Genomic DNA, 103,490 nt, shown 5'->3' with positions numbered 1-103,490 from the left:
TGTTAACTGCTGGAATTAGCCTACCTTGCTTGTCACCATGAAAGGTTTTCCTCCTTTCCCCCCCCTGCTGCTGGTGATGGCTCATCTTAAATGATCACTCTCCTTACAGTGTGTATGATAAACCCATTGTTTCATGTTCTCTGTGTGTGTGTATATAAATCTCTCCTCTGTTTTTTCCACCAAATGCATCCGATGAAGTGAGCTGTAGCTCACGAAAGCTTATGCTCTAATAAATTTGTTAGTCTCTAAGGTGCCACAAGTACTCCTTTTCTTTTTGCAAAAACTGGAATATACATTCCATCCAGCACAGCTATTTTACCAGCCATTAAACCAAAGGAAATCTAACGCATTTCTAGCTAGATTACTTACTTACTAAGAGTTGTAAGGCTGCATTCCTGAACTGTTCCTGGCAAAAGCATCACACAGACAGACCCTTTGTTCCCCCGCTCCAGATTTGAAAGTATCTTGTTTCCTCATTAAAAAAGAAAAGGAGGACTTGTGCACCTTAGAGACTAACAAATTTATTTGAGCATAAGCTTTCATGGGCTGTAGCTGTAGCTGTAGCTGTAGCTGTAGCTCACGAAAGCTTATGCTCAAATAAATTTGTTAGTCTCTAAGGTGCCACAAGTACTCCTTTTCTTTTTGCGAATACAGACTAACACGGCTGCTACTCTGAAACTTGTCTCCTCATTGGTCATTGTGATCAGGTACCAGTGAGGTTGTCTTAGCTTCTTAACCCTTTACAGGTAAAAGCGTTTTGCCTCTGGCCAGGAGGGATTTAAAGGTGGTTACCCTTCCGTTTATATTTATGACAATTATAATTAGAAATTATTTTTAAACATTTCAAAACAGGATCTGATGTGAATTAGAAATAGATCAGAGTTGCCATCTTAGTTTGATTGGGACAGGAACTTTGCCAAGATTCTGGTGTTCTCGATCTAATCAGATCCATTTCTAATACAAATAACAGATGTAATTTTATTATTACTGTATGTTGCAACATTTAAAAACTTTGCACGAGTTATCTAAACAATTAAATTAAAAATCCAGAACTAGAGAGTGCCATGTTAAATCAGCTTTTTAATTTATTTGAAACATTCAACTACATTCCGTATAGCCAATACCATGCATTCAAAAATCATGAATAAGCCCTAAAAAAAAAAAGCGAGATAAAAAAAAATAATACATTTAATATTTTTTATTTGCCTTCTGGTTACTGAGCCGTTAGATAACACTTGTGTCGTGTTTTCAGTAGAGGTGACTGAAACAGAATTTCTGTTCCATGGGAAGTTCTGACATTTCAAAAATTTTTTTGATTCTGAACCAGAATTTAAAACATTGAAATTTCCCATTAAATGAAAATGTTGAAAAAAAAATCATTTTGGGTCAATCAACACATTTCATTTTGGTGAAATCAAAATGTTTCATTCTGCTTTTGACTTAAAAAAGAAGATAACATGTCAAAATGAAAAGATGATTTGAAACAAAAATGTGAACCAATCCATTCTGAAATGTCAAAAGGAACATTTCAACCTTTTTGACCTGAAATTCAAAGAAGAGTCATACAAAAAGTGGAAAGTAAGCCAAATTATGAAGGATGAATATAAAAGAACAATACAAGCATGTAGGGATAAAATTAGGAAGGCCAAGGCACAAAACCAGATTAAACCAGCTAGGGACATGAAAGGGAACAAGACGACATTTTACAAATACATTAAATTCAATAAGGACAAATGCAAAGTACAAAGAAGGAACAATTTTTTACACAAATACAAAATGGGAAAGGCCTGCCTAGGAAGGAGTAGAGCAGGAAAGGATCTATAGTGGATCTCAAACTAAATATGAGCCAACAGTGTAATACAGTTGCAAAAAAAGAATACATCCCAGAATGATGTTCCAACAGGAATATTGTAAGCCAGAAACGAGAAGTAATTCTTCTAATCTACTAAGCACTGATAAGGCCTCAACTAGAGTACTCTGCCCCGTTATGGGCACCACGCTTGGGGACAAATTGGAGAAAGTCCAATGGACAGCAACAAAAATGATTAAAGGTCTAGAAAAATAAGCTATGAGGAAAGTTTATAAAAAATAGGTTTGTTTAGTCTGGAGAAGAGAAGACTGCAGAGGGGAATGATAACAGTCTTCAAGCACCTAAGAGATTGTTGTAAAGAGGAGGGTGATAAATTGTTCTCCTTATCCACTGTGGCCAGGACAAGAAGCACTGGGCTCAAATTGCATCAATGGAGATTTAGTTTAGACATTAGGAAAATCTTCCAAACTGTCAGGGTGGTTACGCACTAGAACAAAGTACCTAGGGAGGTTGTGGAATCTCCATCACTGGAGGTTTTTAAGAACAGGTTAGACAATCAAAGAGGCTGATGTCTTTGCAGAGAAACTTGGACTCTCTAGCAGGAAGTATCAGCACCTAAGCCAACTCTCTATTAACTGGGATTTAGGGCTTGTCTACACTGCCACTTTACAGCGCTGTAACTGTCTCACTCAGAGGCGTGAAAAAACACCCCCCGAGCAATGCAAGTTTCAATGCTATAAAGCACCAGTATAGACAGTGCACCAGCGTTGGGAGCCGTGCTCCCAGCACTGGTAGCTATTCCCCTTGTGGGAGTGGTTTTTTTTACAGCGCTGGTGGTGCGGGAGAGGGCAGGGAAATCCAAAATAAGCAAGGGCAATGGCAGGAAGCTCCCAAATGACAAACAAACAAAATTACCAATATGATTTTTTTTGTTTGTTTCAAAAACTAACGTTTTGGAGAAAAATCCGAACATTTTTGCCAAAAACTTTCCTTTTTCTTCCCCGGAAAGTGGCCATGTTTTGTGGGGAAACACTTTTCCAAACCAAATCTGGTTCCCAGGTTTACACTTCATGCCTAATTGACTTAAGTTAAATTGGTATCTACACCACAGAGCCTGTCAGTCTAGCTTGTCAGGCAGGGTTCCCTGATGTAGATGCAGCTTACGCCGGCACCAGGAGGTCTTCGGACAGCACAGCAAACGCCACCTCCTGAAAAGACATTAGTGAACCCTCCAGATGCACTCCTCTGTCGACACCCCCACATCTACGTTGGGGGTTTCACCAGCACAGCCATGGCGCTGGGGGTGGGTGAATGTTGTTTTCACACCCTGACCAACACAGCTATACCTATAGAAGTTTTAATCATAGATCAAGTTTCACACCAGTTACTCCTCAACCAGAACAAAGCGCATCCACACAGGGGTTGCAATGGTTTTACCCCACCACGTTGTGTACTGCTTTAGATCATCCCGTCTAGCTATCCCACTTCAGTGTGGAGGCAGCTATATTGGCATGTTGGTTCCTATGCCACTATAGCTATTCCCACAGGGGAAAGGGAATAAGCTAGACTAGTATAAGGCCCATATATGCCAGTATAACTGTATGCACAGAGGGGGCTGTACCGGTTTCCCTGGGTTGGTTAAAATGGCACAGCCCTACCGGGGGTTGCCACCTGGCTGGTTTTTCTCCTGCTGATTGCCATGCGCCAGGGGTGTTTTCACTTATAACCCATGTGGCCGTGCAGGGATCTTGTGAGGACCACACCAGGTCACGTGGTGGAGAAGGGACGGAGGGATGTGTGGCTTGCCAGCAGGGAGGGTAAGGAGTGGTTACAGGGGTGGGAGGATGGGGGTCCAAGGCCTGTAGGAAGAAGAGGGTAAGGCTGGTGGGGGATGAGGGGCAATGGCTGGGTTAGTTTGCTTTTTTTGCCTCTCGGAGGTGGCGACCCTACCTAACTAGCATTGTTAGCCTGCTACGATTCTCAAGCATAGAGGGAAGCCCATGTGCTCGCCGTAGCCCGGCCATGGGTCTGGGACTTCGGCTTTGGAAATCATGGCCCTAATAGTCAATTGCTGCTGGCTCGGCGTCTGCCCGGGCTCTGAGACTGTGGCCGCCCGACTTTAACTTGTCAATGAGGCCCTGGAGTTCCCCGGGGCCAGGAATCTCGTGCCAGCCTCGCCTCCCGGGCTCATTATGGGTAGCACGTGCTGAACGACCTCTCCGAGGATGTTGGCTAGCTCCTCGTAGATCAGCAGGTCCTCGGTGAGCCTCTTCGCCACGCAGACCTTCCCTGCTAGCCCGTTCATGAAGGTGAGGCATTTCCTCAGCCCGCTCTGCAGGGCGACAATCTCCCCCTGTAGCACGGCCAAGGCCTGTAGCTCCGCGTCAATCTGAGCCAGTCGCGGCTCGTTGGCCGCGATCTCGGCCTCCATCTGCCGCTCCCACTCGTCGTACCTGCGGACGTCTGCTGAGTACCTGGACGCTTCGTTCGTGTGTTGATTAACAGCATCCCGGGCCTCGCCTGCGGCTTTCTCAGCGGCATCCAAAGCTACCTGCCCACAGCCGACCAAGACGGAACCTGGGGGAACCGAATGTAACTAGTTATGGGACAGTGATTAGTACTGGTATTAAACTAGCGCTTGGAGGCCCCAACCGAGATCGGGTCTGCCCATCACGCCAGGCCCTGCACAGACCCCCCACCCAACAGAGATCGGGTCTGCCCATCACGCCAGGCCCTGCACAGACCCCCCACCCAACAGAGATCGGGTCTGCCCATCACGCCAGGCCCTGCACAGACATACACCCCCCGACCAAGTCTGGAGCCCTGTCCACCAGGGCGGCGCAGATACCTTCCCCCTCCCCCCAAACAGAGCTCAGGGTCCCCATCATGCCAGGTGCTGCATGAACCCCTCAATGAAGATCGGGGCCCAAGCGCTGCATATATGGAGCGTGGTCCCCTAGCTAGTAGCTAACTCCAACACCCTCCCTTGCTATGGGGTGCAGACCCCTCCAACAGCCTGCAGGGAGGCAGACAGTCACCCAGGACTCACCCCCCAGCCACTCACAGTCCCACGCCCCTCCCAGCAGCCCCAGCCCGGGGCCTCCTTCCCTTTGGGCCCTGCTGCTCCTCACACACGGCCTGGGCTCATGCCCTCCCCAGTGACCCATGCAGCCCCTTCCCCGCCCCCCCGCCCACCCCCAGAGGAGAAGGCAGCATAGCCAGGTATCCAGCTAGAGCCCTGTGGGGCGTCTCCTGTGTGCTCCCCCCGACAGGGCACTGGGGCAGGTCGGCTTCCACAGCCCAGCTGCTGCTCTGGGCAGTGGAGGGCGCCACACCCAGATCAAGGATCAAGGCCCCACTGGGCCAGTGCTGCCCAGATGCCAGGCCAAGGCGCTGATGGGCTAACCAGGAATAAACGGGCTGGGATTTGAGAGAACCAGGGTCTATTTCTGGCTCTGCCAGGGCTCCACTCGGTTACCTTGGGCCAATCGCTGCCCCGCTCCATGCCTCAGTTTCCCCACCTGTACAACATGGATAATGACACCCCCCTCCTTTGTGAAGCACTTGAGCTCTGAGGTGGGAAAGAGCTAGATAAGAGCTAGGAATGGTTTGAATTGAACAAGGCCCAAGGTTTTACATTGCTGACTACATGGCAATAAATTATTTGAAATCACGTGGTTCTTAAGTTTGCGGTGAATGTGTGGTCATGGGACCTTTCTATTCATGGAACCCATCCATCTATCCCCACACTCCCCTCTCTCCATCCATCTCTCTATCCATCCCCCCATACACCCCCCCTCCATCCATCCATCTCCACACCCTGCCCTCCATCCATTCATCAATTTCCATACACCACATCCATCCCCACACACACCCCTCTCCATCCTTCCATCCTCATGCACCCCTCTCTCATCCATCCATCCATCTAGCCCCACACACCTCTTTCCATCCGTCCATCAATTCCCACACACTCACCCATCCATCCCTCTCTTCATCCATCCCCACACACCCTCTCTCCATCCATCCCCCCGACACCCATCTCTGCATCCATCCATCCCAATTCACCTTCCCCATCCATCCATCCCCATTCACACCCCTCTCACTCCATGCATCTACATACACCCCCCTCCATCCATCCCCAGATAGCCCCATCTGTCCAAGCCCATACACCCCCTCTATCTATCCATCCTTCCATCCTCATACACCCCTCTCTCATCCATCCATCCATCTAGCCCCACACACCTCTCTTTCCATCCGTCCATCAATTCCCACACACTCCCCCATCCATCCATCCATCCATCCATCCCCACACACCCCCTCTCCATCCATCCCCCCCACACCCATCTCTGCATCCCTCCATCCCCATTCACCCCCCTTCGCACTCCATGCATCTACATACACCCCACCTCCATCCATCCCCATATAGCCCCATCTCTCCAAGCCCATACACCCCCTCTATCTATCCATCCATCCATCCTCATACAACCCATTTATCTCTCCCCCTACACATCCATCTATGTATCTACTCACTTGGAGGCCTCTTTGTGTTCCCTCCCCCCAGTGTAGGACCCACCCAGCTGGATGATGGATAAGATCCCCTTCTACCACATACAAAACATTCGGCCTGAGCTGAGAAATGAGCCATCTCTAAAGAAGAGGGAATTTTGCTCTCGGTGTCCGATCAGTCCTTAGCATTTCTGCTGAAACTGCAAACCAGGCTGGGTAACCCAGTCCGAGAACCTGCCAATGTACTTTGTACAGAACAAAACATCCCATGAGAGGAAAAAAAAACAGGAGGACTTGTGGCACCTTAGAGACTAACAAATTTATTTGAGCATAAGCTTTTGTGAGCTACAACTCACTGCATCCAATGAAGTGAGCTGTAGCTCACGAAAGCTTATGCTCAAATAAATTTGTTAGTCTCTAAGGTGCCACAAGTCCTCCTTTTCTTTTTTGCGAATACAGACTAACACGGCTGCTACTCTGGATCCCATGAGAGAGAATCAGAACCACTGCCCCAGAGAGGAAAAGCCCCATGCCCCATTCCCTGCACCCCTGAGCCAGCCATTCCCCACCCCTGGGGCTGGATCGGAGCCAGCATGCCCTAGAGGGGATAGACCCCCATCCCATTCACCATTCACTCTTATGTTTGCCAGTTTCTGGCTGGTTCGCCATGCTCAGTAGAGACTTGAAGAGTGAGAACTACCGGAAAGGGGATTAAGTGGCCCCAAACTATCTTGCCCGTGGACGGACGGCCTCTCCAAGTCCTAAATCCCTGGTAGCAACTACAGAGTGTGTGCGATAAGGCGCCATGAGGCTCTAAGCCCATGAGCACAAGCCACTCACCAGCAATTGTCCCCAGGAGAGGAATAAACATCAGCCCAATGCCGATATCTCGTTGCCGTCGGTTGCGCTCTGCTTCCTCTTGTTGTCTCTGCAGCTCGGCCTGCATTTCTCTGAGGTGTCTATTGGCCCTTTCCAGCATCTCTCTGGCCTCTCTTTCTGACCTGCGGCAAGAGTCCAGCTGGATCCTTAAGTGCACGAGGTTACTTTTCTTTTGCTCTTGCTCATCCTGCAGGTTTTTCTTCTTCACTACTAACTTCTCGGTTGTGGTATCTACCAACTTCAGCTGCCTTCCCAGCTCCTCTTCTGCTGCTGACATCTCTCGGGAAGCTGCCTCGATTCGATCCCGGATTTTCCCGTGTGCATTCGGATCTGCCTCGGCTTCAAGTAGGTGTTGAGTGAAACACACCAGTTCTCTCATCCCTGCCTCAAAATGGTTCCGGACGACCAGCTTATAGCCCTCATCTCGTCCAGAGCAAGTCGAAAGAGCCATGGGGAGCTGCCACGAGATGATATCCTGCCTGCAAGAACAAAATAACTCTGAGCATCACAGACACATGTTGGGTCCAGTTGTTAGCAGAGGACAACAGTTATCCAATCTGTGCACTGTTGCATCTGGGCAAGTACAGAGTAACTCTACTGGTGCAGCAGGGTTGTTCCAGATTCACGCTGGTGACAGAGATCAGAATCCAGCCCTTACTCCATTGAGGGCAGGGGATCACTCTGGATTCACACTGTGTCACTGAGATCAGAATCTGGCCCTTTATCGTTATTTGATTCCTCACAAATGGAAAATTTCTGTGGCTTCTTCAGGTCCATAGGATCTTCTACTAGACAGACTGATTCCTTTCTTGCATTGCAAGTACGCATCTAGCCTTTCCCCTGCCGTTCTGAAATTCAAGGCGCATCAGCTCCAATAAGCAGTGTCACATCTGTAATGTAAACGTTTTCAATAGGAAAGGGCCTCACGTAACCACAGAACAAATGATTCCCTGCCGTGTTCCTAGGTTAACATTGAGGTGACTTCGTGTTACCAGTTCTCATGGGAGGTTTTAGCCTTGGTGACTGGAGAATGTGATTTTTTCATACCCAGCCCCTCCAGCCTTTGACTGTCTTCCCTGCACCACACAGGTTTTGGGGTACGGGTGTGGGGGGGTGAGCAGCTCCCTGCCCCAGGTGTGGGGGTGGGTGGTGAAACCAGGGCACAGGTCTGGGGCTGTACCGATGTAAGGCAGGGGCAGATGCGAGGCCTGGGTCCTGGCAATTAATTGATGTGGCAGCTTTGACAACCTCTGCAATTACCCATAGGTTAACAAACCGGCTGATGGTGCCATTGGCATCTTCCAGCATAACCGCACCCCAGCTCCACTCTGCCCATCGCCCCCGTGGAGGGGAACATGCTGACACCCTGAATGACGGGTCTCCCAGTGAGAAAGGAATGGTGGGGGAAAGGAAGTAAATGAGCCCCTGGCGCGGATGGCAAAGGGGGCATACAGACGCCATGACAAGGGGGGGAATGAGGGACTTTAGGATTGGAGGAAAGAAGGCACACTGAGTTCCTGGCATGAGTACTCCTAGAGGAATTCTGTGCCAAAAAATTAAAAATTCTGCGCACATTTAAAAATTCTGCACAATTCTGCATATTTTATCTGACAAAGGAACACAGTATAATCACACCAGTTTCAATTATTTTGGTAATTCATTTCAAAACCCCTGTCAGCAAGTCTGTCTGTCTGGCTGTCTCCAAACAACAAAAAAGGATTCCCCCAGGAGAAGAGAGTTAAAAAAAAACCCTATGACCACCCAGTTCCTATTTCTCTGTTATGCTTTTGTTGGGCACCTCAGTCTGGGTGCATCATGCATGGTAGCTGGGCACATCCCTGCCCCTCCAGTCTATTACTCGATTCTTGTTTTTTCATCCTGTCCCCATAGAGTTACCATAGAGAGGTTCCCAAATAGAGGACACTGCAGGAGGGATGGAGAGGTAGAGAGGGGCTACAGTTAGGGGGCACTGGAGGGGAGTATTTGGGGGGTGCTGAAGGGTGTGTATGTATACTGGAAGGGGGTATTTGGGGGTTACTGGAGGGTTATTTGGGGGGTGCTGGAGGAGGCTGCATCAGGCCTCCCTCTGCTCAGACACTATACACCATTCCCTCTGAGCCCAGGGATCCAGCGACAGACACAGCCTGATGCTGGTCAGACCAGGGTGGATGGAGTTTCCCTGTGGTGATTTCAGTGCTGGGCTATGCAGAGTTGATGTTGCGCAGGGCTCCATACCCGCTGGGCTGGGCACTCTGCGCACTGCGGGACACGTCGCCTCCTTCCTTCAGGGCATGCCGGGAACAGCAGCTGCCAGGAACCCTCCAGCTCCCCCTCCTCTCCGCAGTGTCCTCTATTTGTGCAGAGCCAGACCCTGCTCGATCCAGCAGTCCCTAATGGCGGCCAGGAGCTCTGCAGAACCAATTCTGCAGGGAACAGTGAAATTCTGCGCAGAACATTAATTCTGCATTCCTCTTCTAAATAACGACGACAGGCTCCTTAATGCTAGTAAATGCCAGAGGCTTTATTGAAAACGCTCAGTGCTGTGGCATCGCAAAGCAGGAAATCCAAGGACCAACTGGGCAGCTCACACTTGATGGTTGGTTCCGTGCCGGGTGTGCGCAGTGCACCCCCATTTTTCTGAATCCCCCCATGTGCCTCAGGGGAACTACTCAGAGTAAGTAAGGCAGCTATGCCAGCTTCTGATTTCCTTCCAACTGTCAGGAGGAACCCTGGGCCAGTCGAAATCAAAGGGAGTTTTGCCTCAGCTTTAGTGGGCACAAGATGGGCCCTCCTCAGGCCATACCCCTGCAGGCTAGGTTTCTGAAAGGATTTAAGTACCTAACAGTGCAGATGGGGACCTAGTGGGACTCTCAAAAGTGCCGAAGCTGGTTAGGTGCCTAACTCCCCTTGCAATCCACTAGGTGCCTAATTCCCCTTGCAATCCAATTTAAAATCCCACCAGGTGCCAATCTGCACCATTAGATGACTAAATACCTTGAACACTTGGCCCTGTGAGTCTAGCAAGTGCTATAGCCCCATCTTGCAGATGTGAGGCCCAGAGAGTGGTGAAGTGACTTGCCCTTCAGCTAACAAAGCGAGACACAGGAAAGACTGACTGGAACCCAGGAGTCCTGTCTCCCAGCCTCCTCCATCCTCCGTCAATGCAAATTTTTCCTGGGTTATTGAAGGTGGAATTTGATCTCCAGCGCAAGTAACAGGAGCTCTGTCGCTTGTGATGTTTCTAAAATCTATAAATCCTGCTTCATAGAGAATGGGCATTTTCCTCATCTCCCCCCTCCATGAATCTCTCTGTAGGTTCTTATCAGGGCCAACTACTACCTAAGTGTCTCACCTCCCCCCGTACCCTGTGGCTGAGATGGGGTAACAATACATCCCTATCTTACAGATGTGAAGTCCAAGCACAGAGAAATAAAGTGACTTGCCCAGGGTCACAAAGGACATCATGTGGCAGAGCAAAGACTAGAACCAGCGTGAGCCGTGTCCTCACGCAGCACCTTGACTGCAAGGCTGGCCTTTCTCAAGCTCGGGTCTTGCAAAGCAAAGGTCATATTTGGAGCGAAGCGAGGTGGGGCTATGATTGGTTGATTATGGAGACTCCCCATAGCATGAGCCAGTAGCTTGGACGCCACCAATGCATCCATCTACTCAAACAGGTCTTCTTCCTCCACAGTCAGCTCCTTCATCCCCCGTTTCACTGCTCCCTCAATTGCCTTCTGCTCTTCCACACTCACGGGGGGTAGCACGGCCTTCAGCTCTCTGTCGATCGTCTCCACCCTGGCCTCGACACTCCTATCAAACTCCTTCTTCTTCTCGATCACCATGTCGTAGATGGCTTGGCGGGCCTCTTTGCAACCTTTCTGTAATGCCTCCCGCTCGGACTCAAAGCTTGGGTCGGAAGGTTCCATGGCGATCAGCCGCCCCAGGCTGCTCACGCGATCCATCAGGTAATTATTGGACACTTCAGTGTAGGTCTCGGAGATCATGTGCACCAGGTGGGCCACGTTGGAAGCGTTGAATGCCTGGGTATAGATGGTGTCTATCACAAAGGATTTGGAGGAATAATTTTCAATTTTCTGTACATCTGAAACAGTGCTCACAAATTCCTTGATGTCCCGACTGAGGCAGGAGTCAATCAGGCTGGAGATCATCTGGAAGAACCTCACCATCTTCTCCCACTGCTCCTTCACCTTCCCCAGGGCCTCCAGCCCTTTGATCAGCATCTTCCGTGCCATCTCAAAATCAATTTCTTGCACCTTGCATTTCTCCATGGTGCACATGATCTCCATCAGCTCATCATTCTGCCTCTTGAAGTTCTCAAAGCTCCTCTGATACTCATCCTGGGTCGACTTCAGCATCTCCCGGCTCTGCTCGACCTTCAAATGTGCGTTTCGCAGGGCACTGGATCCTCCCATTGAGTCTTGCTGACATTTAGCCACATTCAGCGGCTTGGCGGTGAAGGCAGGAGATCCCACTGAGGATTTACTGTGTGAATCAAATTCTGATGCTCTTTGGTATAAGCATTTGATCTCTTCAACGAGAGACTTCTCTTCTTCTTTTCCTTTGTTTTGGGACAAGGCCATCTTTTCCAGCTGTTCACAGATACGGAGGCCAGATGCGCAGATCTCTTGAGCTTGATTTTTTGGCTCACACATATTTTCTCTGTCTATGCTGCTCTTCGTCTTTAGGAAACTGGTTTTCAGCCAGTTGATGTTAACTTCCTGAGTTTTCTCATCGACGACTTTCTTCATGTTGAGGCCATCATGCTCATCGCTTAGCTCTTTGAGCTGCGTTGCAAATGTCAGTAGCATTCCTGACTTTGCAAAAATGCTGAGTGCTGGCAGTATGCTTCCATGGTTGAATTCCTCTGGGCCAGCCACTGCACTGGCTATCATTTTCCCAGCTTGCATCTTGCCTCGTTTTCCCGTGAACATGGTTGTAAACCCAGTGATTAAACTGGTCATTCCATTTGTAATATTCTCCACAATGGTCATGCCCACAGCATCCCACCCTGTGGGGATGGCTTTCATGGCTTCCTTGTACTGGTTAAAGGTTTCATCGACCTGCTGCTTCACCTGGTTGTGATACTGCTCGGCCAGCTTCTGTGCCTCCTTGGCCGCTTTCTCCTTGATCTGTCCTTGCTGCAGGGCTATCTGGATGTCTTTCAGCTCATCCTCGTAACCTTTCTTGGCGTTCAAACAGGCCTCCATCAGCTCCTGGATCAGGTAGATGACATCTGAATACTTGTCCTTCACCGCCTGGGCTAAGTCTTTGCAGTCGTCTGCCACGGCCTTCATGTTCTTTAGGTGCGTCGGCAGCATGGCATTCACCGTCTCCATGTCCTGGAACAGAATTTTAACAATCACCTTCATCCGTCCCGGGACGCTCATGGAGAGGAGTCTGATCTGGTCCATGTTGACGTGTGCGGTGTTGAAGGCTGCCCAGCCTTGGTTACTGACTTGACACAAGCAGGCCCTGAAGGATTCCGGGTATTTGATGTGCTTGAAGCCGTCCTTAGGGGGGTTCTTATTGATGGAGAAGTCTCCCTGCCCTGCTGAAATGAAAACCAGCTGCCCCAGTATGGCGATGGAGATGGGGGCCGGCATGAGGAACTCCTCCCAGTTGGCATAGGACTTCATCCTCAACTCCGTCTCCTTCCGCACATCCTTGGCTTTGCTGACACTCAGCTCAGCTTTAACCAGCACGTGGGACTTTCTGTCTTCATCTGCCATTGGGCAGCCAGTAACCCTGAAAATATTATTAATTATTATTAAATGTGTATTTTAGAGTAGCACCCAGTTAGGAGAAAGGCTCCAGCGTGCTGGGTGTGGGACAAAGACCTAGGAAGATGTGATCCCTTCCCTAAAAGAGCTTACAAACTAAAAAGCATGTATTAGTGGGTTAGTGCAGGGCGGGTGAGTCAGGACTCCTGGGTTCTCCCCCCAGCTCTGGGAGGGGAGGGGAGTATAAGGCGTTAGAGTGGGGGATGGGATGGGACTCAGGGTTCCATGTGAACAATGGGGCTAATAATCCTGCCTTTCTTTCTCTCTTAGGTATGTATCTGTCCCCATTTAGTGTAGTAACTGGGTGCCTCACAATCTCTAATGTTTTACCCTCGCACCCCTCAGGGAGGCAGGGGAGAGCTGTCATCCGCATAGCAGGGATGGGAACGGAGGCACAGAGTGCCTAAGCACCAGATGTTCAAAGGTGTCTAGGCACCTAACTCCCACTTAAATCAATGGGAGTTAGGCACCTAAACACCTTGAAAAACCTGGCCCCAAGTCAGAACTGAATGTGGGTCTCGTCTAAAACTAGCTGTCTAACCCCTGGCCCAGCCACCTTCCTCTGCTATTGTCAAATTAGATTGTAAACACTCTGGGTCAGGGACTGTCTCTTGCTGTGTATCTGTGCAGTGCCTGGCACAATGGGGCCCTGATCCCCATTGGGGCCCATAGGTGCTCCTGTAATACAAACAGTTAATAATACTAAGGAATTAATGTGCTGAATGCAGTAGGCAGAAAGAGCTGTATTGAGAACTTGTCCGACTGGATCAGCTCTGGGAATATCATCTGCGTAGCGTCCGGTCTCCTCTCTCTGGCAGCGGCCACCGTCAACTGCTTCAGAGGAAGGTGTAAGAACTAGGCAGTAGGAGAAACTGGATAATCTCCCCGCAGCGAACGTTCCCTTCTGACCTGCAGTAGCTGACGGTTGGTTTTCAAGCTGAAGCAGGAAGGTTAGAGCCTCACCAAATCCTGAGGGTTTGTTTCTTAATCCTCACTATTCTAATTCGTGGCTGGACTCATTCTCCATTGCAAATGTCTGAGTCTTCTTTTAATCTTCTGGAGCGACTAGGCGCTAGCTTGTCTTGTGGCAGGGAGTTCCACCGGCCAAGTGTGCCTTGTGTGATCAGTCAATCTGTTGCCTTTCAGTTTCATTGAATGTACATTTTATGCACTTATCCTCAAGTATACTTGCCTTCTTTTTTCCATTTTTCAAAAAATATATAGCTTGGTGCTACAGAATCAGTCTTGACATCCCAAGAGTTGTTTTCTCTAGAGACTGATCCACTCCAAGTTTATGATCGGACCAGAACAGGTCCTTTTCCTCAGCACACATCATTTACCCTCCTCCACACACACACCAACACCTGTGTCCTGAGTGTAACTGGTGCAGCGATGCTGCCCAAGTCTGCAGAAAGCCTGAGTCGATGGCTCGGGGAAAGGAGAGCTGCCCCACGCACGTCAATGGGGCGATGATTCCTATGCCCAAGGTAGAAACCATGATGTATTTCACTGCCCATTAAAGCCCTGAGACAAGGGGGCGTCGGACTATGACACTCATCACATCTGATTTTGTCAGGACAAGGGGTGGCATCTGGGGGTACAACTGCTTACTGGCCTTATCTCAGTGGCAGGAGAATTCGTCCATCCACCTAGTACTGTCTACACGGGGACTTAGGACGGCGTAACACGGTGGGGAGTGGATTTTTCTGCTGATGGATGTTTTTAGCCCAGACCAGCCCCGGCTCGGTGACGCTGGAGTCATGGAACTCCCTGCTACTCTCCATTAAGGAGCAGTTTGGGCCAGGACATGGGAGAAGCTGGACTACAAAGTGCCCTCCTGGGATCCGGAGAGAGCTGGGTTATTCACAGCCCCGCTGGTCCCGATCCCCGTCTGATTTGCTGGGTGAAAATTTCATTAGGCCAGGGCTTTTTTTGTTTCTTTATAAAAAAAAAACACAACCAACCTCCCCCTCCCCTTCAACCTGCCCACCGGGGCAGAGAAAAGCCTTACCACGAACTGCCTAGCTGTGCCCACTTGCTTCCTCCTGCCAGAGATGCTGGAAACCAGAGCCCAGCGCTGAGCGTAGACAGCAGTGACTGCACTAGGCAGCTCCCCAGAGGGTCAATCAGCTCCGGGGGACCTGAGGTTTGTGTGGGATGAGTGAGATATTGCCTTTTAAGGGGCTGGGGAAGTGCAGGGACTGGACCCATTGGCTTTCAGATTCTCATCTCCCCCCACCTCACGTTACACTAGCAGGGGGCAGGACGTTACAGTTGCTGAGCTTACCGCATCTGCCAGGACTCCTGGACCCCTGCATGACCCCCACAACCTCCCTGGGTGCCACCCTCCTGTACCTTCAGGGAACCCACTCCCCCCATGCCAGGGGCTCTGTGCCCCCCACTGTCCCCTCCCCCGCACCAGAATCTCTTGTGCCCCACACTGCCTTATCCCCCCATGCCATTTCACCCCGTCAGGAGTTCTGTACGCCCCCCGCCCCGTGCCACCCCTCTGGTTTCGTTTCTGGCTCTGGCTCAGAGCTCAGTCTCTGAGGGCGTCCACACGTTAAACTCGATTGGGATGATGAGCAAACAGCAACCCCGGCTCTGCTCACCCTGTGAGGTGGCAATTAGGCAATCGACCCATCCTTCGCTCTACAGACCAGAGGGCTCTGCCCCCTCCCCCACACTTCCCCCTTTGGATTGCCCCCCAAAACCACTAGGCTTCTGCCCAGATACGCCTCGAATGTTCCCTGAGAGCCTGGAGCCGATGGGCTGTGGTGTTTAAACATAGCATGGCCAGAGAGAGCAATGCTGGTGCTTCCCTAGTGCAGCCAAAATGGGGCAGAGCGGGTCTAGATTGAAGCTCCTTTGGGAAGCACCCACCTGTGTTCAATGATGTATGGGGCAGCTGGTGTTGCTTAAGGTGGGACTGCTAAAATTGTAGTGCTATTGCTTTAAATGCAATGGGTGGTTTCCTACTCCTGCTGGCAGCCAAGGGGGATCTGTCTGGAAGCCTGAAATCTGAGACAGTCCCCCAAGAGCCAGCTGAGAACCAGGGGAGTTGAGCTGGGCCTCGCTGCCCTGGGGAGCAGTCTGTTTTCTCTCTCCTGGTTTTGCTTCTTGTGCGTTATCATGCTAGAGTCTAAGTGCTGAAGCCAAGATACATTGCGACTTTCCAGGAAGAGTCTCGATGGGTTTAACCTAAGGTGTGTGTGTGCGCACGCGTGCACGTGCGTGTGTGTATGCGCGTGCACACGCACCCTGAAACATAACACCTCATAAAGAAACTTCTCCCGTGTTTCTCCACTGCATGACAGAGGCTCTCGCCCCCTTCAAACGGGCTTTTTTCAGCTTTGTTTTTAAAGCAGCAAGCCCCGAGGAAAGGCTATTTTAAGGGCAGAAGTGTCTGGGGAGTATCACGGATGTGAACAATCACACAGTAGCTAAAGCGGGTGACTGTGATGAGCAAAGCCACAAGTCATTTAGCAGAAATTACTTACCACTTACCATCCTCTTCTCATTCATAGTCCCTAACCACAGTGTTTGGCAGTCACAGGAATGGGAAGTGTGGCCAGGTTCTTCTTATGATCTATTACATTCATGTTCAAAAACGTCAATATGCAAAAATAAAACAAAGCCACGAACTGCATCCCACCCGAGGCAGGAACCTGTCCGGGGTATCATCAAACAGTTACACCCCACAGTCAATGGGGACACCCACCTTGAAAGAAATCTTCTGCAAACCCCCCTCTTCCAGCCTTCAAACAACCCGCAGCCTCACCAAGCTCGTCATCAAAACAAACTCCCCACAGACCAGGACCCACCAGTTCAAAGTGGCACTGGAACAGATGCAAAACCTGCATGGATGGAGAGGGAGTGTATGGGGATGGAGGGAGGGAGGGATGGGTGGGGGGGATGGATGGAGAGTGGTATATGCGATAGATCAAGGGAGGGAGGAAGGGAAAGAGGGATGTGGGAGGATGGGGGTGTATGGGAATCGATGAACGGATGGAAAGAGAGGTATGTGTGGATGGAGGGATGGAGAGAGGGATTTGTGTGGGGGCTAGATGGATGGATGCAGCGAAGGGTGTGTGGGTATAGATGGCTGCATGGATGGAGGTGGGGGTGTATGAGGATGGACTGAGAGAGGGGTGTGTGGGGGGGATTAATGGATGGGTGGATGGATGGAGAGGGGATGAATGAAGATGGAGGGATGAAGAGGGATGTGTGTGGGGTGATGGATGGATGGACGGATGGAGAGGGGTGTGGGAATGGAGGAAGGGAGGGATGGGGGTGTGTATGGGAATTGAATGGATGCAGGTGGGTGTAATGGAGAGAGGGAGGGAGAGAGGGATGTGGGGGGGATGATGGATAGGGGTGTGTGGGAATTGAATGGATGGTGGGAGAAGAGTGTTGGGATGTGTGTGGGGATGGAGAGGGGAGTGTGGGGATGGATGGATGCAGTGAGGGGTGTGTGGGGATGGAGGGATGGAGAGAGGGGAGAGTGGGGATGGATGGAGAGGTTCCATGAATAGAAATGTCCCATGACCACACATTCATTGCATACTTAAAAACCACGTGAATTTAAAATAATTTCTTACTGTGTTGGCAGCAAAGTAAAACCTTGGGTCTTGTTTAATCCTAATCATCCCTGGCTCTTATCAAGCTCTTTCGCGCAGCAGAGCTGAAAGCGCTTCACAGAGGAGGGGCGTGTCATTATCCATTTTGTACAGATGGGGAAACTGAGGCACGGAGGGGTGCAGCGACTGACCCAAGAGGGCCCTGGTAGAGCTGGGAATAGATGCAAGTTCTCTCAGGTCTCAGCCCATTTATTCCTGTTTAGCCTGTCAGTGCCTTGGCCTGGCAGCTGGACAACACCAGTGCAAAAGGGCCTCGATCCCGTCTGGGGTCTGTGTGTGCCCCCACCCTCACACACCGAGCAGAGCAGCAGCCAGGCTGTGGAAGCTGTCCTGCCCGGGCCCCCTGCTTGGGGGAGCGCACAAGAGACTCCCCACAGAGCTCTGGCTGGATACCTGGCCATGCTGCTCCCTCCTCTGGGGTGGGGAAGGGGCTGCGTGGGTCACTGGAGAGGGAACAGATGCAAAACCTGCAGCCGTAGCTCCACTGCTACAACGATCAATGCTCCCCCAATGCACCTTCCACGATCCAAGGGTCCTACCCCTGCCTCTCACGACGTAGGTACCTTGCCCAGTGCACTAAATGCCCCAACAAGCACCAGGCGCTCTCAAATGAACTCACATGGGACAATGATAAAAGACAAAAAACACCTGCTCCCGTGTAGGTGAACGCTTCACATGACGATCACTCCGTATCTGACCTCTCCATACTCGTCCTCAAAGGAAACCAGCACAACGCTTTCCAAAGACGAGCCCAAGAGCTTAAATCCCTCACTGCTGGACACAAACTCCCGGCCTGAACAGAGACGCTGGTTTGCGTCTGGAGCCCGCTACCCCGTTGTCCTAGGGCTGCAGATGGTTGAATTGCTCACTTCATCTTGCAATGGGCGTTAACTCCTTACGCTAAACGATCTGCTCCCCCTTGGATTTAGCTGTGATGCTGGAAGGCCCCTTTCCCAGCCCCGCAGATGAGCTCGGTGCAGGTCGAAAGCTTGGCTCACTCCCCAGCAGCAGTTGGTCCAATAAAAGAAATTACTGATATTCCCCACTACACGGATCTGACCCTCGTCTTTCAACCCCGCTCACGCCTGCACTGTTCCCACACAAACTCCCCTGTGGGAATGTGACCTCACCGCTGGTGCATCTCCCCGTGGCCAGGCACGGCACGGCAGCGCTCTCCTCTCTGGCGCCCCCTCCTGGCTAGGCACGGCACGGCCGCGCTCTCCTCTCTGGCACCCCCTCCTGGCCCCCTGTGGCATGGTGACTTCCCTCTCCAGTGCCCCCTGTTGACAATCACTTTAGTCTCTTCTTGCAACTCAGCCCTGCAGCCAAGTCAGGCTTTAGTCCCACCACAAAACCCAGCGTCTTTTAAGCTGGCTGTCGCCCCATGGTCCTTCCTCCCTTGCAGGGCTTTGAACCATCCTTATCCTCCTCTGTCCAGGGGAGCCTCACACCCCCTTCCCGGGCTGGCTGCGGGACCCACGTTTATCCTCTGCCCTGGGCTCCGGCCTAGGGCCATGGTGTAGTAACGGGGCCAACCCACTTATGCTTCTTGCGAGCTCAACTGTGAAATGTGAGTGAAAGTCACGAAAACATCCCCAGTCCCCGGCCACACTGACGGGAAGCAGAGGAAAGGGAAACAGAAGAACTAAAAGAAAATTTTTCCACCAAATGCATCCGATGAAGTGAGCTGTAGCTCACGAAAGCTTATGCTCTAATAAATTTGTTAGTCTCTAAGGTGCCACCGGTACTCCTTTTCTTTTTGCGAATACAGACTAACACGGCTGCTACTCTGAAACCAGAAGAACTAAAGGAGTCCAAAACGAGCGCGCCTCCAGCCAGAACGCACAGGCTGGGCAGGGATCACGCCTGGCAGCCAAGAGAAACTGAGGACTGAAAATTAATAAACCAAACTTGGCGCATGGGAAATTAGCTCTAATTGGGAGACAGAATAATGAGGGGATGAGCAGCCCCCACTCCCTCTTGGGGTCCTTAAAGAAAACGGCTGAGGGGGAAAAACTGGTTTCTGGAGCAAGCACCACCATCAGGGCTGCTCCCCACACCTCCTGGGACCCCGTGGCCTTTGGCCTCCTGATCCACTTGAGTCATAACTGAGGCCTACAGGGCCAGCAAGGGCATGAATAGGCAGGACAGAAGGGGGGGGCGTTAAATCTAGTGACAGCCTGACTCCCCCGTCCCCCAGCCCGAGACACCTGGGCACCACCCAGCACAGGCAGTGCAAGGGGCAGGATGGAACAATCAGTCACAACTGCACCCTGCTTCTGAATGCACTCTGGTGACATCAGTGCAACAGCAGGGGACAGGCCCCTGCCCCATTCCCCGCCCCTCTGAGCCAGCCAGTCCCCACCCTGCAGCCAGATGGGAGCTGGCACCCCCTAGAGGGGACAGGCCCCGTGCCCCATTCCCCATCCCCCTGAGCCAGCCAGTCCCTGCCTTGGATCCGGAAGGGAGCTGGCACCTTCCAGAGGAAAAAGGCCCCATATTAGCCACATTATTTCAAAATGACTTTATTGCTGCTAGAAAAGCGGGGTATTTACAGGGTTAAGGCTCATGGGTCCAAGGTCAGGGATCACTGACCCCTCAGCGCCGCCTCTTGGCGGACCTGGGCAGGGTGGGGGCAGGACCCGATGCCCCCTTCCTCTTGCTCCCGCGGGTGGCAGGGGTAGCGGCGCTGGGCGGGGGCGGGGCAGGCGTGCCGTCCAGGCGGTAGGAGGCCAGGTCGACAGCCTGCTGGAGGATGCCCGTCAGGAGGAACTCGGTGCTGGCGACGGGCAGCCGGGCGCTCAGGGCGGGTCGGCAGCAGGGAAGGTCTTCGGGGCAGGAGATGACGATGCGCTTGTCCTGAAAGGGTTAAATCCTTCTCACTCCCGACCCGCAGCCCCCCCCTTCTGTGCCCCATCAGTCCCGATCCACGGCCCCCACTTCCTTCCGTCACTCCTGCCCCACAGCCCCCGTGCTCCTCACTCCCTCCCCTACCTCCCTGTACCCCTCACTGCTGCCCCACAGCCCCTCTCCCTCATTCCCCCCCCAACCTCCCCTGCCCCTCACTGCCAACCTGCAGCCCCTCTCCCAGCTCTGCTGGTGCCCCTCACTCCCCCCTCACCTTGTACGTCCGGGGCATATGGGGCAGGAAGACCCCCCCGCTGCACTGGATGATGTCCTTCATGTGCTCGGGCTCCGGCTTGACATTGGGGGTGACGTGAATCTCGTAGCCCTGGGGGAGGGGGACGCGGCTGTGACTGACCCACCCCCTGCTCCCATGAGGGAAGGGGCGGAGCCAGCGTGGGGCAGGGGAGGCAGCTAAGCCCAGGGACCATGTGTCCACAGCTAAGACCTCGAGGGTGAGGATCTCGTGACAGGGCCAGTTGCAGGCTGCATCCTGCCCAGATGGGTCCACTCGGGGGCTTAGGGCATGAGTGGGGGGGGGGCCCAACAACTGCAGCTGCCCCCCCCATGTGGTAGATGGTGGGGAGGGGATGGGGAGTGAGCGGGTTCAGAGGGTCTCACCTGCAACATGCCAATGGGGGGTGGATGTTGGGGGAGCCAGTGGGGTTTCACATGCAGACGGGCCTCCCTACGTTGGCAGTGTGGGGGGAAGGGGTCTCAACAGCAGGGCCCCCCACATGGTGCAGGGGGTGTCAATGGGGTCAGAGGGGTGGATGGGGGGGGTCTCACCTACAGCAGGGCTCCCCGCGTGGTGCGGGGGGTGTCAGTGGGGTCAGAGGGGTGGACGGGGGGTCTCACCTGCAGCAGGGCCCCCCTGCGCGCTCGCTGCAGCGACTGGGCCAGGCTGAAGTGGAAGTTTCGCTCTTGCTCCGTGTCATGCACCAGGAAGCCGCTGGGCGACAGGAAGCAGGCGCTGCGCCCGCTCTGGGGGAGGGGAAGGGGGGGCAGTGTCACCTGGGGCAGCCCCCCAATGTCTCTTCCTCTCCCCCCCAGTCCCCAGCGTTGCCCCAATCGTTCCCTCTCCCCTGCCCCCCCACACCAGGTCCCCCCTCCCCCTGGTGGTACCTTGTCCAGCCAGTCCAGCGTGACGATGGGCACCCCGCGGGCCAGGGCACACAGGAACTTGACAGTGCGGCGCACCCGGTCCGTCACCAGGTGGGTGCAGTCGAAGACCGACAGGGCCAGCGCCCCGCCCAGCGCCGAGACCACCCGCTCACCCGCCTCGTCAATCACCCCCGTGAACAGCACCTGGGGGTGGGGAGCACAGTCAGCACGGACCAGCCCATCCCCTAGACTGTCCCTCCCCCGCCGCCCCTCGGAAGCGGGGAGGCTTGGTAAAGTCCCTTCCCCGCACCCCCAGGGGCGGGGTAACTTGCTACATCCCCCTCCCCACCACCCTGGGGGCAAGGCTGTTTGGTATGGTCCCCTCACACCCCCCCCCCCAGGCAGGGTAACTTGGTATGTCCCCTCCCACCCTAATGGGGGGAAGCTATTTGCTACCAGCTCCTCATCCCCTCCCCACAGCAAGGCACCATGGTAAATTCCTCTCCTACCCCACCCTTATGGCTTGGTACATTCCCATTAGGTCTGTTAAAGGTGGGGGTACAGCCTCCCCCCCACACTTGGTACAGCCTGACCACCCACTTCCACTCCAGAGCAGGCCTGCTGGAGCCTGGATTACAGCCCTTACCCCCTGCTTTGCACCCATGCAGGGCCCAACGGGCCGTGTCCTGCCCCACATCGGCCCCAGCAGGTCAGCACAGGGCAGGAGGCCTTTGAACAAATGGCCCAACAGAAACCCTGAGTGTGTGTGGGGAGGAGGGGGGGACATGACTAAAAATAAAGCACGGAGGGCAATTGCTGGCCACAGGAACAGCCAACCACCAGGGTGTCATAGCAGCAAACTGATGCACGTAACACGTACACAAGCCACAGCCACGAATTAACCTCCTCAGGCCTTCTCACGACACATTTTTGGTGGCCTGGGAGCATGGCTACCAACTCCCGCTGGTGGCCACTCTGCCAGTTTTTCCTAAAATGCTTCACTAACTTGAGGAAAAACAAATAAATATGCACCTCGACACGTCCAAATCATGGGCGTTGATATACATAGGAGGGTTTTCTCCTGACTCATTAAGAAAAGTAACGTACAGTCGTCTCTATTCTTTACTGGACCGGCAGCACAGAAACACAAACAAGGTGCTTTGCACGTTCTTGTCTTTTTTTGGAGGGGGTCGGTTTGGTTTGTTAGCTAGTGGTCTACTGCTGTGAGAAGTGACACTTGCCGGTTAATATCACTTTTCACAATCTCCCAGCTGGCTGCTAAGTCTGCTGTGAGAAGCGACGTGAACAAACCGACAAATATAACTTTTCCCAGCAGATTTATTGTGACAAAGTTATCCGTGGAGGCCAAGGAGGGGGCTGGTGAGCTGGGGAGACGGAGCCCAAAGCCCCAGGGCTGAAGTCCGACCCCACCGGCTCTGGGAAGGTGGAGAACTCAGTGCGCGTCTCCCCAGAGGGGGGCAGGTTATATATCATCTATAGATCGGTCTACACGGTCCCTGTTGTCCCCCCCCCACTCCCTCCTCTGAGCCAGGACAGAGCCCAGAGCTGGGAGATATATCGGGCGGGGTGGCAGTTGGCACCCCCTAGAGGGGAAGGGCCCCCGTGTCCCAGCCTGCCGGCCTCCCCGCCCAGCAGTCCTGGGCTTTCTTACCCTGGGGGAGGTCATGCCACTGGCTGCCCCCTGGGATCGGCGAGGGGCCCTGGCTCGCAGTCCCTCCACCTTGTTCTCTGTGCTCTGATGGCACAATGGGGGGACCGGCGCCTCCTGCAGGGGGAATGAGGGGAGTGAGACTCACTTATAGACCCCCCACCCTGCCACTTCTGAGTTTTCCCTAGCCACTTAGACCACACCCCCATAGACCCACCCCTAGCAGGAGAGGCCCTGCACCTCGAGTCCACCCCAGCAATGGATTCCCCCACTGACCATATCAGGCTCCATCCCCAGAAAATTATACCCCGCCCATTTTGCAAACAACCGCAGCCAGTCTGTCCACACAATAAATTACACCCTGCCCCCTGGTACCCAGGCCCCATCCATATAAGGCTCCGCCTCCCAGTGGGCGGGCCCTGTCCTTAGCAAGACAGGGGTGAGGCCTGACACCTGTGGTGGGGACTTTCTCCCACCCTGCCAGTCCTGCCCACTGGCCTGTTACCCACCTGCCTCTTTCTGGCACCGCTCCCAGCATCTTCTCGGGCCGTGGCACTGCCCACTTGTCCCTCGCCCCGTGCCTGAGGCAGATCCGGGGTGGCCACCCCTCTCCGCTTGCCTCGGGCCTCCCTGGCTGGCTCTGCAGCACCCCTCCTCCTGGGGACCGGCTCCTGGGCGGGGGCTCTCTGGGACCGCTGGGCTCGGCCCTGCGGCGCCTCTGGCTCTGCTCTCCCCGAGCCCCTCCTGGGCTCGTGGACTCGGGCCGGTTCCGTACCTGCAGCGCCCCGAGATCTCCGGGCCCGGCCTGGAGCTGCCTGGCTCAAGGCCTCTGGCTCTGTGGGGGGGTCCTGGGTCCGCAGAGCCCCCTTGGGCCTCTTCACAGGGCCGGGCTGCTCCACCTCCTCGACGCTCCCCGGTTCCGGCGCCTCCATGTACACGGCCGGGCTGCAGAGCTGTCGCCGCCCCCTACGCTGGGGGGCGGCCGGGATGGGCTGGTTGGGGTCTCCAGACCCCACTGGCTTCTCTGTCCCACCCCGCCGGCTCCGCCTCTCTGGAGCAGGGGCTGGCGGTGGGGGAGCAGGAACCGGAGCGGATCGCAGGCTCCGGCGCCTCACGGGGGTGGAGGGACTAGGATGAGCCTCTGGAACCTGGCGGGGGGAGGGATAGAGAGAAAGAGATTGGGGGGCTGGGATCCAGGACTCCTGGGTGGGATCAATATGAACATCAAAAGGTGGATAAGGAATTGGTTAAAGGGGAGACTGCAACGGGTCCTACTGAAAGGCGAACTTCAGGTTGGAGGGAGGTTACCAGTGGAGTTCCTCAGGGATCGGTTTTGGGACCAATCTTATTTAATCTTTTTATTACTGACCTTGGCACAAAAAGTGGGAGTGTGCTAATAAAGTTTGCAGATGATACAAAGCTGGGAGGTATTGCCAATTCGGAGAAGGATCAGGATATTATACAGGAGGATCTGGATGACCTTGTAAACTGGAGTAATAGTAATAAGATGAAATTTAATAGTGAGAAGTGTAAGGTTATGCATTTAGGGATTAATAAGAAGAATTTTAGTTATAAGTTGGGGACGCATCAATTAGAAGTAACGGAAGAGGAGAAGGACCTTGGAGTACTGGTTGATCATAGGATGACTATGAGCTGCCAATGTGATATGGCTGTGAAAAAAGCTAATGCGGTTTTGGGATGCATCAGGAGAGGCATTTCCAGTAGGGATAAGGAGGTTTTAGTACCGTTATACAAGGCACTGGTGAGACCTCACCTAGAATACTGTGTGCAGTTCTGGTCTCCCATGTTTAAAAAGGATGAATTCAAACTGGAGCAGGTACAGAGAAGGGCTACTAGGATGATCTGAGGAATGGAAAACTTGTCTTATGAAAGGAGACTTAAGGAGCTTGGCTTGTTTAGCCTAACTAAAAGAAGGTTGAGGGGAGATATGATTGCTCTCTATAAATATATCAGAGGGATAAATATAGGAGAGGGAGAGAAATTATTTAAGCTCAGCACCAATGTGGACACAAGAACAAATGGGTATAAACTGGCCACCAGGAAGTTTAGACTTGAAATCAGACGAAGGTTTTTAACAATCAGAGGAGTGAAGTTTTGGAATAGCCTTCCAAGGGAAGCAGTGGGGGCAAAAGATCTATCTGGTTTTAAGATTCTACTCGATAAGTTTATGGAGGAGATGGTATGATGGGATAATGGGATTTTGGTAAGTAATTGATCTTTAAATATTCAGGGTAAATAGGCCAAATCCCCTGAGATGGGATATTAGATGGATGGGATCTGATTTACTATAGAAAATTCTTTCCTGGGTATCTGGCTGGTGAATCTTGCCCATGTGCTCAGGGTTTAGCTGATTGCCATATTTGGGGTCGGGAAGGAATTTTCCTCCAGGGCAGATTGGAGAGGCCCTGGAGGTTTTTTTGCCTTCCTCTGTAGCATGGGGCATGGTTGACTGGAGGGAGGCTTCTCTGCTCCTTGAAGTTTTGAACCATGATTTAAGGACTTCAATAGCTCAAACATGGGTGAGGTTTTTCATAGGAGTGGGTGGGTGACATTCTGTGGCCTGCGCTGTGCAGGAGGTCGGACTAGATGATCAGAATGGTCCCTTCTGACCTTAGTATCTATGAATCTATGTCCCCAGCTCAGAGAAGGGGGTGCAGGAACTCTCCAGTCAGTGTGTGCAGTCTCCATTCCTCCAGGAGAGGGCGCCAGCCCCTGCTCACCTTCCTAGCATCCTCAGGCTGTGCCCCCTTGGGGTGGGCCCCAGCCCCCGTGACCCCGACAGCCGCTGGGGTCTCCCATCTCCCTGCAGCCTCCAGGCCACCTGGAGAAGAAGATGAATTAATTCCAACCAGCTATTGCAGTTCCCTTCATTGCCACTAGATGTCACTGCCTGCCAAGGCACATCATGTGACTGCCAGCTACACCCCTGCTCCTTGCACAGGGTATCACACACACACGCAGCGCACCAGCCGTGTCACACGCACACACATCCACACGCAGAGCACAGTCGCACCGGACATGTCACACCCACAAAGAGCACTTAGCGTGTCTCTCACTCAGACACGCCCACACACTCTCCCCACACCCCCATCACTCACCCTGCCGTCTCAGGCGCTGCCCAGAGCTGCTGCCCCCGGGCTCTGCTCCTGCCCGCCCGCCCTCACCCTGCAGCGCCAGGGTTACTCTGCGGGGGGCGCTCAGCACAAGGCGCACGGGCTGGGATTCCTCCTCTTCTGGCAGCTCCCTCCCAGCGCCCCCCGCTGGCAGTGCCCTGCCAGGGGGCTCTGACTCCTCCTTGGGGCTGAGGCGAGCAGCAGCCGGGGCCTGGGTGACGAGGGGCAGCAGCCCCCCAGAGGCCGGGCCGGGCACTGCGGGCTGCGCCGGCTCCTGAGACAGGGCTCCCCCCAGTGGCGGATGGTGGGGCAGCAGCTGGGTGTCCTCCTCAGGGGTGAAGGGCTGGGTGGGCTGGTCCGAGTGGAGCCCGGGGTCCTCGCAGAACGACTGAGTGGCCCCCAGAACATACAGATCCTCCTCCTCCTCCTCCTTCTCTGAAGAGGTGCAGACTGAGGGTGGGGAGAGGAGGAGGGGGGAAAAAGAAGATGAGGATAGAACCCAGGCATCCTGGCTCCCAGCCCCTCTTCCCCGCTCTAACCACTAGCCCCCAATCCCCTCCCAGAGCCGGGGAGAGAACCCAGGAGTTTGGGCTCCAAGCCCCCAGCTCTAATCACTCCAGTCAGCACTGGCTGGCTTGGCCCAGTCTGGCACGGAGGTGGGGAGACCAGCCAGGGCAGGTCTGTCATGGCAGCAGCTCTTGCGCTTCCCAGAATCCTTAGCTACCCCTCCTCCTCCACCCCACCGTGAAATCCAAGATGGCAGATCCAGACAGGTTTCCTCTCTGCCCCCCCATCCCCCTTAGCGCCATAACCCAGCGTGGGGCCATTGTGCTCACCTGGAGCGTGCAGGGCTGGGCCAGCAGGGGGCGACATCACGGACCCTGCAAAGGGATCAGAGTGGTGGCAGGAATTGGTGGGGGAGGGGTGACTGCCCGAGGCCCCATCCCTGGGGCCACTAACTCCACCCCCTGCCTGCGGCCCCGCCCCCAGGGGGCATCACTAACTCCGCCCCTCTGGTGACCTATTGGCGAGTTCTCAGCCCTGCAGGACCATGGAGACTGAGCTGCCCTGTCTGGCCACCAGATGGAGCCACCCTGGGAGGAGACGCTGATGGGAACTGTGATCATGGGGGGCTGGATTCCCCCCAACCCACCTTTTGCAGGCAGGGGCGATCTGAAGACAAACGTCTGGGTGGCTTCCTCCTCTAGGGTGCTCCCAGAATCTGTGGAGAGAGGAATTACCGAGGGTCCTTCACAGCTTTCCCAACACCGATCTCTTCACTCACACAACCCCACAGATTGCCTGCCCAGAGGGAGGGACGAATGCTAGATCATGGGGGGAAACTGAGGCACAGAAAGGGGAAGGGACATGCCAGAGGTCACACAGCAAGATGGAGCTAGATACAGAACCCAGGAGTCCTGGCTCCCCCCTCCCCCCTTAACCACAGATCCCACTCCCCTCCCAGAGCCAGGGATGGAACTCAGGAGTCCCACCTGCTGCCGCAGGGGCTCTGGCAGCCTCGGCCCCCGAGGACGGGGTCTCCTCAACCAGGTAGCACTGCGTGGCCTGCAGGGCAAAATCAGCGTCATCTGGGAAGGGGAAGGAGAGCGGAGACTCCAGGTGAAACTGACGCACCTGATCCCATCGCAGCATGCAGGGCAGGGCCCTCACCCCTAGGGAGCCGGAGACCGGGGCAGGGAACGGGACCCAGGCGTCTGGGACGACAGCGCAGGGCGCTCACCCCTAGGGAGCCGGAGACCGGGGCAGGGAACGGGACTCAGGCGTCTGGGACGACAGCGCAGGGCGCTCACCCCTAGGGAGCCGGAGACCGGGGCAGGGAACGGGACCCAGGCGTCTGGGACGACAGCGCAGGGCGCTCACCCCTAGGGAGCCGGAGACCGGGGCAGGGAACAGGACCCAGGCGTCTGGGACGACAGCGCAGGGCGCTCACCCCTAGGGAGCCGGAGACCAGGGCAGGGAACGGGACCCAGGTATCCGGGACAGCAGCGCAGGGCATTCACCCCTAGGGAGCTGGAGACTGAGGCAGGGAACGGGACCAGGCTTCCGGCACGGCAGCGCAGGGCGCTCACCCCTAGGGAGCTGGAAACTGGGACAGGGAATGGGACCCAGGCGTCTGGGACGACAGCGCAGGGCGCTCACCCCTAGGGAGCCGGAGACTGGGGCAGGGAACAGGACCAGGCGTCCGGGACAGCAGCACAGGGCTTGTGTCTCCCAGCCCCCATATTTACCCTCCACATCCGTCTCGCTGTCGTCTCCTGGCTGGGCTGGGCCCCAGGCTGGCTCCTTGTTCCCCTCGGTGTCCATCACCTTGGCCTCTGGGCTGACATGGGACTGGGGGGCTGGTAGCTCCTCCCCACCTGCCTGGGCTGGGCCCCCCACAAGACCTGGTGCCTGATTGAACTCTGCCCCAGGAGCCCCCTCCACATCTGTGTCGCTGTCTCCACTGGCTGTAGGCAGGTGGAGCGTCTGTTGGCCAACATCTGGATTCTCCTCCACATCTGTATCGCTGTCCCCAGTGGTGACAGGCAGAGGGCCCGTTTGTCTTCCAACATATGGTTTCCCCTCAGCCTCCTCCACATCTGTATCGTCGCCTGCCTCCACAGTGGGCCGATGGCTCCTCTGTACAACATCTGGATTCCCCCCAGACTCCTCCACATCTGTATCGCTGTCCTCATTTCCTGCAGGCCGATAGCCCTTAGGATGCACATCTGGTTTCCCCACCATCCCCATCACATCTATAGCTCTGTCTCCAGGGAGAGCAAGTTGATGGTTCTTCGTTACAACATCTGGATTCTTTGCCGCTTCTTCCTCCACATCTGTATCACTGCCCACATCAATAGTAGGTGGATGGCTCTTTGCAGTGACATCTGGATTTCCCACAAACTCCTCCACATCTGTATCGCTGTCCTCATTTCCTGCAGGCCGATGGCCCTTAGGATGCACATCTGGTTTCCCCACCGCCTGCGCCACATCTACATCTCTGCCCCCTGGGGAAACAAGTTGATGGTTGTTCTGTACAACCACTGGAGTCTCTGCCTTCTCTTCCTCCACATCTGTATCACTGCCCACCTCAACCGCGGGCTGATGGCTCTTCTGTACATCTGGATTCTCTACAACCTCCTCCACATCTGTATCGCTCTCCCCATCTTTGGCAGAGTGATGACTCTCGGGATGCATATCATCTGGATTCTCCACTCCCCCCTCCACATCTGTCTCTCTGCCCCCAGGGAAAGTAGGTTGATGGTTCTGCTGCACATCTGGATTCTTTGCCACATCCTCCTCCACATCTGTATCGCTGTCCATCTGATCTCTGGGCTGATGGCGCTTTGGACCTACATCTGGATTCACACCAGCCCCCTCCACATCTGTATCGCTGTCCCCATTTCCGGCAAGCTGATGGCCCTTTGAATACACATCTGCATTCTCTACCTCCTCCTCCACATCTGTATCACTACCCATCTCAATGGCAGGTGCGTGGCTCTTTGGATCCACAACATCTAGATTCTCCACAACCTCCTCCACATCTGTATCGCTGTCCCCCAGGACAGCAGGTCCATGGTTCTTCTGCACAAGATCTGGATGCCGTTCCTCCTCCTCCACATCTGTAACGCTGCCCACCTCAGCGGGGAAACCGTTCCCCAGGCCCCCGACAGCTGGCCCATGGCCTGTGCCTGAGGCGATGCCAGTGTGGCCAGGCCCCTTGACCGAGCAGCAGGCGGCCAGCGCAGGCTCTCGGTCCGTCCCAACCACCCCCATGGCCCTGGGCTGCTTGGGACCCAGGGCAGTGACTCTGTTTTCCGGCGGGCCGGGGGTCTTCTCGCTGCCGTAGCTCAGGCGCAGGGAGGGGCAGGGGGCGTCAGGGGTCTCGCCACCTTCCTCATCGCTGGGGGGCAGAGAACAGCAGATCAGAAGCCACCGGAAGCTACGGAGTCAGCACTACCGAACTCACCACCCCACAGCACAGCGCCCCCTACTGAGCTCCCTCCAAGCCCCCCACAGTGCCCCCCACTGAACCCCTGCCCCACAGCACAGCGCCCCCTACCGAGCCCCACTGCGCTCCCTGCTGAGCTCCCCAACCCTCAGCACAGCACCCCCCTCTGAACCCCCCGCCCCACAGCACAGTGCCTCCTACCAAGCCCGCCCTGCGGCATGGCTCCCGCTACCGAGTCTCCCCCAGTGCCCCTACTATGCCCGCCCCATGGGACAGATCCTGCTACCGAGACCCCGCCGCACAGTGCCGCACTGGGATCTTGGGGTCAGCACTTACTGCTGGAGGAGAGCGCCCCCTGCTGAGCCCCCTGCCCCGCTCCCTGCAGCACATCCCCTCCCCTTCGCTCTAACCACTAGACCCCGCTCCCCTTCCAGAGCCGGAACAGAACCCAGGAGTCCGGGCTCCCCCTGCTAGGCCCGTCTCTACCTTTCCGGCACCACAGTTGCACACGGGGAGGAGAACGCTGTGTCGGAACGGGCTCCGGTGTCAGAGGAGGAGACCGAGCCTGGTGGACAAGACAGACACAGGGTGTCAACAGGGAATCCGGGGGCCTGCGTGTCTCCCACCTGCAGAAGGTTTGTTACCATAATATCGTAGGATGCCTGAGCACTCACGCTGCCAGTAACCAGAGGGGAAGCCCAGACATGGAATTCCCGACCCTCATCCCTCCCACCCCCAATTTGTTATCGTAGGGTCTACTGTAAAAGAGAGGGGTAGACAAAGCAAACAAAGCCAGGAGTCCTGACTCCCAGCCCCCTCCCCTGCTCCAGTGACTAGCCCTTATGTCACAGGAACAGAACCCAGGAATGCCTGCCCACTAACACTGGTTTGTTATTGTAGGGTCTACAGTAATATCATAGGGTCCCGGTGTATAGGCGGGGGTTCAACAGAATCTCCCACTACCCAACTCATGCCCTCACCTAGCTACTTTGTTATTGTAGGGTACCCTAGTGCCACGATTGTGTGTAACCTTGAAGGAAGAGGGAGTCCATACAGACTCAACCCCCACCCTCCACAATTCTGAATCCCACACTCATGCCATGCCTGGTTTGTTGTTGTAGAGCCCATCATAATATCATAGGGAGGGAGTTGGCCTACTGCCAGGGCTGTGCCTAATCTGTGTGGAAGGGGGAACCCAGATATAGACTCACTCCCAGCCCCCCTGCATGCAGACCATGGCTAGTTCATTATTGTAGGGCCTACATAATATTATAGAGTTGCCCAAGTGCGAGGACTATATAATTGATGTGGAAGAGGATGGAGTCCAGACACAGATTCATGCCCAGTCCCCCCACACTCATGCCCTGGCTAGTTTGTTATTGAAGGGTTTACCACAATACCATAGGGTCCCTTCACACCAGGGCTCTTTGTAAACTTGAGGGCAGGAGCCCAGATATAGAATGATTTGCAGCCCTGCCACATCCCAGCCCTACTTGTACCATGCCTGGTTTGTTATTGTAGGGTCTACCATAATATCATGGGGTTGCCCTAATAATGCAATAGCTAGATATAATTTAAGTGGAAGCAGGAGCCCAAACAGAAAAACAAACCAGCAACGGTATGTGCGTGGGGTTGCTGGTTTGTTATTTTAGGGTCTGCAATAACATTACAGGCCCATCCCCACAATACCAACTCACCATTGCTCCCCAGCAGTTGCAGGAGTCTTCCTCCGCCCTGCGACTCCTCCTCATCCTCAGAGTCCCTGGCCAGAAGGGCCCCGTAGCCCATCCTCTTGCTGGGTGCGGGGGTCTCCTCGATGGCCAGGGTTTTGGGGACCCGGGGCTGGGTGGGCGGCACCTCCAGAGAGTCCTCAGGGTCAGCGTCCACCAGGGGCAGCAGGAAGTACTGGCAGCCCACGTCCCCGAACATGAGGGTGTCGCCATCCTCCAGGCTGTAGCGGACATGGGGCAGCAGCACGGCGCGCTGGCGCCGGGTCCGGTTCAGGCTGCCCCGGTCATAGAGCAGGTGGGGTCCATCCGGCACCGGGATCTCGATCACCGCGTGGGCTTTGGAGACAGAGGGGGCCGGCAAGCAGACCTGGCAGCTCGGCAGCCGCCCCACCACATTCTCCCCGGGGTAGATCCAGAAATCTGGGGGGAGGGGGGGGGAGAACACTGGAGTCCCGTCGCCCAGGCTGAGCCAGTAGACCCCATTCCCCTCTCAGATTAGGGGAGATAACCCAGGAGTCTTGGCTCCCAGCCCCCGCCGCTCTAACCACTAGCCCCCACTCCTCTCCCAGAGCTCAGGAGAGAACCCGGGAGTCCTGGCGCCGGGATGCCACCATCAAGGGCCATCAGAGCACTGGTAGGATCCCCTGGGAGAGCAGGTGAAATCTCCAAGGGGCGGATGGCTTTAATGGGTGGGGCAGGCCCCAGCCTTCAGCCTCCCCCCCCCCGTCCAGCACTACTGACCTTGCTCTGGCCCGTATTTGCTGCTGAGAAGGTGCAGCCGCCCCACGGGCTGGGGAGCTTCCCCGTCGGCCTCTCCCCCGGGGGGGTCCCCGTCCTCCCCCCACTCCAGCAGCTGGGTCTGCTCCATGGCCTGCGGGGCAACAGTCACAGGGTGAGTGACGGGCACCACCCACCCCCCCGTGCCCCCCCAGCCCCTCACTGCCCCCTTCCCGCCCCGTCAGCCCCGCCCCAGCACCCCCCTGTGCCCCTCACTGCCCCCCATCAGCCCCATCCCGCCCCCCATGCCGCTCACTACCCCCTTCCCGCCCCCCATCGGCCCCGCCCCAGGCCCCTCACTGCCCCCCCGCCCCCTGTCAGCCCCCCCAGCGCCGTCCCCGTGCTCCTCACTGCCCCCCATCGGCCCCGCCCCACCCCCCATGCCGCTCACTACTCCCTTCCCGCCCCCCCGTGCCCCTCACTGCCCCCCCGCCCCCTGTCAGCCCCCCCGGCGCCGTCCCCGTGCCCCTCATCGGCCCCGCCCCGCATTGGCCCGGCGCCCCCCCCGGAGCCCCACTACCCCGTTCCCGGCTCCCCAGCCCTGGCCCCACTGCCCCCCCCGCCTCGCCCTACCCGGCGCCCCCCAGGGGCCCTTCACTCCCCCCCCAGCTCTGCCGGGCCCCCCCCCACCTCCTGTTCCAACTGCAGCCCCCCGGCTCCCTCTAGGCGCGTCCCAGCGGGGAGGCCCCTGATTGGCCAGCCGGGGGCCTCCCGCAAAGCCTTCTCTTGTTCTGACTGGTCACTGTCGGTGCCAGTCATTGGGATGGGCGGGTTCTACCGCCCTTGTTCCCGCCCCGCCGCTCCCGGGGCCTAGTTTTGAGCTTGGAGCATAGAGTGGAGGGGGAGTAGGATGTGTGTGTGTGGAGTGTCATCCCGGAACCATAGAGCGGCACATGTTTCCTGGCTAGATTGTTCGCTGCGAGTCCGCCACCCCGCCCTTTTGGCGCCTACGAGGACCATAGAGAGGCTAATGTTCGGGTAGACATTACCTTGGAGACCATAGAGTGATACCGTGCTCTAGGCTAGAGTGTGCACAACGGGTCCGCCGAAACATGGAGGCGCTGTCGTTCCTCCCTACTAGCGCCACCTGGGATCATAGAGAGGAAACGCGTTGCCTAGACGTTACCACTGGAACCATCGAGCCGTAGGGGCTTTTGCAGGCTGGATTGGACAGGCTGGGTCCTCCAAAGCATGGCGGCTGCGGTCCGCCATAGCGGACCGTGGCGACGAAGCACTTTTGTGTGGACAAGATCACGGGAACCATAGAGGGGAGGGCGTGCCCGTAAGAGTAGCTAGAGCGTACACGCCAAGGTCCTCCCACACAGCGGGCCCCGCCCTCTTCTCCCCATGACGTCACCTCCGACCATGGAGTCGAATACACTTGTGCAGAGAATACCGAGCAACCATAGACACTTGGTGTGGGAGGCTAGAGTGTACACATCAGTCCTCCAGAAGATGCCCCCCGCTGGGCTTTGTCCCGCCCGTTTGCATCAGGTGTCGTCGCCATCTCGCCACGTGCAACGGGGCCGCGAGCTGCAGGGACGCCCCGGGGTGATTTGCATGGCTAGAGGGGGTGCATGGGGATGGATGGATGGATGGCTAGCTAGAGGAGATGCATGGGGGTGGATGGGATGGATGGACAGATGGCACGTAGATGGCTGGATGGCTAGAGGGGATGCAGGGAGGTGGATGGATGGACGGGCAGATGGCATGTAGATGGCTGGCTGGAGGGGGTGGATGGGGAGGGAGGGATGGATAGCAGGTATGTATATGGGTGGATGGAGAGAGGGGATGCATGGGGGTGGACAGACAGAAAGCACGTAAGAATGGCCACACTGGGTCAGACCAAAGGTCTGTTTAGCCCAGTAGCCAACAGTGGCCAGTACCAGCTGCCCCAGAGGGAATGAACAGAACAGGGAATCATCAAGTGATCCATCCCCTGTCGCCCGTTCCCAGCTCCTGGCAAACAGAGGCTGGGGACGCCATCCCTGCCCAACCTGCCTAATAGACCTGTTCTCCATGAATTTATCTAGTTCGGTTTTGAACCCTGTTATGGTCTTGGGCTTCACAACATCCTCTGGCAAGGAGTTCCACAGGTTGACTGTGCGTTGTGTGAAGAAATACTGCCTTTTGTTTGTCTTAAACCTGCTGCCTATTAATTTCATTGGGTGACCCCTGGTTCTTGTGTTATGAGAAGGAGTAAACAACACTTCCTTCTCTACTTTCTCCACACCAGTCATGATTTTATAGATCTCTGTCATATCCCCCCTTAGTCGTCTCTGTTCCAAGCTGAAAAGTCCCAGTCTTGTTAATCTCTCCTCATACGGAAGCTGTTCCATACCCCTACTCACTTGTGTTGCCCTTTTCTGAACCTTTTCCAATTCCAATATATCTTTTTTGAGATGGGGCGACCACATCTGCACGCAGTATTCAAGATGTGGGCGTACCATGGATTTCTAGAAGTATGTAGATGGATGGATGGATAGAGGAGGTGTATGGGGATGGACAGATAGAGGGTGTGTATAGGGATTGACGAATGGATAGAGAGGGTGTATGGGGATGGGTGGAGGGATGGACAGAGGAACCCAGGTGTCCTGATGACAGGTTTCAGAGTAGCAGCCGTGTTAGTCTATATTCGCAAAAAGAAAAGGAGGACTTGTGGCACCTGACGTTTCCATTCCTGTCGTTACGGCGTTTCCAGCCAGTCGCAGCATCTCCAGGGTGGGAACCTGTTCTGGAAAAACATCCAACGCTGTCGCTGCCAAGACAGAAAGGCGCAGAAAGGTTGCAGTCCCGCCACCTCACCACGAGATGTCAGGCCCAACCCTGTCTCAGCTGACGCCTGCAGCCTGCTCTGAGCTGGATCCAAGCCTCTGCACCGGCCGATTGCTTCAAGGGATGAGACACGGGACCTTTCCTGTCTAGGGGGTGTTGGTTCTGATCCGGTCCCAGGGCAGGCGATTGGCTGGCTCTGGGTGACGCTACTCCTGTGACATGCAGAGGCCTGTGGGATGCCTAGCTGGGAGCAAGACACACCAGCCAGGCAGCGAGAGAGAGAGAATTCTCGGTGCCGGCTCAGAGCACTGGGTCACACCATCCAGTGTCCTGTCTCCAGCCGTGGCTGATCGCTGGCGCTTGGGACAGGTCTCATGGTCTCGCCACGTTCGGTGGTGCAGTGAGAGGCTGACGAGGAAAAAAACTCCAGAGAGGATACATCTGGCCAGCTGAGCAACAGGGGAAAACCTATTCCTTCCTGACCCCAGGTGGCGGAAGCCATGAAGCATGAGATTGGATTTTACATGTTGTTTTCATGCAGAGCTGCAAGGGCCAGGCCCACGCTGCACACGGTGCTGGTGATTCTCTTCTCCCCGAGGCCCCTGAAGGATGGAGACGGACAGGGAGATGTGTAGATTCATACCTGCTAGGACCAGAAGGGCCTGCCACGACCATCCTGCTCATTTGCATGCACACAGGCCAGCGAATTTCTCCCAGCAGCTGTATCTCGGGCAGATATCTAACCACATTGGAATGACTCCCAGCCATGGGGCACACACCACCACCCCGCCACGCTGGTCCAATGTTGCATTGCCCTTCAGAGTTAGGAAGACACCTCTGATTTCAAGGCTGAATTTGTCCAGCCTCAACTACCAGTCGTTGGATCTTGTGAGGCCTTGGTCAGCAAGGTTGAAAAGCTCCCATCTAGGATCCAGCCACCTCTGAACCTTATCTTCGTTCAGCTGAATAGCCCGAGCTCCTTAAAGCTTCTTACCCTGCCCCTGGCTCATTTTTGGGGCCCTCCTAGGAACTCGCGCTGGTATTTCCACCTCTCTTTGAACGCTGGACGTCGGAGCAGGACACAGTGTTCTAGCAGCAGTCACGCCAATGCTGTGTAAAGAGTTTCCCACCGGTGGAGCCTGGGCTGCCCCTGGGCCAGTGACTCGGGCAACTTCTGCCAATCCACACACAGGCTCTGTTCAGTGGATTAAGATCCTATCACTGCATGGGGGGTGGGGGGGAGTCTGGGAGCCAGGACTCCTGGGTTCTCTCCAAAAACAACGAGGAGTCCTTGTGGCACCTTGGAGACTAACACATTTATTTGGGCATAAGCTTTCGTGGGCTACAACCCACTTCATCAGATGCATGGAGTGGAAAATACAGGAGCAGGTATAAATACATGAAAGGATGGGAGTTGCCTTACCAAGTGTGAGGTCAGTCTAATGAGACAATTCAATTAACAGCAGGATACCAAGGGAGGGAGAAAAACTTTTGAAGTGGTAATGAGAGTGGCCCATTACAGACAGTTGACAAGAAGATGTGAGTAACAGTAGGGGGGAATTAGTATGGGGGAAATTGGGTTTAGGTTTTGTAATGACCCAACCACTCCTAGTCTTTATTCAGGCCTAATCTGATGGTGTCCAGTTTGCAAATTAATTCCAGTTCTGCAGTTTCATGTTGGAGTCTGTTTTTGAAGTTTTTTTGTTGAAGAATTGCCACTTTTAGGTCTGTTATTGAGTGACCAGGGAGATTGAAGTATTCTGCTACTGGTTTTGGAATGTTATGATTCCTGATGTCAGATTTGTGTCCATTTGTTCTTTTGTGTAGAGACTGTCCAGTTTGACCAATGCACATGGCAGAGGGGCATTGCTGGCACACAGTGGCATATATCACATTGGTAGATGTGCAGGGGAACCAGCCCCTGATGGTGTGGCTGATGTGGTTGTATCTTAGGGATTGGCTGTAGACAATGGATTTTGTGATGTGGTCTGGATGAAAGCTGGAGGCATGTAGGTAAGTATAGAGGTTAGTAGGTTTCCGGTATAGGGTGGTGTTTATGTGGCCATCGCTAATTAGCACCGTAGTGTCCAGGAAGTGGATCTCTTGTGTGGACTGGTCCAAGCTGAGGTCAATGGTGGGGTGGAAATTGTTGAAATCTTGGTGGAATTCCTCAAGGGCTTCTTTTCCATGGGTCCAGATGATGAAGATGTCATCAGTGTAGCGCAAGTAGCGTAGGGGCATTAGGGGACGAGAGCTGAGGAAGTGTTGTTCTAAGTCAGCCATAAAAATGTTGGCATACTGTGGGGCCACGTGGGTACCCATAGCAGTCCAGCTGGCTTGAAGGTATACATTGTCCCCAAATGTGAAATAGTTATGGGTGAGGACAAAGTCACAAAGTTCAGCCACCAGGTTAGCCGTGACATTATCGGGGATACTGTTCCTGACGGCTTGTAGTCCATCTTTGTGTGGGATGTTGGTGTAGGGGGCTTCTACATCCATGGTGGCTAGGATGGTATTTTCTGGAAGATCACCGATGGATTGTAGTTTCCTCAGGAAGTCAGTGATGTCTCAAAGATAGCTGGGAGTGCTGGTAGCGCAGGGCCTGAGGAGAGATCTCCCTGGCTCTGGGAGGGGAGTGGGGTTTTTAGTGGGTTAGAGCAGGGGGCGCCAGGACTCCTGGGTTCTATCCCTGGCTTGGGGAGGGAAGTCGGCGTCTCCTCCATTTCTTTCTCTTCCACTCCCTGCAGCTCCCAGATTCCCAGGCTTTGAACTCTGAGATCACAGGCCAGTGGGCTGCCTGCTCCCCATGGCCAGGTCCCTCCCCTGCCCTTCCCGGCCAGGTAATGCCAGCAGGGATCCTGGCTGGAGCAGAGGTGCCCAGCTGCAGGTGAGGATTTTCTCAGCCCCGCATCATGGCTTTGGGGCAGGGGGTGAGGAGGGGGAAGAAAGTAGCGGTTTAGCGCACTGCTGAGGGAGGGGGCAACGCAGCTGCTGCTGGGGGCCTGAGTGTCCTGCTGGGAGCTGGGGCAGGTATGCCCTTGACAAGGTTACTGAAGCATTAGGCAGGGTGTTACCTCTACGGGGTGCCAGCTCCAGGACAGGGACTGGCTGGCTCAGGAAATGGGACTTGGGGCCTTTCCCCTTTAGGGGGTGCCACTCCCCTCTGGACCCCAGTCCACTCCCAGAGCTGGGGACAGAACCCAGGAGTCCTGGTTCCCAGCCCCCTGCTCTAACCACTAGCCCGCACTCCCCTCCCAGAGCTGGGGACAGAACCCAGGATCAGGCCTGGATTCACCATCCTGCACTCGATGCACTTGCACAGGGCCAGTGTCTCAAGGGTCCTCTGAACCCTGGGCGGCCACGCACATCACGGCTCGGGGCATGGGGCAGCTGGAACCTGTCTCCCACTGTGCCTGCCGCAGGCCGCCACTCGCTCAAAGCCCCATCCTAGCTCGGTATGGCTGTGCCCGGAGCAGCCCGCAGCTTTGCCCCAGCTGCCTGGTCGCAGCACCACTCACATCTGGCCCAGCCACCCCTCTGTCCAGGCAGAATGCAGTGAGTGGTGCCTGGAAGCGCATCTCGGATCTGCCCTGGCCACCCTCCCATCTGGACCTGCAGCAAGAGGACCTTGTTCCTGAATGTGGGGGAGTCCGCCAAGAGTTTGCCTCCGGGCAACCCCCGCATGAGCTCTGGGTGTGGGAGGGAGAGGGACTGAGGGAGACCCGGGGTCCAGGGACGGACAAGCAAGGACTGGAAGACGGTGCCTGCCAGATGGGTGCAGGGACTGGAATTTGTCCGTCCGTCCCCGTCCCCTACCAAGAAATAGCTGAATTGGTGCAAATGGGGCTGCGTCCTCACCTGAAATGGTGCTGGGGAGCGGGATGGACCTATCATCACACAAGGAGGCTGGCCAGCCGGGCAGGGTAAGGTAAGGAGTGGGATGGGGGAGACGGGATAATAGGGGGCATGGGGCTCCCGCAAGGGCTGAGGATCCTGGGGAGGGGGGGTTGGCAGTGGCACAGGGTGCGTGTGTGTGTGTGTCAGTTTCCATAGCGTACAGGGCCCAAGAACTGGCCCAGCCCCCGCCCCCCCAAGCTCTAACCACCAGACCCCACTTCCCTCCCAGAGCTGGGCAGAGAACCCAGGAGTCCTGGCTCCCAGCCCCTCTCCTCCGGCTCTACCCCACTAGAGGGGCAAGAACGGTGGTGCCAAGCCCCCCGCCAGGGGATGCGCCCTCAAGGCTGCTCAATGGGGCAGGCAGGATGAGACCAGACGGGTGCAGGCCCAGGACCCTGGCTAAGGCAGCCATGGCCTCCAGCCAGCGAGGAGACAAGGGTGGGTCCCGGGCTGCTGGCTCAGCCAGTCTGTCCCTTTTCCTCCTCCCGCCCCATTCTCTTTCCTCCCGCTCTCTCCTCTTCATTGTCTTTTTTTGGTCCTCTTTTTTTTCTTTGCTCAGTCATTCTTTTTTTGCTTGGTTTTTCCTCCTCTGGTTTTACATTCATTCATTCTTTCCCCCTTTCTTTTTTCATTCTTTCCGTGGGCTCTCTTTTTCATTCCTTCTTTTCCCCCTTTTGTTCCTTCCCCCCTTTTTTCTTCCTTCCTTCCTTATGCATTCAGTCCTTTTCCTTCCTTTTTTCTTATTCATTTTTCCTCTTTTCAGTTTTTTCTCCCTCCTTTTCTTTTTCTCGCCCATTCTTTCTTTTCTCTCTTTTTAGTTGTTTTCCTCTCTCTTTGTCTTCCTCTCTCTCTTTCCTTCCTTCTTCCCTTTTTCTCCCATTCCTTCTTTCCTCGTCCTTTCCCTCTGGTCTCCCCGTCCTCCCTCCCTGTTCATCCTTTCTCGGGCTTTGCGGGGCACCTCATGCCGTGTCTACATGGGCGGCGATGGGGGGAAGAAAGCATTAGGCCTGTCTCCCAGCCTGATTCTCCCTCTTCCCCCGTCACACCCATTTTAGCCGCAATCCCACTGAAGAACCCGCACAACAAAAGGAGACTACAACTCCCAGCGCCCCTTGCGCCCGGGACGACGCCCCTGCGGCCCCCTCCCCACCGCCTCCTCTATGTGCTCGCGCCTCTCCTGTCCAATGGGCTCCGCGCTCGTGATCCCAGCGGGCCAATCAGCGGGCTGGCCGCCCTCCAGCTTATAAAAGCTTTGTCTATATCAGCCCCAGCCCCTCTCGCTCTTGCTTTTTCGGCCGCTTGGAACGTTCGCTCCCGGCGCGTTCGGCGGAGAGAACCTTGAGCTCCCCAGCGTTCTATTCTTCCAAGGGCGCCGGCTCAGGCTAGACCAAAGGGAGGCAAGATGAGGGAAATCGTCCACATCCAGGCTGGCCAGTGCGGCAACCAGATCGGTGCCAAGGTGGGTGAGGACTCTCGTGTGCTTCCAAACGAATGGAGCTTCATGAGCAAAGGAGGGGGGGGGGGACGATCCTAGCATATGGGGGGGGGGGTGTTAAGGAGGAAAAGGGTTTAAAATCCTGAAGCCTCCGCCCCGGATTTTTTGGGGAGGCGGTGGGAGGGGCTGCAGCTATTTCTCTTGCAGGGCGAGTTTGGGGGAGGCGGCTGGATTTTGGCAATTCAAATCAAGGCGGGGTGGTGTAAGCGTTTCGGGGGGGGGGGAGGATCCGACGCATTTAGAAACCGGTCTCGATTTTTTTTCCATCCGATTTTTTTTTAATCGGGATTTAAAACCGTTGCGCCGTTTTGAATTCACCCCTCCCCTCCGATTTTTATATATATATTTTTTAAACCCTGGATTTTAGACTCCGGATTCCAGCCCGTCCCGGCATTAGAAAGGCGATTTGCAGTTAACAGGATTAGCCGGCGCAGCAGATGACTCGGACCCAGGGGAGTTGGGGGGGGGGGGTTGCGGAGGGGGATGGGCGGTGGGAGGGGGAGCAGGAGGGAAACTTCCCCCGCCCGCTACGCGCTTTCCAGCGGCGCGGTGCATCTTTTAGCGCCAAACCCAACCCGCCTGCTGCTGGCAGGAGGGAGGCGGCGGGGGCGGTGTCCGGCGCTGGAAGGATCTGGCTGTGGCCCTGCTCGGGAGCGGGGCCGGATTCCCCTGGCAGAGGGCCCCCCCCCCCCGCCTTCCAGGATCGGGCTGCGGATTAACCTAGTGTCTCTTCCCCCGCCCGCCTCTCTGCTGCTGGTTAATTTCACGTCCTCTTTCTCTGCTGGTTAGTTTCAACCCCGCCCTTTGATCTCCATTGTCTGCCGCCTGGGGCGAGAGATGCGGTGAGAGAGGCCATTTCCCTCCCTAACTGCTATGGGGGGGGGGGGGGATGAACGCCCCCTCCAGATCTTGAGTTAGACAGCGGCAAAATCACCCCCCCCCATTTCTCTTCCGTTAATCAGTGGAAGGGGGTATTGTTCTCCAGTGTCGGGCTTTGCCTTATATAGGCAACGATATCTTTTCCCCCCCCCCCCCAAGGTCCCAATTCTTCACACTTGCTCTCTGGGGTCACCCTACCCTACCCAGTGTGTACCCACCCTTGCCCCCTGCTTGCTAAATCCGGAGCGAGGCCTCTTTCCTCTCTAGTACCCCCTTGGAAACCTTCAGTTACAGTGTTGCAGTTGTGGGGGGGAAGTTACCTTAAAATGTTGCAATGTCGGGGGGGTGGGAAGAAAAAAATATCTTGTTTCAGTTGCAAATAAAGAATGTTACTTCTGGCGCCAAACTGCCCATCCCCCTCCTCCTTTCCCCTCCCCACCCACCATCTTCCCCACCTCTTTGTCTGCTGGCCCCACATGGCTGGCTGCAAAGTGGGCTTAATTCCCCCACCTCTTAGACTAGAGCTATCCGTGCCCGGGGGTGCCTGATCCCTTCCCATCGGTCCCCCAACTCCCCACCACCCCAGAGTCAAATCGGATCTCCAGTTTAAGCTGAGACGCACACCACATCCTTTGTGCCCGTAATGGCCGCCTTTGCACAGCTGGGGGGAGGGGGGGTTTCCAGGCGGCTGCTGGCGCTAGACACTGCGGGACTTTTTGTGCCTAAAGAAGGGCTTGTTTGCAGTTGGGTGGCTGCAAAATCCCCCCGCCCCTAAGCAGTTGGCTGGCTCAGGCGCTGGGTTTCTCCACCTGGTGGGGTGGATGGGCGCTCAGCGGGCTGGGTGGACAAAGACTTTATTTTAGCCAGTGCAGAACCAGGAGCATCCCTGCTCAATGGACCCATCAGCCTGCTTTCCTGCTCGCTTGCGTCTGGATCGCTTAAGAGGCCCTGAGTTTTTATTTTTACTGTAGGGATGTTAACCCTCCTGCATCACACACCTCATCCCGCGCCCCACCCAGCCTCACCTCTGCCTGACCGGGTTTGCCAGGCGTGCTTTATTCTGCGCTAGGTGTGGCTGGCAAATGAGGGGTGCTGACCCCCCGGCTTGCACTGTGGGGGGGGGGTGGGAGGGCTGCCGATCCCCCTCTGCCTAGATCCCCTAAATGGAGATCCCCCCCCCCTTCCTGCGCACACTTTAAAACTGGCATCTTGGCCAGGCCAGGGTGGGTGAAGCTCTAAAAAGAAAGACCCTGCCCAGCAAATTCTTGCAGTGAGATCCAGACCCGGCTGCAAATGGCTGCTCTGTCAGAAGATCATGACCCCCAAAAAATCTGTGGAAGCCCTGCCAGGCCAGGACTGTTTGGGGGAATCTAAAGCAGGTTTTTCTGCCCCTCCCAAAGAGCCTTCCTGGCTCCTGTTAGAGCCATTCAGTTTCTCCATCTGGAATCACTCTGCATTTGCACCAGGGTCCCTGAGATCAGAATCCAGCCCTGAATCTGCTGACTCAGGGTCTGGCTACACTGCTTATTAAAGCCGGCCTCTGACGCAGGGCCCAAGCCGCCCTGCTGTCCAGACACAAATCAGTCTGACCCAGGTCAGCAAGCGCTCACAACCTGGCCCTAGGACTCCGCTAGGGGGCAGCTCAGAGCCCCAGTCCTGCTGTGGCTTTGGTCCAAGTCATGTCTTTTTTGCTGTGTGGATGCAGTCCAAGCCGCAGCCCCGAGTCAGGTTTGTGCAGTGTGGACTCGTTAGCATGACTATGAGCCCCCAGCCATGGTAAGGCCAGGTTTCCCAGGCAGTGAGGATGCTGTAGCACAACCGATTCCACAAGCCTGGGGTCCCACAGCCCCGGGTTTACAATGCAGTGTAGACGCAACCTCAATGACCCTGGTGTAAATCCAGATCCACTCCAGATTGACACCAGAGTTGCTGCGATCAGTGCAATTGGCTGCCACCTTCCTCACTGATCCATGCTGCCAAAAATGCCAGGGATGTTGAAGGGGTCGGCTGGGCTGCCTTGTGGTGTTGGTGGGGTGTGGTCCTGGCGGTGAGGGCTGGGGTGGAAACCAGAGATGTGTTCTCTGTGACAGATGCCCTGACACTGCTTTGTCCCAGGCAGGCTTGACTGGGGACAGCAGTCAGTGACCCCCCCCTGCACCCCCCCCAGTGGATTGATTTCACTGGTAGCCTGTTAAAACAGTCCCTGTCTTTGAGCCCAGGGGGCTGGGTCGGCCTCTGGCTGCACCCTGCAGGGGCTGAACACAGCTGTTAATAGCCAGCCAGCCCCACACCCTGGTTTGCAATGTCCAAAGGCTCCTTTCAAAGCAGCCGGCTAAGAGGTGACTTAACTGACCAGCAGCCCTGACTCCCAGCCTCCCCACCCCCGCTCTAACCCACTAGCCCCCACTCCCCTCCCAGAGCTGGGGATAGAACCCAGGAGTCCTGGTTCCCAGCCCCCCCCCCCCGCTCTAACCCACTAGATCCGCTCCCCGAGCCCAGGCACAGAGCCCCAGGAGTGCTGACACTTGCTGTGGCTGAGAAGTGGTTGAACAGAGCTGAAACCGCCAGCCTACAGCGAGTGGGGGTGGGGAATCGTCTCCTGGCTCAGCCGGGCGCCATCTGCTCTTTGCTCCGCTCAGAGGCGGGAAGCTGGATTTGCATCAGGGCTGGGGGAGGGGCATGTAATGGGGCACAGCTCAGTGGGGGGGCACTCAGGGTGGCACCAGCAATCCCACCGCTGCCACCAGCACTCTGTCATCCCTGCCATGGCTGACTGCTGCAGGCTTCTAGGGCAGGCCCATGGCCAGGGAGCGCTTCGGGTGGCAGAGGAAATCTTAAACAGCAGCAATTGTTCCCTGCCTGGCTGGGTTTAGCCATCGCATCCTGGCAGGGCAGGGCTGTGGCCGCTGGTGCTTAGCGCAGGAGCTGCTGCTGCTGGCAGGAGCCCAGGGCTGGAGGGGGGCACGTTGGCTCAGGCATCATGTCCCTGGAGCTGGGACTGAGGGGGTGAGTGCCTGGCCCTGGCAAGGGAGCTGAGTCCACAGCCAAGTGTGGGGAGGGACAGGGATGCCCCGGTGGGGATGGGGCGAGAGGGCTTTGTCCTGGGGGGCAGGGAGGGTGATGGGTTCCTTGCACATGCACTCCAGTGGGCTGGAGATGTGATGCCAGAGGGGCCTGCCTCCTCTCTTTCCCCCCCCCTTCCATGTCCCAGCCTCCCCAGCGCTGGGGATATCGGAGCCCCAGAGATCTGGCTTGGGTAGGATTAGCTTTGCGGGGGTGGGAACTTACCCTCATCCCCGCTCCCATGCTCAACTGTCACGTCTCACCCCAACCTAGGGATGGGCATGGGGGGGGAGGGGACCTCATAATACCCCCACCAGGGGGTCCGAGCAGCACCTCAAACTTCCATGGGGTCCCTCTGCCACTAGGGGCAGCCTTGCCGGTATGGTGTGTTGCTGCCCCCACATAGCTGGCAGGGGGTGGGCGATGTGCAGTCCTAGGAGAAGCCCCTGTTTCTGGACCAGGCTGTGATCACCTGTTAAGGGCACTGCTGGCTCTGGCTGGCTGCGCATGGTGGGCGTGGCACCATCATGCACCCTTCATATGCTGGGGGGGGGGGTAGAGCTAATGGGGACATGCCGGGTGGGGCTCAGATGTGGGGTAACCCCCACTGGGCTGGCAGCTGCAGCACTAGTTGAGATCCCCCCCAGAGAAGAGCAGTGTCCCCTCACGGGAGCGGGTGGCTGGTACAGGGATGGGGGGAGGCAGCCGTCCCAATGACCTCCCCCCCCCGCTGTTGCCCCTAGTTCTGGGAGGTGATCAGTGACGAGCACGGCATCGACCCCACCGGCACCTACCACGGCGACAGCGACCTGCAGCTCGACCGCATCAGCGTCTACTACAATGAGGCCACAGGTACTGCTAGGGGGGATGGGACACACGATACCCCTTTACCTGGGGAGCGTGGGCTGGTCCGGGATTCCCCTCCACAAATACGCATGTCTTGGTATGTGGAGATTGGGGTGGTCTGAGATAGTTTTCCTTCCCCCCCCATATATGGTTTGATCTGGTCCCCGCGACTTGTTCCCATGGTTTGAGCCAGTTTCCCTCCCCTATACGCAGGGAATGGGAGGGTCCAGGGATCCTTCCCCATAAATACTCGTGGCTTGGTCCTGGTCCAGTCTGTTCCACTCCCCATGCCATGTGTGGGTTGGTTGATCCTGGGCACCCGTTCCACATGCCCCGAAGGCTAGGCTAGGCCCCCACTTTCTTCCCGCATGGCTGGAACCAAATCCTTTCAGTGAATTAGTGTCTAATGGCTGCGGGGATCCCTCTGCACCCATGGGTTTGAATCAACCCCAAATTCCTCTTCCTGGGTAACTCGGGGCCCCTAAGACCATCCTGCTGTCTCTTGGTTTGGTTGACCCATCCCTGCTGAGACTCTTCTCGCTCCCCCTCTAGGTGGTAAATATGTCCCTCGCGCCATCTTGGTTGATTTGGAACCGGGCACCATGGACTCCGTCCGCTCCGGTCCCTTCGGCCAGATCTTCCGACCAGACAACTTCGTCTTCGGTAAGATTCCCATTGTCCTTCCGTGCGGTGTCTCTGCTGGGGCCCTGTGCGTGACTGAGAATTACCCAGGGGTTGACACCCCTGACCTTGGCCCTTGTGTAGCAAGAAGAGTGGGGTCACTTCTCTGGTTCAAACTCGAGTTTCTAGGCTTCGTCTTCTCAACTGAGTCCAGATTGGGCCTAGTAGCAGCCTGCAGACAGTCCCCCTAAATTTTGGAGTCGCCAATGTGTTATGGCTTTGAGATGGGCCTTGTCCCATCTGGTGGGCATGGGGCATGCATGGGGGGGACCCAGCTGACTTCAGCTCACTGTTCGGAGCTAGAGGTCTATCCCTCAGCTGTGGCCACGTTCCCAGAGCGGTGGCTTGCATTAGGTTCCCCTGGTCTAACAATTGGAGGCCACTTAGATGCCATGGTAATCGGGCATCTTCCCCCCATCTGTGAGCCTAACCCAACAAAGGACCTGATGCTTCTCTTAGACCATTGGGGGAATTGGCACATGTCCCCCAGGGGACTGCATTGGAGATAATTCAGGGGCATGACTGGCTAAGGTGCGGCTGGTTGCCCAGTGCCTTTGCCCAATGCTTGTGGCTTCTTCCCCTCCACCCCACCCCACCCCTACAGGCCAGAGCGGAGCTGGTAACAACTGGGCCAAGGGGCACTACACGGAGGGGGCCGAGCTGGTAGACTCGGTGCTGGATGTGGTGAGGAAGGAGGCGGAGAGCTGCGACTGCCTGCAGGGCTTCCAGCTGACCCATTCGCTGGGCGGTGGCACCGGCTCGGGGATGGGCACGCTGCTGATTAGCAAGATCCGGGAGGAGTACCCCGACCGCATCATGAACACCTTCAGCGTGGTGCCGTCGCCCAAGGTCTCGGACACGGTGGTGGAGCCCTACAACGCCACCCTGTCCGTCCATCAGCTGGTGGAGAACACGGACGAGACCTACTGCATCGACAACGAGGCCCTGTACGACATCTGCTTCCGCACCCTCAAGCTCACCACCCCCACCTACGGCGACCTCAACCACCTGGTCTCTGCCACCATGAGCGGCGTCACCACCTGCCTCCGTTTCCCTGGGCAACTCAACGCCGACCTCCGCAAGCTGGCCGTCAACATGGTGCCCTTCCCTCGCCTCCACTTCTTCATGCCCGGCTTTGCTCCCTTGACCAGCCGCGGCAGCCAGCAGTACCGGGCCTTGACCGTGCCGGAGCTGACCCAGCAGGTCTTCGACGCCAAGAACATGATGGCGGCCTGCGACCCCCGCCACGGGCGCTACCTGACGGTGGCGGCCGTCTTCCGTGGCCGCATGTCCATGAAGGAGGTGGACGAGCAGATGCTGAACGTGCAGAACAAGAACAGCAGCTACTTCGTGGAGTGGATCCCCAACAACGTCAAGACGGCCGTGTGCGACATCCCGCCCCGCGGGCTCAAGATGGCCGTCACCTTCATCGGCAACAGCACGGCCATCCAGGAGCTCTTCAAGCGCATCTCAGAGCAGTTCACCGCCATGTTCCGCCGCAAGGCCTTCCTGCACTGGTACACGGGCGAGGGCATGGACGAGATGGAGTTCACTGAGGCAGAGAGCAACATGAACGACCTGGTCTCCGAATACCAGCAGTACCAGGATGCCACGGCCGAGGAGGAAGAGGACTTCGGGGAAGAGGCCGAAGAAGAAGCTTGAAGCTTCACCCGCCACCGTGATCGCGCCCGCACAGATTAATTTTTTTTTTTTAAAAAACAAAAACCCACATAGCATCATGTTCCAGTTTTCTTTCTCTCTGCCTTCTCAACTGTCTTCTCCATCCAGATTCCTCCAGGGCTGAGCTTACTCTGGTTCCGTGATCTCCTGTGTAAACATCAGCTTGGGCATCAGAGCGAGAGATGCCACTTCTGCTGTCTCTCTCCACCCCTCCGCTGTCTTCTCTTCCTCCCCAGCACTAATTTATTGTGAGGTTCTGTCTCCAATAAAAGTCAGATCCCCTTTCTCTGTAACTGTCTACGTCCAATGGCATCTCTCCCCTCTGCTTTCTCTCCAAGAGGGAGTTTAAATTTTGGTGATTCTTCTCAGCCCATGCTTCTCTCACCTGAGGTGTTCTTCAGCGATGGGAGAAGATGGAGCATGGGGATAACAGAGGGCTTGGTTGGGTTTTCTTAAGACCTGAAATGTAACCCAAGGGATGTGCAAAATTAAAGGTCCCAAAGCAGGGTTGATAGATTGTCCCTTCTTTGGCCCAGTGGCCTAGCAATCTGGAGCCAGGTTGTGAGAGAGAGCTCTTTGCTCACTTCTTCCTGCTCTGGTCTTTATTGAAGGAGCTTCTCGCATGTAGCTGTCATCCTGTAGGTAGTGTCAGGCAGATGCTAAGCTCTTCTAGGAAAACCACTAGAGGTGGGAGCCGTGAAGTTGATTAGCAGGAACAAGATGGATCGGTTTGTGGGAGCTCACCTACCACTGGAGAAGGTGGGGGATGTGAGGCTGGTCTGGACCTGAGGAAGTCTAGTTGGTTGCTTGTTAGACTGAGCAGAAGGTAGGAGGAGGTGGCCCTGAACTGGTTAGACCTTGCAGGTGATTAAATAATACCAGGAGCTGAGGAGGAAGGCAAGAAGCTGAGCAAGCCTAACAGAAACATCTGGCCCTACTTAGGGAAAGGAGATTCAATTCGCTTTTGCCGTTAGCAAGTTCCTCTGCTGTACCTTCCTCCTCGGGGACAATGAGCTCGTGGCTGAATGCAGTGGGACTTGGGGAAGAGAGTCTAGTGAAGGGGAGAAGGAATAGAACCCAGGAGTTCTGCCCCCCTGCTGTGGGATGGGGACTCCAGGACCCCAGGGTTAGATTTATGGGTTCGCTACTGTGGTGAGAGCTGCTTGAGCAAGGAACTCCTTCCCCCTCCTGGTTGGACGTGAGTGTGTTTGCAAAGCTGCAGGAGATACTGGAGCCCTGGGACAAAACCCCCCTAAACCTGTCTCTGTACCACCCCACTCAATGTGTCCCGTTTCTGTGAAGGTCCCATCCACCAGCTGTGTGGATCTAAGTTCTGGAGCTGCCTGGCCCACCCACACCCTCAAAGGGTGCGTCCCTGGCTTCCCCTAGTCGATATGCTTTCTGTTGGGGGATTAGCCCCCAGCTTTTCCAGGCGGGGGCCTCCCTCCCCTTTTCATTTCTGTTCCTGCCCGGTGGTGAGGATTTGGCCCACAGATTTTTTTTTGGGGGGGGGGAGAAATGGGGAGGTGGTTCTCTTCCTTGTATCAATTTGGCTCCAGATCAGCAGACCCCCCCCCATACCCTCCATCTCCCCTGGTGCCCTAGATAAGTCAACTGAGCCAGGCTCTCCAGGGATGAAAGGGCACAAGCCGCAGAGCGATGGGTCATGGAGCTGGTCTCTGCCATCTCAGCAGCCTTTGGGGAAAGGGTCAGGGCAGGCCACAGCCAGGGTGTTTGTTCCACCCAGGGTAGTTTATCCCAGCAGAAAGGAAAATCTCCACCTGTGGGCCTTTCATTTCTTCTCCAGGTTGGGGGATGGTCCTGCTGGAGGCAAAGGGGTGGGGGGGGGTGTCTGTAAACATAGATTGTCCCCATGCCCATGTTCTGCGCTGCTCAGTTGGCCCCCAAGGTCCTGCCGCCAGGGATCAGCTTGAAGCTCCTTAGAGGAGACAACTCAGCCCTGGAGGAATTAAAGGAGGAGAGTTGGGGAGGGGGGACCCCCCACTGCTGTGGGCTCTAGCTGGTAGGTGGCAATGCAGCTGGAGGTCCCACCCAATGGGGCCCCCTCCATGCAGGCTAGCTCTGGCCTGTCCGGTTCTGTCTCATCAGCTCAGTCTCTTTTCTTGCCCTCTCGCTCGCTCCATCTTTCTCTCGTGTTTTTTTTTAAACTGCTTTTTTCATATTGAAAAGACGACGTTCTGCGAAAGAATAAACCAATTTTTTTTTTAAAATTTCCTGACTGTCTCCTGGCTCTGTGTGTGGGGGGGACATGACATGACAGCAGCCTGAGTAGCCCCTGCACCCCCTCAGCACAGTGGCTTTGGCTGTCAGGAAAACTTCCCCAAAGCACAGCCCCTGACTCCTGATCCCACCAACCCCAGCTCCCCTGGGCCTCTTTCTCTCCCTCCCCACCCCTGACTCCCCTCAGCCCTGAGCTCTGCCTCACTCCTAACCTGCAGCCCCCCCTTCCCCCCCGCTAGCCAAGCCCTTAGCTCTTCTCCCCCCCAGCTCAGCTGCAGGCCTTGCAGCAGCTGTAGGGCAGGGAAGTGCTGGAGGGGACGTGGCCAGGGGATGAGCTCATTGTGGGGGGGGAAGGGGGGTGATGTCAGCTGTGCAATGTGGCATGGAAGGGGAAATACACTGTCCCCCCGTTTCCTTTCCCTGTGCTTCCTCCATGGCACTACCCTCCCCCCTCTAAATTAAACACGAGGGGGCTTCGGCTCGGGAGTGAGGGGCGGGGGGGGGGAGGCTGGGGCAGATATTCCCTGTCAGCAACTCCAATTAATTCAGCTGGGTTTCTTTGAGCTTAAACAGCAGCTGGATTGTGCCCCCTCCTGGCAGACCACACTGCCCCCTCTCCCCCGAGCTGTTGGGGGGACAGGCAGGGGTTTGATCTAGATAATCCACAACCGGCTTTCACACAGGCACCAGTGACTGCTCATGGAGTTGGGGCAGGGTGTTGGGGGGGGGGAGAGAAGGGGTTCGGGAAGGCCCCCCACCCACATCAGTGCTGGCCCTAATGCCCCAGTGCAGTGCTGGGGGGTGCTCTCCCCTGGCAGTCTGGGCTTGGCAGGGGGTGCTGCGCTTTGCCCTGGCTCCCTTGCCCCATTGAAGCGCCACCTCTCTGTCCCCACCCAGGACCCCCCCACCACAAGAGAATGAGGTGCTAGGAGACGGGGCCATTCACATGCCAGGGTGTTTAATGGGGTGGGGGGACAGGGATCAGCAACATATACACAGGCTCACTTATACGCGGGGCAGAGAAGGCACCTTCATGTGTCCCACACATTTGGGGCACCAGCACACACAGAGGGTCGGAGGGGGGAGCACAGACCCCCCCCTTTGCAGGCACAGCCCCAGGGTAGGGCAAGGAGGTATTGGGTGGGGGCTGTGTACAGATATGGGGCTTTTCCCCTCAAGGGGCACCAGCCCCAGGGCAGGGCAAGGAGGGATTGGGCCCCCTTCTGCCCTGAACCCTGGGAACATCGGGGGGGGGGGCACATTGCAGGAGGGGGAACCCCTAGTGGTGGAGGGGGGTATAGCAGCTGGGGGCTGTGTACAGATATGGGGCTTTTCCACCAGCCCCAGGGCAGGGGACTGACCGGGTCAATGAAAAGGACACTGGGCCCTTCCCCTCTTCACAGGTTGCCGGCTGGCTCAAGGGGCCGGGGAATGGGGCCCGGGGCCCTTCCCCTCCAGGGGGTGCTGGCTCCTAACCAGCTGTTCCAGCCCTGAGCAGCACAGCTGGGGGGGAGGGGGGGCTGCAGAAGAGTTTACTTTGGCCGCACAGAGTGAGTGAAAAATCAGTTGGAGAGGCGAAAGGGGGCAGTGGCTTGAAATCCCCTCCACCCCCGGGGCAAGAACCGCCCCATTCCATCCTGCGCCCCTTAGTGGTGATGAGATACCCACACCTGCACCCCACATCCAGAGGCACTGGGACTACTGGATCCTGGGTGCTATGCCCCATCCCCTCCCCAAAAAGGGGTTTGCTCCCGTCTCTTCCTGACCCACGGCTGGGACTGATGCTATGGAAGAGCATCTCAAACATTTACAGCCCCGGGCCGCTGTGAAATACCAAACCCCACAGCTCCAGCCAGATGCCAAACGAATGATCTGCCATTTGACATCAGTCCGATTACCTTCTTGCCTCACTTCTCCGACCCAGCTTCAGCTTTTATCTTACCAACGCCGCACGGTAGACACGTGCGGCAGGTGTCATTTTGAAGCTGGGGCTGTTGGCTTTTGGCCGGTATCCGACTTTCACTTGGGGTTTTGGCCACTAGAGAGAAACGAGCTGCTAAATCTGGGCTGGTGCAAGGGAAAAAGAAGCCAGAGGCTTCTGAAAACGATGGGGCTTTAAGGTGAGACATCTCAGGCTGCATTAGGAGTAGAAATAAGAGGTTGGTGGTATTGAAAAGAGGAAGTCCCAAGCTTTCCTGTAGTGTAAAGGGTTTGTTTCTCACTCTGTGGTGCTTGAGAAATCAGACTTGAAAGTTGCACCCCCTGAATGACAATAAAGACACGGCGCCCGCCATTCCAGAGCTTGAGGTGATGGAGCTTCTCCCTCGGGATCATCTTGGATGTGAGGAGAATACTGCTGGGGGGCTGATCCCCCAGGAATGCAAGGTCCAAGTGAGGTTAGGGTGGTGTGAGGAGCAAACATCCCCCCAGCTCTTCAGGGAGGGGGAGAGGTTGTGGGGCTGGCGAGAGTACATGGGGTTTGGTGGCTGGTGCCCCGCACACAGCCCCCTCAGGGGGGCAGCCAGCGTGAGGGGGGGCCTGAGATGCAGACACAGCAAGGAGAATGGGGGTTTCAGGGACACGCACAGCTCAGGGCAGAGCCCCCCTGACTTCCAGCAACTAGGACATTCGCCCCGGCTTCTTCTGACTCATCTGTGGGCAGGAGGCAAAACCAACAGGGGGAGCAGGGTCAGCACGTCGCTCCCAGAAACTCTGATCGCAGAACAGAGTCACGGACGCCTCTGGACCCCCTAGCAATGGGGGAAGGGAGTCAGGGAGAGAACCCAGTAGTCCTGGCTCCCAGCCCCTCCCCAGACCCCACTCCCCTCCCAGAGCTGGGGAGAGAACCCAGGAGTCCTGGCTCCCAGCCCCCACTGCTCTAACCCCCAGACCCCACTCTCCTCCCAGAGCTGGGGAGAGAACCCAGGAGTCCTGATGCTGGATCATATTAAAGAAGTTCTGTATCAAAATCACAAATGAGTTTGATTCCCCATAGTTTAAATTCCAGGCTATTACTAGTCAAGAGGTCTCTTGGTTTTTGGTACTGTTTCTCTCCCTCTCTGAATGAAACTTGCAAGCTGCTAATTGTGTTAGTACATCCTAAGACAAAAAGAAAAGGAGGACTTGTGGCACCTTAAATTTATTTGAGCATAAACTTTCGTGAGCTACAGCTCACTTCATCGGATGCATTCATCAAAATGCATCCGATGAAGTGAGCTGTAGTTCACGAAAGCTTATGCTCAAATAAATTTGTTAGTCTCTAAGGTGCCACAAGTCCTCCTTTTCTTTTTGCGAATACAGACTAACATGGCTGCTACTTTGAAACCCATCCTAAGACAGAGTCTGTTCTCAAAGCAATTCTTTGTAACAACAACTACTCACAGAGAGAGACTCAAAGCAATACTCTGTAACAATAGAAACAGCACCCAGAGACTCCCCGCCCTTTTGTTGTATTCATCTCGCTTTGTTAACAATTGTGATTAAAATAGAGATAGAGGATGTACGTGGATGGATGCTTGGTATGGATAATAACTGAATGATCAGGGAGGTGCCAGCCTAAGAATCCAGTGTCCATCGGCTGAAGAAGGTGTCAAGTGGAAATAACCAGAGGACCCCCGGAGGGCAGAGTGGAATCCACCCAACAGCCTCAAGAATGGGAGAACCAAAGAACAAGATAACATCTGGCAGCACGGAGCCGTCAGGAATGTGCCATCTGCTGATTGATTCAGCAACAGCATGATGAAGCAATTCCCACAGACTGGCATAGGAAGAACTTCCTTTAAAAATGGACTCTAGAAAGTGAGAACTTTGGGATCTGATTCTGCAAACCAACTTCCAGGAGCATCAGATGAGCATCTGACAAGGCCCTGCTCCCTCCTCATGTCCAGGCCACCTGGCCAGTGGCTTGGCATGAGCAACTCTAAGGCTGGTAACTGTGATAACAACCTTGCAGAACCTGTCTCTCTGTGTGTGTGTGTGTGAGAGAGAGAGAATAAATATGAGATTAAATGGAATGTTATAGCTATAACTAACTGCTTACTATGATTCTTTCTGTGTTCACAATAAATGTGGCATTTTGCCTTTTCCCCTTTAATAAGATCCCGCTGATTTTTATTTTATTGGTATAATACTGGCTCCCAGCCCCGACCCCACTCTAACCACTAGCCCCCATTCCCCTCCCCTGGGAAAGAACCCAGGCGTCCTGGCGCCGGTACCTGGGAGATGCTGATGCCGGTGAGTTTCTCCACGGTGTCGGGAAGTTTGCTCATGATTTCCAGCACCTCCCCCGTCATCTTGGCAGCGCCCACGCCCTCGCTGCCACTCGACACCATGGTGATCTTCTTCACCGCAGTCAGCGGTTTGCTGATCTCCTCCGCCACCTGGGGGAGGGGCGCCATGCCGCTCCGTTATTGTAGGGTCTCCCTTAAGTGCTGGGGGCTGAGCTGGGTTATCATCACAGGGCCCCCCATATGGGCTGGGTTCACTGATTTGCTATTGTACAGCTGGGGGCCAAACAGGCTGGGGCATTATTGCAGGGTCTCCTGTAAGGGCTGGGGCTTGTGATTGTAGGGTCTACCTTAAATGCGGGGCGGGGGGGTGTATTGTTTTTGCAGGGACTCTGGGGAGGGCTTTGTTATTGTAGGGTCTCCCAAGGAGCTGAACCAGCCCGGCCCTCCACCCCCAGCCAGGCCTCACCTGGGGCAGCTTCTCCAGCAGCATGTCGACCATGGCGGCGTCCTGGTAGTGCTGGAACGCCTCTGCCTTCTTGGACAACTGCTCGGCGTCCGCCCGCGCCCTAGCCTCAATGGCGAACGCCTGCGCCTCCCCCTTCACCTGTGTGTGTGGGGGGCGGGGCGGCGTGGTCAGCACTGGGGGCGGACAGCACCCCTGCCCACCACTGCCGGCCCGGACGCCTGGGTCCCAGCCCGGCCTGCAGACCCCTGGGGTGAGGGCCCCGCGCTGCCGGCCCGGACGCCTGGGTCCCAGCCTGGCCTCCAGCCCCACTAGGGGCGAGGGCCCCGCGCTGCCGGCCCGGACGCCTGGGTCCCAGCCTGGCCTCCAGCCCCACTAGGGGCGAGGGCCCCGTGCTGCCGGCCCGGACGCCTGGGTCCCAGCCTGGCCTCCAGCCCCACTAGGGGCGAGGGCCCCGTGCTGCCGGCCCGGACGCCTGGGTCCCAGCCTGGCCTCCAGCCCCACTAGGGGTGAGGGCCCAGCGCTCCCGGCCCGGATGCCTGGGTCCCATCCCCATCGCAAGGCCGGGAGGGGCGAGCGGCAGACTCACCCTCAGGGACTCTGCTTCAGCCTCCGCCTGCATGATGAGCTGGCACCTGGGGAGGGGAGAAGGGGGGGGAGTGTCAGTGACTCCGGCGCGGTGGTGGTGGGGGGATGCTGGGCACCGGCGGTGGTGGGGGCTTGCAGCAGGGGTGTTGGGGGCAGGGAGCAGGTCAGGAGGGTGCCGAGGGGTGAGCAGGGCGGTCAGAGGAAGGAGCGGTGGATGAGGCTTGTTGTGTGGGGCACTGGATGAGGAGTGTGGGGGGGGAGGGGATTAGAGGTGGGGCACCGTGTGTGGGGAGGCAGGCTGAGGCTGGCAGGGAGCCATGGGGTGGATCGGGGACAGGGCGCAGCTGCGGCCCTGGCTGGGAAGGTGCCCAGGCCAGAAGCGTTTGGCCTAGCTGGGTCTCGGGGGTGGCTGGAGGGCGGTGTGGGGAGAGGGGAGGTGGGGGGCACCCCGATACCTCTGGGCCTCAGCCAGCTTCTCCAGCCGGTAGCGCTCGGCCTCGGCAGGCTTCTTGACCATGGCCTCCAGCTCGTGCTCCTTGCGGATGATTTCCTGCTCCTGCAGCTGGATCTGCTGGGTCCGCTCCACCACCAGCACCTGCATCTTCTGCTCCTCAATCTTCTGCTTGGTCTTGGCCACCTGCACGGGGAGGGGTCCGGGATCACAACCGGGGGGGCGGTCAGCAGGGCCAAGTCAGCAGGAGTTGACACCACGGGGCGAGAGGTCAAACGTCGGCTGCACTGATGGGCATTGCCACCTCGGACACCCGGGGTTCATGCCAAACCGACGCCCCCAGGGAGGTCAGAGGTCAATATCGAGGGGGTCATAGGTCAACCCCACTGGCATTCGTAGGTCAAGATTTGACCCCCGTTGAGAGGATTCAAGGGATGAATGGTCAAGAACCGGCAACAGTGAGGGATCGAGGGACACCACCATGGGGTGTCAAGGGCAGACCCCACTGAGGCGGGTCAAAGGTCAACGTTGGGGGCAGTCTGTGGTCAACACTGGAGGGTTGATAAGTCAAGAACTGACCCCAACAACGGATCAAAAGTCAACACCACGCAGAGGTAGGGAAGGGGTCAACATGGCCATGGGGGCAGGGGGTATCAAGGGTCAACAGCTGATGTCAGTGAAGCGGGGGAGGGGTCAGCCTGAACAAAGGGGTCACAGGCCCAGAACCGATGCTGCTGGATGGGTCGTGGTTGACGCCGCTGGGCGGCGAAGACGTGTGAGGCCAGAGATGCCACCGGGGTAGCCAGGGGACGCCAAGAGCAGAGGGTGGAGTCATCGGGCAGGGAAGGAGGCCAAGAGGGTCAACCCACTGGTATCGGAGGGGCCCTGATCCCCTACCCCCGTCCCCAGGGGCGTCTCACCTGCAGCTGATAGGCCAGGTCGGACTCGGCCTTGCGGGTGTTCACCTCGATGTCGTAGGTGGCTTTCTTCAGCTCGTAGTCTCGCTGCGCCTTGGCCATCTCGATCTCGCTTAAGTACTGGGCAGAGAGCTTCTCCTGCTTCGCTTTGGCCTCCTGCAGGCGTGGGGGTCAGACCCATAGTAACCCCTCTCCTATCAGAGCCACGGGCTGGCTGGTATCCCCTGCCCCGTCTGACCCATGGGCTGGCCGGCCCGTGCCCCCCACCCCTAGATCGGACCCAGCCAGCTGGAATCCCCCTGCCCCGCCCCGGATCAGACCCAGCCAGCTGGAATCTGTCCGTCCCCTCCCCCCCCCCCCGATCAGGCCCATGCACCCAGCACTCACCTTGATGCCGGCATCTCTCTTGGCCTCGGCTTCCCCCATCCGGGCGTCTTTCTGCACCTGGGCGGTCCTGGCTTTCCCCAGCGAGTGCAGATAATCCTGGGGCAACGCCGGGGGCGGGGAAGGGGGGAGAACGGAACAGAGACAGACACCTCAGTCACGCCCCGCAGCCTGGCTGGAGACCATTCCCCTCTAGGGGGCGCCGGCTCCCATCCGCCCTGGGGCAGGGCGGGGACCGGCTGGCTCCGGGAGGCTGGGAATGAGGCCTTTCCCCTCTTGGGGGCGCTGTTCTCCCTTACCTGGTCATCGTGAATGTCCTTGAGCGTGTAGCTCACCACACTGATACCCATGTTGACCAGGTCTGAGGAGGCCACTTTAAAAACCTGCTCCGAGAACTTCTTCCGATCCTTGTAGATTTCCTGCCCGGGACGGGGAGACAAGGGGTAAGTCGGGGCGAGGGTGTAGCTGGGACATACACATGGGGGTTGGGGGGGCAGGTCTGATTTCCACAGCAGGGGGCGCTGACACACACACGGGGGGGCAGGTCTATTCCCCCAGCAGGGGGCGCTGACACACACATGGGGGGGCAGGTCTGACCCCCCAGCAGGGGGCATCGACACACATACACACAGGGGCAGATCTGATTCCCCCAGCAGGGGGCGCTGACTCACACACAGGGGGGAGAGCAGGTCTGACCCCCCAGCAGGGAGCTGCCCCCCACCCCCTTACCTCCACAGTCATGTGGGCCATGATGGCCCGCTGATGCCCCTCCAGCGTCTCCAGCGCAATGTGGGTGATCTCGCTCTCCGACTTGCCGAGGAACATCTGGCAGGCGGCCGCCAGCATCTCCTTGTTCTGGCCCTGGATCTTCACCTGCCGGAGCGAGGGGACAAGAGGAGGGAGGGATGCAGCCCCCTGCCCCGGTGACATCTCATCCCTCCCAGGGATGCTCTGGGGGTGGGGCGCCTTCCCCTTTAAGAGAAGTGGCTATTGCTTGCACCCAGACAACAGTTGCCCGGAGACCGTATCCATGGTGGTCAAGGGCCCTGTGGTCCCAGGGCATCATTGGGCAGGTACCAATGGGGACATGGGGGGGGGAAGAGGGGAGAGTAACAAGTCAGGTTGGGCAAGTACCATGGGCAGGGGGGAAGAGCCAAGCTGGGCAGGTACCACTGGGGAAATACAGGGGTGAGTGGTGCCAGTAGCAGGTACCACTGGGGGAAGGAAATGAGCCAGGTAGTGCAGAGCAGTTATCACTGGGGGAAATTGGGGGTGGGGAGGAGAATAAGTCAGGCTGGGAGGGTACCATGGGGAAGAATAGGGGGGATGAGCCAGGCTGGGCAGGTAACACTGGGGGAAATATGGGGGTGAGTGGTGCCAGTGGCAGGTACCACTAGGGGGAGTGGGGTAGCTGGCTGGTTTCCTAGGTGATCCCGATGCTGTTCCCTCCTCCTTGGGGTTTCTGCGGCGACCTCGGAGTCAGGGGACGCCGGTTACCTGGGCGATGCCAGTGACGGAGATGGGGACCCCGTGCCGGGTATAAACCTTCTCGCTCTTCACGTTCAGGGTCAGCGTGTTCAAGGAGATCCTGCGGGGAGAGCAGGGGAATCAGGAGAGGGGACACCCCCCGAGCCCTTTGACGATACCCCCCACCCATGGACCCATCCAACCCAGTATCCCCACCCCCACACGCTGATCCCTTCCTGCCCCCTGCCCCAGCTCTGACCCCTCCCCAGTCTTGGCAAATCCTGCCCCAGCGGAGTGACGGGGGGTTCCCCGACAGACTTGGGGAGCACAGGGACGAGCCAGGGCACCCTCACCTAGGGCTCTCTGTGGAGGGGGGACTTCAGGGACTCACCTCTGGATCTGCTGAATGCAGGGGAGGACGAAGACCCGGCCCCCCGCCACCATCACTGGGGGGCTGCGGCAGAAGCCTAGGGGGAGGGGAGAAGAGTGTTAGCCACCACTGGGCACGGCTATGCAGCCGTCTCTGGGGTGGGACAGCCGGGGAACTGCTGCGTGGAACAGCAATGCTGCACGGGAAGGGCTTGCCCGCTGTTGAGATGCAGCCAGCTCTGGGGTGGGCGGCTGGGGAACATGCCGTGAATCCTGAACAATTTGAAACCACTGGGGAAATTTTAAGGAGGCAGGAAGTGAGCTCAGCTGGGACACCGGGGTGGCAACACGACTTCAGAGTGACTGAGACTGATTTTAAGTCTTGTCAATAAAATTGTAGCAGAGCACAGCTCCCCCGGCCAAGCTCCCACAGCCCAGCGCCCCGTGCCGAGCCCCTCGCCCTGCCCCCTGCAGCCCAGCGCCCCCTGGTGAGCCCCCTCCCCGCACCCCAGCGCCCCCTGCTGAGCCCCCCGCCCTGCCCCCTGCAGCCCAGTGCCCCCTGCTGAGCCCCCCTCTCTGCACTCCAGAGCCCCCTGCTGAGCCCCCCCGCCTTGCTCCCTGCACCCCCTGCTGAGCCCCCCTCCCCACTTCCTGCACAGCCCCCGCCCCGCTTCCTGCACCCCAGTGCCCCCTGCTGAGCCCCCTGCCCCGCTCCCTGCACACCCTGCTGAGCCCCCGTCCTGCTCCCCACAGCCCAGCGCCCCCTGCTAATCCCCCGCCCCCAGCCTGCTCCTTGCTGCTCCCCAGTGGTCATTAGTGACACACAATTCGTTAACCATCAGATTAGCCCTGCTCCCCGCAGTCCCATCCCCTGGGAGCAGGTGTTGTCACTCTGGCTCAGATCCCATCTCTTCTCTGCTGGGTATTTCAGGCTGGCTCAGGGGGGCGGGGGATGGGGCACAGGGCCTGTCCCCTGTGGGGCGGGTGAGTCCCATAAGTGGGGGGCTGTGTGTGCGGAGCTCTCCCACACTATGCTGGGGGGAGGGCTCCAACTCCAGTCCCTGGTCTGGATTTCTCCTGGGGATCAGGCCCCTAATGAGCTCGTGGCATTAGGCCCAGGTCTCAGCTGGGCTGACCAGGCCGCCCCAGCAGTGCGGGGATGGGGCTGGGGTGTTAGGGGTCCCTGGAGGGGGAGGGGACAGGATCAGGCTCCCACCCTGGGAGCGTCTCTTCCCACATGAGACCAGTGTGGGGGAGCCACTTACCCGAGACCACCATGGCCTCATTGGGGCCACAAGTGAAGAACATCCTGATGCCAGAGCAATCCTGAAAGAGATGAGAGCAACTCAGTCGAACCCAGGAGTCCTGGCTCCCAGCCCCCTTGCTCTAATCAACAGCCCCCACTCCCCTCCCAGAGCCAGGGAGAGAACCCAGGAGTCCTGGCTCCCAGCCCCCCCGCTCTAACCACTAGACCCCACTCCCCCTCCCAGAGCCAGAGAGAGAACCCAGGAGTCCTGGCTCACCCCCAACCCCAGCCCGCTCTAACCACTAGACCCCACTCCCCTCCCAGAGCCGGAGAGAGAACCCAGGAGTCCTGGCTCACCCCCAACCCCACCCCGCTCTAACCACTAGACCCCACTCCCCTCCCAGAGCCGGGGAGAGAACCCAGGAGTCCTGGCTCAATCCCCACCCCCACCCCGCTCTAACCACTAGACCCCACTCCCCTCCCAGAGCCGGGGAGAGAACCCAGGAGTCCTGGCTCCCAGCCCCCCCGCTCTAACCACTAGACCCCACTCCCCCTCCCAGAGCCAGAGAGAGAACCCAGGAGTGCTGGCTCACCCTCCCACCCCCACCCCGTTCTAACCACTTGACCCCACTCCCCTCCCAGAGCCGGAGAGAGAACCCAGGAGTCCTGGCTCAACCCCCAACCCCACCCCGCTCTAACCACTAGACCCCACTCCCCTCCCAGAGCCGGAGAGAGAACCCAGGAGTCCTGGCTCACCCCCAACCCCAGCCCGCTCTAACCACTAGACCCCACTCCCCCTCCCAGAGCCAGAGAGAGAACCCAGGAGTGCTGGCTCACCCTCCCACCCCCACCCCATTCTAACCACTTGACCCCACTCCCCTCCCAGAGCCAGAGAGAGAACCCAGGAGTCCTGGCTCACCCCCACCCCCACCCCGTTCTAACCACTTGACCCCACTCCCCTCCCAGAGCCAGGGAGAGAACCCAGGAGTCCTGGCTCACCCCCAACCCCACCCCGCTCTAACCACTAGACCCCACTCCCCTCCCAGAGCCGGGGAGAGAACCCAGGAGTCCTGGCTCAATCCCCACCCCCACCCCGCTCTAACCACTAGACCCCACTCCCCTCCCAGAGCCGGGGAGAGAACCCAGGAGTCCTGGCTCAATCCCCAGCCCCACCCCGCTCTAACCACTAGACCCCACTCCCCTCCCAGAGCCGGGGAGAGAACCCAGGAGTCCTGGCTCAATCCCCACCCCCACCCCGCTCTAACCACTAGACCCCACTCCCCTCCCAGAGCCGGGGAGAGAGCCCAGGAGTCCTGGCTCACCCCCACCCCCACCCCGTTCTAACCACTTGACCCCACTCCCCTCCCAGAGCCAGGGAGAGAACCCAGGAGTCCTGGCTCACCCCCAACCCCACCCCGCTCTAACCACTAGACCCCACTCCCCTCCCAGAGCCGGGGAGAGAACCCAGGAGTCCTGGCTCAATCCCCACCCCCACCCCGCTCTAACCACTAGACCCCACTCCCCTCCCAGAGCCGGGGAGAGAACCCAGGAGTCCTGGCTCAATCCCCAGCCCCACCCCGCTCTAACCACTAGACCCCACTCCCCTCCCAGAGCCGGGGAGAGAACCCAGGAGTCCTGGCTCAATCCCCACCCCCACCCCGCTCTAACCACTAGACCCCACTCCCCTCCCAGAGCCGGGGAGAGAACCCAGGAGTCCTGGCTCACCCCCACCCCCACCCCGTTCTAACCACTTGACCCCACTCCCCTCCCAGAGCCAGGGAGAGAACCCAGGAGTCCTGGCTCACCCCCAACCCCACCCCGCTCTAACCACTAGACCCCACTCCCCTCCCAGAGCCGGGGAGAGAACCCAGGAGTCCTGGCTCAATCCCCACCCCCACCCCGCTCTAACCACTAGACCCCACTCCCCTCCCAGAGCCGGGGAGAGAACCCAGGAGTCCTGGCTCAATCCCCAGCCCCACCCCGCTCTAACCAGTAGACCCCACTCCCCTCCCAGAGCCGGGGAGAGAACCCAGGAGTCCTGGCTCAATCCCCACCCCCACCCCGCTCTAACCACTAGACCCCACTCCCCTCCCAGAGCCGGGGAGAGAACCCAGGAGTGCTGGCTCACCCTCCCACCTCCACCCCGTTCTAACCACTTGACCCCACTCCCCTCCCAGAGCCGGGGAGAGAACCCAGGAGTCCTGGCTCCCAGCCCCCCCGCTCTAACCACTAGACCCCACTCCCCCTCCCAGAGCCAGAGAGAGAACCCAGGAGTGCTGGCTCACCCTCCCACCCCCACCCCGTTCTAACCACTTGACCCCACTCCCCTCCCAGAGCCGGAGAGAGAACCCAGGAGTCCTGGCTCAACCCCCAACCCCACCCCGCTCTAACCACTAGACCCCACTCCCCTCCCAGAGCCGGAGAGAGAACCCAGGAGTCCTGGCTCACCCCCAACCCCAGCCCGCTCTAACTACTAGACCCCACTCCCCTCCCAGAGCCGGAGAGAGAACCCAGGAGTCCTGGCTCAACTCCCACCCCCACCCCGCTCTAACCACTAGACCCCACTCCCCTCCCAGAGCCGGAGAGAGAACCCAGGAGTCCTGGCTCAACCCCCACCCCCACCCCGCTCTAACCACTAGACCCCACTCCCCCTCCCAGAGCCGGGGAGAGAACCCAGGAGTCCTGGCTCAACCGCCACCCCCACCCCGCTCTAACCACTAGACCCGACTCCCCTCCCAGAGCGGGAGAGAGAACCCAGGAGTCCTGGCTCAACCCCCAACCCCACCCCGCTCTAACCACTAGACCCCACTCCCCTCCCAGAGCCGGAGAGAGAACCCAGGAGTCCTGGCTCACCCCCAACCCCAGCCCGCTCTAACTACTAGACCCCACTCCCCTCCCAGAGCCGGAGAGAGAACCCAGGAGTCCTGGCTCACCCCCAACCCCAGCCCGCTCTAACCACTAGACCCCACTCCCCTCCCAGAGCCAGGGAGAGAACCCAGGAGTCCTGGCTCACCCCCAACCCCACCCCGCTCTAACCACTAGACCCCACTCCCCTCCCAGAGCCGGGGAGAGAACCCAGGAGTCCTGGCTCAATCCCCACCCCCACCCCGCTCTAACCACTAGACCCCACTCCCCTCCCAGAGCCGGGGAGAGAACCCAGGAGTCCTGGCTCAATCCCCAGCCCCACCCCGCTCTAACCAGTAGACCCCACTCCCCTCCCAGAGCCGGGGAGAGAACCCAGGAGTCCTGGCTCAATCCCCACCCCCACCCCGCTCTAACCACTAGACCCCACTCCCCTCCCAGAGCCGGGGAGAGAACCCAGGAGTCCTGGCTCCCAGCCCCCCCGCTCTAACCACTAGACCCCACTCCCCCTCCCAGAGCCAGAGAGAGAACCCAGGAGTGCTGGCTCACCCTCCCACCTCCACCCCGTTCTAACCACTTGACCCCACTCCCCTCCCAGAGCCGGGGAGAGAACCCAGGAGTCCTGGCTCCCAGCCCCCCCGCTCTAACCACTAGACCCCACTCCCCCTCCCAGAGCCAGAGAGAGAACCCAGGAGTGCTGGCTCACCCTCCCACCCCCACCCCGTTCTAACCACTTGACCCCACTCCCCTCCCAGAGCCGGAGAGAGAACACAGGAGTCCTGGCTCAACCCCCAACCCCACCCCGCTCTAACCACTAGACCCCACTCCCCTCCCAGAGCCGGAGAGAGAACCCAGGAGTCCTGGCTCACCCCCAACCCCAGCCCGCTCTAACTACTAGACCCCACTCCCCTCCCAGAGCCGGAGAGAGAACCCAGGAGTCCTGGCTCAACTCCCACCCCCACCCCGCTCTAACCACTAGACCCCACTCCCCTCCCAGAGCCGGAGAGAGAACCCAGGAGTCCTGGCTCAACCCCCAACCCCACCCCGCTCTAACCACTAGACCCCACTCCCCTCCCAGAGCCGGAGAGAGAACCCAGGAGTCCTGGCTCACCCCCAACCCCAGCCCGCTCTAACTACTAGACCCCACTCCCCTCCCAGAGCCGGAGAGAGAACCCAGGAGTCCTGGCTCACCCCCAACCCCAGCCCGCTCTAACCACTAGACCCCACTCCCCTCCCAGAGCCGGAGAGAGAACCCAGGAGTCCTGGCTCACCCCCAACCCCACCCCGCTCTAACCACTAGACCCCACTCCCCCTCCCAGAGCCGGGGAGAGAACCCAGGAGTCCTGGCTCAACCCCCACCCCCACCCCGCTCTAACCACTAGACCCCACTCCCCTCCCAGAGCCGGGGAGAGAACCCAGGAGTCCTGGCTCCCAGCCCCCCCGCTCTAACCACTAGACCCCACTCCCCCTCCCAGAGCCAGAGAGAGAACCCAGGAGTCCTGGCTCAACCCCCACCCCCACCGCGCTCTAACCACTAGACCCGACTCCCCTCTCAGAGCCGGAGAGAGAACCCAGGAGTCCTGGCTCACCCCCACCCCCACCCCGCTCTAACCACTAGACCCCACTCCCCTCCCAGAGCCGGGGAGAGAACCCAGGAGTCCTGGCTCAACCCCCAACCCCACCCCGCTCTAACCACTAGACCCCACTCCCCTCCCAGAGCCGGGGAGAGAACCCAGGAGTCCTGGCTCAACCCCCACCCCCACCCCGCTCTAACCACTAGACCCCACTCCCCTCCCAGAGCCGGGGAGAGAACCCAGGAGTCCTGGCTATTTTCCCCTCTCCCTGCAGGCGGTGGCTGATAATTACAGACCCGCCCCTGGCCGGACTCCAGCTGAGCCCCAGGGAGCTCCCCACCCACCTGCCGCCTGAGCCCCACAAGGCCGCTGCTGGTTCCCCCCACTCATAACCTACGCAGCCCCTGCACCCCAATCTCAGCCCGTGCTCCCCGCGGCACCCCAGTGTCTGCCCACACCCCCCTGCAGCCCCCCCTTGGGCTCCCCGATCCCCAGCCATGAGCCCCACTTCATCCTACCCCCCAAACAGCCCCTGCATTGGCAGCTGCAGCCCTGGCCCCACCCAGACACCCCCCATGAACCCCTTCCACTCTCTGCAGCCGATGCACCCCCCTTTGCTGACCGGGTCTCCGGCTCCGGCTCCGGCCCCCCCCGCCGCTCGCTCCGTCCGCCCTGCGACAAACCCGCCCCACCCTCCTGGGACCGCCACGATCCCGTCAGCCCCCGCGGTTTCCCCAGCGCCGGGCCGGTGCTGCCACCTGCTGGCCGCGGGCGGGGGCAGCCGCTTCCCTGGGACCCCCCCGCCAGCCCCCCAGATCCCTGCAGCCTCTGGGGCCGGGCTGGCAGGGGGCGGCGGCTCGGGAGTGAGGGGCGCCGGCGGGGCTGGGGGGAGCAGGGGGCTGCGGGTCGGGAGTGAGGGGCGCCGGCGGGGCTGGGGGGCTGCGGCTCGGGAGTGAGGGGCGCCGGCGGGGCTGGGGGGGGCAGGGGGCTGCGGCTCGGGAGTGAGGGGGGCTGGGGGGGGGCAGGGGGCGGCGGGGCCGGAGTGAGGGGCGCCGGCGGGGCTGGGGGGGGCAGGGGGCTGCGGCTCGGGAGTGAGGGGGGCTGGGGGGGGCAGGGGGCGGCGGGGCCGGAGTGAGGGGCGCCGGCGGGGCTGGGGGGGGCAGGGGGCGGCGGGGCCGGAGTGAGGGGCGCCGGCGGGGCTGGGGGGGCCAGGGGGCTGCGGCTCGGGAGTGAGGGGGGCTGGGGGGGGCAGGGGGCGGCGGGGCCGGAGTGAGGGGCGCCGGCGGGGCTGGGGGGGGCAGGGGGCTGCGGCTCGGGAGTGAGGGGCGCCGGCGGGGCTGGGGGGGGCAGGGGGCTGCGGCTCGGGAGTGAGGGGGGCTGGGGGGGGCAGGGGGCGGCGGGGCCGGAGTGAGGGGCGCCGGCGGGGCTGGGGGGGGGCAGGGGGCTGCGGCTCGGGAGTGAGGGGGGCTGGGGGGGGGCAGGGGGCGGCGGGGCCGGAGTGAGGGGCGCCGGCGGGGCTGGGGGGGGCAGGGGGCTGCGGCTCGGGAGTGAGGGGCGCCGGCGGGGCTGGGGGGGGCAGGGCGCGGCACCTGTGAACGGGCCGCCTGTCCCCACCCAGAGGTGGCTGCATTGGAGGCCCTGGCTGGCTCCCCGGCTCGCTGTCACCCAGCGCCGAGGGCCGGCAGGTCACCGGGTGGCCACCAGGTGGCGCGCGTGGCCAATAGTCCAGCGCCGGGGCGGGCGGGGCACCGTGTGAACATGGGGGAGAAAATGTCTCCTTTCGGGGGGGTATGTGTGTGGGGGGTGCCCAGCCCATAACGCCCCCCCCGCAGGCCTCTGTGTCCCCCAGAATAGGGGCAGAACATGCAGTGAGTGGCAGAGAGAGCCCCCCCACCAGCCAGCCCCCCACATGCCTGCCCTGATGCCTGATAGGGGGCACTAGGGGCACTCGCTGTCGGTGGCATGTTTGACCCCCACCCACTCTGCCGGGGCTGCCGGCCAGGGGTCAGTTAATGCCTAGGGCCGCGGGGGGCAGAGGTGGGGCACCGTGTGTGGGGAGGCAGGCTGAGGCTGGCAGGGAGCCATGGGGTGGATCGGGGACAGGGCGCAGCTGCGGCCCTGGCTGGGAAGGCAGAGAGCCAGCAAACTCGTTACACACAGAGGTTCTCAGCTGGGAGGGAGCCGGACTCATTGGAATTATCAGAGCCGCTGCCCCCTAGAGGGGACAGGCCCTGTGCCCCATTCCCTGCCCCCCCTGAGCCAGTCAGTCCCCACCCTGGGGCCGGATGGGAGCCGCTGCCCTCTAGAGGGGACAGGCCCCATGCCCCATTCCCTGCCCCCAAGTCAGACTTGACCCAATGGTTGTGTTAGGGGCAGTGTGTATGTGTGTGTGTTTGTGTGAGAGGTGGGGGAAGAGTTGTGTATTTCCAGTGCTGGTATTTCCACTCCTCTGTCCCGCTGTGGCTCTTTATATTTAGGCCCTGGACTCTCTGTGCCGGGTGGGGGGTGGATGTGGGCTCTGCCACTTCCATCCGTGTGTGTGTGTGTGTGTGTGTGTGTGTGGTTCTCACCTCTGGGGTATGAGGAAATGCAGCTGTGGAGATAGGCAGATCCTGGAAGCTAGGAGCTTGTGCAATTCCTGGCCTCAACCTGAGCCCAGGGCCCCTGGCGCACTTTCCGTCATGTGTTTTGTCAGCTGGAGAGCGGAGGGTTGTGTGTGTGACCCAACATGTGTGCACAGACTCACACACAGCCGCCCTTGCTGAGTCTAACCACTAGACCCCATTCCCCTCCCCCCCAGAGCCTGGGAGAGAACCCAGGAGTCCTGGCTCCCAGCCCCCACCCCTGCTCTAACCACTAGACCCCACTCTGTTCCCAGCCCCGGGGGTAGAACCCAGGCGTTCTGCTGAGGCCACCCTGGGCTGAGAGCGCGTGCGGCAATGGACAATCTGTACGTGGGTGCTCGCTATATATAACCCTCCCCTCGTGGCCCAGACAGGTACCGGCAGGAACCCGCTGTTCCTCTGCCCCCGCAGAGAGCCTGGAATAGCCCCTTATCAGTCATTGCCGCTGGGCTTATCCGTGTGGCCAAGGGCGCCGGGCGTGGCTCGCCCAGCCTCTCCGGCCATCGCTGTCTGGGAGGTTGGTGCTAAAAATACCCCAGAGGAGAAAGAGATGGATAACAATCCCGCTGGAGGGTGGATACGTAGCTAGATTAGACAGACCGGATCTATGGATCCCTCAAGAGGGAGCGATTTGCTGGAACTAAGGATGGCAGGATGGGGCTGAGAAAGGCTGGTTGGCAGATACACACACTCCCCTGTCGAGTCCAGTGCGACAGAGTCCCTGATTCCCAGACCCTAATGGAGACACACTGGGGCGCAGGGGTGGCTTACAGTCCCGGGACACCAGGAAGTATCGTTAAACTGGTGATTTGATTGATTTTTAAATCATACCAAATCACAGTTAGTGATTAAAAACCCAGGAAGAATGAAAACCTCCAGAGAATTATATGTAAACCGTAGTTATATGGTTATAGCAGGGTTGAACTGGAAGGGATCTTGAGAGGTCATCTAGTCCAGTCCCCTGCACTCAAGGCAGGACTAAGTATTATCTAGACTGTCCCTAAGAGGTGTTTGTCTGACCTGCTCTTAAAAATCTCCATCAACACAGATTCCACAACCTCCCTGGGCAATTTGTTCCAGAGTTTAACCACCCTGACAGTTAGGAAGTTTTTCCTAATGACCAACCTAAACCGCCCTGGCTACAATTTGAGCCCAGTGCTTCTTGTCCTATCCTGACAGGTTAAGGGGAACAATTTATCACCTTCCTCTTTACAACAACCTTTTACATACTTGAAAACTGTTCTCATGTCCCCTTTCAGTCTTCTCTTCTCCAGACTAAACAAACCCCATTTTTTCAATCTTCCCTCCTAGGTCATGTTTTCTTAGACCTTTAATCATTGTTGCTCTTCTCTGGATTTTCTCCAATCTGTCCACATGTTTCCTGAAATGTGGTGCCCAGACCTGGACACAATGCTCCAGCTGAGGCCTAATCAGTGCAGAGCTGAGCGGAAGAATTACTTCTGATTTCCTGGTTACAACACTTCTGCTAATATATCTCAGAACAACGTTAGGGTTTTTTGGCAACAGCATTACGGTGTTGACTCATATTTAGCTTGTGGTCCACTCAGACCCCCACGTCCCTTTCCGCACTACTCCTTCCTTGGCTGTCATTTCCCATTCTGTATGTGTGCAACTGATTGTTCCTTCCTAAGTGGAGTGCTTTGCATTTGTCCTTGTTGAATTTCATCCTATTTACTTCAGACCATTTCTCCAGATTGTCCAGATCATTTTGAATTTTCATCCTATCCTCCAAAGCACTTGCAACCCCTCCCAGCTTGGTATTGTTCGCAAACTTTATGTGTACTCTCTATGCCATTATCTAAATCATTGATGGATGATATTAAACAAAACCGGGCCCAGAACCGATTCCTGCAGGACCCCATTTGATATGTCCTGCCAGCTTGACTGTGAGCCACTGATTGCTCCCAGAGAGGAGTTGTTTTCCAACCAGTTCTGCACCCACATTCTAGTAGCTCCATCAAGGTTGCATTTCCCTAGTTTGTGTATGAGGTGGTCACATGAGAGCATCAAAAGCTTTACTGAAGTCAAGATAGACCACATCAACCATTTCCCCCCACCTACAAAGCTTGTTACTCTGTCAAAGGTAACAAGCCTTGTGGATTGAGGGGTGGGAAATAGATAACCCACTACTATTCAGCTGAGGAGGAGAACCTAGGTGTCCTGACTCCCAGCACCCCCTACTCTAATTCACTGGACCCCTCTCCCATCCCAGGGCTGGGACTGCACCCACATCCCTCCCTTATGAAATGGACTAGCCTCTCTGAAGAGTTCTCCCAAGGTCCCTCCCCCATGATCCACCATCAGCCAATGAGAATGTATCCAGCTGATGGTATGTGGAAAGTGGGTGGGGCTTGGAACATGAAGGCCACCCCTGGCTCCCTCCTTGAATGCTCCTGTAGTTGAATTGAGCTTTGCCCCCTCTCCCAACACAATCTCCTTGTTCCTCCAGTGCCATGACACCCTTGCGCTCCTCCAGGTGAGTTGAGCTTCGCCCTCAGCCCAGCCAGCCCCTAACACCGACCCCCTCCCGCCAAGGATGTGGGATCCCCCCGGAAATCAGACACAGCCACAGGAGTCAACATGTTTATTTTGTTCACAGAACATACATAGGTTGGACGACTCGTCAGAGAGAGTTTGGGGCAAAAACGCCTTGGAAACATCAGCCTGAGGTTTGGTCAGTTTGGGGCAAGTATCAGCCTCTGCAGGAGCTTACACAGTAAGCGTACACAGCAGCCAGGGACCCTGCTGGTCAGACACCCAGGGTGTAAACATAGCTGGGGGGGCATCAGAGGGAAGGGCGGAGGGGTCAGTGCTCTCTTTAGAGCAGGCTGTCTCTTACCCTGACTTCTCTCCTCCTCCCAGGGTCAGGAAAATCCCAGTTTGCTCCTGGTTTAAAGCACCCAAATAATTTTTCGCCCTCAAAACTTTGCCCTCCGCCCCCATGCACCAGCACTGCCTTAGTTCTGTGTCCCAATCAAGTACCTAGTTTATAGGAGACCCAAGGATCAGAGGCTGTTTTGCCACAGAGCAGCCCAGCCCAGCCTCTGTCTGGAGAACTGTAGCGTTGAATTCTAGTGCATTTGGCCATCGAAGTTTTTTACCCCTCCCAGTAGCATTTCCACAGTTTTATACCTCCCTGGGATTTGCAGCCAGCTATCCCTCCACCTTGCCTCAGGCTGCTTTGCTACCAATTAAAGCGGTATTTCTCCTCCCCGGGGAACAGCACTAATAAACATTAAAGTCCCCGTAGAGAAACGGAGAAAGATACATGTCCCCGTTTAAACGGACGAGGACATTTAACGGTTTTATTCCATCCTGGATTAAAGCAGCGTTTTCCTCACTAGCATGTTCCAGCTTCGATCATTAATAGCACATTATCTTTAAATTACAAGTGTATAAATATTATAAATATTAGATATTAAGTTATGTCAGTAATACCCCTCCCCCACACACAATGTCTCAGTCATGGCTGGAGCCAGGAATTCCCTGCTCACGGCTGCAGAGAGGTTTCACGTTGCTATTGACATCAAGCGTGCAGATTCTTCACTGGCTTAGTTCAGAGACAGCAGCAGAAAGAGCTGGCCAAAGATCAGGCGGGGTTAACCCATTAGTGACTGGAGCCCAGCCCAGTTGACCCCTTAGGTGTCTTGGCCTGAGAAATGCTGGGTGGGGATCTCAGAAAGCAGCTGGATTCTGCTCCAGGAACTGGCTGATTTCCACGTTGGATTCAGCAGCCTCATGGCCCCCATGCAAACTGGTAGCGTTGGCCATCTCTGGGACCTCCAGGGGTGTCAGGAGCACTTCTGAGAGGGGGGTCTCAGAGCGGGAGCCCCCGCTCTCCGCAGAGCAGTCACGGACCCCCTGCTCGGGCCCCAGGGCCAGGTCTTCGTCAGCATTATAGACTTGGTAAAAGATGATGGTGAGGAGGATGAAGAGCAGACGCTTGGCCTGGCTGCGCTCCTTGGCCGGATAGTAGCGTTTCACCTGGTCAGGAGGAAGGAGTCAGGACATTAGAGACCTGGCTGGCAGGGGGACCCAAGTATTACCTACAATGCACCAGGCCTACTCCAAGTGCCCTGTGCCCAACAGATTACCCATAATGCCCTGGCACTCAGCCCCAGGCCAATCCCACAACCCAGAAGTCCCCACACCCAGCCATCATGGCTAAGAGGACAGCCTGGTTACCCAAAATTCTCTGCTTCTACCCACAATGCCCTCATCCACCAAACCAACTTGAGATTTGGGGGCAGCATGGGCTCAGCAGCTGAGCCAGGCAACCTGAACCCCATTGCACTGAGCACAATCTAGATAGCCCCCCCGAGTGTCATATGCCCCATACTGCTCCCAGCTGGGGGCAGATTAGCAAGAGACTCATCCCTGGCTGTGAACAGCTGGGAGCCTGGGACACACACAGCAGCCCCATCAGCCAGGGATCTCTGGGGCAGAGAGACCTGTGCATGGGGCTGCCTGCCCAGGACACACAGCAGCCGGTGCAATGGGGTGACTTATCCTACACTGTCCCTATGCCCACAGCAAGGGGGCCAGGCTACAGGTCTTAGCTCCACCCCCCCCTCCACTGGGGAGAGGCTACACCACCCTCACCCTCCCTCCAGCAGCAGGGACTGACCCAGAGAGCCATCAGTAGCCTACTTCTATAGCTGGGGAAACTGAGGCACAGAGGGGGGATGGATCAGAAGGTGGGCCCTCACTCCCAGATCCCCCTCCCCACACTTTAACCCAAAAGACCCCTCCTCACATCCCAGAGAACCCAGGCGTCCCGGCTCCCACCCCACCCCCACAGACTCACCACGGGGGGGTAGAGCACTTTGCGCAGTCGTTTCCTGCCCCGGGCCGGATTCCGGCGGGAAGGGGTCTGGCTTATCGCGGGCAGTGTGTCGAAGGTGAAGTACTGGGGGCCGCCGCCCGTGCGGGGGGGGCTCGGCTCTGGGCAGGGCGGGCATCCGGGGCTCGCAGCCTAAGCACATGCTGGTGGCACCGTACAGCGCGTTCATGAGGCCGGGGCGCAGCGCGATTTTCAGAACTCGTCTTCGCCTGCGTCGGATAAAGAACAACTGGCCGTGTCCCGCCCAGCGCCACTTTATGAATGGGGCGAGCCCCGCCCCTGGCGCCCCATTGGCTGCTCTCGCGGGTGACAGCTCACCGGGGGGAAATCCCGGGCTGCTGCGGTGGCGGACTGGGAGCCCCGGCGGAGATGACGCGTAGCGGGCGGGGCTGGGGTGGGAGCAGGGCAGAAATAAGAAATGTAGGAAAGCTGCAAGTACACACAGGGTGTGCAACCCCACCGCTGTGCAACACACAAACACTCTGTGTATACACTCCCCAGCTGTACAACACACACACACACACACACACTGTGTGTATACGTCCCCCCAGCTGTTGAACACACACACACACACACACACACACACACACACTGTGTATACACTCCCCAGCTGTGCAACACACACACACACACACACAGTGTATACGTCCCCCCAGCTGTGCAACACACAAACACACACACACACACTGCGTATACACCCCCAGCTGTGCAACACACACACAAGCACACACACACACTGTATACACCCTCCCAGCTGTACAACACACAGGCATGCACACACACAAACAAACACACTGTGTATACACAAACCCCAGCTGTGCAACACACACACAAACACACACTAATAAATTTGTTAGTCTCTAAGGTGCCACAAGTACTCCTTTTCTTTTTGCGAATACAGACTAACACGGCTGCTACTCTGAAACAAACTCACACACACTTTGTATACACACACCCCAGCTGTCCAACACAAACACACTGTGTATACACTCCACAGCTGTGCAACACGCACACAAACACAAAGTGTATATACACCCCATCTGTGCAATAGACACACACTAAGAATACACACACACACACTATATATACACCCCCAGCTGTGCAATAGATATCTGTGTGTGTGTATTCTTAGTGTTATATACACGGAATACACACAGAGAGTACACCCCCCAGCTGTGCAATACAGACACAGAGAATACACACACAATGTATATACCCCTCCAGCTGTGCAATAGACACACACAGAGAATACACACACACACACCCGTCCAGCTGTGCAATAAACACGCATCAAGAATACACACACAGAGGTTTCAGAGTGGTAGCCGTGTTAGTCTGTATCACCAAAAAAACAAGGAGTACTTGTGGCACCTTAGAGAGTAACAAATTTATTTGGGCATAAGCTTTCTTGGGCTAAATTCCACTTCATCTGATGCATGGAGTGAAAATACAGTAGGAAAATATATACACACAGAGAACATGAAACAATGGGGGTTGCCATACCAACTGTAATGAGACTCATCAATTAAGGTGAGCTATTATCAGCAGGAGAAAAAAACCCTTTTGTCGTGATAATCAGGATGGCCCATTTCAAACAGTTGACAAGAAGTTGTGAGTAACAATAGGGGAAAAATTAGCATGGGGTAATAGTTTTTACTTTGTGTAATGACCCATCCACTCCCAGTCTCTATTCAAGCCTAATTTAATGGTGTCCAGTTTGCAAATTAATTCCAATTCAGCAGTCTCTCACTGGAGTCTGTTTTTGAAGTTTTTTTGTTGAAGAATTGCCACTTTTAGGTCTGTAATCGAGTGACCAGGGAGGCTGAAGTGTTCACCGACTGATTTTTGAATGTTATACTTCTTGACATCTGATTTGTGTCCATTTATTCTTTTGCGTAGAGACTGTCCGGTTTGGCCAATGTACATGGCAGAGGGGCATTGCTGGCATATGATGGCATATGTCACATTGGTAGAAGTGCAGGTGAATGAGCCTCTGATATTGTGGCTGATGTGATTATGTCCTATGATGGTGTCCCTTGAATAGATATGTGGATAGACTTGGCAACGGGCTTTGTTGCTAGGATTGGTTCCTGGGTTTGTGTATATACACCTTTCCAGGTGTGCCACAGACACACACAGAGAAAACACACACTCTTTCTCACATGCACAGAATACATACACACACCTCTGAGCTGTGCAAGAGACACACGGAGAGAATACACACACAGAGTACATACACAAGCCCCCTAAGCTGTGCTACAGACACACAGAGAATATACACCTCCCCCCATCTAGATACACACATACACGGAGCTGTGCAATAGACACACACAGAAAATACACACACAGACCGTGAGTTGGGCAATAGACACACAGAATATATATACATATAGAAAAACAACGAGGAGTCCTTGTGGCACCTTAGAGACTAACATATTTATTTGGGCATAAGCTTTCATGGACTAAAACCCATTTCATCAGATGCATGGAGTGGAAAACACAGTAGCAGGTATAAAGACACAGCACAAGAAAAGATGGGAGTTGCTACCACTCTGAAACCTATACACACACACATACCCTGAGCCGTGCAACAGACACACACACACACACACATCCTGAGCGATGCATCACACACACACATTGATCCCCACATTCTGAGCTGTGCAATACACACACACAGACTATATACACACACACACAGATCCTGAACTGAGCAGTATAAACACACAAACACACAGCATAAATGCATCCGATGAAGTGAGCTGTAGCTCACGAAAGCTTATGCTCAAATAAATGTGTTAGTCTCTAAGGTGCCACAAGTACTCCTTTTCTTTTTGCGAATACAGACTAACACGGCTGCTACTCTGAAACCTGTCATATACTCACACTGACACATACATTCTGAGCTGTGGAACATCCCCCCTCCCAGCTATGCAATACACACACACACAAACACACACAGAGAGAATAAACACCCTAATAGAAAATAAGCTTTCTCTGACCTCTACACACACACACACACACAAACATGCACACAAACTATAGAATAAATACACACAGAGACCCACACTTCCTGAGCTGTGCAATAGACATCCCCACACAAAATAAGAACATTCACAAAATAGAGATGCAACGCACATGTATTGACCACCCACATCTGGTCTGTGCAATACACCAACGCACAAAGAATAAACACTCTCACAGAATGTAAATTCTCCCTGACTTACACTTCCAGATGTGTAATAAACAAACACACACATGTCTGATTATTCACACGCACTGACTTGCACTTCCTGCCCTGGGTTGTAGATGCACACACAAAATAAACCCCCCCAAAGATGCCTGTAAAATACAGTCACGGTGTCTGTATATATTGACCCCTACAGCCTGCTTTGTGCAACACACACACAGTCAAGGCACTCACAAAATATACACACTTGTCCCACATGGCCTGACCCACACAATAGACATAGACACACGATCAACACAAACACGCTGCCAGAACATAGACACACACTGACCCACACATCCTGATCTGTGCAATAAATACACACAGTGACACACACACAATTACCACAAACACACTGCCAGAATAGTTGGACGCACTGACTCACACATCCTGGGCTGTTGCTAAACACTTGCACAATAAACACAACAGATGTCAATGCACACCCATCAAAACGCATACAATCAATCGAAAGACACACCCACGCACATGTAGACTCAGGCTACACACTACCTGACACACGTCCCAATGCACACACTCAACACACACACACACACATGCGAAGCAACCACACATTCGCTGACACAATCACACACAGGGGCATAGTTCTCTCTCTCTCTCACACACAACACATTACGACATACACTCCCTCCCGCACTGCCCAGCTGTGGGCGGGCTCAAAGCAAACACGATGGAGAGCGTGTTGTGATTTCATAAGATTAGAAAAACCAGATGCCAGCGTGTGATGCAACACAACTTCCCCGTTGGCACAGGGGAAAAGGGGGGCGGGGAATGGGGCCCAGGGCCTGTCCCTTCTAGGGGGCACCGGCTCCCATCCGGCGCCAGGGCAGGGACTGGCAGGCTCAGGGGAGCAAGGAAGGGGGTGAGGGGCTCTGTATGTGGGCGGTGAGGGGCCCTCACGGGGGCGTTGGGGCAGTGGGCTGGGGTGGCATAGGGCACCCGCCGGAGGCAGATCAGGGGAAAGGAAGTGAATTCCAGCTGGTGAAATGGAAAAATCCATCTCTGCTAAATAGCTTCAAAGCCACTTAAGCCCTGGGTCAGCAAAATCAGAACTGGAACCAACTGCCTGAGCCCCACGGGCCAGGCTCTCTCCACCCGGACCCCCTCATGTGCGCTTCCCAGGAGCCAGGACTCCTGGGTTCTATCCCTGGCTCTGGGAGGGGATTGGGGGCTAGTGGTTAGAGCAGGGCCAAGGACTGGGAGTCAGGACTCCTGGGTTCTCTCCCCAGTGCTGGGAGGGGAGCAGGGGCTGGTGGGTTAGAGTGGGGGATGCTGGGAGCTAGGACTCCTGGGTTCGGTCCTGGCCCTGGGAGGGGAGAGGGCGGGTTAGCTGGGGTCCCTGTGGAGGTGGGACGGTTCCTGTCCCTACTGCCTGGGGCGGGGGGTGTACGGTGGGCAGGGGCCAGCGAGCCGGGGGGCAGCAGCAGGCTGCGTGCGGGGCCGAGGGGAGCCCGGGCAGAGGCTGAGCCGAACCCGGTGACTCTTACAGAGAAAGAAGAAGCCGGATAAGGCCCCAGTGCCCTCCCCCATCACAGGGACACTTTAGTCACTTGCGGGAACCCCCCCAGCTGACGCAAGCCGGGCTCCCGGAAGGGCCTGATGCCTGGAGTTATGAGAAGGGGGGTCTGCAGAGCCCTAACTTCCCGTGGAGGAGCAGACTTTGAGGGGGGGAAGGGAGCTGAGCTAACGAGGGCACAGGAAACATGCGGGGGGGAATCAAGATGAGGACGCATCTGGGGTAGTGTGTGAGGGGGATGGAGGCATGAAGGGGGATGGGAAAAAGAAGAGTGGGGGGCAGTGGGTCAGGAGTGAGGAGCACTGGCAGAGCTGTGGGGGGCAGGGCCGGGGTAGCAGGGGCTGCAGGTCGGGAGTGAGGGGCACCGGCAGAGCTGGGGGGGGGCAGGGCCGGGGTAGCAAGGGCTGCGGGTCGGGAGTGAGGGTCACCGGCAGAGCTGTGGGGGGCAGGGCCGGGGTAGCAGGGGCTGCGGGTCGGGAGTGAGGGGCACCGACAGAGTTGGGGGGGGCAGGGCCGGGGTAGCACGGGCTGCGGGTCGGGAGTGAGGGGCACCGGCAGAGCTGTGGGGGGCAGGGCCGGGGTAGCAGGGGCTGCGGGTCGGGAGTGAGGGGCACCGGCAGAGCTGTGGGGGGCAGGGCCGGGGTAGCAGGGGCTGCGGGTCGGGAGTGAGGGGCACCGGCAGAGCTGTGGGGGGGCAGGGCTGGGCTAGCAGGGGGCTGCGGGTTGGGATTGAGGGGCACCGGCAGGGCTGGGCGGAGGCCATGAACGGTGGCCAGGCCTTGTGAAGGGACAGAGGGTGTCAGGCACCGGCAGGGGCATTGATCCTGCCCCGGTGTGGCTGGGCAGGGAACAGGGTGTTGGCGTCCCTGAGCTGGATGCTGCAACCCCTGGGCTGGATCAGACACTGACGGGGACGGGGAACTGCAGGTAGCAAACAGGCCAGGATACGTCCTGGCTTCCACACCCTGCTCCACAATTTCTCACAGTGACACCAGAGCTGGGAGGGGAGTGGGGTCTGGTGGTTAGAGCAGGGGGGAGGGCAGGAGCCAGGACGCCTGGGTTCTTTGCCACTGACTCACTTTTCCTTTCAACTGTTATATCATATCAACTCTTCAGGCCCGATTTTTCCATTCCTGAAATGGAGTTAATAATACAAACCTGCATCTGTCCCAAAGCCAGGGAGAGAACCCAGGAATCCTGGCTCCCAGCCTCCCCCTCTCTAAGCCCCATTTCCTGGCCAGAGCCCTGGCTCTGGGGTTTATGTGTCCAGGTGATGAGGGAAGGTGACTAAGTCACTGAACTTTATAGTTCAACCCGGGGGCTGGGTTTGTTTGTAGGTCGACAGGAAAGCCACAGGGCCCCTGGAGCTCCTGGCCAGGCTCTGACCCCAAACAGGCCACCCCCTGCCCGGCTAGCGAGGTCGGGGCGGGGGTGTCTGGATAGGATGAGTCACTGGCCACACACTCAGGAATGACTTGTGTAGCCCCTGTAAATATCACTGCAACACGACCCAGCTCTGAGCTCATCTTCCCCCCTGGAATCCGGCCCCAGGTCGACCCCCCTGCTGTCAATGGAGCCAGAGCCGGTTCCTATCTCAGTGACCCCCGTGTGAAACCGGAGTGACCCCCCTGATGTCAATGGAGCCAGAGCCAGTTCTGATCTCAGTGACCCCGGTGTGAAACCGGAGTGACTCGCCTGATGTCAATGGAGCCAGAGCCGTGTCTCATCTCAGTGACTCCGGTGTGAATCCGCAGTGAGCACGTTGGAATCAGGGCCAGATTGCACCCAATCTGTGGAGAGATTCGCTCAGGGCAGAAGCATCCCGGGAATGCGGTTGCATGTGGGGTTTTGGAGATTGCAAAGTTTTCCTGCCTTGGGCTCGGGGCCCAGCCTCTGTCAGCTCTGGTGAGTCACCCAGCTCTGGATCCTAGGGAGATTAGGCACCTCAGGCTGTGAGTGTGTGGTTGTGGGTGTGCGCACACGCATTTGTAGCATGGAGGGTGTGTGGACAGCTGTGTGCATGTGAAGGTGTGTGTGTGTTGGTGTCTACGCATGTGACGCTGTGAATGTGTGTGTGTTGCTGTTGACGTGTGTGTGTTTGTGTTGCTACGTGTGTTGCTGTCTAGACGCGTGTTGCTGCGACTGGGTGGGTGTGTTTGCGTTACTGTTTAAGTGTGTGATTCTGACTGTGGGTGCTTGTATTGCTGTAACACGTTTGTGTTGCTGTGATTGTGTGGGTTTGGGTACATGCTTGTGTGTGTCTGTGTCTGGTGAGGAAGGGTGTGTGTGTGTGTGATCGGGGGAGGAGTTTTTGTGTGTGTGTGACCGCGAGGGTGGTTGTGTGTGTGTGTTAGGTGTGGTGTGTATGGGGGGGTTGTGTGTGCCTGTTTGCAGCCCTCAAACTGAGCCCAGTCAAACACATCTCGTTTTCCCTCCCAGCCCAAGAGACTCAGACCCCTTCTCACCATGGATCCCACCTCTGGCACCAGAAGTCTCTCTGCACTGGGCCCCTCGGTCCCCACTAAGGAGTGGGGGGAGCAGCCACAGTACCCACTAAGAAACACTAGGGGGCACCGGCAGCTCTCCCACAAACAGTTGTCTGCAGTGGGGTATTTGTATCTGGATGTGAACAGAGCCCGTTGCTCTCTGGCCTCCGCCAGCACTTGGGGCCTAGAACAGGAACCGGGGCCTGGCAGGAACTGCCCTGGGCCAGGGCGTCTCGGGCTGCTGCTCCCGGGACGGGTCAGCAGTTGGGCGGTTGAGGGGGGGGCAGTTTCCGGGGACGTGGCTGGAACTGGTGGATTTGCCATGGGCAGGTTGCTTGAGCAATTGGCGTCCTGTTAATTGTTCTGGGCAGGAAGGTGAAAGAGAGGGGGAGGGGGAGAAAGAAAGAAAGAAAGAAAGAAAAAGAAATTTCCACTCCAGATTGCTAGCCTGGCCCTGGGTGCCCCCCTCCCTTGCCAGGCCTCCCCCACTAGTGCCCCTCACTCCTGATCCGCAGCCCATGCTAGCCCAGCCCTGAGCTCCTGCCAGCCCTGCCAGTGTCCCTCACTCCTGACCTGCAGCCCCCTGCTAGCCCAGCCCTGGGTTCTCCGCATCCCTCCTGGTGCCTCTCACTCCCGACCCACATCCCCTCTGCTCTGCCCCAGACAGCACTCAGCGATCGAGGGGTCCCTTTGGGTAGCTGGATGCCCAGAGGCCGGTGCACTCGTTTCACTGGTAAGTGAAGCCGGCGGAGGCTGGATCTGGGCAGAGCGCAGGCTCCCAGCCCAGCCAAGAACTCCAACTTGGGAATAACAGCTCCAGGCCGTACACGACTCCCTCGGATGTTCAGTAAACACTGTGGGTGAGTGCGTCATTTCCCTTCGCTTCTGGCCTTGCAAGCACAACCTCTTAATGGCCTGCAAGGGCAGCGGGGTGTAGTGGGTCAGAGCAGGGGGGCTGGGAGCCAGGATGCCTGGGTTCTCTCCCTGGCTCTGGGAGGGCAATGGGGTCCAGTGGTTAGAACAGGAGGGCTGGGAGCCAGGGCTCTGTTGTGCCGGGCGCTGCACAGACACAGGGAGAGACAGTCCCTGCCCCAGCTGAGATCAGGGCCTCGTTGTGCCAGGCACTGCACAGACACTGTCCGAGATGGGGGCCCTGCTGTATTTAATGATCCAGCCCACCCCACTCCTGGGCCCCCAGGCACGCTGAGTGCAGAGACAGCTGGTCAGTCCAACATTCAGGGACCCCCCCCAGGTCGGGGAGGGATCAGGCTGGGGCTTCCTGGGTAGAGAAGGAGAGAGGGAAAAAAACCTTCCATGCCAGGGAAAGAACACAACAAAGAGCTGTCCGTCCTGAGAACCGCCCTTGGGGAAACGCCAGCACCAGCCCTGGTCACCAATCTGTCCATTTGTCCATCCCCTACACCCCCAGCTACCTGTCTGTCCATTCCCTACACCCATCCATCTGTCTCTCCATTCGCTACACCCCCATCTATCTGTCTGTCCATCCCCTACACCCCCAGCTACCTGTCTGTTCATTCCCTACACCCATCCATCTGTCTCTCCATTCGCTACACCCCCATCTATCTGTCTGTCCATCCCCTACACCCCCAGCTACCTGTCTGTTCATTCCCTACACCCATCCATCTGTCTCTCCATTCGCTACACCCCCATCTATCTGTCTGTCCATCCCCACACCCCCAGCTACCTGTCTGTTCATTCCCTACACCCCATCCATCGGTCCTTCTATTCGCTACACCCCCATCTGTCTGTCTGTCCACCCACCACATCCCTAGCTATCTGTCTGTCCATCCCCATACACCCTCATCTGTCCGTCTCCGTACACTCCCATCTATCTCTCTGTCCATCCCCATCTCCATACCTATCCATCTGTCCATCCCCCTAAACTCCCATTTATCTCTGTCTATTCCCTACACCCTCATTTATCTGTCGTCTATCCCCATACACCCCCCATCTGTCTGTCTGTCCAGTGCCATCTGTCCATTCCCATACACCCCAGCTATCTGTCTGGCTATCCTCATACACATCTATCTACTCCATCTATGCCCAGACACCTCTATTTCAAGTGTAAAGGTATAATTTGGGAGGCCAAACATGAATTTGAAGAGCAACTAGCCAAAGACAGAAAAATGAACAGCAAAAATTGTTTTGTGTAGAAGTAGGAAGTGTGGCAAACACTCAGTGAGGCCCTGGACAACCATGGCACCAAAGGAGCACTCAAGGAGGACAAGGCCTTTGAGATGACCCTAAATGAATTCTTCGCATCAGTCTTCACAGCTGAGGGCGTGAGGGAGATTCCCACCCCTGAGCTAATTTTTTTAGGTAACAAATATGAGGAATTGTCCCAGATTGAGGTTTCATTAGAGAAGGATTTGGAACAAGCTGATAAACTAAACAGTAATAAGTCACCAGGACCAGATGGGATTCACCCCAGACTTCTGAAGGAACTCAGATGTGAAATTGCAGAACTATTAACTGAGCTATGGAACCAATCATTTCAATCAGCATCTGTACCAGATGACCGGAGGAGAGCTAATGTGATGTCAATTTTTTAAAAGGGCTCCAGAGGTGATCCTGGCAATTACAGGCCCGTAAGCCTGATGTCAGCCCCGAGCAAACTGGTTGAAACTATCGCAAAGAACAGAACGTGATCAATGAACACGATGTCGGGGCAGCATCAATGCAGCTTTTGTAAAGGGTAATTATGTCTCACTATAAGATTTATTTCAGAGTAGCAGCCGTGTTAGTCTGTATTTGCAAAAAGAAAAGGAGGACTTGTGGCACCTTAGAGACTAACAAATTTATTTGAGCATAAGCTTTCGTGAGCTACAGGAATGCATCCGATGAAGTGAGCTGTAGCTCACGAAAGCTTATGCTCAAATAAATTTGTTTGTCTCTAAGGTGCCACAAGTCCTCCTTTTCTTTATAAGATTTATGTGAGGGGGTCAACAAGCATGTGGACAAGGGGGATCCAGTGGACTTGGATTTTCATGAAAGCCTTTGACAAGGTCCCTCACCAGAGGCTCTGAAGCAAAGTAAGCTGTCATGGGCTAAGAGGGAAGGTCCTCTCATGGATTGGTAACTGGTTAAAAGATAGGAAACAAAGGGTAGGAATAAATGGACAGTTTTTACAGTGGGAAGAGGTAAATAGTGGTGTCTCCCAGGGATCTGTGCTGGGCCCCGTCCTATTCAACATATTCGTAAATGTCTGGAAAAAGGCATAAACAGGGAAGTGGCAAAATTTGCAGATGATACGAAACTACTCAGGATAGTTAAGTCCCAGGCTGACTGTGAAGAGCTACAAAAGGATCTCGCCAAACTGGGTGACTGGGCTACAAAATGGCAGATGAAATTCAATGTTGATAAATGCAAAGTGATGCACATTGGAGAACATAACCCCAACTATACCATATACAAAGGTGGGGTCTAAATTAGCTGTGACCACTCAAGAAAGATCTGGGCGTCATTGTGGAGAGTTCTCTGAAAACATCCACTCAATGTGCAGCGGCGGGCAAAGACGTGAACAGGATGTTGGGAATCATTAAGAAAGGGATAGAGAATAGAACAGAAAACATGCCTCTGTATAACTCCATGGTGCGCCCACACCTTGAACACTGCTGGGTGTGAGCGCTGGAAGTTCCTAGAAGCGGGGGTCCACCGGTGCCTGGACTGTGGCCCTGCCTGCCGCTCTGCCCCAAGGCCCCACCCCCACTCGACCTCTTCCCCCGAAGCCCCGCCTTTGCTCCGCCTCTTCCCCTGAGGTGTCCCTCGCCTATAGCTCGCTCCACTCTGTCCCTTGCTACAGGGCCCCCCTGCCCACTCCTCTCCGCCTCCTCCTCCAAGGTCCCCCTCCTGCTTCTCTTCGCCCCACCGAGGCCCCCACTGCCGGCCTGCCAGCCACTCCCTCCTCTTCGTCCCCGAGCCCCCCCCAGCCCTCACTCGCTCCTTTCTGCCCCCTCCTGCCTTAAGGACGAGCAACGGGGGAAGAGGGAGTGAGCGATGGATGGGGGGGCCTCAGGGGAAGAGGTGGAGTGAGGGTGGGGCCTCGGGGGAAGAGACGGAACGAGGGCGGGGCGGCGGGGAAGAGGCGGAGCAAAGGCAGGGCCACGGGGGAAAGAGACCAAGAGGGGCGGAGCCTCAGGACAGAGCAAGGGACAGGGCCACGGTCCAGGCGCCCACAAGTGACGAGGGGGCTGTAACAGCTTCTGTATGAGGAGAGATTAAAGAGACTGGGGCTGTTTTCTTTAGAAAAGAGACGACCCCGCCAGAGGTGGATAAAACTACAATGGGTGTGGAGAAAGCGATAAGGAAGTACCATTTACCCCTTCTCAGAGCAAAAGAACGAGAGGTCACCTGGTGAAATGAATAGGCAGCAGGTTCAAAACAAAGAAAATAAAGTATTTCTTCACTCAACGCACATCCAACCCCTGGAACTCCTTGCCAGAAGCTGGGAATGGGCGACAGGGGATGGATCACTTGATGATGACCTGTTCTGTTCATTCCTTCTGGGGCACCTGGCTGGAAGACAGGATACTGGGCTAGATGGACCATTGGGCTGAACCAGTACGGCCGTTCCTATCATCTATCTATCCATCCATCCCCAGACACCCTATCTATCTATCTATCTATCTATCTATCTATCTATCTATCTATCTATCTATCTATCTATCCCCATCCACCCCCTCTATCTATCTATCTATCTATCTATCTATCTATCTATCTATCTATCCCCAGACACCCCATCTATCTATCTATCTATATATCTATCTATCTATCCCCATTCCCAAGCTCAACCCTGCTCTCCCGGCCCGCTCTGGTAGCCGGAGTCCCCTGTGGTGGCCGCTCAGCAGTGGCCGGTGAGTCAGCGTGTGGTGTGAGCGCACGGAGGGTCATGCAGAGCAGGGATGAGCGAGCCCAGTGTCGACATCCTGTCCTTTCAGGGGATGGACTGGGCCAAGGACTTGGGGGGGGGGACTTCCACTGAGCTTCAACCTCTAACTTCTCTCCAGCGTGTTAGACACGAGTGTGGGGCTGGGGAACAGGACATGGGGCCTTCCCCCTTTAGGGGGCGCTGGCTCCCATCTGGGCCCAGGGTTGGGGGACTCGCTGGCTCAGTGGGGAGGGACCCTGTGTGCGTGTGGGAGATGTGTGAGTGACACTAGATATAACCTTCCCCCCTCCCATTCTTTGCTGCCCAGTCACCCCCGTCCTGTCCACGCTGTTAATTACTGCTCATGGCTCTGCAGGGAGAATGGGGCCCAGTCACTCATTAACAGTCCCCTGCATCCTGATGGCCCCGCTCACACGGGGGGCGGGAGGGAAGGGCTTAGCCCTAGACCGATATTAACCGGACGTTGCCCTGGTGGCTGATTGTTCCAGGATTGGCTGGGGCTGCGTGTCCCTGACCTGCCCCATGACGCAGGTGTCTGTGGCACTGTGCCATGGGCAAGGGGCGCCCGTGAGGGTGACCAGACCGATGGATCGCAAAGCACTGGCTGTGGTAATGCAGCCAGCTCTGGGGAGGGGCGGCTGGCGACCAGCCGCACAGCGACCCTGCCCAGGGATGACTCGCCCGGCGCTGAGATGCAGCCACCTCCGGGGAGGGGCAGCAGGGTCCTAGCCTCATGGCAGCACCGGAGGACGAGCAGCAGGAAGGACAATCCTGAACCCATTTGAAGCATCACAAGGGATTTAGGGAGGCATACGGGAAAGGGGCTTGCTGGGGTTCAAACCCACTGCGCTGGGTTGCTCCCCACCCCCCACTGATGCACACCGGCCCCTGCCCCATGGGACAGGCCCAGAGAGACTGTAACGCGGAGCCTGGGCCCATGGGGTGCAGGGGGTCATGTGCTAGTGAGACAATGACCCAAGGCCCAGTTCTGCTGCCCAGCTGTGATGGGAGAGAGCATCGCCACCCCCTGCTGGTGGGAATAGAGACCTGGGCTCTGTGTGTGTGTGTGTGTGTAAAAAGAAAAGGAGTACTTGTGGCACCTTAGAGACTAACAAATTTATTAGAGCATAAGCTTTCGTGAGCTACAGCATCCGATGAAGTGAGCTGTAGCTCACGAAAGCTTATGCTCTAATAAATTTGTTAGTCTCTAAGGTGCCACAAGTACTGCTTTTCTTTTTGCAAATACAGACTAACAGGGTTGCTACTCTGAAACCTGTGTGTGTGTGTGTTAGCACTGCCCTCTGGGGGTGGGAATAGAGACCTGGGCTGTGTGTGTGTGTGTGTGTGTGTGTGTGTTAGCACTGCCCTCTGGGGGTGGGAATAGAGACCTGGGCTCTGTGTGTGTGTGTGTGTGTGTGTGTGTGTTAGCACTGCCCTCTGGGGGTGGGAATAGAGACCTGGGCTGTGTGTGTGTGTGTGTGTGTGTGTGTGTGTGTGTGTTAGCACTGCCCTCTGGGGGTGGGAATAGAGACCTGTAGAGTGTAACCCTTCATGACGGATCTGATCTATACCCAGGTTCTTAGTGTTTCAGATCATCCAGTGCACGTGCCCCGAGACCAAAACTGAAGTGTCCAATAAATACCTCATGGATCACATCAGCAGGCTGGGGAGACTCATCTCAATGGTCCCTTTCCATTCCCAGATTAACAACTGAACATGTGACTTAGAGGGACGTGAGAAAGCCCGGAAAGACACAGGAACTAAAACTGGCAAGAAAGAGGAATATTAAAAGTAATTTCAATGCTGGGATGGAAAAAAAATCCCCCATGAGCTACCCTGTGCTGCCACCAGTGACTAACGAAGAAGAGGAAGCCATTCAAGGCAGTACAACAAGGGAGGAAGGAGTTGATTCTGGAGGAAGAGGATCAATTTAGGAGGAAGGACATCTTAATCTGTCTATCCGTGTTCCTCTCGCATCAACACTGTATTTCTAACTCCCTGGCAGTGTTGAAGCTGAAGTGTGTATCCTTATCCAAGAGAGACTGGATGGGTGAAGGGCTAAATGTGAGGCCATAGAGCCTTCTATTTTAGGTTGCTGGGTTGAAGCCATCCCAGATTTGTGGTGACTCACTGGCTTCTGTGGAGGAGAGTATGGAGGGGGCAAGGAGGACAGGGCAGCAGAGATAGGAGGAGTAGGTGTGGAGTGAGGCTGGGGTGAAGCAACCCTGGGACAGGGCCCAGGATGGGGTTACAGCCAATCAACCAGGGCTGAGGAAAAGAAATCAACCAACCAAGCCCAGTTAGCTATTTCAGTCTCCCCTTGTGAGCCCCCTGATCAGTTTCACTGCCCCTCTCTGAACTCCTTGAAGTTTGGCAGTAACTACCCACTGTTCAGCTGGGGACTTCTCAGAGGGGCTGATCACACGGTCCAGGTGAGGACTCCCCTGAGCCAGAGATTTGTGACAATCAAAGAGCATATTCCAGGTATGGTCGCTCTCAACCAGGCTGATCTTCACCAGAAAGCAGGCTGTATCCAAAACCCTGTGAAGGAGTTCTCATTTTCCATCTCCAGCCTTTATAACATTAATTTGATACATTCTCATGCACTCTAATGGCCTTTAAAAAAAGCTTCTGTTGTTTTTCAGATCAAACTAACTGGGGACTGTATTTAATTTATGTGGAGGGTGGTAGGATGTTCATGAGTCCATAGAATTACAGTTACATTGATTTGATTATTTTAAAGTAAGTCCTTCTGATAATGTTAAGGTGTTTTGTATCACTTGATTAGTCTCATGGAAATCAGTGAGATTACTCACCTGAGTAAAGCAACTGAAGTGTCCACAGGATCAGGGCCTTAGAGAGAAAAACCGTTTCTCTGCTTTTATTCTCCAGTGCGATCGCTCTGCATTTGACAGCACTTTGTGTACAGTCTTCCACAGTTTCTCCTATATAGTTTGTCAGTTTTCCATGTTTGTGCAAGTCTTTCACGGAGCAACTAGGTGGGAGAAAATCCTTTAAGATAGTAAAGAGTGACTGTAAAACTATAAATAGCAGGACGTCTAAAAAGCAGATGCAGGGAGCAGAAACTGCTGGTAACCCCTGTTTTGAAACAGACTAGATTTCAAGTTGACAGCAGGATTGAGCCCTACATGAACAAAGACCCCTGTAGTACCATATAGACAGAGAGAATTCAAGATGTGCATAGTTCAGATTGCCTAACGCTTGCCCTAATAACCCTGTATTTTCTGTTGTTTATAACTTTACCTGTTTGTTCCTGAAATCTCTGCCCAAACATGGAGTCGGGGTTTTGTTTAAGTTTCAGCCAAATTGGTGCAGACATGTCTCAGAACAAGAATAGCAAAGAATACCAGTGTTAACTATTTTTCCCCCTCACTTTCTTTCTCCATGGTTCGGAATAGGAACTTTGAGATCTGGCAGGGGGTAGTGCTGAGGTCAGGCCTTTCGCGTGCTCTGTGACAATCCCCTCAAATGCAGCCACATTATAAGCCAGAGTTGGGGAGAGTCACTGTTTGCACATGGCCATTATTGTCGGAACCTCCAACTGTTCCGAAGCGTAGAGATAGAGAAATATCAATGCCATGGTACCTAGGGGAGTATCTGTCCTTCTGCCCTCAATTTATTCCAACTTATCCCCATTCCATCTCCTCCTTTCCAAAGGAACAGTATAGGCTCAAGTCAGGGAATAACCTCAGGAGACAAACTTACTGACATTCGGCCATCTCTCCCACAGGAGCTATGGCAGATGCAAACTCTATCGAGCATCTCCGGGGGCTCGTTATTTGTTCTGTCTGCCTGGAGCGCTGTCAAGATCCAGTGATCAGACACTACGGGAACAACTTGTGCCAGGACTACATCAACCGGCCCTGGAGAGAAGTGACAGAGCAAATCACCTGCCCATGGTGCAAAGAAGATTTTCAGGAGGGAAAATCCGGCTCTGACAACCAACCCTGGAAGGTAGAAGAAAGAAAAAAGCAGTTCTTGTTAGAGGAGCGAAGTTTGTGGCTAGAAAGGGTGTGTGCGGACCACAGAGAAGAGCTAAAACTCTACTGTGTAGAGGATCAAACCTTCATTTGCCTTGTCTGCAGGGATGCCCGGAATCATAAATCACACATGGTGATTCCCACAATGGAGGCTGAAGCCAACATAAAGCAGGTAGGATATTATGCTAATTCGGTAATTATTATGTGTGTTACCTCAGCTCCTAGGGATCCCAGCTCATATTAGGGCCCCGTTGTGCCAGGCAATGCACAGACACACAGGGAGAGACAGTCCCTGTCCCAGCTGAGATCAGACCCTGTTGTTCCAGGTCCTGCACAGACACACAGGGAGAGACGGTCCCTGTGTCGAAGGCCTTACAATATAAATAGGCCCAAGGTCAGGGGAAGGAGTATAACACACAAGCGGAGCAAAAGAACAGTGTGATGGCATGTTAATTGCATAATATTTTTGGGAGGGTGGACTTTACTAGGGAGAGTATGGAGCGGGCAAGGAGGACAGGGCAGAAGAGATATGAGGAGCAGGTGTGGAGTGAGGCTGGGGTGAAGCGACCCTGGGACAGGGCCCAGGATGGGGTTACAGCAAACAGCCAATCAACCAGGGCTGAGGAAAAGAAATCAACCAACCAAGCCCAGTTAGCTATTTCAGTCTCCCCTTGTGAGCCCCCTGATCAGTTTCACTGCCCCTCTCTGAACTCCTTGAAGTTTGGCAGTAACTACCCGCTGTTCAGCTGGGGACTTCTCAGAGGGGCTGATCACACGGTCCAGGTGAGGACTCCCCTGAGCCAGAGATTTGTGACAATCAAAGAGCATATTCCAGGTATGGTCGCTCTCAACCAGGCTGATCTTCACCAGAAAGCAGGCTGCATCCAAAACCCTGTGAAGGAGTTCTCATTTTCCATCTCCAGCCTTTATAACATTAATTTGATACATTCTCATGCACTCTAATGGCCTTTAAAAAAAGCTTCTGTTGTTTTTCAGATCAAACTAACTGGGGACTATTTAATTTATGTGGAGGGTGGCAGGATGTTCATGAGTCCACAGAATTACAGTTACATTGATTTGATTATTTTAAAGTAAGTCCTTCTGATAATGTTAAGGTGTTTTGTATCACTTGATTAGTCTCATGGAAATCAGTGAGATTACTCACCTGAGTAAAGCAACTGAAGTGTCCACAGGATCAGGGCCTTAGAGAGAAAAACCGTTTCTCTGCTTTTATTCTCCAGTGCGATCGCTCTGCATTTGACAGCACTTTGTGTACAGTCTTCCACAGTTTCTCCTATATAGTTTGTCAGTTTTCCATGTTTGTGCAAGTCTTTCACGGAGCAACTAGGTGGGAGAAAATCCTTTAAGATAGTAAAGAGTGACTGTAAAACTATAAATAGCAGGACGTCTAAAAAGCAGATGCAGGGAGCAGAAACTGCTGGTAACCCCTGTTTTGAAACAGACTAGATTTCAAGCTGGCAGCAAGATTGAGCTCTACGTAATCAAACAACCCCATAATAGCATATAGACAGAGAGCTACTAAGGACGAGCATTCGAGATATGCATAGTTCAGATTGCCTAATGCTTGCCCTAATAACCCTCTATTTTCAGTTGTTTTTAACTTTACCTGTTTGTTACTAAAATCTCTGCCCCAGGGATTCGGGTTTGTTTGGTTGTGGATTTTTAAGTTTCAGCCAAACTGGTGCAGCCATGTCGAATAGCAAAGAATGCCAATGTTAACTATTTCCCCCCTCACTTTCTGTTTTGAAAAGTTCTATCATCTCCATGGTTTGGAACAGGAACTTCGAGATTTGACAGTGGGTAGCTGTGAGATCAGGCCTTTCGCTTGCTCTGTGAAAATCCCGTCAAACACAGCCACATTATAAACCAGAGGTAGGGAGAGTCACCGTTTGCACGTGGTTGGCATTGTCAGAATGGTAGAGATAGAGAACTATCAATACCATGGTACCTAGGGGAATATCTGTCCGCCTACCCTCAATTTATTCCACCTTATCCCCTTTCCGTCTCCTTCTTTCCAAAGGCACAGTATAGACAACCGATGCACACAAAAAATAACCCCAGGAGACAAGCGTAAACTTCACATTCCACCGTCTCTCCCGCAGGAGCCATGACAGAGGCAAACTCTGTCAAGCATCTCCGGGGGCTCGCTACTTGTTCTGTCTGCCTGGAGCGCTGTCAAGATCCAGTGATCAGACACTGCAGGCACAACTTGTGCCAGGCCTGCATCAACCGGCCCTGGAGAGAAGTGACAGAGCAAATCACTTGCCCGTGGTGCAAAGAAGATTTTCAGGAGGGAAAATCCAGCTCTGACAACCAACCCTGGAAGGTAGAAGAAAGAAAAAAGCAGTTCTTGTTAGAGGAACGAAGTTTGTGGCCAGAAAGGGTGTGTGCGGACCACAGAGAAGAGCTAAAACTCTACTGTGTAGAGGATCAAACCTTCATTTGCCTTGTCTGTAGGGATGCCCGGAATCATAAATCACACATGGTGATTCCCAGAATGGAGGCTGAAACCAACATAAAAGAGGTAGGATATTGTGCTAATTCAATAATTATAATGTGTGATACGGCAGCTCCTGGGACCCCAGCTGAGATCAGGGCCCCGTTGTGCCAGGCACTGCACAGACACACAGGGAGAGACTGTCCCTGCCCCAGCTGAGATCAGGGCCCCATTGTGCTGGGCGCTGCACAGACGCACAGGGAGAGACAATCCTTGCCTTGAACAACTTGCAGTATAAATAGACGAGGCAGACAACGGAAAGCTCATTATCCTCCAAACACATTGAAATTTTTTGAACAAAACCTTTTTTTAAAAAAAGTGGGGGGGAAGGGCCATTTTTCTAAATGAAAATGTGGGAATTTTTTTTCAAATGCACAGTGAAATTGGTATCAAAAAGTTTAACCCTCCCACCTCACCCCAGGTTTACTGCTGCCCTTAGGAGTTTTACCTGAGTGAGTGTAATACATTTGTAAAGTGTGTACCATGGCGCTCTCTAGTGGCTGGTCCACATAGTGAATAACAACCTACTACCTCTGCCAACTAGTGGGGTTACCCCTATATGATTATCACAAGTTGTACAGGTGACAACCTGAGTTCAGAGCTCAGAATTTGAGGCTAACAGAAAGAAATTTTTAATAACAATAGTAAACACCAATGAACTATAAATCAGGCTATCTGAGCCCTCTCACTCACCCTCCACTCAATGCCACATCCCAATATTGGAATCCCAAAAAACAAAGACATCCAACATTTGGGGCGATATGCAATGGAGGTCATGTATTCACAGGGCCCTTTCTGGTATGAGCAACATCTTGCCCCGACAGGAGATCTGCTGTATGGAATATGGGTTAAGTTTCCTTTGCTTTCTCTTCTAGGGCATCAGGCGTCCCTTGGCCGGGTAAGTGGCTCCTGCTAACAGCTGTCCCTTGAGCTTTGTTTTGCTGAGAAGGGGTCTGGGAAACAGATTTGGTTCCTAAGCAAATCTCAAAGCTACCGTCAACTGACTTGGGCTCTCGGGTCTCATGCTGCAGGGGTAATCATAGCAATGTAAACTTTCCTGCTTGGGCTGGAGCCCAGGCTCTGAACCCTGGTGAGGGTTGATTTGTTTTTTGTGGTGTAGACGTACCCTAGGGTCCCTCTAGCCCCCGAGCACAGTTCTTGCTCTTTTCCAAACCCTCCATTTTGGCTGTCTTCAGAGTAGCAGCCGTGTTAGTCTGTATTCGCAAAAAGAAAAGGAGTACTTGTGGCACCTTAGAGACTAACAAATTTATTTGAGCGTAAGCTTTCGTGAGCTACAGCTCACTTCCACCAAATGCATCCGATGAAGTGAGCTGTAGCTCACGAAAGCTTATGCTCTAATAAATTTGTTAGTCTCTAAGGTGCCACAAGTACTCCTTTTCTTTTTGGCTGTCTTGTCACGCTGAAAGGTGTTAAGTGGCTACCATCAAGTGAGCCTTTCATCCAAAGACAATCCACATATGATTAAAGCCAGTGGGTGGCCAAACACTTTCAGACTCAATGGAAGGAGCAACTAAGCCCCTCTTATGTAGAAGCGAGAGCAATAAACTGTGGAAGGACTGCCCAGGGCTCATGGCAGGGCAGATCTAAGCTGTGTGGGCCGAGGGGTGTCCCTGGTTGCAAATGCAGGGATGAGGATATCAGTAGCAAGTTGTGTGTGTTACAGGCAAAAAAACAGAGGAAACCATTGTGAGCGTGACCCTGAAAGGAAACAGAGAGACAGGGCTTTCTGGGCACAGAGCTCCCTAGAAGGGCAGATGTGGGGAATCTGAGTAAAGAACTTGCTGGCTGTTGTTTGTTTCTCCCGTGTTCAAGGGAACAGGACTTTGTGGGCATTTTTTGCGGATAAACAAGATTACATTGAGAACAGACCCAACTGATATCACTGATTTCTCCTGTTAATGGAAATAACCCTGCAAGGCCCTGAATATTGGTGAACCACTCAGGCCAAAAGGGTTAACCATTTCTTCCTGGGACTGAACACAGAATCCAAGAAATGTTGAAAGATTTTGTTTTGAGTCAATTTAACATCAATCTGCATCTTCCTAAGCATCTCCCCTCATGGGAGTTGTAGTTCGGGTGCCTCATGCCCTCATTTTACCCTATGAGCTAGGCTCCCTCACTGGACTACATCTCCATGCATCCATGGTAACGTGTTCCTGTGATGCGCCACACAACAGGAAGACCCGAGTGCATCATGGGACATGTAGTCCAGCCAGAGAACCCATCCCAGAGAGGAGAATGGGAGCATGAAGCATCTGAACTTCGACTCCCCTGAGGCACCGCGACAGCTCAGGCAGACACAGATTAACGTTGAACCGACCCAACAAAATGTCCCATTTTTGATTTTCCCGAAGTAAAACTGAGAAAAAAAATTGGCAGCTTGGAAATGTTCCTGCAGGAAATTTTGATTTTTCTGGAAACTGCATTTTGCATCAGAAATTCAATTTGATGGGAAGTTCCTGACTAGCTGTTGTAGAGAGGGGTTAGCCACTGCTGGATCTGGCATTTAGTACAGAGTGGGAGGCTCGTCCAATGATTAATTCACTAGCTAAGAATTTGGCACACTTGGGTTCAAATCCCTGCTCATCACTGACATCCTGGGTGGCCTGAGACTCTCTGTGCCTCAGTTCCCCCTCTGATAAAGGCCCTCTGTGGCAGGTCAGTGCGATAGCCAGCTGGCCTAGTGGTCAGGCTGAGGCCCTCCTACTCCACTGGGTCCTGACCCAGGATGCTAAAGGGGTGTTGCAGTATCTAGGCAACATATTGGTTCACCCCCAATTTACGCTCCCCTCTAGGTGGCTTCCTATCAGGTTGTGGTTCCTGCGTGTGGTTGCAGTATCAGCTCAGTCTGCCAGGGGGACACCAATGTCCCATTCCTGTCTATTCCAAAGCCAGACGGGACTATTGGGATCATCTAGTCTGACCTCCTGGATAACACAGGCCAGAGAACGTCACTGAATTAATCCCTAGAGCAGATCTGTTAGAAAAACATCCCATATTGATGTAAAACATGTCAGTGATGGAGAATCCACCGTGACCTTTGGTAAGTTGTATCAATGGTTAATTACCCTCACTGTTAAAAACATAGATCTTATTTCCAGTCTGAATTTGTCTAGCTTCTATTTTTAGCCAGTGGGTCATGTTGTAACTTTCTCTGCTAGATTGAAGGGCTCTTTATTAAGTATTTGTTCCCCTGCTAGGTACTTATAGACTGGGATCAAGTCACCTGAACCTTCTCTTTGTAACACTAAATAAATCGGGCTCCTTGAGTCTATCACTGTAAGAAAGATTTTCTAATTCTTTAATCCAGTGATGCCCAAATTTTTCCTCTTGCCCCTCCCCCCCACCAATCATGGAATGTGTCCACCGCTCCCCACCCACAAGCCGGGAGCTCTGTGCCCAAAAAGCCCTATCTCTCTGATTCCCCTGGATTTCAGCCTCCAAGACACACATATTGCAGCCAGCCTCCTAGCCCCTGTGTCTGCAAACCCTCGGCCCGCACAGCTTAGCTCCACTGATGTGAGGGATCTCGACTCTTGAACCCGGGTCCACAGTCAGTCCTTAGGCTGCAGCCACCATGCAGCAGCTCGCTGGTACCAGCAGGGAATGTGGGCTGGCAGACCCTACTTCACCAGATGCCCTGCCCACAAATCTCCTCATTGGAGGAGATGTCCAGCCTCTCTGATTGGCTCAGACTCACTATTTAAGCCAGATGGAGGCACAGGAAGTTGTCTGAGTGGCTAGGTGAATCTGTAGCTGGCTGCTATGTTGGACCCTGCCTTGTTCCAGGTCCCTGTTTCGGTAACCCACTCCTGGCTACTGACTCTGGCTCTGACCCCTGGCTCCTGCTCTGACCTCCTAGGCCTGATCATATATGTCCCGGTACACAACAGTCATGTGCCTTGGGTGGTCCCTCCATTGTTTGTAGCTCTCCCTCTTGCGTAAAGGGAATTAATTGCTCCCTCTGCACTTAAAATAGGGTGCTTGGCCACCCATTGTTTCTAATGAGGCCTGTGATTGACTTTAGATGAAAGAATCATTTTATAGCACCCAATAGCAAATAACTCAGTAATTCACCACTTGCTCTTCCTCCATTCTCCATCCCTTCCCCATGTTGTGCGGGGCAAGAGAACATTCAAGTGTCTTCAATGTAATATTGTGTTTTTGTAGCTGGGAGAAGTTTCCAAAATCAAAGTCAACTTCTACTGTTAACAGAGACATAAATATGGTGGAGCTGGCGAAGCAGGCTGCGGATGGTGACCTGGTCGGACTCAAAGGTAAAGGAGAACAATCGTATGGAGGTGGGTTCATCTTAAATAGGCAGAAATTGAACTGGGGGAATGGAGGAAGGGAGCGCAACCTGTTTGAAACACCACTTCCAGGAATAATAATACTTAGCACTTTTCATCGGTAGGTCTCAAAGGAGATTGGTATCATTGTCCCATTTTGCATGTGGGGAAACTGAGGAATAGGGGGGTGAAATGACTTGCCCAAGGGCAGCAAGCGGAGCCAGGAATAGAACACAGGTGGATTGTTCCAGGCCAGTGTGTGATCCACTGCCTTGCTGCCTCCCCATAAAAACCTCCAGCGTCTGTCTACACTATGTACTAAGCCTGGGCTCTGACTCTGAGTAGCTTTGTCCCCAAGGAATTCTAAATGGCTTTCCCACTCCCATTGCAGACGATCCATATTTCTCCAAGATCCAGACATTTATGGCGTGGATGGTCCTACTCATTTTCCTGATTGCAATCGGAGGATTGAGCGCCACCATATTTGTTTTCACACGTGAGTGGAAAGGGCCCAGGCTGGCTCCGTCTCTGCCATTCGGTTACAGATTCTGTCCTCCCAGTTCTCTTTTCCCTTTCCCATGCAAGGCCAGATCCTGCCCCCCTTTGAGCTACTCCAGGAGCGTAAACGGGATGGAAACTGACATCTCCCTAGCTAGGAATCCCCCTTCTGGAGGGGAGATCCCCACTAGCGTAGACAACCCTGGCATAGGGAATGTCATGACATATGAAGTCACTATCTATGTTAAACAGGAGGGGATTATTAAAAGAAAACTGATGCAAGCTATAGCCCCAAACAAGCAGGCTTCTACACAGCTCGCTCCCCAACATTGCCTCTCTTGTTGACCAGGGACTAGGGGGACCAGATAGCAAGTGTGAGAAATCAGGACAAGGGATGGGGGGTAATAGGCACCTATATAAGACAAAGCCCCAAATATCAGGACTCTCCCTATAAAATAGGGACATCTGGTCACCCTACCAGAGACCTGGATCCTGTCTACGACTCTGTGCAGATCACAGAGCCGTCTAGTGGCTGAATGAGACACTGCACGTCAAGATCTCGTTACAGGGAACATGTGGAGGCCAGGCTGGAACTCCTGCTAGACTTCATCTCCCATAATGCTAAGGATTGCCACGTTACACTCCCTTCACTGAGAAGGGAGACCATGGTGCATCATGGGAGATAGCATCTGACCAAGGAGCCACACCTATAGAAGAGAGTGGTGGCATCAGATACCAAGACTACAGCTCCCATGATGCACTGCATTGACATTTCCAAGTCAAAATAATGTGGTTTTCAGACAAAACATTTCAATTTTTTTTTTTCTGTAAACTCAAAATTTTCCACAGGAAAAACATTTTTTATTCTCATCCAAATTTTTAGCAGGAGGGCGGAAAAAACATTTTCCCACCGGCTCTAAATAGCTGCATTGATTGTAATTGTCCCACTCTGTTTGGCACTGGTGAGGCCTCAGCTGGAGTATTGTGTCCAGTTCTGGGTGCTGCACTTTTGGAAAGATAAGGACAAATTGGAGAGAGTCCAAAGGAGAGCAAGAAAAACAATCAGAGGTTTAGAACCCCTGACCTTTAACAAAAGGTTAAAAAAACTGGGTGTGTTTAGTGTTGAGAGAAGAAGACTGAGAGGGGACCTGATAACAGTCTTCAACTATGTGAAGGGCTGCGATAAAGAGGACATTGATCGATTGTTCTCCATGTGCCCTGAAGGTAGGACAACAAGCTTTGGGCTTCATCTGCCACCAGGGAGATTTAGGTTCGCTATTAGGAAAAACTTTCTAACTCTCAGGGTAGTTAAGCTCTGGAACAGGCTTACAAAGGTGCTTGTGGAATCCCCATCTTGGAGGTTTTTAAGACCCGGCAGGACAAACACCTGTCAGGGATGGTCTGCCCCAGCAGACTTGGGGACCTCCCATTGTCCCTTCCAGCCCGACACGTCTATGATTACAGCTGGGTCTACCTCGGAGCTGGTGTGGAATTTACCGACTGTTCCCGTAGCACCAGTACAACACCCGCCGTGACGGTGGAAGCACTGACTTGTTATTATCCTTGTGCATTACCAGGAGCCGCCATCAAACCTGATATGGCTGCTCCGAGAGCGTCTGCTGCCCACTGCTGTCCAGAAGGCTGGTTCGCCTCCCTAGGAAAGTGCTACTATTTTTCTGAAGAGGAAGGGAACTGGAAATCCGGCCAGAATTACTGCTTTTCACACGCTGCCTCTCTGGCTGCAAACAGTAGCTTAGAGGCTCTGGTAAGACAGAGCCGTCGAGTCCTTGTAACGGCAATAGACCAGGGTGGGCACAGCAGGAGTTGGCATTAGACTGGGAAAACATAACACGGTCCAAAGCTCCGTCCACAACCCAAGCCCTGCCCACTTGTGACACCAAATGTCCCTGTTGGGGCAGCGGTGACCAACCCCGTTCAAAAAATCACATCAGCCCCACCCCCCACCAAAAAAACAATCATGGGATTTGGCTTAAAAATCATGGCATTTTGAAAGCCATGCTGAACTTGTGCATTCGGGTCACGTTTGGAAGCTTTCCTCGGCAAACACAGAGCTGGGAACTTTTTAAATGTTTAATGGAAGGCTGAGATTCTTATGTATTCCCATGACTCAGGAGCTGTGGCTTCAGGACAAAACACCGAGTCTGCCGATAAAATCATAAGGAGATGGCAACCCCAGATAGGGTTAAATATCAATGTGTTGTCATTAGGGTTCAGATTTAACACCCAGTGGAGATGGGCAGGACATGTGCCATCTCTCTGGGTGAGTGGCTCAGGCTCTCTGCAGACTCAGACAGCGCCACTACATCAGTGACACTCGGGGCAGTTCTTTCTCTCAGCGATTGCTTCAGGCTCTCTGCAAACTCAGGCAGATGTGGCTGTGTCACTTATACTCAGTTCTCGTTTTGAACCATAAGGGGTGGAGCGTCTTCGTTCTCTTAATTTATTAGTTCTATTATAGTAGGCCTAGAGGTTGCAGTCAGGGATAAGGGCCTCATTGATATATGGAATCACTGTCTATCTTAAACAGGAGGGGGTTATTAAAAGAAAACAGATGAGAACTATAGCCCCAAACAAGCAGGCTTCTACACAGCTCGCTCTCCAACTTTGCCTCTCTTATTGACCAGGGACCCACATCCTCTTTGTGGCTCTATGCAGATCACAGAGGCTGAATGAGACTCTTGTACAGACATGTAACAAATCCATTTCCCAAAGAGTTTGTAATCTGTGGTTTGAGAACACAAAATAGCAGCCCCCTCCCCATGTGCAGGCTCAGTGACCCACATCCAGGCACTGGCCTGCGATCTGCAGCTGGCATCCCCAGTACAGCTTCGATAGCTCAGCCCAGGGTGGGAGATGGGGGGAGGTGCAGGTAGGTTTCAGCGCATGGTCCCAGAGTTAGAGCAATAACCTGGTACTTAAGAGACCTTGGTTCAATTTCTAGCTCATCCACAGACCTTTGTGGTCACCCAGAGAGTATATAGGTGTTGGGTGACCAGATGTCCTGTTTTTAAAGGGACAGTCCCATATTTAAGCCCTCCTGCAGGTGTCCCAACTTTTTCTTAAAACAGGCAAATTGTCCCATATTTTCTGTCTCCCCCCCGCACCCCATCAGTATGGTGGGTCCTGCTGCTGGCCGGATCCCGCCTACCAGTGGTGAGTGGGGGGGTCCAGTGGCTGACAAGGGGGGGTGGGTGTGCCAGCCTGGTGGCGGGGCGAAGATGCACTGCGTGGGGCCAGACGCTCCCCCGTTGGTCCATCAGCGCAGCCAACACTGCCTGCCGGCTCTCAGCCAACAGGGCCCTGCCCCACATCCCATTTTCGACTCAGTCAACTTGACATTCATTTGAATATTTGTACTGCGTCGTTCTGATTGATTGCCGCCGAACTCACTTGAATACCGGTAATATTACCAGGTGTCCTGTACTCAGCACAGGGAAATATGGTCACCCTAAATAGAGGAACCAAGAGACAGTGCTCTAGCTATTAATTTACCTTAATGGTGGCGTCAGTGCTGGTCTATGAAAGCTGCTCCTAAAGCTCTGGATGTGGGGAAGGATTCAGCTTCTGTCAACCATCTGTCTGCTGGGCTTTAACCTGCAGCGTGAGGTGGGAAATGCAGCCAGCCATGCGGAGCATCAGCTGAGCTCCAGGCTGGCCAAAGCTTAGAACTGACAAGCAGAGTTTAAAGCTGGAGCTGGGACGGACCTGGACGCGCTGGGCATAAAGGCTCTGGCGCTGTGTGTGATCCTAGGTATGTAGGTGGGGCCTGTAAGGCTCGTTCTGTGGGAGGCTGCGGCTGGCTGATTGTCAGAGTTCAGGGCTGCTTCCGAGTGTGCTGAGCAGGTGTCTGAGCTAAGTTCGGTATCAGTATGGTGATCTCTGGGAAGTTTGGGGTCCCCAGGTTGCCTAGGGATGGGTGAACCAGCCCAGAAATGTAGCAGTTCAGAAGTCCCGTGCTGGGATTGCACTTGTGAACAGCCATTGTAGCAACACCTGGGCAGGACAGGGAGAGCCAGACTTTTTATCCAGCCTCCCCCAATTCCTCAGGACGAGGGTTGTGCTCAAAGATCTGGGTCCTGGGTTTTACCCTCCATGTGCAGCGCACAATGCAAATAACATCCGGAGCATTAGCTCTGTTCCCTGCTCCAGTTCCCCCGGGCAGAGCACAGGGCTCACCAGCAGAGTGTAAAACCAGAACCGGGAGGCAATAAAACTAGCCGGGCACCGTGGCTCGGGCCTGTGATCCCAGCACCTGGGAAGGCTGAGGTTGGAGGATCACTGGAGTTCAGGAGTTCTGGGCTGCCCGTCGGGTGTCCGCACTAAGCTTGGCATTGATATGGTGATTCCCTGGGAAGCTCGGGTCCCCGGGTTGCCTAAGGAGGAGTGAACCGGCCCAGGTCGGAAATGGAGCAGGTCAAATCTCCCATGCCAATCAGTAGTGGGATCAAGCCTGTGAATAGCCCCTGCAGCGTAGCCTGGGCAAGACAGTGAGACCTGGTCTCTTTTTATACTGCCACCCACCAGAGACCCCAGTAAGGATCTCTGGTGGGTGGGTGTCTCTTTCCCCCTATTCAGGATCTCCGGTGTGTGGCTGTATAAAAAGAGACTTTATCTTACCCAGGCTATGCCACCATGGTGGAACAGACCAGGTCCTCCAGGGTGGTGTTTGAATTCCTTCAAGGACATGCTCTGAGTGTGTGGGGGTGACCCTGTCCCTTCAACAATCCCTGGTGTGGGAGTGTGCTAGGGCCCCATTAAAGATCCCCGGTGTTTGGGTGCTTCTGTGTGACCCATGAGGGGTCCTGTGGATGTGGGTGTTTTCCACGCTACTAAGGATGTCTGGTGCCCCTGTCCCTCCTGGTTAATAGTGGAATGTGGGGGTGTCCCCCACCCCATGAACTACCTCCAGTGCGTGGTTTCCACTGGCCCCATCCAGGATCTGTGGGTGTCTCTGTTCCCCTTTTCAAGAGTCATGTTGCATGAGTGCAACTCTCCCCCCAATTCAGAAACCCCATTGTGTGGGTGCTCCCATCCCCCCATCCAGGATCTCTGGTGGGTGTCTGTTTAAAAAGAGACGGAGTCCCAGTGTCTTGCCTAGGCTACGCTGCAGGGGCTATTCACAGGCTTGATCCCACTACTGATCGGCAGGGGAGTTTTGACCTGCTCCATTTCTGACCTGGGCCGGTTCACCCCTCCTTAGGCAACCTGGGGACCCCAAGCTTCCCAGGGGTCACCATATCGATGCCGAGCTTAGTGCGGACACCCGATGGGTACCGCCCCCTGCAGCCTGGAACCCCTGAGATCCAGCGATCCGCCGGCCTCAGCCTCCCCAGGAGCTGGGATCACAGGCACGAGCCACGGTGCCCGGCTGGTTTCCTGCTCGCCCAGCTCCTGCTTTAAACGCAGCGTGTGAGTTCCGTGCATTGGGCACACGGGGGCAGCCTGGACCTGGCCTAATGCGCCCACCTCCACAAGCGGTAATTAGACCAGTGAAACAAGCCAGCAGAATGAGATTGTTCACAGTAACTCACCACATGTAAATAGCCCTCCGCCATGGTCTGTCTCCACTCCTTGCACAAATAAATTGGTTAGTCTCTAAAGTGCCACAAGTCCTCCTTTTCTCCTTGCACACTGTTACCCTTCAAGGTCCACACCCTCTGCCAACTTCCTGAGACACACACACATCTGATTGTTGTCACTGAGACATTTTTACTCTCTTATATTAAGTGTCAAGGGGGCATGAACATGGTTAATGTCGCAGAAGGGGTCATCGGCCTGAAAAGGTTGAGAAACCCTGCTCTGTATTATTAGCATCAGCTCTCCAATGAGACTGATTCTCTATGATCCCCTGCAGAGAGCATTCTGCGGATTTGTTCTCTAGGTCCCATCCATGCTTATGTATACATGGCTTGAAATCTTGCCCATCTGCTGAATTGAGCGCTAGGGCACTAGGAAGCTATAAGGGGGGTGCATTGGTGGGGACAAGATTTTTACTTCTATTCTTAGATGAAATGGGTGGAGGAGCAACATTATTAGTCTCAGAGTAGGGCCCCAAAAAGAGTTAATTCATGACTGCTATCAGTCACTGCCATGGACTTTCCACTGCCAACAAGAATCCACTCAGAAGCAACAGTTCCTCCTAATTTTACAATCAGGATTAGGTTTAAGCTTTCTAGGCCACTTCTTCTTATGTAAAGTCAGTCTTGGGTGCCCCATGCAATCTTAGTCACCGCTTTCTGGGTGCACTGTTTATGTTCTGACATAGTGACACATTATAAAATAGAGACACGGGGTCATTAAATCATAGCACACCCAGAAAGTCATAGGAGCTGGAACTAGGGGTGCTGGGGGTCTGCTGCACCCCCTGGCTTGAAGTGGTTTCCATTATATCCAGGGTTTACAGTTTGGTTCAGTGGCTCTCAGAACCCCCACTATAAAAATGGTTCCAGCACCCTGACAAAAAGTTCTGATTCGTTATTTTTTAGCTTTGCAGAAAATAGGACAGGCCCGTGCAAATTGTGATTGCCTTGTACAATTTGAAACAGTGTAACAAATCCATTTGCTATTGAAAACAGGTACAAAATCACAGATACTCACACAGGGACAGGATGAGAACCTTGGGAAAAAAGAGCCATTCGACCTAAAGGAGACCTTCCTCTGCTGAAACACCCCCCCCCACACACACACTTCATCAGTATTTCACACCTAGGAGATGTTTTCAGACATTAGAGGATGGACTTTACTATCCTTTGCACTGACTGCTATGTACCAGAAATCTCATCTGGGCTCTGAGCCGACTCTCCCACACTCTGAAGTTAGTAGCCATTTTGCCATGGGTGCAGTTTCCGATCCACGCACTCCTCACTGAAATACAGGGATGAGAAGATCCCCTTTGCATTCTCCATATTCTCTTCCTTCGTCAAAGAAAAAGCTTCATTCTAAACTTATTTTCTTGCCAATAATGATGGAGTCGAAAAACGTCTTTCATTTTTATTTTGCATTGAAAAGAGCAAGCGACTTGCTTTTCCTTTTCCAAGGGGGCTTCTTTGCATGCTCCATATAGTAGCTATAAAGTGGGTGTAATCAATATTAAAAGTTCTAGTATTTTTGAAAGAATATTATAAGAATACAACAAAATGTCATACAAATGTCATCTTAAATTAGGAAAAAAGAAAAGGAGGACTTGTGGCACCTTAGAGACTAACAAATTTATTTGAGCATAAGCTTTTGTGAGCTACCTGTAGCTCACGAAAGCTTATGCTCAAATAAATTTGTTAGTCTCTAAGGTGCCACAAGTCCTCCTTTTCTTTTTGCGAATACAGACTAACACGGCTGCTACTCTGAAACCTATCTTAAATTAGGGTGACCAGATAGAAAGTGTGAAAAATCGGGACGGGGGGTGGGGAGTAATAGGAATCCATATTAAAAAAAAGCCTCAAAATCGGGACTGTCCCTGTAAAATCGGGACATCTGGTCACCCTGT

The 103,490-nt window shown here is 55.4% G+C and overlaps 5 protein-coding genes and 1 long non-coding RNA gene across 13 annotated transcripts; 2 read left to right on the top strand and 4 right to left on the bottom strand.

The window, feature by feature from the left end:
- Positions 1–10,698: 10,698 nt before the first annotated feature.
- Positions 10,699–15,122, bottom strand: LOC122456595. The gene is made up of 2 exons (XM_043496698.1): positions 15,008–15,122; positions 10,699–12,961 (listed from the first exon to the last, which is right to left on the bottom strand). The coding sequence occupies exon 2, from the start codon at positions 12,943–12,945 to the stop codon at positions 10,858–10,860; it is 2,088 nt and encodes a 695-aa protein (XP_043352633.1). The 5' UTR covers positions 12,946–12,961; positions 15,008–15,122; the 3' UTR covers positions 10,699–10,857.
- A 5,023-nt stretch (positions 15,123–20,145) lies between these two features.
- Positions 20,146–34,058, bottom strand: MDC1 (mediator of DNA damage checkpoint 1). Of its 5 annotated transcripts, XM_043496593.1 has the most exons (17): positions 33,537–33,774; positions 32,871–33,000; positions 32,097–32,549; positions 30,886–30,964; positions 29,285–30,351; positions 28,697–29,125; positions 27,941–28,036; positions 27,601–27,669; positions 27,284–27,328; positions 26,433–26,897; positions 26,055–26,155; positions 23,823–24,461; positions 23,317–23,430; positions 21,666–21,848; positions 21,399–21,524; positions 20,758–20,868; positions 20,146–20,495 (listed from the first exon to the last, which is right to left on the bottom strand). In XM_043496593.1, exons 1-17 carry the CDS (start codon positions 33,663–33,665, stop codon positions 20,235–20,237), a joined length of 4,497 nt encoding a protein of 1,498 aa, XP_043352528.1. In that variant the 5' UTR covers positions 33,666–33,774; the 3' UTR covers positions 20,146–20,234. The 5 variants fall into 5 exon arrangements, with proteins under 5 accessions (XP_043352528.1, XP_038226731.1, XP_038226727.1 ...); XM_038370803.2 differs by lacking the exon at positions 33,537–33,774 and adding an exon at positions 33,896–34,058 and having other exon boundaries at positions 28,697–30,351; XM_038370799.2 differs by having other exon boundaries at positions 28,697–30,351; positions 33,537–33,771.
- A 6,620-nt stretch (positions 34,059–40,678) lies between these two features.
- TUBB (tubulin beta class I) lies at positions 40,679–50,458 on the top strand. The gene is made up of 4 exons (XM_038370796.2): positions 40,679–41,037; positions 45,759–45,867; positions 46,414–46,524; positions 47,147–50,458. Exons 1-4 carry the CDS (start codon positions 40,981–40,983, stop codon positions 48,202–48,204), a joined length of 1,335 nt encoding a protein of 444 aa, XP_038226724.1. The 5' UTR covers positions 40,679–40,980; the 3' UTR covers positions 48,205–50,458.
- A 559-nt stretch (positions 50,459–51,017) lies between these two features.
- On the top strand, positions 51,018–52,189 carry LOC122456637. Its single transcript, XR_006275619.1, has 2 exons — positions 51,018–51,924; positions 51,978–52,189. It is a non-coding gene; the product is annotated as an uncharacterized LOC122456637 (long non-coding RNA).
- FLOT1 (flotillin 1) lies at positions 51,405–66,694 on the bottom strand. Of its 4 annotated transcripts, none has more exons than XM_043496933.1 (13): positions 66,603–66,694; positions 60,597–60,657; positions 59,354–59,429; positions 58,993–59,083; positions 58,225–58,368; positions 57,795–57,914; positions 57,499–57,594; positions 57,115–57,267; positions 56,199–56,380; positions 55,745–55,790; positions 55,159–55,296; positions 54,678–54,842; positions 51,405–53,115 (listed from the first exon to the last, which is right to left on the bottom strand). In XM_043496933.1, the coding sequence occupies exons 2-13, from the start codon at positions 60,637–60,639 to the stop codon at positions 53,083–53,085; spliced, it is 1,287 nt and encodes a 428-aa protein (XP_043352868.1). In that variant the 5' UTR covers positions 60,640–60,657; positions 66,603–66,694; the 3' UTR covers positions 51,405–53,082. The 4 variants fall into 4 exon arrangements, with proteins under 4 accessions (XP_043352868.1, XP_043352869.1, XP_038228078.1 ...); XM_043496934.1 differs by having other exon boundaries at positions 51,405–53,213; positions 66,603–66,688; XM_038372150.2 differs by lacking the exon at positions 66,603–66,694 and adding an exon at positions 65,636–65,769 and having other exon boundaries at positions 51,405–53,213.
- Positions 66,695–70,227: 3,533 nt separating this feature from the next.
- IER3 (immediate early response 3) lies at positions 70,228–72,728 on the bottom strand. The gene is given in 3 exon segments (XM_038371853.2): positions 70,228–71,642; positions 72,466–72,576; positions 72,578–72,728. Coding segments are annotated over 3 exon segments (513 nt in total). The 5' UTR covers positions 72,671–72,728; the 3' UTR covers positions 70,228–71,333.
- Positions 72,729–103,490: the final 30,762 nt, after the last annotated feature.

The sequence above is a fragment of the Dermochelys coriacea genome, chromosome 14 (assembly GCF_009764565.3).
Source record: "Dermochelys coriacea isolate rDerCor1 chromosome 14, rDerCor1.pri.v4, whole genome shotgun sequence".
NCBI lineage: Eukaryota > Metazoa > Chordata > Testudines > Dermochelyidae > Dermochelys > Dermochelys coriacea.
This window is presented reverse-complemented; position numbering and strand designations above follow the sequence as displayed.

Bases quoted from the DNA above. Each gene is read 5' to 3' on its own strand.
- LOC122456595 (XM_043496698.1), bottom strand. From the start codon at position 12,945: ATGGCAGATGAAGACAGAAAGTCCCACGTGCTGGTTAAAGCTGAGCTG.
- MDC1 (XM_038370799.2), bottom strand. From the start codon at position 33,665: ATGACTGGCACCGACAGTGACCAGTCAGAACAAGAGAAGGCTTTGCGG. The intron at 30,352-30,885 runs GTAGAGACGGGC...TCTGCCCCCCAG, and splicing joins GCAACTGTGGTGCCGGAAAG to CGATGAGGAAGGTGGCGAGA. The intron at 26,156-26,432 runs GTGAGTGATGGG...CTTCTTCTCCAG, and splicing joins GCAGCGCCTGAGACGGCAGG to GTGGCCTGGAGGCTGCAGGG.
- TUBB (XM_038370796.2), top strand. From the start codon at position 40,981: ATGAGGGAAATCGTCCACATCCAGGCTGGCCAGTGCGGCAACCAGATC. The intron at 41,038-45,758 runs GTGGGTGAGGAC...TGTTGCCCCTAG, and splicing joins GCAACCAGATCGGTGCCAAG to TTCTGGGAGGTGATCAGTGA. The intron at 46,525-47,146 runs GTAAGATTCCCA...CCACCCCTACAG, and splicing joins ACCAGACAACTTCGTCTTCG to GCCAGAGCGGAGCTGGTAAC.
- FLOT1 (XM_043496933.1), bottom strand. From the start codon at position 60,639: ATGTTCTTCACTTGTGGCCCCAATGAGGCCATGGTGGTCTCGG. The intron at 59,430-60,596 runs GTAAGTGGCTCC...CCCTCCCCCTAG, and splicing joins TGAGGCCATGGTGGTCTCGG to GCTTCTGCCGCAGCCCCCCA. The intron at 55,297-55,744 runs GTGAGTCTGCCG...CCACACACACAG, and splicing joins CTGAAGCAGAGTCCCTGAGG to GTGAAGGGGGAGGCGCAGGC.